Source organism: Nannobrachium achirus (assembly GCF_963921795.1).
Source record: "Nannobrachium achirus genome assembly, contig: SCAFFOLD_131, whole genome shotgun sequence".
Taxonomy (NCBI): domain Eukaryota; kingdom Metazoa; phylum Chordata; class Actinopteri; order Myctophiformes; family Myctophidae; genus Nannobrachium; species Nannobrachium achirus.
Window position 1 is genome coordinate 831 of NW_027665004.1, and position 144,179 is coordinate 145,009.

The following is a 144,179-nucleotide window of genomic DNA, read 5'->3' on the forward strand; positions in this document are numbered from 1 at the left end:
TCTGCGAGGTCCTAACATAGATGACCCCCCAGAAAGGGGGCTGGGGTCAGGAAAATCTGACACCCATCATTTTCTGACAGTTTGGTCCCTATAAAAGCCAAAGCAGTAAAAAAATACATTTTAGCAAAGAAATCCTTAGAAGTACACTTCTTATCACACTAGGTAGTAACTCCGAGGACCCCCAGGGGTCCCGAAGCCCCTGTGGAAGACCCCTGGTATTTGTTACAATTTTTTTTTTTGTTTTCAGAAAAAAAGTTTATGCTTCAATTATGATCTAATATGACATTGTTCTGGAGCAGGAGCAGAGCGAGTACTGAGAAAGGCTCAGGGGTCCATCTGGGGGGTCCCAGGTGAGGAAAGACCCCAACCAAAAGTCAGAAAGCTTATTCTGGCTGCTTCAAAAGTGTAATAAATGAACTCAGAATGTTTTAAAACCTACAAAACAACCCTAATATTAAGAAAATTGGACATTAACTGGCTGGCGTACTGTTCTGGCATGCAGGTCCCAAACTAGATGACCCCCAGAAAGGGGGTGGGGGTCCGGAAAAGTTGACACCCATCATTTTCTCATAGTTTGGACTCTATAGAACCAGGATCTGCAAAAAGATCAATTTTAGCACAAAAATCCTACGGGAGCTGTTTTTTGGACGCATCGCACCACACTATTAGCAGAATATTAAGATTCTGGGACTGATATATGGTACAAGGAAGCCATTGAGTAAGTCCATGGGTCCAAATTTGGATTCTACATAGTGATAAATGTATGATTTGACACCAAAATTATTCAAATAGGACAAGTCTATGGGATTTTATTGCGGAATGCAAGATTACTGTATATTCAATGGCGGCCATCATGAAAATTGGCCGCCATCTTGATTTTTTTTTGGCCAGATGGTTTTCTGAAAAGAGCAATGCCTAAGGAGTATGTGTGCCAGTTTTGGTGCTTGTATCCGCAAGTGAACGATTCACCTGTAATATGCACTTTATCTGCCTCGCTATTAGGGCCTAGGAGGACCCAGGCAAACCCCAGTTTGAGGCACCTGGGTCGGGACCCATGTGTGGGTTGCGGACCAATTTCTAGTTGGAGTCGCAAGTAATGCCTGTTTACATTTGGTTTCCTAAACTTTTGTTTTTAATTATTTGAAAATATTTTCAAATAATTAAGATATGAGAAAATAAATCATGAGTTTAATGCAAACTAGCATTTTTTCAAAAATAATTCCATATAAACAAAATAAGAAAAAGCAATTGCAATTGCAAGTGCAATTGTCATAATGGGAATATCAGAGTTATTACCTACAAATAACTAACTACCTTAATGATAATAAGAACAAGAATAACTTTTAAGTGCCTGTTTTGCAGTGGTTCTCAACCACAATAAATACATGTAAATCACAGGCAGCCTGTTAATTATATTTCAATTCATAGCTACTTCAATTATTGCCTTTATGCAGACAAATACATTTACTGCACCCAGCATTTAGCATGTCAGAGTGGTTGTTGGAGTGCCTCTGTGCGGCTGCAGAGTTCATGTGCAACTTCTTCCAGATAGATTGATTGATTGAAGACTTTATTAAAAGTACAGTTTCATGACAGTACAGTCAAGCCAAGGTCAACTAAAAGGAGATCCTAGTAAGCTTTTCGGCTTATTTACACAGGAAACCTTTATGTATCTCATATAACCTTGAATGACGGACGGATAGAACTCCATCATTTGCAAAAGGGGGGCCCTGCGATTTTCACTTGCAGGGGGGGCCTGCGATTTTCAGGGACTATCGTAGATTAAATGGTTAATCGGTTATTCAATGAGTTTATACATGCATATCAATACCTATTAGATATGTCACAGCAGGGCATGTATGCATATCAATAGACCATTGTCTGAACCTGTTAACTCATGTAATGTATGTGTAAGTGCCGGCCACTTGACATCATTCAAATCCCCCCCCCCCCCCAAACACTGAATTACCAATGCTTGGTTCCAAAAGGTGCCCTTTTTTTCACTTGAGCACCCCCCCCCCCCCCTTCAAAATGTCTCTGCACGCCCCTGCCTCTTAAAGTGATCCCTGACAAGTTAGCCATGTAGGCCTTATTATGTTATAATAACCCTCTTTAACCAAAATATACAATTTAAAACACTTACAATATATTCCTTTGAGAGAAAAAAGTTATATTTTCAACCCATGGGGGAGCCATTGCATTGTTCGACGCATGCAGTGATGACGTAGAAGATACATTTTGGCTGGTCGGGCCCATAAGGTTAATATGGAAGGTCTAAACAACGTTCTCTTTACAATATTTAAAACATTGTCTTGAAGCTCAGATTAACTGTAGTTAGTAGTGTGGTGCTTTTCTGTTCTGTTCAATCAAGTAGGATGTTTTGCCAGGTTAGTAAAGTGTTTAATTCAACATCTAAAACTTGTTTACACCGCCATTTTAAATTGGCCCGTCCAGCCAAAATGTATCTTCTACGTCATCACTACATGCGACGAACAGTGCAATGGCTCCCCCCATGGGTTGAAAATATAACTTTTTTTCTCTCAAAGGAATATATTGTAAGTGTTTTGAATGGTATATTTTGGTTAAAGAGGGTTATTATAACATATTAAGGCCTACATGGCTTACTAGTCAGGGATCACTTTAAAGATGTATGTGACATCACAGAACACACATGAAGGAACTGCTTGGGTGATTAGGGCCATGGCTTACTAGTCAGGGATCACTTTAAAGATGTGACATCACAGAACACACATGAAGGAACTGCTTGGGTGATTAGGGCCATTGTTATCTGGTCTGCACCTTTGAGAGCCAAGCTCTTTTCAGATTCCAATGAGCTATGTCCATAGCAATTGTTTCATGTTAACCCTCACTTCAACTGTTCTTTGTTCAACAGCTCAACGGGGGCCCATGCCCATGTTGGTTAAAAAAATTATAATAATCTCATGAGGCCCACAGCCTGTGTGGGGCTGCCTATTTTGCCTGTGTGGACTGCACGGCCCTGTTTAAGAGTAGCTTAATGAATGGCCACAGTCAGTGCGCAGCAGGCTCCACCAATCACTTAGCTTACTTGTTAAAAGCAACATATTATTAAGACATGACAGTAATATGGGTGCAAAATGTACTAGCCCCATATAAACGTAAAATATACTCTCCTCCGTCCTCCCTAGCTGTGGGCATATGCCATAGGCCTATGCACATATGAACCTGCCGGTCTGTGTCCAATAGAAAGTTGCAGAGCATGGAGTTTAAAAAAAAAAGTACAAGGTTACATGCGCAAAAATAACAGATTTACAAGCTATCAACACCGTCGGATAGATAGTACATTAGCTTGCAGATCTGTTCTTTTAAGCATGTGCCACCGCGCACAGAGAGAGAGAGAGAGAGAGAGAGAGAGAGAGAGAGAGAGAGGGAGAGAGAGAGAGAGAGAGAGAGAGAGGAGAGAGAAAGCGAGGAGGCGAGAGACAGACAGACGATTTGTACTGTCATGAAACTGTACTTTTTTCTATTGCAAACTTCTAAAAAATTCTTCAATCAATCAATCAATGTGTGTGACGAGAGAAAGAGAGGGAGAGCGAAGGAGACGAGAGACGAGAAAGAGAACAAAAAAAAACGATATAGGGTCGGAGGAGGGTAATGCTGGGTTAGGAGCGTACGAGCGTTGTCATTGTGAGTCTGTCTGTGCGTGTGTGTGAGGGAGACTTGTTTTTTTCATTGTCGAAATACCGTGCCGTCTTGTCGAACGGTTGTCGTGTCGGACAGTTGTCGTGTCGAAACATTGGCGTCCTTTTTTTCGAAAAAGGGTGCCGTCGAAACAGCGGCGCCGAAATCTCGCGATCCCTAAGTCGAACTATCGGCGCGTCGAAATTGCGTGCCGTCGAACAAATGACACGTCGAAATAGCGACACGCTCCCAATTATTATTCAACATTACCAACATTTCTTTGTGAGACATTTTAAGATTAAAAAGCAAAAATAGAATATTTGCATGCTCCCAACGCGTCACATGGAGCTCATAGATCAGCTAAGTCACACATCACTCCATCCACCTAAAGCTGTCTGCAATCCATCCATAACATTTATTTGTGAATAAAATGTTGTTTTGACCAATCTCCATGGCAGAGTATGTTAATACAATAGAACTGACTGGCTTGGGGTCCATTTACCCATTTTGGGCAGGAACCCCTGTTGGTGTTTTTACCCTTCCGAATGGGAACCCCTTTTGGGTTTCTTGTTGCTATGTACAGTATATAGCAGCATAATGTTTTTGTAATTTCTGAATAAATATTTGACATTTTTCAGAAAACTTAGGTCATGATTTAGAAGGCGTTTTTGGAATCGGCCTCAGTCCTAAATGTCCTTCATGAAACCAAACAGCGTGGGAGCGTGTCGATATTGCGACATAGCATCTGTTCGACGGTTCATTCTTTCGACACGGGTTAATGTTAACGACATTCTTTCGACACGGGTTAATGGCAGCTGCCATTGCCTTTAAGGACCCCAATGGAAACAAGTCTGCAAATGATTTTTTCAGTGTGTTCCTTTTAGACTGGGTATTTTGACTATACTTGTGCTGTAATACACTTTTGTCTAATACAATATTCAATAAATCAATCAAGTCATGCGATCAGGAATGAGGCGAAGTGCTAATAATCTAGGTAACGCATACCCCCGGATGTAATATTGCAATTATACAACAGTTGCCAACAAAACAAATGTATTCATATGGAGGACTGCCAGATAAAGATAATGTTTTACTATTCTTATCTCTGTTTCCCTATAAATAGAAGAGTTCATCTGATTGAGACATTACATAGTCTCTGTTTTACTATTCTTATCTCTGTTTCCCTATAAATAGAAGAGTTCATCTGATTGAGACATTACATAGTCTCTGTTGATTAACTCATTGACTGCTTTCATTAAACTTAGACTTTTTTTTTGGGGGGGGGGGGGTTGACAGTGGGACAGCACAGCTGTGCAATAAGGTCTAATCATGTGCAGAGTGGTTTATTAATGTGACTAGAAAGGCTTCGCGCCCTGTGGGCGCTCAGGCAGGACTGCTCTATATTTGATCAACATAAGGGGTTTAGGGGGCGCTCAGGCAGGACTGCTCTATATTTGATCAACATAAGGGGTTTAGGGGCGCTCAGGCAGGACTGCTCTATATTTGATCAACATAAGGGTTTAGGTTTTAATTCAGATTAAAATGTTTTCAATACCTTATTGTCAGTATCTATCATGAACAAAAAGGCACACTTGGTCGGACACCAATAACTCAGGAAACAGGAACAATTGTGTAAGGTGTCCAGTGTAGTCTGGGCTGACAGTCAATACTTTTGTACTTTTACTGACGTAGCCTATATGTTGAATTGAGGACTTTTGAGTGGTGTGGGGGTGGGGGGGGGGCTGTAGGCAAATTTGCGAGGTTGTTGTATCTAGACTGATTGATTGATTGAAGAGTTTAGCACTGTTTGCAATAGAAGACGCAGTTACAATACACAACATTGGCACACACACAGAGTCCCATTTCGCGAGCCACCCGTGGGTCGAGACCCACACAGTACTTGGGAAACAATGCTTAAAACATCATACTCACGCAGCTTTATAGACGCTGTCTGTATCTGTGCTCTCTCTATCTCCGAGGCATGAACGCACACTCACTCATTCACTCACTCACACACGCGACGCAAGCGAAAAGCGGTTGTCCGTCGTGTAACCTACTTATTATAACTCTATGGGTGTAACATGTTGAAAATTTTAAAATATCCGTGCCGTGTGGCAAGCGACGTCGCAAATGCATCATCCCAATGAGCAAACCTCCTTTGTTACAGAGGTTGAGTAGGTATCGGCGTTATGTCGCTGTACTGTCTGGGTATATAGGTGAAGTGAATGACTAGGCTATCAGCCTCTCACCAAATCTGTCATGTGTGCGCACTATTATAGCCCATGCAGGGACTCATGGGTTACGCGAGGCTACAGCAAGAGTGGACACTGTCTATTGACAAACTATTGGTCCCGTTTGAGCTACTCTGTTCTGTTGTGCTGGTCTCACTCTGCTCATTGATACTTTTACTTCAGTCTAAAATGTCCACCACTGATTTCACACGTTACGTGTTCACTTTCAACATCAAGGCAAATGAAATGGCAGCTTTTAATCTATGCATAAGGATAACACTTGTCGAGTTACGTTCTAGACTCGCATAGAAACACGACACATATTCGGTAACACTTCCCAACTTCAGGTCTCAAGTAAAAGTACAAAAGTATCGCTACCAACGTACCATGCTTGTTATTAACGGACATTGAGTGCCAATCCCGAACTAGTTCGGCTTTATTAGCGTATCGCAGAGTGCCGATCCCGAACTAGTTCGGCTTTAAAAAAAAAAAAAAAAAAAAAATGTTTTTTTTTTTTTTTTTTTTTTGGACCCCATCAAATCTGGTGAACATGATTTCAATCGCGATTTTGCATGTTCCACCCCCATACAACCCCATCTAACATACAGGGCAGCCATGTTTGTTTACATAACATGTAAAACATAATGGCGATTATCTCAAGAATGCCTGAACGGATTTCCAATCAATCAATCCAGGATTGCATTGGATTTTTTAGAGCTCATTCTTCTCTGTTTTTTTCCCATGCATGAGGTGTGCAAGGTTTAATCATGGCTAAGTTGACGAAAATAAGGCTTCTAAAATGCTTGGTAGCCAATAGCTAACTTCAAGCTAACTTCATCCTCTTCCTGTACATGCACAAAGGAAAGTGTTCAGGCAAGTCATGGCTGCAGGGCTTCTGCATATACCAGCATATCTCTATGGGATTTTCTATGGCCACTGGGCGCCCTCTAGTGGTGAAAGGGGTGGCACTAAATGAGTTAACGGACTACACAAACACACGTGTGTCTCGTCAAACATCGCTGTTTTTAGGTGATTCACACATCCAGCATAGAGGTTAATGTTGTACTTGGATCCATTCCACGCGCAATGTAAGTAGTGGCTTAGGTGATTCACACATCCAGCATAGAGGTTAATGTTGTACTTGGATCCATTCCACGCGCAATGTAAGTAGTGGGAGAGGGGTAGCCTATATTCCAGCTCACTGTCTCCCTCCCTCCCTCTCCCTCTCCCTCTCTCTCGGAGGAAGGGGGGGGGGGGGCAGTCTCGCTGCGTCGCTGCTTGAGGCTTGAAGCAAACTGTAACCTGATACTTTCGTGACGAAAATTGCGTAGGAGAACTTCCGGGAAAGATATGCTCAGTAAACTTACACATTACTTTTGTACAAAGTGTACATCGTGCAAATACCATAGCTTCAGGAGAAGCAGCTAGGAACATTCGGGTAAAAATGCGCGATTTTTGTGCAAAAGGTGGAGTCTTTAGAAGCAGTGTAAATGTGATTCTATCGCGGGTTTGCCTAAAAATAATCGAAAAATAATCGCTCTGAATTAGTAGTAGGGATTAGGCCCAGTACGGTCATGCTGGTTTGAAGCACGGATAGATAGCTATTTCAACCAATCAAATTACTTTGTCAGATATGGTCAGAACTACCTTTATATAATATGTGTTATGCCCAGTGCTATCGTACACTCTCTCCCTCTCTGGCCATGGAAGAGGCAGTCTGACATTGAATGCCTTGGAATAAAATAATATTTGATGCACAGAATTATCACGCACACATTGGTAACTGAATGTTGGTGTGGTTATAGCGAACGCAGATCTTTAGACAACAAAAAGAACATTGTGCCTCTCTCTTTGTGGACTTACCTAAAGCCATAATTATACGCTACTGTTACAGAAATTGCAGAATATCAAATGTTAGGCCTATTGAACCCACTTTCCTCTTAGTCTTGGATTACGGTGACACTGTTTATAGGATTGCTGCTCCTTAAAGCTTTTTCTGCTTTAAGATGGATTCCTGGTGATAATTATGGCACCCACCATTGTGCACTTAAAGAGGTTTATCTTCTCTGACAGAGAAACACTGGTACTTGTTTTGATTTGAACCCGATGCCAATCCCTGCTTATATTTGTTCCATGCTCACACGGAACAATATCACTTACCAGACCTGCTCCAGTGACTTGTTAATCCTCAAGGTTATTCATGCTCTGACAGAGTTTGGCAAGAGTCTGTCAGTGGCCCAACAATGAGTCCAAGTTGCACATACCACTTTTCAAAATAACTCAACGCTGTGATCTTCTAATAGGCGTCTAAACTTGTAACATATGATCAGAAATATAATATTTGTAATGTGTTTTTGTTTATTTGTTTGTTTTGTCAGGTTCTTGGATCATAACCCTATAACAAGGATATCTCACGACACCTTCCGTGGACTCCAGTCTCTCCAGTACCTGTGAGTGTGTTCTCTTGTCTTTGAAATGTGTCTTTGATGTCTACTGTATATGTCACGCTTTTTCTTTTAACTAACATCAAATCAAGTCAAACCGCAGCGGTCACAATGTTGTACCGCTGTGATCTTGGAAGCTTTATGGGAGGTGCAGGAGCATTTCACTCCACTTCAGAGAAACCATTTTGGCAGATCCTGTTCTCTAGAGCCTTATGAAAACACGTCTGCCTCCCCAACTTAATGTGATGTCATCTATCTATAAATGCGACAAATCTCTGTGAGTATGTATGTATGTGCCCCGCGTATCTCGAGAACCGTTCGTCCCACCGGCTTCAGATTTGGCACGCGCGCTCCACACCACGGCGTTCTCCATATATGGGCATAAAATGAATGCCTGTATGCGGAACTGATGTCTGACATCAGCGTTTTCCGCAACCGGTACTGTGTGTGCAGAGATCTCCATATATGGGCATAAGGGGACAAAGGCAAACAGATGGTCAAAACGGGTCCTATGACAACAGGTATATTGGGGTTTGCATTAAAGGGTCTGGGCATTCATTCCCTATTTTAAATTCGGCACGCGCGTTCCCCACCGCAGCAGGTAGTGCAGTGCTCGGCCTCGACCCGACCCGATACACGATTTTCTGGAACCAGCATGAAAGGTTCGGATTCTGATGTCTGACATCAGGATTTTCCGGAACTGGCACTGTGTCTGCATAGATCTCCATATATGGGCATAAAATGAATGCAGACAGACAGATACAGATATCTACATATATGGGCATAAATGGACACAGGCAAACAGATGGTCAAAGATCTCCATATATGGGCATAAAGTGGACGCAGACAGACAGATACAGATATCTCCATATATGGGCATAAATGGACACAGGCAAACAGATGGTCAAAACGGGTCCTATCTGAAGGGACACTATCTGCGGCATAAAATGGACGCAGATAGACAGATATCTCCATATATGGGCATAAAATGGACCCAGAACTATATCTGCAGTGATCTCCATATATGGACATAAAATGGACGCCGACAGACAGACAGCTACAGATAACTCCATATATGGGCATAAATGGACACAGGCAAACAGATGGTCAAAACGGGTCCTATGACAACAGGTATAATGGGGTTTGCATTAAAGGGCGGGGCATTCATTCCCTATTTACATCGTTCCCGAGTTGGCCAGGTCGCCGACTAGACGCTGGGCCGCCCGCTTCTAGTCTTGTCAAATGGGTGATGAGTTGGGACAGCATTAAACCGTTCGTTGGGACGTGATGGGACTGTGTCAGGCCTTGATTGGATGGGATGGTCCTGTGCGTTGGATAGTCCTCGCATGTTGACGACTCTGAGGATGGATGATTTGCGATTCCAAGCCTGTCGGCATGTAACTCCAATCGACAAGGGCACTTGCTCAAGTTGCGCCTTGCTAAGGGATGCCTCACAGGGCATGCCATCCTTGTTTTAAATGTTTTTTAGCAGACGCATCAACATGTATTACTTTTGGAAGGTGGAGAGATGTTCTTGTTCAGTATTCTGTAGTGACAGCAGTGCCATCTCGGGCGTAAACAAGCCTCGCTCCACAAGAGACGCACACTTCTCATTCTGTTTGCCTACTTGTCTCTGTCTTCCTCATCCTTTTGTGCTTGCGTGATTGAGTGTGTGTGTGTGTGTGTGTGTGTGTGTGTGTGTGTGTGTGTGTGTGTGTGTGTGTGTGTGCGTGTGCGCGTGCGTGCGTGCGTGCGTGCGTGCGTGTTTCTCTGCAGGTCCATGGTGAACACCTCTCTGCAGCAGCTGTCTCATCCCAGCTTCTGTCAACACATGCCCTCTCTGGTCTGGCTGTGAGTCCACTGAGTGTGTTACATTTACATACTGTTTGTATGTTTGAGTGTATTTCAGAGAATCTCTGTGATGTGTGTGTGTGTGTGTGTGTGTGTGTGTGTGTGTGTGTGTGTGTGTGTGTGTGTGTGTGTGTGTGTGTGTGTGTGTGTGTGTGTGTGTGTGTGTGTGTGTGTGTGTGTGTGTGTGTGTGTGTGTGTGTGTGTGTGTGTGTGTGTGTGTGTGTGCGTGCGTGCGTGCGTGCGTGCGTGCGTGCGTGCGTGCGTGCGCGCGAGCGCGCGCGTGCGTGCGTGCGCGCGAGAGCACATGAGGAGGAGAGTGGAGAACAGAGGAGAATGGCCTTATACAGTTACGGTAATTGAGACATGAAACCCCCTTTTGGTCAACTAAATGTATTTAGGCCTTTTGAAATGCCCATTCATGTGACATTTTTGTTTATATTGTGCAATGCACGTTACCCCAGGCAATGTTTAAATGCCTTTCTCTTCTCTTAGATCAGGGGTCAGTAACCTTTTTGAAATGAAGTGCCAAGTTTTTATTTTCTAGATTGTCAGTGTGCCATGTCAACATAAATGACAACATAATAATGACATGCTATCAAACATTCTGCCATATTTTGATTGGCAGGACATTGTTATAACGATCATTAGACGACGACCACCAATCTCCCCAACTCCCTCCCCAATCAGAGTTCAGAAATTGAATGAATGTAGAATTATGTGCAGGATGTAATGCTGTAAATTAGGTGACTTCATTTAATTGAACACGTTTCAAAAATACATTTGATTTTAAAATAAAAATACCCTCTCTCACATTTCTGCCAGTGTGCCAGTGATCACTCTCCCCTGTGCCAATGTTGGCACCCGGGCCGAAGGTTGCCAACCCCTGTCTTAGATGATGGATATAAATTACTCGACCTATTTCTCTGTCTGTCTGTGGTTAGATTTTTCCACGGTGCCTCCAGCTTGGTCTTGGTCTCGCACTGGCCAGCCCTCGATCCGTTCTCGCTCCACTACGAATTGCAGTCTGGAGAAACTCACTTGAAAGAGTGGAGCAGCTCAAACGCTGGGGGCACGGCTGAGCGATTTAGTGTTGACAGGACCAGATTACATGTGTTATTCCATCTGTGTTATTCCAACCGGTTGTGACCTAATACTAGATCTATCAGCAAAAATTGGAAGAGAGACGTTTTAAAACATTGCCTTAGGTTATGTGCACTGCAGAATATAAACATGACTGGTATCACTTTTCGCTTAAATATATTCCCCAGGCTTGCTTTCTGAATAAAGCTTGGCCAGGCATGCACAATAAACATTGAGTGACACCCATATTGTACGGCAGGGGTAGGCAACCATAGTCACGGGTGCCAACATTCCCACTAACCACTTAAAGTCTTAAACCCTACTGTATATTGTTGACCGGAGTCCCTCGGGGCTCTGTACTAGTATCTTTTTTTTTTCTTTTTTTTATGGGGAAAGCGGAAAATAGCCAATCGTCAAGCTCAGAGCTTGCTATTTTCTGCGAAAGCTTTCCCCACAATACGGATGCTGGGGTTTAAGTGGTTAATGTCAATAAGGCTGCCATGAAAAAAGGTTTGTTTTCCCCAGTGATGGAAAGTAACTACAGCATGTACTGAAGAATTGTACTTGATTGCATTTTGAAGGTATTTTTTTTACTTTACTTGAGTATGTCCAATGTTTTATGCTTTTACTTCTACTCCACTGAATCTCAAATAGTGTACTGGTGAGATAAGAAATAACGTGGCGTGAGCTAATAGATCAGCTATTTTTTTTAAGAAAAAAGAGAATTGTACATTCACTTTAGGTAATACAGATGTGCCATTTTATTTCAAAACTTCACGTGTCAGGACCGTAGATTTGCAGGGATTTGCAGAACATTGAGCTTGTAGATCAGCTATTTTTTGCTATTTGTATGACCTTCTCTGACTTTGAAGTTTAAATCTACCTATGAAGGTGGATTCTTCTTTTCAATAGGAATGGAGTGGTTTCTTGCCATTTGCGAGTTTCTGCAAAAATACACTCCATTCTCCATAAAAATTAGAAAATCAAAATACCACTTCATCGTGCTATACATTGCTACTTTTACTTAGTAAAATAAGCTTAGTAAAGAAAAATGTGAGTACCTTTTCCACCACAGACTTTGCGTGTTTTTGCAGATGCTCAGCAGGAGCAGGGCGTGTTGTGCTGGTTGGTTGGAGCCAGGAGGTTTTAACGGTCTGGTGAACCCAGACCTATCTGTCTGTTGACAGAGAACACGGTTCATGAAGGGCATGGTTCCACAACAAGCAGTACACCCAGGGAGAAATGGTGTTGTTTTAGAGAAAGAAGAGAAAATTTATCTGAGTCTATCTCTAGATAATAAAATCTGTCTCTGTCTCTCTCTCACATGTGCACACACGCGTGCACACACACACACACGCACGCGCACACACACACACACACACACACACACACACACACACACACACATGTGCACGCACGCACGCACACACTCTCACTTATTTCACTAAATGCCCCATTTTCTCTCTCTCTCAGTGATGTTGTTGGGAACCAGATTCAGATGCTCAACTATTCCTTTTTTAAGAACTGCAGTAAACTTGAAGTTCTGTAAGTATTACATGGTGAATATTATTGGCATTATGTTTCAACACAGTCTCTCTCTCTCTCTCTCTCTCTCTCTCTCTCTCTCTCTCTCTCTCTCTCTCTCTCTCTCTCTCACTCACTCACTCACTCACTCACACACACACACACACACACACACACACACACACACACACACACACACACACACACACACACACACACACACACACACACACTGCTTTTAGCTGATCCTGTTTTCCTCATGCAGGAATCTATAATTTACAATTTAGGCATTTAGTATGTAAGAGTGGCTTATAATAAGCAAGGTAATACATCAATACATCAAATGCATAGAAATATTCAGTTTATATAAAAACAAAAAAAAAGGTATCTAACTTAGATGTATGGGCATTGAGGGTAGGCGAGTGCTATACGGCAGTGTTTCTCAATCTTTTTTGGCTAGAGTACCCCCTTTCGCAGATTTTTTAATCCAAGTACCCCTTTACCCGACAACAACATTTTCCCAACTGCAATTAAAACCATAACTAGCGGTATATAACGGTATAACCCCCCTTTTCAAGAATCTAACATCACAAAAAATAAAAAAAGGGAGTGAGAGTTTCAACACTGTGGCCATAACATCTTAGTCGGGAGTTAGACATGACAAAAAACACAACAAGCAACCAGGTCTATAAAAATAAGCCAAAAATAAGCAACTAGGGCTTGTGAAATGTGAAAGAATTGTGGTGTTTCTCTGGAGGAGAGTTTCGCAAAATACCTACAATATCTCAGAATAGGGAAGAACAGAGAAACACAGCCCACACGTGCAGATTCAAGTGCAGATAAACAGCTACTTTCATAACTTTTGTCTCGTCAGTGGTTAAGAATCCAGACACAATTGCACAATTTCTTTCACAATTTTTGTCTCACAAACATTCAGCTATCAGACACATTAACATTTACACCCTTCCTGTCAATTTGTCTGCAGTTTTGTAAGCTAAGCCTCTCTTCTAACTTGAATCTCACACCTACCTTAAATACAATTCTTACTTTGCCTAATTTGACACTGACTACTGACAAACTACTATTAGTCCCATTTAAGCTAACTTTTCTGTCATGCTGATCTCACTCTGCTCATTGATACTTTTAGTATAACGTGTGAGTACTTTTTCCACCACTGATTTCACACATGTTACCGTGTTCTCTTTCAACATCACTGCAAATGAAACGGCAGCTTTTAATCTATGCATAAGGATAACAACTTTTAACAGCGAAGTGCACGTAAAATTCTAGTAAATTACATTCAAATAACATTCAAACACATACCAGTTGCCTGGTAGCCTAATATGTAAGTTGGGTTGGCAACTGTCAGGCTCACAACAAGTTTCTCCAAGTGTCATCATTAATGACTTCTAATTCAATTGTAGTTAATTATTTAACTATGAATAATAGTATCATGGTTTATACTTCTATTTTAATTTTTGGGGGCCATTATCTTGAGTACCCCCTGCAGTACCTCCGCGTACCCCTAGGGGTACACGTACCCCCATTTGAGAAATACTGCTATACGGTATGGGCTAAGGTGGAGTCTGAAGAGGTGAGTCATCAGACCATGGCGGAAGCTAGGGAGTGAATCTGCTGTTCTAAGTACGACGGGTAGTTAATTCCACAGTGTGGGGGCCAGGAGGGTGAATTGTCTAGGACGAGTGGATTTTTTGTCTAAAGCGACAACTGTATTTCTAAGTGCACTTTGTCACAAATCAAGGCAAAAATTCAAATACAAGCTTGTTTTTGTTACCACCGCGCTCTGACCACTCTGGTGCATTGTACTGTTCAACAAATCAAAAGGCAGAGGTTTGCACTCAGAAAAATAAGTCACTATTTAGCATGAATAGCTGAAACATTCAGGCATATGGAGCAATACCAGGGGGGAAAAGATTCCTGATGCTTTTACCCAGGGGTGAGATGCCGTGGGCTCGGTTGGGCTCGGCGAGACCACACATATCAAGCTGTACGCACGCGCGCCCAACATGCACGCACGCATACGCGCGTGCACGCACGTCGTCAAGTTGTGTGACGGCTCGACAGCTCGGTCAGCACTTCAATCCCCTACCTGTCTGCTTTGCATAACAATACTCTGGTAGGCAGGCTCATTTACACTTATATGTGGCCAGCATATACGTCCGCCTAGCATTCTTTGCAGACTTTTAGCTCCTTTCGGAACCTCTCCTTCCGCTATGCAGCTCCTCACTCTTCGTGGCATAAGTTTAAATCACTCATTTTGTCAGAGCTGCATAGTGGAGGGACTCAGGAGAGGTTCCAAAAGGAGCTATAGCAGACTTTACTGTGTGTGGGTGAGTCTTTAAAGTCTATGTAAAGTTTTTTTTATATAAAACCTAAAGGAAAATACATGAATTGAAACTAAAATAAAAACAACAAATTAACAATGTAACTAAATAAGAAATATAATTAGATTAAAAATGTTGTGTTATACAGTACTTAGAACCGAGCGGCAGGGATGCGTGCACACATGCAACGTGCATGTGACGTCATGAATTTAGAGGGGAACCACTTCTAAAATCCATATCACACCACTGCTTTTACCTGCATCGGGAGGAGACTGCTGGTCAGCTGTCGATGTTCCAGTTAATGGCTGTGACCACACATGATGGTATCAGCGGCGTTACTGAACTCGCTTTCCTTCCCCTACTGATGGAACAGAGCATTTTGATTTGATTGGATTTGATTTATTAAATTGCTTGCATCCGTCCTACACAGAAGATTAAAAGACAATCAAGGATAACAAATAAAATAAAAACACAGTAAAATACACATACTTAGTTCCACTGTGGTCCCGATTACACATGATTACAAAAAAATAGACATAAATGAATAAAATGTAAAAGCTGAACATTAAATTACAGCAAATAGCCTATACCTTGCTTAAATGATTTGTTCAACAAATGAATACATACAATTAAGTGACACTGTGGCACTTAAATACAATAAGGCAATACATTAGGAGTATAATTCTGCTACTCTCACAAGTAGCCAGGATTTAGTTCTACCTTTTACAAGTGACCAGGCTAGGACCCAATTTAATCTCTGTGTCGACTACTGTCTAGGTTATGTAATGTGAATACGCTGCCCTCGTTAGCCTTTTTGTGGAGCCAGACAGACCTGTAGGTAACTTGATGCTAGAGAAACCACAAAACAAATCACCCTGCCTTGACACATGCTGAGTCATTTGACTCACTGTGTGTAGGACAGGTTGTTATGGTCAGTCTGGGTCAGGAGGAGCTGCTCAGGTCTCTCCTGCCAACCCCAGATGTCTGAGGCGTCCACTTCAACTACAAACTGTTTTGTTGGGCCCTACTGAATAAGGATCGATGCAGAGGTCCAGGAAATACACTCACCCTGGCCACTCACCTTGGCCATATTTACAGTACCTGACCGCTATAGCGATGAGGTAGCCAAGGAGATATTCACATTTCTCCAAATTTTCAAACAGGCCGTGAGCCATTGTTGGACAAGTTTGGAGACGATTCTGGAAAAAGATTGAAATATCATCGAACACTAAGGGATCCAACATGATCAGAACTTCTGATCATGTTGGATCCCTTAGTGTTAGATGATATTTCGATCTTTTTCCAGAATAATATGATTCAGAAGGACGTCATTTACTCAGTTCTTAGAAGGGGCTTGGGGCGTTGTTGACACGTTGGTGAGCCTGAATGGCATCACAATTGATTGATTGATTGAAGGCTTTATTAGAAGTTTGCATAGGAAAATGTACAGATTCATGACGGTACAGTTCACTGGTACAAGGTCTACTAAAAGGAGATCCATGAAAAGACTAAGCTTATTTCAACAGGAAACCATTAAAGTATCTCATATAACATTGAATGACAGACAAATAGAACACAGTACTATGCAGTAGATATGTAAAGAAAAAAAAGAAAACAGTAGGTCTATACAATCAGTAAGTACAGTATATACAATATATACAAGGAAGGGGCAGGTAACAGTAAGTCTAAACAATCAGTATGTACAGTATATACAAGGAAGGGGCAGGGAGGGTAGGGTTGGGCTAGGTTTTTATCAGTTGTGAACGGCTGCTGCCTGTAAGTGGTTTTTTAGGGCAATTTTAAAGGATGCTAGTGATCCACACTCCTTTATGGCCTTCGGTAAGGCATTCCACATTTTTGTGGTGTAGCAGAAGAACGAGTTCGACCCTTTCTTTGAGTTGACTCTGGGTTGAACGTGATCTGTGGCACTGCCTCTGGTGTTGTAATTATGGACATCCTTAACGTTTATAAAGTATTTTGACAGGTACTTGGGTATCATAGTGGTGTAGTGTATCTTGTACACCAGGCCCATTGCAAGTTGCTGTACTCTGTCATCTACTCTGAGCCACCCCACTCTTAACTGGTGAGTAGCGGTGAGGTGAGTCTGATTGGGAAGGTTAAGCAGGACCCTAATTAGTTTATTTTGGGCTGTTTGGAGTTTAGTTTTTAGGGCTTGTGGGGCGTCACGATACCATACGTGGACTCCATAGTCAAAGAGGGGCTGGATTATTGCACCAGCTATGGTCTTCAGTGTGTTGAAGTTTACCATTGGGGCGATCCTCTGTAGGAAACGAGTTCGTTGGTTGATTTTTTGTATTACTTTTGAAGTCATCTTCAAAGATATTCAGTTGATCTCTTTCGCAGAACCTGGGGCATATTATGCTCTGCTTCTACTTTCATCAGTAAATTACCTATGTCCGGTGGCATTGTAGAGGTCAAGGTTGGTGAACAATTTGCAATTTAGGCATTTAGGCAATGCTCTTATCCAGAGCGGCTTAAGTCTGAGATTAAAGTGAGCTGAGTAAGCATGAACCACAGTCAACAAACCAGAGAGTAATAGTCACACAAGCAGAGGGCAAAGAGAACAATGTAATGCCTCAAAGAAACTAGGATATCAGATAAGCATTAAACCGTGGCTCTCTTGAGTGAATCAAAGGCAGAGTTTGTGAGATGCAACAGGTGTTTGTTCGTCACGGCTATGCTATTGACATTATCGCCTGAATTCTAAGCACAGGCAGTGGTTTTGTCCTTCCCACAAAGACGGAACTGCCAAAATACGTAGATGGGCAGATTATCCCTGCAGGAGATTTTGATCTCTGTACTGCATCCCGCTCAGGCTTTGAGCCAGGCTTATCTGTGTTGTTTTTTGGAAAAAGAACCTCTGTCTGAGGTCTTATGTTAAGTCTGGATTTAACAGAATGAAAGCGCTCCAGCCAATTAATTCTTTCATCTTTTTCTTAAATTTTCCCTTTCCTCTCTGTCTGTTGTCTCTCTCGCTCTCACTCTCTCTCTGTCTAAGAGTCGTTATTTTAGTTTGGGGTGTAATTGTGGTTTAACTTTTTCTCACATTTATCAATATTAATATATACAGGTAGTATACAGGTATCTCCATATTTCAACTTTTCTATGTGTTTTGTACATCAATGCTCTACTTCATCATTCAGGAGTGTCCCAATAAAGCTTAGATACCGGTAGACTACATATATTCACTATTTTAAAATGCTTTTTACTATAAGAATAATTGTATAATATGGTTTCCATTTGACAGCAACAAGATGTACTGTAAACTGCAGCCAGTTTACCTCTGAGACATCCAGTCCACCCAGTCATCCAGGCAGGTTGGCAGGGCTTGTTGAGCTGTCCTGTTAATGGCTCTTGGATGGTTCAGTGCACTGATGTGTGATTCGTGTCATTCAAAGAAAAACATTTTCCTCGCTCCGCTTAAGAGCTCCAGTCAAGTCAAATATCTTAGAGGACAGACAGATGGCCTCACCGGGCTGACGCAAGCGGCACACAGTTTATACTCATCTGGGAGAAGTGCACCAGAGCACATACAGCCCTTTTATAAATGTACTTTATGAGTCATTTCTCGATTGGCCTGCTGAAGGTTAGAACTAGCCTCCTGTTGCCAGATAAAGAATTGGGACTTGTCAAGAATAACTACTGATCAAAATGTCCGTAATCGTTTTCCTTTGAGGTTTTATAAGAACCAGGGTCACTTTACGCCGGCCCCAAGGCCATTGCTGCTGTGAGAAGATCAAATGTGGTCTGAGCAGATGTCTGAGCAGGTGGACTGTCCGTCGTACAATCAGCTACATTTTGACAAGTAGCGTTACATTATCAATCATAACAAAAAGAGAAACCGAAATATCACCAAAAGTTTTCAGATGGGGGCCCGCGCGCGGCCGTGGCCTCGACATGAAAAAGTTTGATAACTACTGACCTAGAAGCTATATTTTCACACTTTATTGTATTGTAGGGCCTTAATCCAATCTGTGCATTACATTCGCGCACTGATGTTGGTGGAGGCAACCTTGCAAGGACACTTTGTTACAATGCCCGGAATTCAATGAGCACAGAATCCAAATGGTAAACTTTCGATTACCTGACAACCGCTCTAGCCTCTGCCTCAGTACACCCCTGTGCCACAGTACACCGCCCCCCTCCCCCCACATCCTGACTTTCCCTTCTGTTCCTGTGCAGCTCACTGATGGACAACAGGATTACTTCCATACCGGAGAACACCTTCCAGTCCCTGTGGAACCTGGCAGAACTGTGAGTAAAACAACTCACATCTTGTCTGTGTGTGCACTCTGCAGGGTTTGAAAACATTTCATTAAGCGTCACCAGACTTTCCATATCGGAGGAAAAGTGTTTGTGTGTGTGAGAGAGATAGAGATAGAGACAGAGAGAGAGAGAGAGAGAGAGAGATTGCCGTGTCATTGTCAACCAGTCAGAATATCCGGAGAGATTTATATTTTATGGTCTTTATCATAAAATATCGGTCAAAACTGGCAATTACCGGACTGAGCTCAGCAGAAACATCTACTGTCAATCATTGCTGTATAGAGTGTTAGTTCAGTAACAGGGAGGAATTGGGTTTCTACATCAGGCTGATGGCTTTCAGACAGAGCCATACACAGCCTTACAAGCACTTGGAGCATACAAATGGCCTAGTAATCTTCCTTTGTAAAGAAGGAGAGTACTTTGACATGTTCTTTTCTATATCATTACAGATGGTAGAAAGGTAGAGAAGGAGTCAGTGTAGTGCAGGGGTATCAAACTCATTTGAAGTCACGGGCATTATTGGCTTTCCGAAGCCCCCAAATCATGTATTGCAGTGTTTGGAAAACCCTTTAGCTCAAAACCCCAAAGAGAAATCTGATGGTTACTTGGGACAAAAAACTGTATAAAAAAAGAAAGAAAAAAAAGTTGAACTGTAAGCTCACAACGGATCCCATAAAAATGTGTCCGTGGCCCAAAAATGTGTCACCAAATCCTGTGAATCTATCATGGTCCAATATGCAAATTGACCACTTGCTGAAACCTTAAACTACCTTGCTTTGAGACGCAAGGCCAGAGATATTTGCTTATATGAATATTCATTGATCCAGAAACTCTCGAGGATTAGAATAGAATGGAAATACTTTATTGATCCCCAAGGGGAAATGAAATAATCACCATTTCATTGACTCTGTCTGTCTGTCTGTCTGTCTGTCTGTCTGTCTGTCTGTCTGTCTGTCTGTCTGTCTGTCTGTCTGTGTCTCTGTGTCTCTCTCTCTCTCTCTCTCACTCTCACTCTCACTCACTCACTCACTCACTCACTCACCCACCCACCCACCCACTCACTCACTCACTCTCTCTCTCTCTCTCTCTCTCTCTCTCTCTCTCTCTCTCTCTCTCTCTCAGAGACCTATCCAGCAATAGGATCAAGGAACTGCCAAGGAACATATTTAATAGTCTCTCAAGGACTCTCCTCAAGCTGTGAGTATTAACTCAAGTATCTGGCCCAAGAGTCAAGTACATTTAATGAGTGAATGAAATAATATAATAGTATAATTTATACCTAACTGCAGACTAATTGCCTTATAAAACAAAGCTAAGAAATGCACACTTCTACTTTTGAAAGTGGGTCTCTCAAGGACTCTCCTCAAGCTGTGAGTAGTAACTCAAGTATCTGGTCTAACACTCGGGTACATTAGTGAGTGAATGGAATTATAATTTATACCTGACTTGCAGACGAATTGCTTTACAATTCTTTGCAAATAAATGCACGCTTCTGTTTTGGAAGGAATCTCTTCCAACTTCTAGGCAGTTCCTGGACCAAATATCTGATTCATTTCTGGAACTAAATATTTTTAGATGAGGGGGGTGAGGAAGAAATTATATGGCTGCTATTATCTAACCTTTATATTTAAAATACTTCTACATCACATAATAATATCTGGTAGCTTGTATGAGCATATAGATGTCTCCACAAGGCCTGTTAGCTATTGTTTTGGTACAGGCTACAGTATCTTGTGGTTCAGCCTGTCTTTGAAGCAGCTACAGTATAACTATGATATCGGCTCTGTTCTCTTGGCAGAACTACCGTACCACTGAGATTAGTGTTATTGTACTCCCCATCATGTACATAAAGCATACCATTCACCACCTAGAATAGAGGGTATGCACGTCCACTGGGACCCGCCCCCCTAATCTAGACTGAGTGGCAAAACACTGAGCAGCATGGAGCACTGTAGTTTGGAAGTGCTAGTTGCAAATCACTCAACGGCCCTGCATGCCACCCGTTTCTAAATTGCACATAATGCATGAGGCAGCAGGATGTTGTGTTGTTAAAAAACGAGTGCTTCCAAATTCTGACACTATAAAAACCTGCACAGAATGTCTTGACAGAAAGTAGCTCATAACATGCCTATGGTGGATTTTTATGAAACAGAAAGAGGATAATTCAAGCTTTCAGTACAGCCCCAATGTTGGTGATTTAACTTTGTTTAATACAATCAGATAAGACTTTTCTGTTTGGATGTATGGGCTGTCAAATGTGTCAATGGCAGAAATGAGTTTTTTGCCACTCAGTAGGCGTGTTCCCTCATAACTTCCTGCAACAGTGATGTCACACGCATACCCTCTATATAGTCTGGTCTCCGATTTGCCTCATCGATTACTGATTGATTCAGAATTCCACGGCAGGTCCGCGGCCAAGTACATTTAATTGTGGGGGTTCTTGACATGAAGAAGTTTGAGCACCACTGACATAGAAACATACATTTCCCAGAACACTGTTATGATGTAGATGATTTATTATTTTGTAGAATCGGCTTCAGGTCTTAATGGGCTAATAACTTTTTTTTCCTTTTTCAGTACAATATTTGTCTTCGTAATGTAGTGGAGTGAAAGTCAGTATCAAAAAATACAAATAAAGTACAGTGCATGTACTCAAAAGATTAGGAGTAGTTCACCCAAAAATGTACTTATTTTCTATCAATTATACCCCTCGAAGCCATGAATTCATGGCGCGTGTAATTGATTGAAAATAAGTGTTTTTTGTAGGTGAACTTCTCCTTTAATTACAGAAGTTAAGTAAATGTACTGTAGTTGCTGTCAACCACCGGTTAAAATAGTGTTCTGTCCCTCCACCCCACTAGATTTCTAGACACAAGTACAATCTACTGGGAAAGTGTTCTGATATAGCCAGTGGTGTAAAGTAACTAGTACATTAGTCAAGTAACTGTACTTAAGTACAATGTTTTTGTTATTTCTACTTTACTTGAGTATTTCCAATTTTCAGACTTTTACTTCCACTTCACTACATCTCAGAGGCAATTATTGTACATTTAATCCACTACAATTATATGACAACTTTAATTACTAGTTACTTTGTAGATTTTGATTATAATTACAAATCACTTCAGCCCTATATTTATTTCGTCCATTTGAAAAAAGCCGTTCTACAAGCTCAAGCTTATGCATAATGAGTACTTTCTACTTTTGGTACTTTCAAGAACATTTTGATACCAATACTTTTGTATTTTACTCAAGCAAATTTTGAATACCAAACTTGTAGCAGAGTATTTCTACATTGCAGTATTAGAAATTTGAGTACTTTTTCCACCACTGCTAATAGCACGTGTTGCCCCATCACTTTTACTAAGACACATTTCTGTTGGTTTTTCCTTTAATTTGTCACCCATTTTGTAGCCCCTGCAATCCATCATTCACCTGTCATCATCCAGCCTTTGTCAAGTTCTCACAAACTGTATCCTGTTTGTGACAGAAACGTCTCCTACAATCCCTCCCTCCGGATTCACTCCGACAGCTTTGTCCATCTAACCCATCTGCAGTCCCTGTAAGTACACGCATGCGCAAGCGCCAGATTGCGCCACATACATGCACATGCACGTGCGTGCATACACACACACGCATACACACACACACGCACACAAACGCAAACACTAGTTTTACTACTGTAGATAGATCATCACTGTTGGGCAGAAATATTGTATCTCCATATTTGTTTCCGCCAGGCATGGGAGAGATTATGTTTTGCACCCTATCCGTCCGTCCGTCCGTCCGTCCGTCCGTCCGTCCGTCCGTCCGTGTGTCCGTCGTCCTTCCGTCTGTGAACAGCTAATCTCTGGCACCGTTTGCATACTGGCAGCGAAACTGTGCAGTGTGCACGCACACTTCCTGGGTGCCAGAGCAGAACCTCTGCCCCAAATATTTCACATGGCGTGAAGCGACGAAATGTGAGCTTTCAGATCTGCTGTTTTCACTAGATTGGGTCCCGGGCAAACATCTAATCTCTCTTTTGGGTCACGACCTGAAAAGTTTGGGAACCACTGCACCAGTGGACAATCATGCCCGACATAGGTGGTCTGTGTCTCAGAGCAAGGTTGTGGACAGTTCAGAAACCTGCCTACCAGTGATCTCATTTTCAGTTTTAGAAGTGTCCACAGCCCTCCATAGACGAGCAGATTATTTTAGTGAGGAACAATTACATGAAGATGGGTTGAAAACAGGTGAAGTCGTTTCAAACACAAACTCACAAAGAAGTGCATGTGTTGATAATGTTATTGTTGATGAACTGTTCTTTATTGTTACTGCAGAGCCCTGGAGGGCATGGAGATCCCAGACATTCACCCTAAGATGTTCCTGCCCATGAACAACCTTTCTCATATGTACGTATTTTTAGTAGAATTCATATAACAGGGGCGGCTGTAGCTCAGGAGGTAGAGCAGGTCGTCCAATGATCCGTGGGTCGGCGGTACGATTACCGGCTCCTCCTGTCCACATGTCGAAGTGTCCTTGGGCAAGACACTGAACCCCACAATGCCTCCAATGAGGCATTGTGGGGTCTTAGCTTGCCACCATTGGTGTGTGAATGTTAGAAGTGAGGACACTGGCGGGGACTGTTTGCCGCTTCACTTCCCAGTGTATGAATGAATCAATGGACCAGCGCTTTGAGTTCGCAACTTGCTTAGATAAAACGCAATAAAAATGCCATCCATTTTTATTATTAACATATCTTTGTTATTTCTTCTCTGTATGTAGCCTACATAACACACTTTTCCTTTCCTGCTGTCTCCTTCTCTCCCTCAAATGTAAATTAAAGCAATTATAATAATAATGCATTGTGTTTGTATTGCGTTTTGTCACAGTCATGATTCTTCTTATTGTCACCCTGTAGCTATTTCAAGATGTTCCAGTACTGCTCGTACGCGCCCCACGTCCGCTCCTGCAAGCCCAACACGGACGGGCTCTCGTCCTTCGAGGACCTGCTGGCCAACGTGGTGCTGAGGGTGTCCGTCTGGGTCATGGCCGTCATTACCTGCCTCGGCAACCTGTTTGTCATCGGCATGAGGTCGCTGATACGCTCCGAGAACAGCCTGCATGCCGCCTGCATCAAAGTCCTTTGCTGTGAGTTCACAAACACTTTCACTGTCTGTCGGGTTCAGACACTTGTATCTCTAGCCGCGGAGGGAGCATGCAAGGAGTTGACACCAGCTTGTTAATGCCTGTGAACACTGTCACTGCCTATTCTTTTTTTAATGACGACCTAGTGGGAGCATGAAAGAAATTCACTGTGAACACTACACAAGTCAGTGTTTTCTCTAGCCTCGGAAACCCAGGCTTCTTTTGGCGATAGGAAGAAAAAGAATCCTGGGTGATCGCGTAATGATCACTGTTGGAGGAAGTGTAGAATTTCCCTAACCAATCAGAGTGCAGAGAGCGTCGCACCGAATGTGTTGACGTCATGACACAGCAGCGTTCTCTGCAGAGGGGGTGGGGGGGGAGAAGACATGCTATTGGCCAGGGACTCGCGGAGAGATTCGCCGCGCCCACCCATCTGCCTACACAAACTGGTCCGCGTTAGGTTAGAGTGGTGTTTCCCAAACAGTGGAGACTATTTCAATGATTATTTAAAATAAACAAAAAAATAAATTTACAGAAGAATTTCAGAAACTTTTACGAAATCCTACATTAATCCTACATACCTGATTTTCAGTGGCGGCATGCAGCCCTCGTTCACGGCTGTTCAACGTCTTGTCTTTCACACAGAGAAGAGACAATACAACCGCAGCAATGCATGATCCAGCTGCAGTCCAAAGAACATGGCGAGTCTTAACCAAACAAGGAATGGGGGATAAACAAAGGGAGAAAAGCTGTGTGTGTGTGTGTGTGTGTGTGTGTGTGTGTGTGTGTGTGTGTGTGTGTGTGTGTGTGTGTGTGTGTGTGTGTGTGTGTGTGTGTGTGTGTGTGTGTGTGTGTGTGTGTGTGTGTGTGTGTGATGCTTTTTATTTCATGTAACATATAAATGTGTGTGTCCTTGAAAGGACACACAAAGGACGGGGACGGGAACACACATACTTTAAAGTTTAAAATGATTGTTGTGACCGTCAGGTCTCAAGTTACTATGAAAATCTCCACCGGCTGTCAGTCTGCCAGTCTGTCCGGATTTCCTTGAGTGCTGGCGACTCCTTCTTTGCCTCATGTTATTATTGAGCTGTGCACCATAAAGACTTTGTTCACTAGCTAACAAGAAACACACCATGAAGGTTTAAGGGTTTTAATGAAGTAAAGGGCAGATAAATAATGAGCAGTGATCGATGAGCAGACATGGATCTATGGTGTAAACGATCATGAATCGATCAATGATAATAATGAAATCAAGCAGTAATGAGTCCGTAGTGGAAGGAGGGGATTGGGGAGGGTGTAGGTTCCGGGAGGGTCGCAGACCCTGGAGTCTTGGGGTAGGGGTCGTATAGCGTAATCGTCTGCACCGTCGGCGTCAGTGGCGACGTGGACTGAACCCCCCGGCAGGAACCTGAGAATAGAAAATAGAGAGAGGAGGAGAGGGGGAGGAGGAGAGGGGGATAGGGAGAGGAGAGAAAGGTAGAGTGAGAGAGAGAGGGGAAAAAAAGGCTGTGGTGGTGTAGGGGTGGTGGAGGGATACGAAAAAGCAAGAGGGGTTCTGGGAAGTTAGAGTGAGGATAAAGAGAGCTAGGTAGATGCTACTTACTTTTGTAAGCAGTTGATGCATACAAATGCATCCAACCAAAATGTTCTTGCCAAATGATATCCCTGCTCTTTGCTGGTAATAAAATGCTTTGACACTATTGTGTCAGGTGGGTCTATGATGGACCCCACCCAACAATATAGTGGCGGTCCCCTGGTTGCTCTTAGTCAGGATGGTAGTCCCTGGGTCAAAATCAGTTGAAAACCTGTGCAGTACTTGGATTCAGGGAACACACGGACACACAGACACATGGACGCACACGCATGCAAAGAATTTGCATATTTATAGATAGATGTAGCCTGGCACGGCCATCCCGAGCTACGGGAGAGTGTTTTCTGCAGGTGATTCAGTCCGAGTGTATCAAAGGGTGCGTTCGGAAACAGGGGCGGAGAAGTTTCAATATTCAAATGGGTGCCCGTCTTTGACCCTGCCCCCTTTTGCCTTGAATAGAAACACATGTATGAAGCTTTTTTTTTTATAAAATATTTTCGAAACATTATTTTTATTTTAGCATCCGTTTTTCAAGAAAAGGTTGACTATAGCTCCTTTAACAGTAGATATTATCTCAGTTTAAAAAAATAAACTGTGGGTGATAAATCAGCAGTTTTCATTTACATTGAAGTTGCTATTAAAATGTCAAACTATTATTTACCACACACACACTATTTTTCAATACTTTTCGGTAATCATGACATTTTGTGAGAAAACATACGTTTACATTGCCAAAGCAAGTGTCAAAAAATTAAATTAAAACAGTCTATGAGGGAGAACAAGGAACATATACAGTAGCATATAGGACGGTTGGAGGGGGAGCATTAACAGAGCAGACATCACAGACAGACAGCCAGGATGTGGGGGAGGGCTTTGACGCTGTTTGGGACAAAGCAAAGGTGTGAATTCGGCCGAGTGCTAAAAATGTTGTTTGGTGAGAAATCAATGGTTTCATAGCTGGGTGCTTTAGCTCTCAGGCACCCCCTATATTTCCGCCCCTGTTCGGAAATGCGCACCGGGTGTGGGTGTTAGGGTTAGGGGTTAGGGTTAGGTTTAGTTTAGGCATAGTTTTACAGGGGTTAAGGTTAGGGTTAGGTTTAGGCATAGTTTTACTGAGGTTAGGGTTAGGATTAGGGTTAGGTTTAGGCACTCACTACACTGAGCACACCCGGTGCGCATTTCCGAACGCACCCTTTGATACACTCGGACTGAATCACCTGCAGAAAACACTCTCCCCTCGAGCGACGTCATCACAAATGTGCTTCATTTCTCGGTCTGGGATCCCACCATTAGTGTCTCATTACGAGAGATTAAACAATGGTACCAATGTCTTTGCGCCCGCCCCAGAAGTTCTCTTCTTGACTACAATGTTAAGATTGTAATTTAGATTTACATTATCTATAAAATAGTTAAATAGTTATTTAAACATATGGTAGGTTCATTGTTTACCTTATATCGTATAGTTTCATTGTACAGATAGTTATTTCAATTACATTGTTTAGACCAGCGGTTCGCAAACTATGTGTTGCAAAAAAATAAAAGAAAGAAAATATATCCATCATAATATGGGGTCAGGGTATAAAAAGGTTTCTTTGTTTTCTTAGTTTACCAAGGCGACTATTAACTCATCCAGAGCCCAGGACATTAACGGATTAGGGGGTCCAGAGTGCCCCCTCCCGGCCCCATTAACGGCCATTGTCTTATTTTGAAGGCCAGAAGTCTAGACCGGAAGTACTTCCGGTCTGACGTCATCGGATCCTGAGACGGAAGCGATCATTGTTTACGTGGTGCCATGCTGGATTGCATAGGAGCGTTTATACATGTGTTTTATAAGCGAGCATCTGCCTCCATCTTCGCTTCTAAAGTGTTGTTTTGAGATAATGGACATTAAAGATGAGATCGGCCGTCCACCTCAATGTTATGGGATGACTATTGTGTGCTCGTGGAGCCGTGATGATGACAAATCAGCGCGGATTTCGTCTCCGGAGCGTCGGCCATTGTACTAGGTATTTTTACTCGCCGTTACAGTAATATATTACTTTTCGCGCGACATCGCGCATTCGGCACTATACGTACTCTAGTACTTATTGCGTGACATCACGCGAAAGGCACTGGATGAGTTAAGTCGCGCTCTAAATGCTTAAATCGTAAATAGTAAATTGTAGGCATATGTAATTGGTCCTCTCTAAAGTTCATTAGAAGATGGTACCTATGGGTTCACTTTCCTGATTGGGTGTTGCATCTCAAACAAATAGTGTCAAATAATAACAAGCCAGACAGACTAAAGTCAAAATGTGATCACACATGCACGCACGCACGCAGGCACACACACAATTTGTGTGTGTGTGCCTGCCTGTGTCCTTTAAAACTCCAAAGGACGGAGACTTACACACTTGCAAGTTTTTGCTGATAACAGAATCTTCTTGTGGTGTCACCTTACGTGATGTGTGTGTGTGTGTGTGTGTGTGTGTGTGTGTGTGTGTGTGTGTGTGTGTGTGTGTGTGTGTGTGTGTGTGTGTGTGTGTGTGTGTGTGTGTGTGTGTGTGTGTGTGTGTGTGTGTGTGTGTGTGTGTGTGTCTACATGCAGTAGGGTGACAAATGACTTCACCCATAGACACTGTGACCTCGCAGCACAGACCATTAATCATTGATTGTCTTATATTGTTGCTATCAGGCACAATCCTTTTAATCTTTTATCGTAAATCAATGCCCTACTTTTGTCACACGAGTGTCTCGCAAAAGGAGCTTGTAGATTATTATTATGACATGCCCAAATAGAGATAGATTATTGTTTGCCACCATAGGTCGCATTTAGTATGAAAACCAGCAGATCATGTACATCCATCCGTCCGTCGGTCCATCCGTGCGTCATCCATGCTCCATATATGGCCAAGACATCTCCATACTGTACATGGAGACACTGTGAGACAGAGACCAGCCTTGCAAGCATGGCGTCTGTTTCAGCTGTGTGGAAGGATTTTACCAGTCCCCATGGGGACGCAGTCATCGAGAATAGCTGATCTACCATCTCACAACGCGGCGCAACGCGGCGCATCACGTGACATCACCTCATCAAAGATCAAACCCTGGATATCCATACATGGAGACGACTGGATCATTACCTAGATCTCCATATATGGAGATGAATTCCGTCCTGCGCGACCACGCCCTCTGCGAGTTCTCTTTTCGCCCTTAGGCGTCTTACTGGTAGTTTAACTCCTGCTTCTTAACTGTGTGCCGTATTCAGAAGCTCTGATGTTTCAGCGCTTACTTCCCTTTGGGCGTCTTACTGGTTATCATATTACATTGCCACTTATGTTTAATAATCGATTTGTTTGATTAACGGTTGTTTGTTGTACTGTAGTTTCAGACGGGGGGTGTATCTGGGGGTGTATCTGTTGTTCTATTGTTTCAGGTGCAGACTGTCTGATGGGGGTGTATCTGTTGTTCTATTGTTTTCAGGTGCAGACTGTCTGATGGGGGTGTGTTGTTCTATTGTTTCAGGTGCAGACTGTCTGATGGGGGTGTGTCTGTTGTTCTATTGTTTTCAGGTGCAGACTGTCTGATGGGGGTGTATCTGTTGTTCTATTGTTTTCAGGTGCAGACTGTCTGATGGGGGTGTATCTGTTCTATTGTTTCAGGTGCAGACTGTCTGATGGGGGTGTATCTGTTGTTCTATTGTTTTCAGGAGCAGACTGTCTGATGGGGGTGTATCTGTTGTTCTATTGTTTCAGGTGCAGACTGTCTGATGGGGGTGTATCTGTTCTATTGTTTCAGGTGCAGACTGTCTGATGGGGGTGTATCTGTTGTTCTATTGTTTCAGGTGCAGACTGTCTGATGGGGGTGTATCTGTTGTTCTATTGTTTCAGGTGCAGACTGTCTGATGGGGGTGTATCTGTTCTTTCTGGGTGTGTCTGACGTGAGGTTCAGGGGACAGTACAACAGGAACGCTCTGGTCTGGATGGAAAGCATGGAATGCAGAACCATCGGCTTCCTCGCCATGCTCTCCTCCGAGGTAATCTAATCTAACATTTTAAGAAACACTGATGAGGCACACCTGAGTACTCGAAACGCGTCAATTTGTATGACTTGTGCTACTTGCGGTAAATTAAAAAAGGACTTGAATACAATACTCAAGTACATGTACTGTCTACTAAATCTACTGTCCCCCAAGGGGATCAAGTTTAGACAATGTTGAAGAATGTGTAAACACTGTTGCCATAGTTTAGCTGAGATTAAAAAAGGAAAAACAGGACTTCATTCTGTAAAACATAAATCAAATAAAAAACCTTATTGTAAATAATAAGTATTGGCCAAATTAATATATTGGCCAAAGAATCAATGTGATTTTTGGAGTTCCGATTTTTATCCAACTCGATACTGAGCTATTTGTACAGTTACGGTTGTTCCATCCAGTGTATAATATTACATTTAACTCTGTGTACAAAATGTCACCAAATGGACTCTTCCGGGTCCTTTTGGTTATTATATTTTGTACACTCTCAGAGGTAAATATATTGCTTTTTCTGACTTTTATTAGATAGTATACAGTAGTCTGACAGGAAATGGGGAGCGGGAGATGGGGGGTGTCACGCAGCAACGGTCGTTGGGATCAGCATCAGCAGCCTAGGAGCCTGTTCCGCTACCCTAGCCATCAGAGCCAGGATCTGCTACTTTTGATGCTTTTGTGTGACGCTGTAGTATGATCAAGTAGAGCGTTAATTTACAAAAAAATCACACTCGTCTGAACTGAGCGGTGGAGGCTGCGTGAGTGTGTGTGTGTGTGTGTGTGTGTATGTGTGTGTGTGAATGTGAGTGTGACTGGCCTGAGGCTGAAGAACAGCGCCCCTCCCTTAACATGTGTGGTCAGAAAAAGTACTGCAGGCTTGAGGCTACATACAGACACGGACGGCCGGACGGACGCATACCCACACACACGGCCACGTATAGGAGACGGTGTGACCACCGCTCAAAAACTAAAACCGTTGGAATAGTATTTTGTGTGTGTGTGTGTGTGTGTGTGTGTGTGTGTGTGTGTGTGTGTGTGTGTGTGTGTGTGTGTGTGTGTGTGTGTGTGTGTGTGTGTGTGTGTGTGTGTGTGTGTGAGCGTGTTCCACTGTCCTCCAGGTGTCCGTGATCCTCCTGAGCTACCTGACTCTGGAGAAGTTTCTGGTCATCGTCTTTCCCTTCAGCAACCTCCGTCCAAACAAACAACAGACTGTGGTGAGTCACGGGTCTTCTCGGATCCACTCGGGTATCACACAAAATGATAGACAGACCCGAGTTCTGAGGTGATACACCCGACCATAACCACTGGGTTATTAAATCTAAACCATAGTTATTACCTACAGACTAAAGCAAGGGTCTTCAACAGGGGGTCGGGGACCCCTAGAGGGTCCTCAGAGTTACTACAGGGGGTCCTCCAAATCTTCCAATCCTTTTTATATTAACAACTTGAACCCTAGTGTCCATATTCTGAGAACTGTAGCCAAAAATAGCCGATCTACAAGCTCACAACTTGTAGATCGGCTATTTTTGGCAAAGAGGTTTGGCGTATAGGGGGAAAAGAGCAGACCAAGTACAGAGTGAAAGGTCAAGTTCATTAGGTAATGACGGCTCAAGTGGTTAAATATCTGAAAACACAAATTGACATGAATCCAAATTGCACTGATGATTGTGCTGTCAAACGATGAAACTATATGGAATCTATGAAAAGGTTGTGGGGGTCCCTACTTCGTCTCTCTCAATTAGGGGGTCCTTGGCCTGAAAACATTGAAGACCCCTGGACTAAAGGATTAGAACATGGGGCTTTGCTTGGCCCTTCAACCAACACAATATTGGTGATATTCGATGGTGAGCAGCCTTGCGGGGAAGAGCGACCTCTGTATCTGAGCTTATACAGTACTGTAGGAATTGGTCAGGGAGAAGAACTAGGCCAGATAGTTCCTCTGCATTTGTTACTTCGTCCCAGTGAAACTCCTCACTGTCAGGGGAAAAGAAAGCAGCTGGTGACTTACTGTGTACCAGAGCTGACAAGTCCTCCCACGGGACCAAACGGAGGGGTCAGCTGAGACACTCAAAATACTACATTTGGAGGAGGGGGTAAAAAAGAAATGCTATAGAGACTGTCTTGCCTGTGTATTTTTGGTCTTTTGTCATAAAACCATAAGCTTCTCTGGCAAACTGGCAAATTGGAATCCTGATATATCGGGACCATTATCTCCTATGGCTATCACATTGACATTTCGAATCGCGTCACTCAAAGTGGTCTTCTTTTTCTTACCTTTTTCAAGTAGTCACGGAACATTTATCTCCAATAGGATCGATCCCGATCTCTGTGCTTCCGCTGGGAAAAAAAGGTAATTCAGACCACCGGTTGTCTGGCTATGAGTCGTTGAATACAAATGTATCGCCCAGACATGCAACGCAAACTCTCAGCGGAGTTACAGGCATTTCCGCAGACGAGAAGCTAATGTTGCGATGGCTTAATTTCCTGTGTTCCTGTGGGTCTGTGACTACGATTTTTTTACACTAAATGGGAGGGGAAAAAAGGGAAAACACGCAGTGTGGGACAACCCAAAAAAATCAGTGGAAGTATGCGATGGACAGTGAATGATTTAAGAGTTGAGATACTGTACTATTGCTACTAATCATATTGCTCTCTTTCCCCTTCCACCAGAGCTAAACAGTTTACTGTTGTCCTATCAGATTATCCTGATCTCCATCTGGCTGGTGGGCTTCATCATTGCCGTCATACCCCTCCTGAATGAGGACCTGTTTGGGAACTACTACGGGCGCAACGGGGTGTGCTTTCCTCTGCACGTCCGAGAAGAGAAGCCTACTGCCAAGGGATACTCCATAGGAATATTCCTGGGTAATTTGAAGAGTCATTCAAATCCATCATTGCTACCATGCTCGTTGGTTATCAAACCACTCTTTAATTTCAAGGGCCCCCAATGGGTCCATTTGGATCCATTTGTACATTTGCAGAGAGCCCTTACAGGTCTGTGAGGAACAGTTGGGAATATCGCGTTACAATGTAACAGCGTTGGGTAACGCAACTACTTTTCTCTTTTCTCTTTTCTGTGATGTAAATGGTTGCGTTACATGTGATCCAACTGAACTGGTGCTGGGACTGAAACTGTATGAGGTAAAACAACACGCTCTGTTTCTCTCTGCAGTCTGCATGAGAGACTTGTTGACAAGGTGGGTGGGTGTGTGTGTGTGAGAGAGCGAGAGAGAGAGGGAGAAAGAAGAGGAGACTCACGTGTGTGTGTGTGTGTGTGTGTGTGTGTGTGTGTGTGTGTGTGTGTGTGTGTGTGTGTGTGTGTGTGTGTGTGTGTGTGTGTGTGTGTGTGTGTGTGTGTGTGTGTGAGAGAGAGAGAGGGAGAAAGAGGAGGAGACTCACACACGCACAGAGGCAGAAGGAACGTGGACACAGGGAACGAGAGAGAGAGAGAGAGCTCTGCTGTTACCTGCTTCATAAAGTAATTACCGTACTAGCCACCGTCTGAAATGCCCTTATAGTGTGACTCCAGCCAGTAGTGTTGTGTAAGCCTTTAAGTCCTTGGAAAGTAAGCGTTTTACTTCCAGTCAGAGCAATTCAAAATAAGATTAGCACTTTTTTTTGTTGTTGTAAAGTAAAGTAACTAGTAACTAGTTTATCAGAGAGTAACAAATAATTAGTAACTAGTTACTTTTTAAAAGTAACTTGCCCAACACTGGTAAGGAAACCCAGAGGGGCCTTTTCCACTGGCAAAGAACCGGTTCGGGTTCTTTCTCCTGCCTATGGGATGGCAACTTTCTTGGAACCTTGGTTCGTTCTTGTGAACCGGCTGCGAACTGGCTTGCTTGGTTCGGAACCGACTTGGTTCCCGGTGGAAAAGCTCACCTCTGGTTCATCCCATAGGCGGAAGAAAGAACCCGAACCGGTTCTTTGCCGGTGGAAAAGGCCCTTGAGTGTCCCTGGACTCCACTTTGAGAACTGCAGACCTTCCTCTGCCTCGTGCCTTGTGCTGCCTGTGCCTGAGTGCGATCACACTCAGGTCAATCTTTAAGACAACACAGGGTAACCTTGTTAGGAATGAGATCCACCACGATTGTATGTCTTATTAGGCTTAATTACAAGAATTTACATGAACGCATGCTAAAAAACATCAGCCACATACCAAACATAATATACAGGTGATTAGGTAAACTCTCAGCACTGTGAATGTTTACACATAATGGCCTGATGACATCCCACGATGCTTGGTGCGAAGCTGCACTCATCATTGGCTTGCTGAGATGCTTCCCAATGAGCACTAGACCCCATCTAGCCGTCTGGTCTATGCTGAGCCTTAACCCTTCTTGTGCCTATCCTGGACAAGTTCGGGATTTTTTCAATCCAATACAATGTTTTTTTTTGCTATTTTACTTACCCTGAGCTTCTTGTAGAGATGTGGGTGGTCCTGGCTCGTCCTACGCTTTCCAACGAGTGATTCTAGATGGTCCGACGATTTATCCCATTGAAAATGGTTTAGAATAAAGTTTAGAGCCCCCCCAAAAAAACTCAATCTATACTGTCGGCGGCGCGACGTATTCCGGGGTGCCTATCCCGATCTAGTCCGGGATATTTAATAAAATGAATTAATTAATCGGAGGCCTAAACGAAGCCCCGGTCTAATTTTCCATCCATGCCCCGGGCCGCGATTCTGTTTACATCGGCCCGTAATCGGGTAACGCCGCCGCACCGCGCCGCAGACTCCAATACAAACTCACATCTTTAGAGACCTTTTTCTCTGAACTGTGTTCCCAGGGCAGCGGCTAAATAGCTTCAGATCGGGCTTCTAAAAAATATAGAAGCTAATAGCTAACTGAAAGCTAACTTCATCCGGTCTTCGTAAGTTAGAGCGAAGGCCTATGCAGAAATGTCTGGCACTCTAGCGGCACCTTGTGGCCCCTGGCAGTAAGTGGGTTAATTTCAACTGGCTAGATTACATCTTCATACAGACCGATTCTAGCCGTTTAATTTGCACACCTGATTTTCAAATTGGACTAAAGTAATTTTAAGAGCTAAAGATCACTATATAGTCTAGTTTAGTTTTAGGCGTCATCTGACGTTTCCAGTTGAACGATATATCAACGTTTGGATGAAAACGATGTTTAAATCATAACATATGTTTTACATTTTTATCAAGTTGTTCATTATCGGATGCTAACAGTATAGCTTGAAATGATTAGATCTCCCGGTTCTACCTTAATAGTTGTAGTTTGCATCCACTGAGCAGTTTTCTGGCCATTGCACGTCTTTTAGCCGTCTTTAAAAAGCTGGGCAAAAGTCCTTTGAAAAATTCTAAAAGTGTAATAAATAATGCCGTGGTGCTGCTCATGACAGCATACTATTACTTCTCTGTGTTACATTCATTCTGACAGCAACAAACACAAACACGTACGGCTGTTCAACTCTCCCCACATCCCCACCATTATTCAATGATAATGATTAAATAAAATCGTTTTATAATATGCATCAATATAAAGTTAGTTTGCATTGTCAAACAAAATGCACCGACCTAAAACGAACAGCGGGAGGCGATATGTCACATACAAATAGTGCAGGATACTTCCTCAGTTGTATCAGTGGCCGTGGTCTAGTGGTAAGTGTACATGTCAGGTATACAGAAGATTGCAACCTGGGCGGCTACCTATGTCAAATATGAATAGCAATAAAATGCGCAATAAATTCGATCAGCTGCGGTACAATGTGTAGGTTACAGGGTCTCAAAACCAAGAAATTGTGTTTTTAAATCCTGTTGGCTGCCATCATTTTCACTACTTTCGGCGGCCGCTAACGGCGAAATGTAGTCGTTTAAATGACGGTGATACAATGTCTAGGCTATGTATAGACGTTGAAAAAAATTGCAATTTTAAACCTTTGATAAACTATAGTTTTAGATAGACGTCAAGTTGAAGTTTAACCGTTCAAATTACGTCATTTAGCCCTCAAATTGCTCGTTGGGGAATAGCAATAAAATGCGCAATAAATTCGATCAGCCGCGGTATAACGTGTAGGTTACAGGGTCTCAAAACCAACAAATTGTGTTTTTAAATCCTGCTGGCTGCCATCATTTTCACTACTTTGAAAAAAATTGCAATTTTAAACCGTTGATAAACTAGTTTTAGCTAGACGTCAAGTTGAAGTTTAACCATTCAAATTACATCATTTAGCCCTCAAATTGCTTGTTGGGTTACTGACACCTTCAATCTGTCCCTGTCCCAGGATACTATACCTACCCATCTGGAATGTGCTTTGATCATACCACTGCACATTGTGCACAAACAAACTAACACCGGCTATCTGAACGATTAGGGATCTGTGGCACTAACAAGCAGTGCGGACTAGCCCATACCAACTCCTCCATTGCTGCCCTCCACCCCCTCCTTGTCTAGCATCAGGGTCTCGAGCTCTGCAGTGTTGTTAGCGCCGCAGTCGTGCCGCAGCGTGTATACAGTATGTAAGTCAGAGGTCTTCAACGTTTTCAGGATTCATGTCAATTTGTGTTTTCAGATATTTAACCACTTGAACAGTCAATACTTAATAAACTTTACCTTTCACTCTGTACTTAGTCTGCTCTTTTTCCCCTCTACACCAAAGCTCTTTGCCAAAAATAGCCGATCTACAAGCTCAAAACGCCTTGCAGCGCGAGGCGTTGTGAGCTTGTAGATCTGCTATTTTTGTCTAAAGAAGGAAAAAAACGTTCTATCACTGAAAGATTTGGAGGACCCCCTGTAGTAATTCTTGAGGACCCCCAAGGGGACTCCCTATTGAAGACCCATGATGTAAGTGGTGCGCCTCTGGGTCGGCTGAGGCTCCCACAGTGCCAGATTGTTCCATGTGCCTGACATGGTGCCCAGCCAGCCTCATCATTCTCTCCCTGCTGTGAGGATCCATGTCTCGTTATGGGTCATATGCCATGTCAGATGTCCACACTGTACTCATCCCGTGGTGGGCATTCCATGCAAGTGCCCTCCAGATCTTCCAATCCTGTTCCGTCGAAGCAGTCGAAGCACCATTTTATTCTGAGGTTACAGGTGTCTGTAGTAATGGACAGTAAACAATGATTGAGCTTGATTTTGCTGTCTAACTATTCATTGGCCTGCGCCAGGTTTTTGTCAAAGTACAATTTGGGTAGATTATTTTAGGTAGATAAGATTGGGATTTTGTTCTAACTTTTATATTACGTTCGATAGGTTAGTTAGTGTTTGAAACTGGAGATGAGGTTTTGATTGATTTTGTTTATTTATTGAGTTGCAACACGGCTGTGTTGTTTCTTTTGTTAATGTTAAAAAAAACCATGTCACAAACCTAAACCTAAAAAGGAAAATAACCCAATAGAAACCAGGTTTCACTGCCAACTTTTATGTTGAAATTCATCCTTCCCCTTGACAGGATTGTAAACATTCCAAGATATCAAACGCAAAGCCCAGAAAATAATTGGACTCCCGTTGTGCTCAACAGATCATGCTGCCTCTGGTTAGGATGCAAGTAAAAAAAAAGTAAACTTACACCAAATCTACACCAAATCTCCATTGGCACTGTCCCATCATAATAATAATTAATAATAGCATCTTTCAAAAACAAGGCTACTCAGCAATGGTTTGTTCTACCGTGTTAAGCATTATACGTAGTGTGACATGCAGAACATTTTCGTAGCCAAGCGTAGCCATCCAAAAAACATCAGAGAAAGTGCATTTTATCCACTGGAGGAGGGGCTGGAGCAGCAAGAACGTCGGAATGCAGATGACTACAGTTGAAGGCATAACTTCAGGCAACATCACAATATTGTGTTATTTTGTACCAGTGTTTATTTGTTAAATCTGTTTTTATATTGATGTTTATAATGATGTATTGACGTCATCATGCAGGCCTGAACATGGTGGCGTTCCTGGTGATCGTGGTGTCCTACACCAGCATGTTCTACTCCATCTACAAGACAGGCCTCAGAGCCACAGCAGGCAGCAGGCTGCACAGAGATGTAGCGATAGCCAACAGGTTCTTCTTCATCGTCTTCTCTGACGCCCTCTGCTGGATCCCCATATTCCTGGTCAAAGTGCTCTCACTGCTGGAAGTGGAGATACCTGGTGAGGAGACATGAATCATAGACAGACACGCAGCTGTGCACTACTACTAATAATACTTTTGGGAACCCCCAGAAGAGAAAAATCTAAAATCATTAAAAGATGTTCAAGAGTTTTCATGAAATTAAAAAAAAAAAAAGATCTACAAGTTATTCTGTTTTTGAATAGCGGAAGTATTTAATGGGGTTATACTGGTTAAAACAGATTTTGGCGCTGTATTAACTCATTCTGCTGGGGACCCCCAGGGAATCCCTTCAAGGACCCCTGGGGGTCCCTGAACACCACCTTGACACCTCATCTACTGTCTTCTTCTACTACTTCTGACCGAACTTCTTCGCTACTCCTACCCAACTATGAGCACTCATCCTGGGTATAGAAGTGGAACTGTGACGTCATTAACCAATGATATATTACACTTGGTTAAGTTCATCTAGTTAACAAGGAGGACCAGGAATTAATGATGCGTCCATGATAAATTCATGATGAATTAATGGATGAGTTCATCCTTAATTAAGTGTTAATCAGTGTATGATTTTGCCTGCTCACTTAAAGTGTGACAACTTCCCATTTCCCGCCGTGCAGGCACCATCTCCAGCTGGGTGGTGATCTTCATCCTGCCCATCAACAGTGCCCTGAACCCCATCCTGTACAGCCTGACCACCACCTTCTTCAGGGAGCAGGTGGAGATGCTGTTCTGTCGCTGGCAGAGGAGCCTCTCCTCCAAGAAGGACCGCAAGAGCATCACCTCCAACACCATCTTCATGGAAATGTCGCGCAAAGGCTCCTGCATGCCGTCGGAGCCCCACTTCAAAGCGTCGCTCACTGACTCGGACCCCCGCTACGGCTGAGGTGAACCCCCAGCCCACTGCTGTGCCGTCAAAGGTGGATGTAATGGACCACTTCACCCATTTTCAACATATCTTCTTTTTTTTTATAATAACATTTTTATTGGATGTACTTTACATTACATGTAATGCTATGTCATCCTTTTTTTTTCTTTTAAAAAGCACATTGCACGTGACGAACAATCGCCACTCAGCAGAACAAAACATGGCAACAACATAACATACACTAACAACTTAAAAGCAAAAGCAAAACAAGACAAACCAGAACAAAACAAAACAAAACAGGACAACAAAAGAAGGAAGAGTGCAATGCATTTGTATTTACACTTGCAAGTGGATTTGAGTACAACAGCTGGATCCATGACACAAAGGTTTCCCCAAAACCGAATCTTCGCAGAACAGAGAACATCAGAGAAAGTGCATTTGATCCACTGGAGGAGGGGTCTGCTGAAATTATCTGGGCTATGACAGATTCCAATCGTAGGGCTAGGATCTTTGCTAAGATCTTTTGTTCTTGATTTAACAATGAAATAGGGCGATATGCGGCACACTCAGTAGGTTCTTTGCCTTTTTTTAAAAGAAGAGTTATCGTAGCTTGGGTAAGTGTTAGCGGTAAAGCTTTGTTTTCAAACGATTCATTAAAAACGGCTAACAAAATAGGAGACAGTTTGTCAACAAACTTTTTATAAAAATCGGTTGTGAACCCATCTGGGCCTGGAGCCTTGCCACTAGACAACGATTTAATGGCTGTAATAATCTCTTGCAGCTCTATGGGTTTCTCCAAGTTGTTTTTTCCCTCCACATTAATGGTTGGAAAGTTAAGAATATCCAAAAAGGATTTCATCTTCGTTTGATTAACTGATTGAGATGTGTATAACGTTGAATAATAGGTTTTAAACACATCATTTATTTTTTGAGGATCGGCAGTAATTTGGTTCGTGTTATCTTTAATTTGGTGAATTAACCGTGAGGCTGCTTGACGTTTGATCTGATGTGCTAATAGCTTGCTGGCTTTGTCTCCGTATTCATAATGTTAGGCCATGAGATTGTAATAGCATTCTTTCTGCATTCGTGGTCGAGAGAATGTTGTATTCTGATTGAAGGCTGGTCCTTTTTTGAATAAGTTGTGGTGATGGGTTCATCACACATTGTTTATCAACAATGGATATTGACTTTGTGAGTTCTGTAATACATTTGTTTTTGTTTTTATTTTCACGGGATGAGAATGATATTATCTCACCACGTAAGACAGCCTTTAGTGTTTCCCAGAGCAGTGATTCTGGTACGGAGTCAGCTTTGTTTTCAACCACGAAGTTATCAATGGATCTAGCTATTTTTTTTACAAAAGTCGTCGTTTCTAAGCAGCAAGGCATCCAGTCGCCAAGGGGGGCGTATTTTAATGTTTAAAGGAAATGAGATATCCAACTGGAGTGGTGCATGATCAGAGATTATTATCGGCAAATACTTTACAGATACAACATGATTTAAGAAATACCTGTCTATAAAGAAATAGTCGATGCGAGAGAAAACTCGGTGAACATTTGAAAAAAAGGAAAAGCTTTTAGCCTGAGGGTTTAGTGCCCTCCACGGGTCAACACATCCACTGTCCTCCATAAACATTGACAATGATTTGGACATTTTCAATACAGAGAGGTTTTTAGGGTTTGAACGGTCCAGTAAGGGGTTAATAGTTAGATTTAAATCTCCTCCAAAAATTAGCTTATGAGTATTTAGGTCTGGAAGGCCAGATAAAAGTCTGTTCATAAATTCTATGTCGTCCCAATTGGGGGCATAGACATTTACTAGTAGGACTGGGGTTTGAAAGAGTATTCCTGAAATTATTAAATATCTTCCATTTACATCAGATTTAATATCTGAGACTGTGAATTGAATTTTACTATTTATCAATATTGCCACTCCTCTGGCTCTTGCGTTAAATTTAGAGTGATACATTTGACTAATCCAATTGTTTTTTAGACGCTTATGATCTTCGTTTTTTAAATGGGTTTCCTGTAAAAATATGATATCAGCTTTTAAGGTTTTAATATGGTTGAACACTCTACACCATTTCACTGGACTGTTCAAAGCCTTTACATTCCAACTAAACATCCTAACAGAGCAGTCAGGATTGTTCGTATTTTTTCTCATGTCAGACATTAATTAGGATTCAGTAGGAAATGAAAATAGCAGAGTAGGTTACTGAAAGAAACAAGGAGAAACTGGAGAACATTTCTGGTTATTCGATTAGAGATTGAGTAGCCCTGACTCTGTCTCTGGCCCATAAACAATACTGGACCCACGATGTGACTACCACATAACAAAAAACACCAAACAAAAACACAACAAAAAACGAAAAACTGAAAGCCTAAGTTCCCTTGAAAAATAAAAAGTGGGAACTGCAGGTTGCCTTTGTTATACCACCGGTGCATTAGCCTACCTCTTTCTAAGACGGTGGCTCTCTCTTTAAATATAATGTAATAACAATTTCTAGCTAAAGAGAAAAAATCCAAAATTCAAAGAAAAGGAAAGAGAGAAAAAAATGGAAAAGGACAAAAAAGTCACTCAAGTAAGCGTCAATGCATTTTAAATTATATTTTTTAAATGTTTAATTATTAATTTTTAAGTTTTACTCAGCTTCTCTGTGTGTGTGTGTGTGTGTGTGTGTGTGTGTGTGTGTGTGTGTGTGTGTGTGTGTGTGTGTGTGTGTGTGTGTGTGTGTGTGTGTGTGTGTGTGTGTGTGTGTGTGTGTGTGTGTGTGTGTGTGTGTGTGTGCAATCCGCGCATGTATGCCCACGCCTCCTGCGCTGTGTCTGTGTATGCTTTTGTTCACTCACCCTCGATCTGTCCTTCGCTCTGTCCCCACTGTGAATCATAAAAGGCTTGCGCCTCGTCAGCAGTGTTGAAGAGGTAAACCTGCTCGTCTTACTTTATCCTTAGTCGACACGGGTGAAGTAGCCTCACCGAGGCTCCTTTTTTGTAGAAGCTGGTCATGACGGCGTTGAAAGCTGAGCGTCTCCTGGACAGGACATATCTTCATTATGTTTCCTCACTAATGCTTATTTACTCATTGACTGCCATAGACTCTGGTGTTTTGATGCTGGATGGCGCTGTGCTAGCCTATGGGTCACCAAGTATTTCCGGGGTTCCCTGGAGGTCACTTGACATGTTGATGACGTAACCGGGAAACAAAAAATGATTGAGGAAGGCAAGCTCCCAGAGTGTCCACGATCGCAGACGCGTCTGCCCGCGGATTAGACACGTCCGCCCCGCAGACGGAACACGGATTAGCCGTGTCTGCTCCGCGGACAGACTGTGGACGAGATGCTCCACTCCGCGGACTTGTACACAGTGGCGTACTGGCTAAGTCCCTGACACCCAGTTTAATATCCTCTACGGGAGGACCTACCACCTAAACCTAACCTTAACCCTAAACCTAACCTCAGTAAAAATAACGCTGGTGACATGCTAACCTGCCGACGTTTTCGGAGCTCGACACTGGTGATGCTAACCAGTGGTGAAATGCTAACCTGCGGACGCTCCGTCTTCCTGTGAGGACGCTCCGTCTTCCCGCGAGGACGCGAGGACGGAACGACGCTGGTGATGCTAACCTCGTGAAATAGACGCTCCGTCCTCCGCTCTGTCCTCCCATCCTCCCGTCCTGGCGTCCTCACGGGAAGACACTCTGGGAGCTCGCCCTTGCTGAAATGATTTCCCTTTTTTTAGGTAAAAAAGAAAAACACAAAGTGTGTGTGTATGTGGCGAGGGGCTGGACGTGAGGTTGACGCGAGAGCCTCTATCTTTCAAATGGTTTGTCGCGTATGGGCCAGGCTTATTTTCCAATTTGTAAGAGGTTGGTGAAAAACGCTCTGAATCCTGACAGTCTTTGGGTTAAAAGATGGTACCATTTTTGTCCAGTAGGTCTGTGTCTCAGAGGAGGGCTGTGGACAGTTCAGAAACCCACCTACTCTACATCTCTCGGATGGTGCAAAGGTTGTGGGTTTGAATCCACACTTTGTTGAGCGTCCATACGAACACAATTGGCCCGTGTTGAGGGGAGGGAAGCCGGACGTAGAGGGTGATATCACTGCATGCATTCCTACGGGCTGGGGCGGTACCTGTCAGTACTGGGGAGTGTTGTGCGGTAGGACGAAGGCTCTATGTCCTCCCGGTGGGGGATCCTCACTGGTAAGTGAGTCGGAAGGATACAACAGTTTGTGTCAGCAGTGACACAAATGTGTAATCTCAAACAATCAAACAATATCTACTACCCCCCCACCCAGGGCTCCAGACTAACTTTTTCACAGGTAGCACTGGTGCCACCTATGTTTTAATTAGGTAGCACCACCAGAAATTAGGTAGCACCAAATTTGTCTTTGTATAGCGTATTAGCGTGGTATTAATACATAGCCTTATTATACTGATGACAGTTGTGTTCATTTCCATACCATAAGCCATTTCAATTTGCCTTGATGTAAAGATTGACAATGACCCAAACTTGATATTGGCTAAATATTTTAATCTGAACTTCAGGTTTCTCTGCATGAGCAGCAGTAAAAATAGGTCAGCACTAAGGCTGTGTGATATTAGGAAAGCCTTTGATATTCAATATAATGTTGTTGAATACCCCGATAACAATATGTCTCATGATAAGTAAAAAAAAAAAAAAGCTGTAGCCTAGTTTTTATGTATTTTTGCTTCAAGTTAATATTTGCAAACTAAAGACATTAATTCAAGAAAGATTTACGAATATCTTGGCTAACAAAGGCAATATATAGAACTATGACTTTAAACTTGCACAACGTAGACTAAATGCAATAGGCCTGCTTTCATGCAGGATGGAAAAATGAAATTGTCCTTATGGTTTTAGAGTGAGATACTGGGAAGTAAGCTGCTTGATATCAACAGAAAACGTTCACTTGGAGAGACACACACACACACACACACACACACACACACACACACACACACACACACACACACACACACACACACGCTACACACACACACACACACACACACACACACACACACTCTCTCTCTCTCTTTAACACAGAACACACGAGACACCAAAGACAGAACAGTTTACAGCTGCCGTTCATTTGAGCTAATTGGCTATGAAGTGAGAAGCGCATTTTGGGCACTGAGGAACTTAACGAGCCACAGCCGTTTTAACGTAACGGTGGAAACATCCACGAGCGATTGCTGATCAATAGCTAATCTAATAGCAAACAAACAACCTGTGGATTATAGATTATCCAGTTCGAAATGACAACAGAAAAAAGCACGGTCATACAAAGAAAGGTTGTATATGTGATATCTATCCAATGTGAGAGAGAGAGAGAGTGAGAGTGTCTGTCTGTCTGTCTGCGTGTGTGACCGGACCGACGCTAGAGTGTGTGTGTGTACTGTGTAGTACTGTGTGTGTGTGTGTGTGTGTATGTGAGTGAAAGAGAGAGAAGGGGAGGGGCAGAGCATAGGCTCTGCAGGCAGGCAGCCAGGGAGAGAGAGAGACGGAGCGAGAGAGAGAGGCGTCAGGCGATCCTCGATTGAGGATTTCTTTTTTCTTTTTTTCCCCCCTTTTTTTTCAGGTCGCACCAGCGCGACCTGGTTAAATTTTAACTCGCACTTTATGAAATTAGATCGCATATGCGACCTAATAGGTCGCACCCTGGAGCCCTGCCCCCACCCCCCCTCTCCCTTTCAGTCCAACTTTCTTCCGGGTGCTTCTGTGTTTCTTCCTACTGTTTAACACTCGGGAGTCTGAAAATAAATCACTTCCAGTCTGACTGAATATATCTGTCAAAATTACTGGTATTCTCCCCCTTTGGCCCAGGAGAGCAAGCAGGACTTCACACCTCCTCCCCTGCTGCCAGTGGGGCTCCATTGTCTTACAAATGTGAATTAGCATTTCCAAAGAGATCTCAAAATCGGCCAAAAAGACCGCTTAGTCACCCGTGTGTTAAGGCAGTAGAGCAGACAGACGATTACTGGTAGGCCGATTTCTGAATTGTCCACAGCCCTATCTCTGAGACAGAGAGATGAGCATCAGTTTGGACCAAATATATGAACATGGGTTGAAAATGGGGGCCTGAGCCACGTGCAGGCATTTATTTCCCCAAACATTGGTATCTTCTTCACGTAAAGCGGATTCTGCTTTAAATCAACGCGTCATTGTATCACGGTTTACTTTACGTATGTACTAACCAGGGGCATAGTTCTGCCGATTTAAAATGACTCCAATACGGAACTAAAACTTCCTATGATTAGCCGCTAGTTGCGCTGTTTCCCCCCCCCCCCCCCGGCCGATCGCAAAAAGAATTTCCCACCATTGGATACCATTCATTTTCCCCGATTTTCCCCTTTCGTTTTCTAACCTTAATTAACATTTTCATGAATACTGTATGGTTCCTATCGCTAGTTAAAAAATGCCTTTCAATCACCATCATATTCGTTTTGTCGAAATGTGGTCCAATGTATTTTAAAATAAATGATAAAGTTGCGTGGGGAGGGGGGCAACTAAACTGATAGCAGCCGGCTGTGTTCTTCTTCGTGTGCTGTATTTCGGGAGGCTCCGACTACATTCTCCCATGTATCCCTGCGTTGCACGTGACCGTTGGCAGCCAATAGCATCTCTGATGCTTTTACAATTCTATTTATTTCTATGATGGCGACACCCATTCCAAGGGGTAGAAAGGGCCATTTGCGCTGCATAGAAACCAATGGCTTCATTTCGTCCATATTTTTCTACAGTCTATGGTACTAACGCACACCTCGTCGGATTCTGCCGTAAAGATCAGCTGATCTGCGCAGAATATTCAAAAGCAGATCTGCCTGCTTGAAGATCTCCAGCACAAACCTTTCACTCATCGTTTCTGCGGTGGGACGACTTAACTGTTTGTATGTACATTCATGATTGGGCAGCTCCTCCAGTATGGTTGGCGTAGGTTCCTGCGGACACTGAGACGATAAACAGACAATATCTTGAACATTTTAAAACAATGTTAAGACAACTACAACTTATCCTAAAATAATATACATTATAAATATTTGGTGACCAGTGAATCATGCTAAAACCGCACACTGTAGTGGCCTTAGTGCCTTTTGGGTTTTTTATTGTAATGTTTATTTATTTGTATTATTATTATTGTTGTTGTTGTTGTTGTTGTAGTTGTGCTCTTCTTCACTTTTGCAAGCTTCACTGATCCTGATGAAATAGAGAGCCATTAAATATGCCTCAACAGACTGTTTCCAGAAAGTCCACAGTACTGGTGGTTAATCTGGCAAAGCAAAGCTGGCAAAATGCACTGTTTTGTAAATAACATGAAAGCCGGCGAGCTTGTTCCATTTTGTCTTATATCTCTGTAACAATGTGTGACATTCATACCAGAGAGTCTAGTGTACAAAGTGCTTAATCACAATCAATAAGAACATACTGTACAGTATAATGGCAATGTTGTAGGCCCAAAAGGGGGCGTGGGGGCCCCTAGGGGGTCCTCAGAGTTACTACAGGGTTAAGCATTTACTACTGCCAAAGTAGTAACAAGTTTAAATGCCTATAATGTTTGTGTGATAGGAATAGGATTATTTTTTTATTTTTATTTTTTATATTAACCACTTGAACCCCAGCATCCCTATTCTGGGGGGAACATTCGCCAAAAATAGTTGATCTCTAGAGTCTAGACTGAGCTTGTAGAGCGGCTATTTTCGGCGAGGAGATTTCCAATGACACACCTCCGCCAGGTGTCCCTTAATTGAATTTCAGGTTGTTGGCAACCCTACAACGGCCATTTGAAACCGATCTAAAAACCCGCCCTTTACTACAGTGTGTCTTAAACCACGAGTGAAGTACCAAGAGTACTATGTATGAGCCTCATATCACAAGGTACCAAAGAGAGCGAGCTCAGAGTCTGCGTGCCACAGTCCTAGACGATGATCATTGTGTATCACTGTTAAATATCCTGGTGTTTTATTTCTTCCATTATGTACGTTTAAGTTGTTTAAAAGCTGTATGTCTGTGGACACATCCAACAGCTTATTAAAAAGTACTGACTTTGACTATGTCATAACCACCCACTTGCCCCCACCCCCACCCATCTCTCATGATTCAGTCAAAGCGCTTATTTCTCCATCTGTCTGTCTCATTTGAAGTGCTTCATGCTGCTAGTAATTAAGACAGATTACCAAAATAATAGCTTGTTTACATGTGTGGATTGCATAGATTATCACTACTATCGCACTTTGCGATGCAGTGCTAAATCGGCCCACTTGCCAGAGATAATTCACCGGCAAGACATCCTTGCACAACAAGTAATGTTGACTTGAGCAGGAAGAGTTCATAATAATGGCAGTGGCACTGCGTCTAATCGAGGTCTTATGAAGATGTGACATCCCCTCCCCGCCCACTTAAACAAATCAAGAACTGTGCCATCAGTGTGACATTACAAATCGAACGAGGGTCGGGTCAGGGTGGGATGAGGACAGGGCCAGACACAGACGAAAAGACAAACAAACAGCATAGTTCTTCTGCTTAGGTGATTTTAAAAGGCATGTTAGCTGTGCACTTCAATAATCAAATAGTTTATAAACCATCTGGATCACACATACAGTACAGTTGGATGGATTCAATCAATCAATTCAATTCAAAAGAGCTTTATTGGCATGAGAAAAAAAGTTGAAAAAACTGTTGAAAAAGGTAGACCCTCCAGAAAAATGCAATTATGCAATCGCAACTTTCTGCATATTTCGCATGTCACATTTCGCACATTTCTTCGCATATTCTGCAACTTTACGCAATTTCACCCCATAAAATCACATAAAAACCCTGCATATTTCATCGCATTTTTGCCCGGGTTTTTCTGGAAGGTCTAAAAAGGGTAACCTATATACAGTTGGAGTGGGCACAGCATTGTGTAAACAGCTATGTCACATTTTGTCATTATATACATGTTATATATACAGAGTATAAAGCTTTTTGAAACAAATATCAGCTATCCTTTGCAGTCGCTTTGGGACACAAATCTACATTTTTAAGAAAAGAAAAACTCAGATTAAAAACGTGTTTAAAGGTAGTAGCTCTCTTTATATGTGCAGTAGGTCTAGAGGTCACTCAAGGGGAAATCTCGCTCTTTCGAACGACCGTCATTTTCGACAAAGGAGCGTCGGGAGGGTTAGCGACTCATCCCACAGAGGTTAGGGTGTCGAAAAGATGACACATAGAAACAGCGAAACGCTCCCATCACTCAATGGTTTGTTGCGACCGTAGGTCGCAGTTTACTATGAAACCCAGCAGATCCTGTCAGTCAGTGAGTCAGTCAGTAACGCCTGAAGGTCTATAGCTGACCTGTTGCGACATCACATTGCTGACTGTCACGCTTCATATATGACCAAGACTGTTTGCCTGTTTTGGGAATCCTATATGGAGATCCCTGATGTCATCAATTTTAAAGGACCAGGTCGCCTCTGGGACAACCAGATCTTATTTTATTGTTGTGTGGGACACGATCAACACAATCCTGAGTTATTTTTTTGTGTTCAATCTGTGTTTTTAGATATTTTAGTATTTCAGCCGATTTCAGCATGCTACAACTGGTCATATGATGCATGTTGCATCATATGACCAGTTGTAGCATGCTGAAATACTAACATATCTAAAAACACAGATTGAACACAAAAAAATATTCAGGATTGTGTTGATCGTGTCCCACACAACAATAAAATAAGATCTGGTTGTCCCAGAGGTGACCTGGTCCTTTAAGCCCATATTTGGCAATGCCTATATGGACGCTCCATATGGCCAAGACAGAATTAATTTGCAAATCAAGACTGCTGACTATCATCACCTGGATATCCATATATGAAGATAAGCCCATATTTGGCAATGCCTATATGGACGCTCCATATGGCCAAGACAGAATTAATTTGCAAATCAAGACTGCTGACTATCATCACCTGGATATCCATATATGAAGATGACAACACTGACCTCATCAAACCCTGGATACATGGAGATGACTGGATCATCACCTAGATCTCCATATATGGAGCTGACCTCTACATCTGATTCCCAGATGATGCCCTATTAAGCCAACCACACTAATAGAATCCCTTTTATGCCCATCAATATTAAGCCCATATCTGGGAAAGCCCATACAATAGAACCCCTTTTATGTCTTCAATATTAAGGCCATATCTAATATGAACGTATTGTGTGTCAGTCTAACCAGTGTTGCCGTGACATGAGTGACACTTGCTAATTCATTCCCTCCTTGTCCCTTTTAGTCCATGGGCCATACGAGTTGTCGGTATCAAAAAGGTGGCAAAGGTTATCATGCATTTTATAAAAGCTCTATATCTGTAGATTATATTTTGGTATGATAACCCTTTCTGAGACACAGCTAAATTGGTGTTATCAGCCGCTAGAGTTGGTGTCCCATTAACTTTACATTACAGGAAAAAAAAGCAAAAAAATAATCTGCTTTTAGTAGCATAAGAGGGGTCAAACTAGGGGTTTGTCATGATGCCGAATCCATTGCAAGCATTTGTTTTACACAAAAAACATTCCTTGGGCTATAAATGGCCTCAGAAAACGATGCATGTATGGATGTGCATTCATGTTAGTCGGAGGCCTTAGGGTTTTATTTCTCGTGCTAATCAGTCTAAAAGCGCCAAATTGTGCACAGATGTAGCCCAGGGCATGCTCTAATGATTTAGCTAGGGCGCCCGAGTCGGTGACCTTCGGGGTCGCCACAGCTCCAGAAAGACAATGGTTTAGTGATGAAAAGTGATGAGTCATCACTTTTCAGAGTTTTGTGGATGTTTTCTGGAGCCCGAAGGTCACCGACTCGGGTGCCCTAGCTAAATCATTAGAGCATGCCCTGGGCTACATCTGTGCAAAATTTGGCGCTTTTAAACCTATTAGCACGAGAAAAAAAACCCTAAGGCCTCCGACTAACATGAATGCACATCCATACATGCATTGTCTTCTGAGGCCATTTATAGCCCAAGGAATGTTTTTTGTGCAAAACAGATGCTTGCAATGGATTCGGCATCATGACAAACCCCTAGTTTGACCCCTCTTATGCTACTAAAAGCAGATTAATTTTTTTACCTTTTTCCCTGTAATGTAATGTTAATGGGACACCAACTCTAGCAGCTGATAACACCAATTTAGCTGTGTCTCAGAAAGGGTTATCATACCAAAATAAAATCTACAGATATAGAGCTTTTTGATACCGACAACTCATATGGCCCATGGACTATTTTACGTCCATGGAGATCCCTGTCCCGATGTCATCAATATTAAGCGTATATCTGGGAACGCCCATATTTGGCAATGCCCATATATGGACGCTTCATATACTGTATTGCCAAGACAGAATTCATTTGCAAATCAAGACTGCTGACTATCATCACCTGGATCTCCATGTATGAAGATCACGACACTGACCTCATCAAACCCTGGATATCCATACATGGAGACGACTGGATCATCACCTAGATCTCCATAGATGGAGCTGGTCAATACTTCTACATCTGACCTCACTCCATATATGGATATAGCTGACCTGTGCTGAGATCACAGTGATGAGTCAACCAGCTCAGTAGAAGGGTATACATGCCATGCCAAAGCAAGTGTACGCGCCCATGTGCACGCACCCATGCATGCACCCATGTGCAATACTCCAACTGTATATGTTGCGCTTTAGGGCAAGGTCGCTTCTCGCCCATAGGGCGTCTTACTGGTAGTCCTTAGAGTGTTTGTATTCCATTCTCCAGCCTTCCTTTATCACAAATCTTGCTGCTGTGTTTGCACACCGTTGTATTTCTCCCAGTAGGTATGGGAGTTTTGTCTTGGTCATGTTTTCAATCTCACTTTGGGTGAATGTAATCTGTGGGAAGCAGGCAGTGTCTTTGTTGATACTCTAGCGACCTCTACTGGTTGCTAGATAGGCCCACAGTATACAGTACATGGGATAAAATGACAATGAATAATTGGGAGAAAATAGCATGTTCTAAAGCCTAGAAAAGGCCAAACAAGAAAACTGCACGTAGAATTAATGACCTGAACTGGAACAACATTCTTGAGTGTCATGAATAATTCTATTCATTATTGATGTTTTTGTGATGTTCTGTAGTGTGAAGACTAGATAAACCTATTTAAGCTGGAGTGGACACATACAGGCCAGTGGGGATACGTGTTGGTGAATTATGATTAATGTACCACTCTCCATGCACAGAGGGACGATTGTCAAGGATGTACTATGCCATAGCCTGAAGGGACGTTTGCCCATGAACGTGTGTTTCATCAACGGGCGTCAGTTACCCATTCAGTCAGTAATAGTCCAGCTGTCAACAGGCCTTTTTTGGCTTAAAGGAGTAGTTCACCCCAAAATGACTTTTCTTCTATTGATTACTCATGCCATGAAGACTTGAGTTCAATAATATATATATGTATTTGTCGCTTTCCTAAGACAAAAGACTGATTATAGTACATTTACCTCCATTAATTACGAATTGGGTCCCCATCCGCAATCAGTGGGGGTATATTTATTGTTATCAAATTATTGTCTTAGGAATGCGACAAAAACTCAAAAATATTATTGCACTCAAGTATCCATGGCTTGAGTAATCAATAGAAGAAAAGGCATTTTGGGGATGAACTACTCCTTTAAGTATGAAATTTGTTGTATATAGTTTTTTTTATTGGCCTAAAATGTTGTCTATATAATACATTCATGAAACCACCTGCTGACCGCCTGTCAGCATTGAGCATTTTTTTTTATAAGAGGTAAAAGTTTTTCCACTTACTATACACTAAAGGAAAATATTCCCCCCAAAAATATGCTTTAAGTAGCATGTGAGGGGTCGAATTTTATTTTTATTTTTTTATTCTGAATCCATTGCAAGCATTTGTTTTGCATGAAATACATTTCTTGGGCTAAAAACGTCCCCCACAAAATTGTGAAAGGTGATGACTCATCACTAAACCATAGTTTTTTGGCCCAAGGAATGTTTTTCATGGAAAACAAAGGCTTGCAATGGATTCAGAATAATTAAAAACCCCTAGTTTGACCCCTCACATGCTACTTAAAGCAGATTCTTTGGGGGTATTTTTTTTCCTTTTAATAGTAGTTGACTTTTTTTATGTAGAGAAAAAATATATTGTGGAGTAAATGGGTAGGAATTAAAGAACAAAACATGTAAAAATATTTGTTGAAATGTATATATCCTTTTTTATTTAGCTTACTGTGTAAATAAATTATTCAACATTTTGAGTTTCATGAGTCATGAATCAGAACATGAACAAATCATTTCATATGTGGTTGATACTATTTATACCTTTTTATAGGCTATAGAACTGCCATATGATGCATTATGCAGAATCTGTGACAGAAAAAAAGCTTTCTCCTGGAGTTATCCTTCTAATTCATATTACTAGATTCTAGCAATCAACAGACTAACTAGATAATATTCTTCAGCTTTTTTTTTTTTTTTTTAATTATATACTGGCTGTAATAACTCCATGAGAAAGCTTTCTTTGCACTAAAGAAATGAAGAAGCCCCACTACGTCACGTTTCTGAGGCGTTTCCAAACGCGGAAGTACGCTTCATGCGCTGGGTGAGCAACTCAATGCAAGTGGACGGGCGGGGATATCTGGTGTCCTCTCTATACTTATTATAACTCTATGCTGGTTCTCTGTCCCCATTGGCTACGCCCTCGGACAACTGTGGTGTTGATATAAAGCTCAGTATGACTTTAGCTCCCTGGGAGAGAACTTCATGTATAGTGAGAGGGATCTTAACACTTGTACCTCTTCTCTCTTCCTTCCGGCTCATTTGCCTTTTGTTTAGGCCTTTTGCCTGTCGGAACGGCAACAGTGTCTTTTTGTTTGAGTTCGGTAGTCTTGCGTTTCCTTAATAGCCTGTCTGTATTACTTTTGTTGTCTACTTGATCATTGTAATTGTATTTCCTGACTTAGCCATTCTAACATAGTAACATCTATTTGTGTACATCATATATATTGTGATTCAGTCTGCAGACAATATAACTCTGTATACAGCTATACAAAGTCAATGGTTGTCTGACTCTAAATATGTTATATGATCTGTCACGTTAGGTAAAGGAGAAGTTTGGCCTAGAAGGCTATCTTACCTTTAAAAATACTTGTGTGTGTCCTGTGTCTGCCTTTCATTTGGTGTCAATAGTTTGTCAATAGTACTTTTATTTGCAAGGATCTGTGTGTGTTTGGGATTTATGTTAGATATTTACGGTTACACCATCAGGCAGTCTGCACAGTGTTTTTTTTCCCAAGTCTTTTACATAATGCACAAATGTTTCACATTGTAGAAGTTTCTGTTTGAACGACATAAAATGATGAAAAGGCTTGCAGTCCATTTTCTTTCTTTCTTTGTATTGCGTGGGCTGAAGGATAAGATATGCTGTCTCTTTCTGAGACAACAAGGTTCTCTGAACTCAAAATATAAAGAAAATAATTGACTGTCTGTATAGACGGGTTTCTGGTCCACGTCACACTGATGGGTTGGTACCAAAATTAGCCAATAAATAGAAACCATGCAGCGCTCCCCAAAACAACAGGTTTGGGGATTGGTGGGAATTGATTACATGATACATTCAGCTGTGCATTTAGTCTCAATGTTTGTAAACAAGAAACCGGTCTATATGGGGTACATGGCACAAGGACCAGATGGTGAACCTTGATTGTGCCAAAATTGGTTGTGAGAAAGTGGGAATTCAACTATATGTTTGTACAATAGTAGCTCCCAACAGTTTATAGAGAATGAAACAACAAAAACAAAATGCATAACATGAGGCAGGAGGAATGATTCTTGTGCAAGTCGAGAAATATCCCCAAACTCTTTCATGGCTGCTCCCTCAACATACGATTCTGTGATCTGTCACGTTAGGTAAAGGAGAATTTCGGCCTAGAAGGCTATCTTACCATTAAAAGTACTTATTTGCTCCCCCAAAGGCGCGTCCAAACAGTCAGAGGCAGATGCACTGACCCCCATCCACTCCCATGTTAAGAGAATAACCCGGAAGAGGCGTTCGCGATGTGATCGAAGAGGCGTTATGCCTCTGTGGGGCCACAAGCTCAAGGGTTCAATACAGGTGCATGGTTCAGCACTGCTGTACTCTCACCCGGTAGAGACACTCACTAACCAATGGGACAGACCTAAACACAGGAAGAACGTTGTTGACACTCCCGTTAGCTGCTCAAGTGTGAAAGTCCAAAGGTAAGGGGTTAATGCTCCAATAGGCTGGAGCGTTACGTATCCTGATGATCATTCGTGTGTGTTATCATCCAGGGACTTATGAAAACACAAATTGAAATGCATGATGGCAAGAATACAACACCTACAACATTGTGGCAACACAGCATGCCTTTATTAGTGTGCCTCTCCATGTGAGTTATTTACTTACACTTAAAGGGATATTACACTTTCAAAGTCATTTTATCGTCTAATCAGGCTTTTATGAACACCCTGAACAGTTTTTAATTTGCTTGATTCAATATTTAGATATTTGATGTAAATGTTACCAGGCCCGACACGCCCAGGCCCTCTCCACATACACACCCATTGTAACTTCAAACTCCATTTTAACCATGATAGATTCATTAAAAACACCCGTTGTTTTTTCTGTTGACTCATACTACCCTCCTAATACGTGAGCAGGCCGTGTTTTTTCGATAACTTTTTTCATTAATTTTTAATAATTATTTGGGAAAATGAAAAATATTTAATACAAAAATGGATTATTAAAAATAAATGAAAAAAGTTATCGAAAAAACACGGCCTGCTCACGTATTAGGAGGGTAGTTTGAGTCACCAGAAAAAATAATGGTTGTTTTTAATGAATTTATCACGGTTAAAATGGAGTTTGAAGTTACAATGGGTGTGTATGTGGAGAGGGCCTGGGCGTGTCGGGCCTGGTAACATTTACATCAAATATCTAAATATTGAATCAAGCAAATTAAAAACTGTTCAGGGTGTTCATAAAAGCCTGATTAGACGATAAAATGACTTTGAAAGTGTAATATCCCTTTAACTCTGATGGCTCTTCAGGGCCACTTCACCAGAAAGCTGAAATCTACGTCTGTTCAAATCACAACAGTCTGCCTGTCTGTTTATAACGGGGTTGAAATGAAGCTGCCATTATGGGCTATTTTCTTTTCAAACATCGTAAACATCGTCAAAATAAGAGTCACCCATGATCCTGTTTGCAATTTAGCAGTGCCAGGAGCCCTAGCCTACTTGTAATTCAGCTCAATGACAGAGTGAAATGTGTTGTATAATGAAGAGCCTTTCAGAAATTTAACCCTGAGCCAGTGGCTTTCATCGTGCCAGCTTGTGATGGACAATTATTTTGGTTACTTTTAAATATACTAGAGGCTTGGCGCCGCTACGCAGCCCTCACACCTACATATACTGTCAATCTTACTGATATGCTTGTATATGGAGCTCTCTGCATCTGTCAGTCCATGTCCCTTTTATGCCCATATATGGAGACCTCTGTATCTGGAAGTCCTGGTCCCTTTTATGCCAATATATGGAGACCCCAGACGTCTTTAGTATTTTAGCAATGTGTCTTTTAGCAATGTGTTGTATACATTGAGGTTAGACGACACATTCCATTTTTGGGGGTCGATTTATTGAGAAATCCTTACATGGTTATGGCTGAGTCATGGTGACATGAGCTTTTTTAGAATATTACACCCCTAGCGCCTACTGATCCATCTGGGGGAATCTACATTGAATCGAAGGCCTAGAACAGTTGCGAGAACAAATGTTGACAAACCTACGCCCAGTCGCCCACTGTTTTGGAAAGCATTCATAGCACTGTACTGAAGGACCGACCTATTAAAGTCTTTGCATTGCTCTGCAATGCAGTTTTAGTTTTTAATTATGCTAATTGATTCCACCCACTTTAAGTCCATTTATTGACTTTAGATGTCACTAGCGTATATCAGTAGACTACAAATTCACACTGCAACTGCAGAACCTCAGGGCTCATTTTGGCTGTGAAGTGCTGACTAGACTGACCTGGGATCAGAAGACAGGCAGCAGCAATATAGGCCTACGCGGCCATCCTGTGCGTCCGTCCGTCCGTCCGTCCGTCTGTCTGTCCGTCCGTCCGTCCGTCCGTCCGTCCATCTGTCCGTCCGTCCTTCTTTCCATCCATCCGCCTGTCTGTCCGTTTGTCTGTCTGTGTACAGCTAATCTCCAACACTGTTGGCCCAATCGACATGTAATTGTGCACACAATTGTCCAACTCCTTGGATGCCATAGCAGAACCTCTGCCCCAAATGTGTCAGATCATCCTTGACGTTTTGGAAGTAGTTTTTCAGGTACATGGGTATCTTGGAGGTGTAGTGTGTCTTGTACACCAGGCCCATTGCAAGATGCTGTACTCTGTCAGCTACTGTGAGCCACCCCACGCTTATGTAGTGATAAGCAGTGAGGTGGTCCTGAGAAGGAAGACCAAGCACGACCCTGATCAGTTTATTCTGGGCTGTTTGGAGCTTCGCGAATAGAGATACTGTGCACCGATCTGCGTGATGTACAGTATGGACAACATTTCTAGGAGTAATATATATTTCTTTAATGTAATGTAAAAAAAATATATCATTTTTACCAATTACCTGAATGCCCCATCCCCCAGTTACAAGCATCGCATCGCGATGCATTGTGAGCTTGTAGATCTGCTATTTTCTAAAGATTGTTCTACATTTGAAAACTTGAAATGGGACATTCGGCGTGAGTATCTTCTATTTTTGTACTTAAATACATTTTGATACCAATACTTTTGTACTTTTACTCAAGTCAATTTTTTATTCTGTTTTATTTCTACATTGCAGTATTGATACACGTAAGGAATGTGAGTACTTTTCCCACCACTGCTCATCCAATCCTAATCCTTAGTACACCTCTACTCCACCTTCCTCCGTTTTGAACGCCTCTAACTCTGTTGCCTCTTCAAAACTTTCCTCATCTTCTAACCCGGACGACCCTCCATCCTTTCAGATGTCAATTTCACGCTTGGATGACACGATAGCCGAGTGGACAGGGTAAAGTACTCACACTATGGGCTCTTAAATGCCTTAAATGTCACCTTGAGTTGAATTTTAAGAGACGGAAGCCAGAAAAGTCCACGCTCTCCCCTATTCTCTGCCTCTCTCCCAATATCTTTATGTATTTCTGTCCTATGAATCACCATGCAGCTTTGACTGTAGGACGTACAGAGAGAGTTGAATTATAAGCGTTGGAAGCCAGTCAGCGCTCTCCCAATATTCTCTTCCCCTCTCCGTAACTCTCTGTATTTCTGTCCTCTCGTTCACCGGTCTCTACTTACCAGAAGCACAGGCTGTGCTGACAGCAGGGTATTATAAGTTTAGTGTACGTGTTGATGATGCAGGAAGCTACAGTAGGAAGCATATCGACGCTTTTTTGAGGCGCCTGCTCCCTGGCCAATAGTAAACATAGCCATTCACTGCTAGACACCAGCCACAGGCAGAGCGACTTCAGAATGTAGGCATGTGTTTGTTTATGTATTGCTGATGTGAGATAGCCTTACTTTATCTGCAAGAGGACATTGTTGTTTGTCTTGTAAAGATTGTATGCCCCACATTGTCAAGTTTGTTTCCAGAGATGGCAGATGACTGACTGAGGACAGTTAAGCTAGTGCGGGACTGGTTGGTTAGGAGTTCACATGCAGAAAAGGCAAGTCCGACATCTCATTACTCTGACTATGTGGCTACGCGTGCGGTTAGGGTTAGAGATAGGGTTAGTAATGGGGAGAGTCGGACGAACGCAACGCCGGAGTTATGTGTGTTTTAATTTTGTGTAGCTTTTGTATATTTGCTGTTTTTAAATACGTTTTGCCGTTGGGCAAAAAATACCACCTGCACTCACCTGTAAGGGCCGCCCCTCATCTTGGTAACGGAGTGGTGTGTGGATCTGATTGGCCCCCACCCTCCCTATAGCTGGCTTTATGCGAGCTGCTTTTTTATGCCTGAAGGTCTGAAGAGACCGAAACATTGCTGAATAAAGTTATTGTAAGTGAAGACAGTGTGCAGGACTCCTTCCCTCCTTTCAGTATCTAGTACACTGTTCCGACGCACCTGTCCTAGTAGGTGTGCAAGGGGACCTCTCTTCTAAGTTTCCCTTGATTTGGTCAAAAGAAATTGGTTGAACAGAACTCATATTTTGGGACCATTGATCGCTCCATTGTTTACAATGGTTTGTAATGCAGGCTGCCACCCCATGTGGTCATGTGATCCAAGATGGCTGTGATGTGAATAAGGTTACAGAATTTAACAAAAAGCTCAATCCACCGCCAGCTAAATTGAGAATTGTCGCTCATCTTTGAAGACCTACTGGAGAAAATCTGTTTTGACTATAAAGACAACAATGATATGGCAACGAAGAATAGAATGTCTACTTTGTAACAGAAAAATTTCGAGTTTTTATCATGTTCTGTCCATTAGCTAGAAGCTGCAGAATATGGCCTAAAAACAGCTCTTTGAGAACATAAAGCTGAGAAAAATGCATTTTTGTGAAGAAGACATTTTCAGGCAGAAATCTCTCTTTAGCCTTTTATTGTTGGCTTCAGTAACATCACACCTATGATCAGTGTTGGTTTACAAACAAATTCAAAAAAATAAAAACAAGAAAAAGTGTTTTTTTACACACTTTTAGTGTGTAAGAGCAGTAAGAGCAGTGCAGAACATTGACACAGTGACATGAGATTCAGCCTGAATCCTGCTTCAGCTTTCAGGGTTTTCTTTATCTCACACTTTTTAGGTTGAAGTACAGTACAAATGATTGTCTAGTTTTACGGGGGGTGGGCTGTAAGGTCGCAAGTGAATGACCTAGCTTTTCATTCAGCCTGCACAGGGCCTGGGGCTCCATTCTGTTTCACTACAGCCAGGCTCCTCCGGAAGGGCTCCACCGAGTCTGCTGAACTCTGCACCCTACCTACCACGTACACAAGCCTATGGTCGATCTGTAAATTATACAAATACATAATTACTATAAAATACATGAAAAATAGTACACCTCCAAGCTCACAACGCGTCACAGCAGAATGGGTGGAGGTTGGGGGCCTAATATTTTCATCAAAAGGCTGTTTTAGAAATTCTCTAACATTCTATGCACTTCACTGCTTACCACACAAATATATATATAAACATATATATATAGTAATTATGTAAAAACAGCATTCATGGTCTGGAGAGGGCACTTTTTACAGATGGATAAAAGGGCAGGGGCTCCAGCCCCCTTTGATGTCTATGTGAGCATGTGTCTGGTGCTAAGTCTGCTTTACAGAAAAAAGGTTTTTGTTCTTTACCTATCCGTGTCCTTGGACGACTACGATGTGGCAATGAAGAAGTAGGCTCATCATCGTCGACTCATCATCTAAAATCATAGGCAGGAAATTATCAAAAGGTTTATATGTAAACAAATCAATTTACAATTTTGACATTTAGCAAATGACTTACAATAAGTTCATATGTAATACATAAAATGCAGATATAGTAAATAGTTACCATGCATTTACTGTCACAGTGAAATGCCCTTTATACCCTGTATGTATAATATATAAAATGTCACAATGCAACATAGCTCTGTTTACACAAAGCTGTACTCCCTCCAACTGTATATATGTTCCCCATTTTCAACAGTTTTTATTTGTAACACTTGCTTTGGCAATGTAAACGTATGTTTTCTCATGCCAATAAAGCTCCTTTGAATTGAACTGAAAAGCTACATCATCATCATCAGAGATGTAGGCCTACTGATGATGATGATGATGATGACGACATAGCGAGGTGGGTGCGGGGCGTCCACCGTACGTGCATAGTACGTGCACGCGCGTGCACCGCACGTGCACCACACGTAAAAAGAAACCTCTCCCTCTCTCACACACACACACGCATCGTACGCACGCACACACAAACTAAGCCAATAAATCCTAAATTCCCATCAAATAATCCTAGTAGCTGTGCAGTGCACCGTACACTACACGCGGTACGTGCACACGCGTGATAGTAACTCCACGTGTGTCCTGTGTAGCGACAAAAACAAACGCATGCACGTGGATCCTAACTGCTTGGATCAAGTTACTGATCCGGTCCGGATACGGAAACATTTCTTGCATGTATGTGTACGTGTAAATAGCCGGATGCAGTAGGCGGGCTCTAGACCGGATCCCAATGTCGGAGTGGCAACACGTCGCAATGGAAAACCGTTACCCCATCTCACTGATAAGAGACCAGGCTTCCACACGGATGCTCTGTTATCACACAGTATACAACTATACAGTATACAACTATACAATACATACATGCACTGGATTTAAGTCTTACCACTTTGGACAGTAGAATCATGGCCTCTGTTCTCTGAGGGGTCTCTACGCGGAAACCATTCTTCGTTGGCCAAATCTTCCAGTTCGTCTGTCTCTTCGCGGCGGTGGCGGCGGTACATGGTCTCTGCTGCTGCGGCGATGTGAGCCCCCGGGCGGGGGGTTCCATCCTGCACGGGGGTCGAGCTCCGTCGGGATCGGTTTCCACAATATCAGGAGGCTCTTGATCCACTTTTGGACCCCGGTTCTTCGCGACTGGCACCATCTTCAATCTTTTTATCTTCAATACCAACGGCTACAGTGGACTGGCACCATCTTCAATCTTTTTATCTTCAATACCAACGGCTACAGTGATCTTTTTCTCTTCTTCATCATCATCATCATCATCATCATCATCATCATCACGACCACCACCACCATTCATGGGCGCTGGTCCTGGGTCACCAACACGGGTAGGTTGTGTAATCCTAATTCTAACAAAGTTTATTTCTATCCGTGGATCTGCTGCTGCTGCTCCTCGGCCAGGGGGGGTTGGGTCGCGCTTCGGCGGAATGATACCAGCAAGCTGAGGCTGAGTTGGCCTACTACTTGGCCTAATACATCTCAATATTCTAGTACTGCTAAATACTACTACCTACTACAATTACTATACTACTAATACTATAAAACAACTGATTTCCGACAAAATGATCGCTTTTACCAACGTGTCTCTCTCTCTCTCTCTCTACTAACAGTCCGATGCAAAAAACAATATAATCCCTCAAGGCTAGCAGCTAGGCAGGCGGAGCCAGGACAGTCTGTTTACTTTTTTTTTAATGACGCGGTTTCCGGCTGTCCTCAAAACGACCCGACGACCAATTATACATTGAAAAGTTGCGCAAGGACGTCTTTTATCATAATCCATAAAAAACATCAAACGAACGAATGACCGCATTGGCGCGCCTCACTCTCTAGAATTAGAATCAGACATAGAAATAATAAAATATTGTACGGTTTGCAAGGTTAGCTCCAGACAAACTCTCTCTTTTTTGTCTCTCTTTGTCTCACTCAGGGATTATTTGACAAAATACATGAATCAATAATTTTTTGTCACGTATCACCAGTGGCAATTCTCCTGTTTGTGACAGCCTGTCGGACTCGTACGTCTCGATGTACCAAAAGGTTTCATCACCACCACAGCCCCTTTGGTAAAGATGAAAGTTAATTATTTCAAAAAGTATTAGACATAGAAATGAGAAATCATGTTGAGCAGTTTGCAAGGTTAGCTCCAGACAGACTTTTCTCTTTTTTGTCTCTCTTTGTCTCACTCAGGCGGTGCAAGATCATTGCCTTGAAACCGCGTCTGTGTAAATGTGTGGATATTATATTTAAAGCTATACTGTGTAAGTTGCTCAACTAGTGGTCAGTAGCGTCCGCGTCTTTCGGCCGTTTTTCGCCGCGGACCGGGCCTCACACCCCCGCGTCACCCCCGCGTCTGCCTCCACCTCGCAGAGATCTATCTTTAGAGGGGTCCCTGGTTCCTGTGCGTTCAGGCATTCCGGAGAAACGGAGTGTTTCACCCGAGTATAGATAGAGACACACGGGCGCCTACAAATATGGCCGCCCTATTGTGATAGCTAGCGACCCCACTTCAAGATGCGCTGTGATTGGCCGGCAGTGTATAACCCTCGCTGTGATTGGCCGATAGTGTATGATGACGTAATTTTTGCGCGAAAACCGGAACCCGGTCAGGATCATAGAAAACATATAAAGAGAAGGCTTCAGAAGCTGAAAATAACAGAGTGGGTGTTCTAAAACTTTAGCGATTTAAGAGTTAGGACAATTTTAAGATTTGTTTTATAAAAAAAGTTACATGGTACAACTTTAAAGACTGCCTTTCTGTACACCTTTTTTCAAAAAAAATCTTTCTACAAGTATAATCATAATACCAGATGATCATGTTTTAGGGAGGGAGGGGGGGTCTTTAATATGTCTGTTACAGCGAGAGTCTGGGCTCTAAACGGTCAGTCCTCCTCAATGGACTCTCGGGTTCAATTAGACCACAGGGAGAGGTTTCTGCGGTATCAATGACTCCTCCATTAGCCTCTGCCAATTTCCTCTGGTCCTCTTCACCACGGAGCCGTGTCAGTGTGACATAAAACGTCTCGTCCTCTCTATTCTTCAGCGCCGATAGAAGCGTTCTTTACTCAGGTAAAAGTAGCAAGATCAACAGTGTAGAAATACTCTGATACAAGTATAGATGTCCTACGTATATTCAAATTTTACTCAAGTGAAAACAAAGTGAAGGTACCCGTTATTCCTTTCAAATTGTTGTTTCTTTTGAAAATAGCAGATATCAAAATGGGTCGACGCGTTGTGGCTTTCTCAATTAGGAATTTTCTAATAAACAAAGTAGGCTATAAAATAGGGCTTTGGTTAATGTGCCGTATGTTTTGTGACAATAATCTAAATCTACAAAGTAATTAGTGGTAACTAAAGCTGTCAAATAATTATAGCAGAGTAAAAAGTACAATGGGTCTCTGAGATGTATCAAAGATTTTAAATACTCAAGTACCTCATAAAAGTACACAGCACTTGAGTAAATGTACATTTACTTTCCACATGGTTATACCTCTCTCTCTCTCTCTCTCTCTCTCTCTCTCTGTGTCTGTCTCTCTCTCTCTCATTCTGCTTCGGAGCACGGCGCCACTCTTTGCCACCTCATTTCCCAGCTTGCCTTTATCTCCGTAGGCTGACACTGCCCCCCTGCCTCTTTTTCTCTGTCTCTCTCCATTAACCTTAAGCTACTCGCCCAAATAGCAGCCCGGAGGCTTTGAGATGAGCCTCTCATCATCTGCCCATATCACCAGTCGGCTGAATGTCTAGAGAGGCCACCTGGGAAACAGAAGGTCTTCTGTTCCCCCCGCATCCCCGGTCTGTGGGTCGAGGTGTCCCTGAGCAGCACACTTGACCCCTATCTTCTTCCTGGACAAATACGACTATAGGGCCGTCCCTCTGCATGAGAGTTGTCATAATATAATGGCTGTTTGCCAGTTGCTTATGAATGTCAGAGTGACCGAAACGTTGTATGCCTATTCATAAGTTTTTGTAAGTGAAGACAGTGATGGCCTTTTTTATTCTTATTTATTTCGCTCTTCAGTCTATCCTAAAAAATTGGTCACAAAATTAGTGACATTCACTGAGTGTCTCTGATGTTTTCAGTGATACAATTTTGTGAAGTACGTATTATGCGTTTTTTAAAATATATATTATGCTTTCGTACAAGGACCGAGATGGTACGAACAAATGTGTCCGTGGCAAGACTTTCCACGGACACATTTGTTTTACGGAAGGCAGTCAGTGTACATGCTTGCTATAGGGTTGTTTGGTAATGATTAATTGAAAGTAACATTGTGTCCTTTATTACGCCATTGAAAAAGGTCTGCTCTGCATAAAAAAATAAGTTAAAATATGGAGATAAGAGGTTTCTGACAAACATAAAATTGTTTTTCTGTTTTCTTTTGTCTAGCACCACTATCTTTGCGGCTGTCAAAATAAATAACCTGTCAAACAAGATAAACTACTGTACTTGGAAGTGAACATATTTGCGCAAATTGCTGTGTATTGCTTGTAACCTGGTCGACAATATGTCCATAATGGATAGGCCCAAACAACTGTGTAGAAAAACTTCTAATAAACATTCTCCTGTGTGATTGAAATATTTTTTATTTGGCAATTAAAGAGATGCATTTCAGGTCCCGGCCAAAATGACAAGGGAGAGCTACTGTAGCAGACCTCTGAGAGGCTTTGATAAAAATGAAAGTTAATTATTTCAAAAAGCATCAGACATAGAAATGATACAATATGTTGAGAGGTTTGCAAGGTTAGCTCCCGACAGACTCTCCCTTTTTTGTCTCTCAATTTGTCTCACTCAGGCGGTGCAAGAACATTGCCTTGAAACCGCGTCTGTGTAAATGTGTGGATATTATATTTAAAGAGGCGGTGCCTTTCTGTACACTTTAAAAAAAAACAAAAATCTTTCTACAAGTATAATCATAATTATTGCGACCGTCAGGTCGCATTTACTATCAAAACCTCCACCGGCTGTCCGTCCGTCAGTCAGTCAGTCAGTCACACGTCACACGTCACACGTCACACTTTTGCCCTGCTCATATCTCCGCAACCGTTGCCCCGATCCGTGCCAAATTTTGCACACACACTCCTTGCCTGCCAAACCACAACCTCCCACCCATCAATTCTCACATGACCCTCTTCTAGCGCCACCATGTGGCCGATTCTTGCAAAACACATTTATGGACACAGCTCCTACAATTTTTGCCCTAAAATCACGCAAATCGGTACACAGTATGTCTACACTCATGTCATCAACATGTATCTGTCCCATTTAGCGCCACCTTCAGGCCGATTTTTTAAAACACATTTTTGGACACTGCTCCTACAGATTTGGCCCTAAAATCACGCAAATCGGTACACAGTATGTCTACACTCATGTCATCAACATGGATCTGTCCCATATAGCGCCACCATCAGGCCGATTTTTTCAAACACATTTTTGGACACTGCTCCTACAGATTTTGCACTAAAATCACGCAAATCGGTACACAGTATGTCTACACTCATCTCATCAACATGGATTTCTGTCCCATATAGCGCACCATCAGGCCGACTTTTTCAAACACATTTTTTGGACATTTTGCCCTAAAATCACGCTGCGACCTGACGGTCGCTTATCTCCCGATTAGGGAGTCTTACTGGTTTTTAATATATCTATTACCACGGGAGTCTGGGCTCTAAACGGTCAGTCCTCCTCAATGGACTCTCGGGTTCAATTAGACCACAGGGAGAGGTTTCTGCGGTATCAATGACTCCTCCATTAACCTCTGCCAATTTCCTCTGGTCCTCTTCACCACGGAGCCGTGACAGTGTGACATAAAACGTCTCGTCCTCTCTATTCTTCAGCGGCGATAGAAGCATTCTTTACTCAGGTAAAAGTAGCAAGATCAACACTGTAGAAATACTCTGACACAAGTGCAAGATTTGCATGAAGGTTACTGCCAGAGAAATCCTGCAAATGAACCTACTCACGTCAGAATCGTGCGCTAAACTCTGGGAGAATGTCTGCAAGCAGAGCCCATTAGGCCCACCACCACTTATACATAAAACAACAATAATTACCGCTGTCCCAGTATCCCCTCATAGTCACATAATCTATAATCATACTTGGTTGACGTGGTCCCCCAGGGGTGTATACTTAGTCCCCGCTTTGTCTCCATCTGCTATGTTTGCGGAATGTTATCTTTTTTTTTACGTAATGTTCTCCTATTATGACATGCCCCGAATAGGGTCGCCAGGCCCTTTGCGCGTGCATGCGAGTACATGCTCGTGCACATGGACTTTGGGGGAAGGATCATAGGGGTGTGAGGACACTAAGTATGATTTATGGGTCTGACATGCACCAGCACCCACCTCCTGCCCCCTCCCTTGAATTCCCTCAACCGTTCAGACAGCTCAACTGTAGCCTGTAGCATTTCATTTGATAACGATTTGATCCCTGTCAGTCTCCGTCAACCACCCCCATTATCCACTTCCCCTGGAAGCTCTGCGTGTCATGGTCCTATACTTCTCTGTGCCTTCACAGTTCACAGTGCCTTTCAGCTTGAAGTTCAGCACTTTACACTTGTGTGCAGGGACGTGCTGGCCATTGGGAAAAGTGGGACAACTCCCGAACGGCCGGTTCATTCCCGGCCGGTCCAGCCGGCCATTAGGGAAAAAAAATTAAATAAAATGTCGGCCTTTGTTCCACTTTGGGAAAGCCCTGCTTCATCATACAAGGCCATCTCACAAAAGTAGTGAAAACAGCAGATCTACAAGCACACAACGCCTCACGGTGCGAGGCGTTGTGTGCTTGTAGATCGACTGTTTTCACTAGTTTAAATCATATTTAAAATGATAAATACAAAACAAACAGTTTTGGACATACAAGGTTTCCACCCGACAACGACGAAATATAACTCATGTAATTGGCCCACTGGCTTGTCACTTTGTCACAAATCTTTGAGTCGCAGCAGCGCTATAGAGAGATCTCTCTCTACAGTATAGCGCGCAATGAGGGCCTCTCCAACTCTTTTTCCCGGGCTGAATCAAGGGCCCAGCACGTCCCTGCTTGTGTGTACATGTGTACGGAGAAGTATAGGACCGATAAAACGTGAAACTGCCAGTGTCGGACTTGACCGAGTCTGACACATTAATTACTTAATGTCAGAATCGATTAAAACTACATCTCTGTCCTTCTCGTCCGAGGCTGACACCAACCCCCTCCCCATCTCCTCACACACAACCCACAACCCCCGGTTAACCCCCATTTTTGTTGTATTGTAGTATGCGCAGGGCCGGACTTACCATTGGGCAGGGGTGGGCACGCACCCGGGGGCCTCAGGGGAGGGGGGGCCTAAAAAACAAAAAACAAAACAAAAATCTTTCAAACATGGCAGCCATGTTTGTTTACATTTCAAGAAAACATAATGGCTGCTAGCTCATGAATGCCTGAACGGATTTCCATTCGGATTTTTTTGTTTGAAAGCTGTGAACAGTGTGCACACATGCACGTGGTGCATGATCTAGGCATGGGTGTGCATGATCCGTGCACTATGAATTAGATGGAAGTCTATGGAGAGGGAGGCGGTGTGGAACTTGGAAGCCATTTTGAAAAGACCCTGAATGAGTTAATTTAATGATGAAATTTTAAAGTATTGCAATCCAAATAAAGTGATATTTGTGTTTAGTTACAGTACATTTTGTTTTATTATTGAGAGCCTCTGCTCTGCTGGCCGCACTGCATGTAGCTGCTCTGAAAGCTTAGTGCAGTCTAAAGCCCGCCCACTCCGGTACTTTCCACACACATAGGCTACACACATGCACGCAAACTCCAATTCTGTATCCGCGTGTGTGTGTCTGTGTTTCGCTGCATGCTAAATAAATAGTAACAGCTATCTGCAGCTCCTTGTTAGACTGTTGTGTGGGGAATAAACACCCGAAATTGATATAAAAAGCACCCAAAAACGGGTAAAACCCAAAGAAATTCGCACCCGCCCTATGGGCGGGTGGACACACTTAATTCCTTGCAACACCCTAGATATTGGTCAAATTACTCCTCTGCACACAGTCACATTATGCACGGGCCGGTCCGGAGGTGAGGTCACGGTGTGGTCAGGTGGACCGGAGGTGGAATTTTAATAAGCTAAGCTTCTCTCTCTCTGTTGTGTAGAGACAGTATACACAACAACCTTGTTTTCAGAACCCGGTATACAGTGGATGAATATGTTACATTTTACATAAATATGTAACATATTTTACATCTCCATATTTCAACGTTTTATGTTTTTGTAAATAATTGCCCTACTTTGTCATACTACAGTGTTACACAAATGTAGCAAAATGATGAGCTTCTAATCATGAGTTGTAATGAGAACTTGTAGCCTCTATTTATCCTTTTTTATTAATTGCAAGGGAAAGTGTGTCTGTCTGTCCATCCATCCATCCATCTTCAACCGCTTATCCTGAATCGGTCGCGGCGGTAACAGTTCCAACTGAGATTTCCAGAGTTCCCTATCCTGAGCAACTTCATCTGCTCCCTCCGGAAGTATACAGAGGCGTTCCCAGGCCAGTGTGGAGATCACAAGGCAGCATGGCGATGACCCCTGGTTACGGTTTTGGACATCCGACAGCAAATATACGTACATACAGGCTGATGGGTGTGAGTGACAACACAGCTGGCCAGCTGTCATGACCTGCTGTTGTTTTATCTTCTTAGTCAGGAGATATCTTAAAAAGTCCTTGAATAAATTCCTTACCAAAAGATTTCTTCACCAATGTGTTTATAAAGGTGTCTAGAAACACATCTCACAACGACTGAAATTCACTTTCCTTAGGAGAATCCATAACAGCTGCTGAAAGTTAAAGTTGGAAAGTCCCATTAACCTCTACATACAAAAATAAATATGCTTTAAGTAGCATGTGAGGGGTCAAACTAGGGGTTTCTCATGATTCTGAATCCATTGCAAGCATTTGTTTTGCATGAAAAACATTCCCTGGGCTAAAAACGGACCCTCAAAACTGTGGTTTAGTGGGAGCCGAATCATGAAAAACCCCTATTTATTTTGGTGTTTTTTTCCTGTATTGTTAATTCCAACTTTCAGCAGCTGTGGAGCCGAATCATGAAAAACCCCTATTTATTTTGGTGTTTTTTTTTTCCTGTATTGTTAATCCCAACTTTCAGCAGCTGTCATGGATTCTCCTAGGCAAACTGAATTTCAGTCTTTGTGAGATGTGTTACTAGACACCTAGTCTGGTAGGATTCACCTTGAAACATGGGCTGCATATTGTTGTAGTTGTTTTTGGTTGGTTTCTATTCTGAATGTTTTGAAGGTTTGCACAGGGTTCTACTTCCTGTATTGTCCCAGCTCAGATTCTGAGCCTGGGACAACTTCCTGGCCAGGAATATCATAGTTTTGGCCCAGAGGTTCTTCTCGCCCCCCTAGTGGTGAAAAAAAGAACCTCTGGGAACTCAGATTGCTAGACACCTTTACAAACACATTGGTGAAGACATTTCTTGGTAAGGAATTAATCAAGGTTTGGACCTTTTTTCTGAAGATATCCCCTGAATATCTTGTATCTACTTATTTTTATCTGCCATACTCGGTGGCCAGTATGGGAAGAGCAGTAAGTGGAAGGGTACATTTGAAAATAGACTTGGACAATAGATTTGACACTTTAATGCAAATATTTTCAAACAATGTGCATGGCTTGGATTTCAGAAACTTTGCATGTTGGCAAATTTCCGTTGGGAAACTTGACCCACTGTCCGCAGAGGGCTGCAGATTGGCAGAGGTCCCTGTGATCCCTCAACCTTTGATACCAGAACCAGAACACTGAGGGACTACGATGGAAATGAGCTTCTAGTAATATCCGGCATGTTTACATGAGATCAGTGGTGGAAATAAAAGTACTCACATTTTATACGTTTTTAAAAGTATAGTTACTGCAATGTGGAAATACTCTGTTACAAGTAAAATTCCGGAATTCAAAATGTACTTGAGTAAAAGTACAAAAGTATTTGCATCAAAATGTACTTAAAGTACAAAAAGTAAACGTACTCAGTATACAGAATGTCCCATTTCAAGTTTTCAAATGTGTACAATTATTTTGAAATAATTAACTTACAATGTGCCGCTTTGCAACAAATTGTGAGCTTGTAGATCGTCTATTTTCAAATGGCCGAAATGTATATAGGGTTGAAGTGGCTAATGTAAGTTTCTTTCAAATAATTGTAGTGGAGTAAAAGTATAATATTTGGATCCGAGATGTAGTAGAAGTTAAAGTATTGAAAATTGGAAATACTAAAGTAAAGTACAAATACCTAAAAATTGTACTTAAGTAAATGTAATTTAAAACCACTGCATGAGATTGTGTTCAGTTGATTGAATTCACGTTCATGTAATGAATGTTAATTTGCATTGTCCCGTCTATAAAAACAAATGAAGTAAGTAAAAGTAAACAGTCCCCAACTGGCTGCAACCACACCGTATAATTCCAAAGCAATGTTTTATTTAATATAATTAGTTAAGCTCTCTTCTGGCAGCTAAACTAAATGATAGCCGATACTTCTGAAATGGAAAAAGTTGAATTGTTGTTCAAGTGGTGTTTATCTATCTATAAATGCGACAAATCTCTGTCTGTGTGCGTGTCTGTATGTAATCCGCGTATCTCGAGAACCGTTCGTCCCACCGGCTTCAGATTCGGCACGCGCGTTCCCCACCGCGGCGCGGAGTGCAGTGCCGGGCCTCGACCCGACCCGACGCGCGGTTTTCCAAAACCGACGCGAAACGTTCGGAATCTCCTTATGCGGAGCTGATTGTTGACATCAGGCTGTTCCGGAGGAAATCGCCGCAAGCGCTGACTCATTGTGACATCACTAAAAGGCTCTGACATCACGTACGCCAAAAAGGCTCTGATCCATATATGGGAATAAAATGAATGCCCGTATGCGGAGCTGATGTCTGTCATCAGAGTTTTCCGCAACCGGTACTGTGTGTGCAGAGATATTCATATATGGGCATAAGTGGACAAAGACAAACAGATGGTCAAAACGGGACCTATGACAACAGGTATATTGGGGTTTGCATTAAAGGGTGGGGCATTCATTCCCTATTTCAAATTCGGCACGCACGTTCCCCACCGCAGCAGGTAGTGCAGTGCTCGGCCTCGACCCGACCCGATACACGATTTTCTGGAACCAGCACGAAAGGTTCGGATTCTGAAGTCTGACATCAGGATTTTCCGGAACTGGCACTGTGTCTGCATAGATCTCCATATATGGGCATAAAATGGATGCAGACAGACAGATACAGATATCTCCATATATGGGCATAAATGGACACAGGCAAACAGATGGTCAAAGATCTCCATATATGGGCATAAAGTGGACGCAGACAGACAGATACAGATATCTCCATATATGGGCATAAATGGACACAGGCAAACAGATGGTCAAAACGGGTCCTATGACAACAGGTATAATGGGGTTTGCATTATGTTTGTCTCCTCCTCCATCTGTTTGTCTGTGTCCCTTTATTCCCATTATGGAGATCTCTGTATCTGTCTGTGCCTCCGACTGTGTTGCAGACACAGTGCCGGTTCCCCCTTTAATGCAAACCCCATTATACCTGTTGTCATAGGACCCGTTTTGACCATCTGTTTGAAAAAGCGACAGATATCTCATATATGGGCATAAAATGGACGCAGATAAACAGATATCTCCATATATGGCATATATGGGCATACAATGGACGCAGAATCACAAAGATCTCCATATACGGGCATAAAAGGGACACAGACAGACAGATACAGAGATCTCCATATATGGGCATAAAATGGACGCAGATAGACAGCTATCTCCATATATGGGCATAAAATGGACCCAGACCTATAACTGCAGTGATCTCCATATATGGACATAAAATGGACGCCGACAGACACACAGACAGATACAGATATCTCCATATATGGGCATAAATGGACACAGGCAGACAGATGGTCAAAACGGGTCCTATGAAAACAGGTATAATGGGGTTTGCATTAAAGGGCGGGGCATTCATTCCCTATTTACATTGTTCCGAGTTGGCCAGGTCGCCGACTAGACGCTGGGCCGCCCGAGCAGGCTTCTAGTACTAAGAATGCGTCCTGGGGGAAGCTGATGTATGTGTCTGTTTTGTGTACTAGCCCTTCTGTGTTCAACACCCTGAATAATGATGATGTTCTCTTCCCACATTTTAGGCGGTTGGAGCCAATTAATCACCAGTAGAATCCATGCTACTGATTCCTCTACCCCATGCACCCACCACTGCTAGTTTCATTTTCATGGAGATATGTTTTATCCCCTGCTTCTAGTCAGACTGATTTAATTACACACATTTCCTTTTGGAAATGTAGACTGTCTGGTATTTATCTATCATTTTTGGAGCTGTGTGGAACACAAGCTACCCTATACGTGGCCGTGTGTGTAGGTATGTATGTGGGTGGGTGGGTCTGTGGGTCTGTGGGTCTGTATGTAGCCTGTATGTAGTAACCCTGGGTGACCAGAGAGGTGCTGTTGAGTCTAGCCTGCCCTGAGCATCAACTGCAATACACACACACACACACACACACACACACACACACAGCTCCACTTCGAACAGAGGTTCGATTTTTAAGTTTGTGTAACTTTTTCTTTTCCCCCCACACACACACACACACACACACAGAGAGAGAGAGAGAGAGATCAGTTCACAGTCCGTCCGTGTATGCCTTTGTTTATTGCATATATCTGATTAGACACCCTTGAAACCTGTGCCTGCATTCAAGAATGTCATTACAATGTGTGATCTGGATGGGCCCACAGTACAAACAACACAGAACAACACTGTGTTCTGTGTTGTATGTGCTGGCTCCTCCAGATCACACATTAGATTCCCAAAAGGAAGCCATCATCGCCTTCCACAAGCACCAACCCCAACCTCAATACTGTATGCAGGGGTCTGATGGGGTCATTTGGAGTCCCAGGAGATGGCAATTGCCAAACTCAAGCATGTTTTTAGATTAGTTTTCGTGTCCATATAACCCTAACCCTATATAACCATATATTGTTATATCTATGTGGCATCTCAATGTTGGCCTTGACATTATACTGTAAAACATTTAAAACATATGTTAGTTCCAAAAGAGTGTATGAGGCAATATTTATTCGTCGACTAAAACTAATACTATGACGAATTATGTTTGTCGACTATCTTTTTTCACTAATGAAAACGAAATAAAAACAAAGCTCTGATGACTAAAACTAAAGACTAAATAAAACAAATAAAAACTAAACTGAAATGTTAGGGAGGGACTTGTTGAGAAGAGATCTAGTAGAACTAAAAGACAAGGTTAGACAAGGTTGCACTCGGCTCGGGTGTTGCGCTCTCAAAATAACAGAGCAAAGGACCCTTAGTCAACTAAAATCTTATTTAGTCGACTAAAATAGACACAAAAAAAAGAAAAGATGTCTAAAATATGACTACTGTAAATTAAACGTTATTAAAAAGACTAAACTAAATACAAATTTGCTGTCAAAATGAACGCAAATTGAAAGTCAAATTCCAAACGGCTGCAGCTCTCATAGGATTCCTCGGCATGGATGAAGTTCCGCTGCCGTCACATTTCTGTTACTGTCACTCTGTCTGTCTTTTTCTCAAGGTTGTAGGCTAGTAATTGGCCAGAAATCGGCCGGTGGAAAAAAAACAGGAAAAAAGAATACCCACTACAATTTATCTTTATTATCTCTGAAAATCAGACACATTTCATATCGTCTGTTCTCTTCGTCCTTGGCCTTCTGCATATTCAACAACTGCCCCAAACCAAACCAATCCATTGGCTACGTCGTTATCCATCACCTGTCAACGGTGCTGTTATGTAGATTAATGATGAACAAAGCTCAGCAAACATGAATGAATATCTAAGCTGCCCAAATTGTTCTTTACTTTAGTAAAGTTTGCTAGATGTGTCATTGCTGACCCAGGGCACTGTCATTCTCAGTGGTAGCTAACTAAGTACATTAATTCAGTAGAGTTTTGAGGTATTTGTACTTGAGTATTTCCAATTTCCAATACGTTTACTTCTAGTCCATTACATCTCAGAGGCAAATATTGCACTTTTACTCCACCACAATTATTTGATAACTTTAGTTACTATAGTTACTTTGTAGATTTTGATTATTATTACAAAACATACATTAACCACTTTAGCTCTGTATACATTTTGGCCATTTGAAAATGGCTGATCTACAAGCTCACAATGTGTTGCGATGTGACGCATTGTGAGCTTGTAGATCGGCTATTTTCAAAAGATTTTTATACATTTGAAAACTATAAATGGGACATTCTGCATAATGAGTACTTTCACTTTTGATACTGTACTTAGTAGTACATTTTGATGCCAATACTTTTGTACTTTTACACAAGTACATTTTAAATTCCAGACTTTTACTTGTAAGGCTGCACCCACACCAAAGTACCTATGAGAGTGGATTCCCCATTCCGCCAATGCATTTCAATGAGAATGGAGCGGTTTCATGCCAGCAGAGGATTTCTGCAAAAACGCTCCATTCTCATTGAAATGCATGGGCGGAATGGGGAATCCACTCTCATATGTACTTTGGTGTGTGCACCCTAACAGAGTATGTCAACATTGCAATTTATTTTAAGTAAGTATTAATATTAATACTTAAAGAGTCATGAAACCCAAAATCACTTTTTCTATAAATATATATTATAAATGGGTCACTTGTGAAAGGGAGCAATGATATGGTTCAATTGGCCCATAGGCTTGTGGATTCAGAGCTTTCTGCTGTCTGTAGCTATTTATGTGTACTTCTAGTTTCTGGGTAGAAAATAAATATTTGGTGCCACTCATTAAATATTTGCTCTCTGCATTCCATTAGTTCGGCGTGACGTGGCTTATCTAATTAATATTAACGTTTGTTTTATATAGATTTGTATCAAGGGGGGCGTGGTTTCACTGTACTGTACAGAGAGAAACACCCGCAGTCGCGTTATTTGGAAACGCACATGAGTTCTGGGCAAACAGTTACACTGTGTAGTGACTGTTTTCTGGTTCACTCAGACACAGAAAATAGCCGACAATGCTATAGCGTGCATCCCTCTGGTTGTCCCGCGGTGGCTAGGGCTCCACCAAAAAGACGACGTTGTGCGGTAAACAGCCCCCCAGAGCACGGCTGAGAAAGCTAAACCTTGGACACGGCTCTTAGACGGCTTGTTAGTAAAAGACTTGCAAATTTTTACCGGTAAATATACGGAATATGCAGAATCTTTATAATTTTTTCCACCTGCAGTGCCTAGTTTTAATTATGGTTTCCGAAATGCTAACAGCAGCAAGTGCGGACAGCTCAGCCTGTGGCTACTTTACTTTCAGAACATAATGATGTGCACGCATTACTCCGCCCCCTCGCCTCACAACAACAGATAGCCACGCCTACATTTTAGATTTCTTTTCATAAACTGAGTTCTGATAAAACAAATGAAGAGGCTCGGTTTCTGACCCTTTTAAGTAAGAAATGTGAGTATGGACAGCCCTTTATTTAGTTTCTCTTGTTTGTCTCCTTTAACTCATTCATCATCAACATTAAATAAGATTAAGAATGATAAATAGACAAACCAATATGGACAAAATACTGTGTGGTTAACTTAGCTTGCTTGCCTTATATGTGACTTGTTAGCCCCGCATAATATTGCCATTCATTGCATGGCATGCCATGACATCATGTATTAACCAAATGTCATACTGACCAGCAGATGACATTTATACCAAATATCATTCTGTCATCTGCTCTCTCTCTTTCTCTCTCTCTAATGTTATCTACTGTGGTGTGAAGTGTGCCTTTTGGAGTCTGCACACAATCTGTGTGTAACAAACGCAATGTCTCACCTGCTGCTACTACTGCTGACATTGTGACATCACATTGTTGTGACATCACCTCATCATTTAGGGAGTTGACGTCTACATCTGATTCCAAGATGATGCCGTTAGGGCAACCACCAAATAGAATCCATTTTATGCCCATCATTATTAAGCCCATATCTGGGAATGCCCATACAATAGAATCCCTTTTATGCCATCAATATTAGGCACGCAAGGTCGCTTTTCGCCCTTAGGAGTCTTACTGGTACAGTATGTCTATGTATTGAGATAACTTGGCGTGCAGACTGTCCAGGAATACACACAATGATTAGTAGTCTCTACTAATCATTGTGAAAATCTTGCTGTGTTTGCACATTGTTGTCTCTATCTCCAGAATCAGAGGGTGTGTAGCACATCAGGTCCATGCTTGATGACTTTCAGCGTTTAATGTCATTAGCCTTTGGAAACGGCAGTGGAATACAATCTTTGTGTAACAGATAACACCCAGGACCGTCAGCACATTGCAAATGAGCTAGTGATGATGAAATAGATAGAGAAAAGAAAAAAGAAACGCTTAGGTGGGAGAAGTCATGTTGTCTCAGCATCAGTGATACAGGAAACAAAACAAAAATGACAATCAAGATTAGTTACATCTGATACTATATAGGAGAAATAATCCTGCAGCAATGTCTAGGTAATGGCATGCAATGGAGCATTTTCTCATCACACAAACATGCATGCGCGCGCGCACACACACACACACACACACACACACACACACACACACACACACACACACACACACACACACACACACACACACACACACACCATTAGATAACATGCAATGGAGAACCTACCAGCTTCTCTCAGCCCTGATTCCGACACTTGCTCGATGTCTTGAGATGGCATTCTTCTGGCACCACGTTCAGTCCGTCTCTCGGGCCTGGACAGCGCTGTGTCTCTCGATGGCGCATGCACTTGACCGCCGTGGTTGCTATTGTATGGGTGGTCGGGTTTTGTGAACTAAAATTAACACAAAGGAATTACAAGGCTTGGGGGAAGTAAGGTCCATAATATTGTCCTAGTGTGCACTGCCACCGTGGGTATTCCTCAGAAAGCATCTTGCCGAGTTGCCTGCATGCCTGGAATTTCTGCCAATTTAGGGGCATGTTGTCGATTGTTTTGTAAGCACACACAGGCCAAATAACAGGGCACGAAGGCCATATAATAAAACATTGATTTCCACAGAAATAATTAATTTAACTAATAATTAAAAAGAAAAACTGCACTGGTTGCCTGTGTTCTACAGAGTCTGTCAGTCAGTGTCTCACTGAATCCCCCATGGATGTCAGATCAGCTCACAGACTGCTTGGGATGCAAATTAACTACTAATCTGCATGACTAAATGTGTCCCAGCACCCCTGAGAGCCAGTCATCTCGGGGACTGTCATTATTCCCTGCAGCCAAAATGATTTTTTTTTTTTTTTTTTGCTCTTTTTTTTTTAATGCCACAACAGCATCTCATAATATCTAGGCTACATTTCACTTAAACGCCAGAGCTTAACTCTGCATGTAAATAAGACTTTTTTTAATTAATGTGAGAGATCGGTACATAATTCTGTTAGTCCTCCCAGTTTATATTAGCTAAAATGCTAACTAGCCAGCCTTTGTTAGCCGTTTGTAGCCAAATGCGGTAATATCGGGACTCCATTACTTAGCAATGCAACCCACAGTATTTATCCCATTAATTTAATGCCACGTGTGTTCCAAATGAACAATTATTAACCACGTAATGTATGATTTTGTGTATTATTATTTATTATTCTTCCGCCGTTCTTCCGCTGTTTCTTCTTCTACGCTGGTGAAATGATCCGTTCCTGCCTGGAGGCGTCTGTGACGTATGCGTTTGTCTTCTGTGAAGCTCCGGTGCGGAAGCTTCCTTTGTCACTGAGTTAGCTTAGCATTGAATAGATCAGTGTCGTCCTAAACTATCTAATTCTAACGTTCAGGGTGTTTGTTTTTTTGGACAATAAATTGACAGCCAAGAAAACATGGATGGAATGCAATCGTTCACTCGCCGTCGGAAAGTTGACTTTAGAGTAGACTATTCTGGTTGACTGGCTATGAGTGGCTAACGGCTAACGCTAGCTAGCGTTAGCTAGCGCTAGCTGCAGCGCTAGCTGCAGGCTATAAACAAATAAAACGTGACCCAACTCTATTGTTGCTCTCTTCTACAAGCTCACAACGCGAGGCGGTTAAGCCTGTAGATTGCGTTTTATTATCAGGTCAAATAATCCTTCTGACTGAAGTTACACAAACACTGATTATGCTACATTTAGCACAGTTAGCCCTGTTGCACACGTAATAAATTCACTTCAACCTCGTGTTGAGCAGTTAATCCTATTTGCTACGTACGTCTACAAAAACCTTCATATTTCAAAGATAACGTGCTTACTGAAGTCTCACAGATGTCACAGTATGGTACGCTCAAGCAGAATTACCCGTATCTTTCGTATTGTTTAATAAACTGCATTTTAATCCGATCAGATGCCATTTTCTGTTGTTTTTCAGCCATGCGACCCCATCGGTTGCGAGGTGTACTGCACTTAGATACATTAATACCTTTTTAAGGAAACGACGACCGATCGGATTAAAATGCTCCTCATTAAATAATACGATCATTACGGGACATTCTGCTGGAGCGTACCCTATGGTGACATCTGTGAGCCTTCACTAAGCAATTTATCTTTGTAATCTGACCGTTTGTGTAGACGTATGTAGCAAATTGGTTAAACTGCTTCACGGTTGGCGCACTGTAGCGTCTTTACATTTAGCCCAATAATGCTTGAGATGCTGTTGTGGCATTATCTTTTTAGAGAGCAATAACTAAAGTTTAAAACATACATAAACCACTTTAGCCCTATGTTATAGGCTATTTGAAAATAGACGATCTACAAGCTCACAACGCATTGCGGTGCGACGCGTTGTGAGCTTGTAGATCTGCTATTTTCAAACATTTTGTACTTTTACTTTTGGTACTTTAAGTACATTTGGATACCAATACTTTTGTACTTTTACTCAAGTACATTTTTTATTCTGGACTTTTACTTGTAACAGAGTGATTCTACATTGCAGAATTGATACTTTACTTTATTATAAAATGTTGGTACTTTTTCCACCACTGTGTAAACGTTTGTGTTCTCATGCCAATAAAGCTTCTTTGAATTGAAGATTGAATTGAAGATTGCTCCCCATGTGGCGGAGTCAGGTCATTGCAGGTTAGAAATTTATTTAAAACTTGAATATCTCAAAAGTACTATTTCAGCGTGGCATCATTCTATAAGCCATATCTTCAAAACTGTTGGGTCAATCTCCACAACCAATATATCATTTTGTAGCTATGATCCCCAGCTTTCAAATGAAATGAAAACATGAAAATGAAAAAAATTGCAATGACTGGCTCTCAGGGAGATTGGGACACAAATACAGTTATATGCCAAAACTATGCATTAGATTCTATTAATACATCTAATAATTAGAAGAACGTAATGCATGCTAGATAATGTTGGGCCGGGAGGTTGCAGTAACTAAATGGTAAAATGGTAAATGGTGCACTTATATACAGCGTTTATCCAAAGTGCTTTGGAAAAACGCCTTGGGGAATCAAGTGGTCCTGACTCACAGTCCTGTTTCACAATCACATTCTCAAAGGAGACACCATGTTGGCTTTCAGACTTTAGACTGAAACCACAAGAAATATTTTAGACAGGAAACGGAGATAAATAGGAGAGCAGATGGACTCAGACAAAGAGAGTGGGTGGGGTAGCAGAGAGATACCGCAGGAGATATTTTAGGGAGAAGGAGAGGTGAAAAAGGCAAAGCCTATTGTTATGATCCAAGTGTGAATGCACGCACGCACTTCCATGAAGGCTGTTGTTCATGCTAGTTTTCATTTCTCTTTTCTCCAACCTAACCTACGGTAACCTCTAAATACCACAGTGACAATATAACTTGTTTCCACTAGACCCTCTCTTTGAAAACAGTGAGAAAGCACTGCTTTTTGTTGACATTGACATAACAACGAAAGTACGGTACAACAAATGAAAAACAGGGAGATCATGACAGTAAGACTATATTCAACATAGAACCACAAAGGAGTATAATACATTTTGACCAAAGGGAAAAGCGATTGATGTTGGATACAGCGCAAATTTCACGAATGGGCCAAAGCATTTGCAATTTGTTCCAAAGAATGCGTTAAAAAAAACGAAATTGTTTCTCCCAGTTTAAGGCAGCAATAATTCATAAAAGAATAAAAACAAACAGTGCAGAAAAATACTCCGATATAGCAAATGTTCGCTAACACAACCGTCACATTGGTATGCGGTCTGGCTCAGGGAAGAGGACGCCCCTGCCACGCAGAGTCCACCATGGAAAAATTGTACATGATTTAATGCTGTACTGCATTTTATGTCTTGTATTGTTTTATGCTTGGACCCCAGGAAGAATAGTTCCACGATTCCACCACAGTGTAGACTAATGGGGATCCTTAATAAACTAAACTAAACTAAATTGGCTCCTCCGCATTTCCTCCTCTTCCTTGCTCTGTCACAACGCTTGCGGGTCCGCCTCACTGAGTCTGTGCCTACAGACTGTGGTCTCAGCACGGTACACATTGCACAGCAGACTAAAGCTGGCCGCACACTAGCCGATAATCGGGCTATTTAATTACCCTCCCGACAATCGGGCTGCCACCGACTGAAACGGGCCCGACAATCGGGCATGAACGTCGTCTAGCGTGAGGTCTCACAGATCCACTCGGAGCCCAGCCGAGTGGCTCGGAGGACGATCGGGGGTTGCCCGACTCTTTTCAAACATGTTTGATATTTTCCTGGATCAGTACTGGTCTGGAATAGCAGCAGGGGACTGATTGAAAATAGGTAGGCCTAGGCTACAGCAGCCGCTGATAGACGCAAGTCTCTGAGCATCTGAGTGACAGAGCTATCTCTTTTTCTCCCTCTACACACACACACACACACACACACACACGAAATCAATCAATCAATCAACAAAGACGTAAAACTAGGCCAAACCAATTAGTGCAAGTCTGGACTCGCTAATAACTTTCCAGCTCTGCTCTCCTCCTCCAACTTTATGGTTCTCACTCTCAAATGTATGATAAACCTGTGCATTCTCCATGTTTCCACCTCAAAATGCTGGATTACAGTTCTTCAAATGGACCAGACAGAACCGTCCCCCCCTCTCTCTCTCTCTCTCTCTCTCTCTCTCTCTCTCTCTCTCTCTCTCTCTCTCTCTCTCTCTCTGGGACATTGGATTTGGATCTCCGTGCCCTCGGATCTTTTTTTAATGATTATAGCCTATTTGATTGATCCATCCGCCCACACCGCGATAATTTGTTAAAAGACATCTTGAACTTGAACCTGTCTTGAACTTGAACCGTCCGTGGTGGAAGCAGCCTACAACAGCAGCTCACCCCACGTCAGTCACTTTCTCTGATGGTCCGTGCACGGTGCAGTAATCTCTACTCCTTTCAAGTTCCAATTGGCCATAGGTACAGCGTGTAGCTTAATTAATGGGCCATCATCAACTCGTTGTTTGATCTACCAGCTGGGTTAACAACTCCTGGCTACTCCGGCCACAGCACGCCCGCATAGCCAGGCGTTTCGTATTTTAACAGACAGCAGGTTTAGAAAATATGCGCGCACGTTACCTTAACTATTATAAAATAAAATGACTTCAAAAATGACTATCAAAACTGACAATGATAAACCTGGAGCGGACATGAAAGAAACATAATGGATATAGGCCTAATAGGCCTGTCCTTTTTAAAGCATTACAGTATAAAGCATTACATAAATACACTGCTTATTATTTCAAATAATGATCCACATCCATCCTCCTAGGTTGTATCATGATTGCTTGCGATGGGAATTAAAACTCAATGGTCGCGAGTTTGTTTTATATCAGCAGAAATAGTCACTACCAGTCAGTCACAGACTGGAGTGGGAACAGCACACGAGTGCAAGTAGGCCTACACGCCCACTGCCTGATCTACAAACCTACAATGTGGCGCGGAGGGACGCAGTTTGATCTCGGAGATCTGATATGTTCTCTGCGCAACACAGTCATACGACTAATCATAAATCAGGCACCATGCCACCATGAGAAGCACCAGCAGACAGCGCGCAGAGGGGGAAAGTCGATCAGAGTTGATCCATGGATGAACATGAAACGCGTCAAAGTGAACTCATAGTCATAGTATCATTTGAAGCTTTTTTTTTTTTTCGTTGCGTGAGGCAATGGTGTGTTTGTGAGTGGATAACATAATGTGTTTGTTTGTATGTGCGTCTGCACGCGTGTTGCAAGGCGAAGCTCTCGGAACAGTGACGTTTTGTATTCATTATATAAATTATTTATTTATTATTGCTGTGTTTGGGCCCGACTCAATCGGAATAGAATCCTGTAGCGTGCGGTGCGCCCGACTGTTCAAAACGGCTAGTGTGAGCCCGTTTAGATTATCTGGCCAGATAATCTGAAAAAATGATCCTGTAGTGTTTAATTCTACCCGATTCAGTCGGGCCCGATTATCGTGTAGTGTATGGCCAGCTTAAGAGCTGCTCCTTTGGAACTATCGGTTGGTGGTTACCACACTGATTCCTAATGTCCAATAAAAGCTGCCGACTATAGCTAAACTTGGCCTGATTGTCACGCTTGGCCCCACCTGCGCTGTGCGTCTTAATGGAAGTGCTCAAATTGCGTTTAAGGGAGGTTACGTCATGCGGTGCAGGTCTGTTTACATCCGTCAGCGAAACAAACGAAAAAAAGATTGTAGCTCTTAACTCGCTCTTAATAGGAGTATCTTTGTTAGAATCTTGTTTTGTTTTGTCTGGATGTTGTTTATTGCAAGCGCAACCGAAGGAGCGGGATAAGTAGAACAGATATCTTTTTCAGCGGGAAATATGTTTGCAGGAACACCGCACTGTGAAGCGCCAGTCGCGCTGGTCATGCCGCCATGTTATTCTACATGTTCTTCCACACGGCCACTGATTAATGCACAGGGCCGCACTGGGTCCCGAGGCTCCACAAGCAACCAATCAATTTCAATCTTTCTATTTTAGCTTTGATTTCTTTATTCACAGCTTGCATTGCAAACAGCCACAGGAGAACTGCCAAGACAACAGAGACAACTGCAGTGTGTCCTGGATAGAGTGTAAAACATTTACTTTGATGTTGACTATGTTTTTGTTTTACTGGCAACATTTAAGGTAGCCAATTTTTATTGTATTATTAGGTGCTGTCCATGGTGCTGCAACACTGTTACCAGTTTCCTTCTGGCCAGGATGGCTGGGCTGTAGTGTCAAGGCACAATTTACATTTACCAACTATGCAAATGAAAAATTATAATAGGGAACATTTATAATGACATTATTATGACATAAAAAGTCCAGATCTGAGGGCGCAGACCATTTTATCGAGGTGTCAAGAGTAAAAGAAGAAAAGAAAAGTACAGGATATAAAATGTTTGCACTGATCCTGTCACACAGCCATAAACTACAGCCGGGATATGTTCTGCCTATAAGCTTTCCCGTTCGGCTAATAGGAACCGGACGTGGTAGGCACACTTTGCTTACACTTACCACACTTAAAAGTGTAATTCCTGATGGACTGCTAGGAGTCTACCTGAAACCCTTCGACGTCATCCAAAGCAAGTTGTATTAGAAACCATCTCATACTGCATAACAGTATGAGAATTATGATGTTTCTTTCATTTCAAAAGGACCGAAAATCATCATCAAACTGCAAAACACATCAAACAATAAAAAAAAGTTTCAACAGTATTACTTCTGGTAAAGCTTGTATGTTCTTGGGAGGAAGGACATCTGGTGCCTCTGCGTGTGACTCACAGGTTGTGTGAGTGTCCTCCCATAATTCATTGGAGCAGGGCCTTAAGGGAGACTTCCCCAAAGACAGATGGCCCGAGCCACGACTAGAACATCAGATGGTCCGGCATCTCATAGGAAAACAGTCTGAGGTGATGAATGGAGGAATGTGCAGGCAGCAAGAGGAATTTTGCCTATCTTGGCAAATAATATTTGTGCAAATAAAAGGATTACTGTAAATTAGTAATGAAAAATCTGCATGTAGGCAGGCCTACTGTATTTATATTTCCCCTGACATAGCTGTGGGGCCTATAAATGCAATGACCTTTCATACGGAACTAATGGTGTTCGGGCATTTCCTGAAAAAAACAAAAACAAAAATACTTTGTATTAGTGCTTGCATGCATGTGTTTTACATTATTGTCAAATAGCCAGTTGAGAACAGAGTTTCATTAAACTGGACAGCACTGCTTCAAAGGCTTAATAAACGTTTGGGCCACAATGATGACGGTCAACATTACGGTCATGGCCAATGACCGATAATGGATCGGTGAACAATGGGAGATGATGAACTTTTTAGTCCCAAAAAAAATCTGAATTCTGGTGGAAATGCATTTGCATAAATGCACTCTACTGAGTGTAGTCTCTCTGGTTAATCTAGTTAACCTACTGCAAGGAGAGGACAAAAAAATAAAAAATAAAATAAAATGATAAAAGAGAATCAATCAAGGAGGACAGATCTGATGGACGAGGGAAAAACTGTTCAGTTCTACAGTCTAGGGCAGTGGTTTCCAAACTTTTTAGCTCAAAACATGAGAAATTAAACGTTTAGGGCTAGACTGAGCCTAGGCCTATAGGGCATAAATGGGCAACTGGCGGCCCAGGGCACCAGCAGGTTAATATCGGAATACTGATATACCGGTATTATTGATTCAACTGTTAATTCCAAACACACACTTAAATGAAGTAATTAAAACACTGCTAATCTCCCAGTGCAATACCACATGACCAAGTGGAACTTGATTTAGTCTTAGCCCTTTGTACCCTTGGTCTTGTATTGTTTTCCTGTTTAGTGTGTCATGAAATGTAATGTGCTCCACTGTCTGCTTTCTGTGGGGACAGTGGATGTAAACCATTGTCTTTGCTAAATGCAGTGTATTTGTATTTGTTGCATTGTTATGTGATGTTCATTAATTTGCAGTGTCCCGTCCAAATAAACAAATAAAGTAAAGTAAAAGAAAGTAAAAGGGGTTATAAGTGTCTTTCTCAGTTTGCACATTGCTGATGTCTGTAATCTGAATCAAACCTGGGATCTTTGCTGTCCCAGGCGGGCTCAACCATTCAGCTATGGATGGCCGCCTTGATTGATGAATAGTAAGCATTTAGAGTAGTTGGTTTGGCATGGAGCCAGCTGGTGGGGTGTGAGCAGCTGGTGTGATGTTATCACTTGAGGAGTTGGCGTAATCATACTGACTTATTGGTCTCACCCAGGGAGTTTCACAGATAGAGACACAATGCAGTTTGAGAGAAACTGTTGTGGATGCAGTCATAGATATACATTACAAACCTATACCTCACTGCTGGTCCCTAGAAGACATTTACTTCAAGTACTGTACTTATAAGTACAATTTCGAGGTATTTGTACTTTTACTCCACGACTGTACATCTCAGAGGCAAATATTGTACTTTTACTCCACTACAATTATTTTACTTTGTAAATTGATTATTATTACAAAACATACATTACTCTATACATTTTGGCCATCTGAAAATATATACATTTGAAAACTACATAATGAGTACTTTCTACTTTTGTACTTTTACTCAAGTCAATTTTGTGTTCCGGACTTTTACTTGTAACAGAGTGTTTCTACATTGCAGTATTGATACCTTTACTTAAAGGAGTAATACAGACCAAAATAGGATCCCCCCCCTGAATGAGAATGTTTCCACAGACCTTCTTACCTGGTTAGGTTGATATGCCTAATTTCTGCCCCTGTTCTGAGATTTGTAGATTAGTCCCCACAGCTAAAACAGGCTTATCGTCACTATCCAAAAGCGCCCGTTTCGGCCGCTTCAAAAATATGTTTTTTTTTTTATGAATCGTCCAGACAGGTTTCCTAGACATACCTGACACGCTGTTGTAGTCTGTGATGTTTACTGGGATGCGGAAACTTCCTGCCTCAGCTCCGAAGCTACAGCGGAAGTCTCGCGAGAATCTCGCGAGAGCTCAGGCCAGCCCTGTACTCCGGTTTCCGCATCCCAGTAAACATGCTTTTAACCCTTCACAGACTACAACAGCGTGTCTGGTATGTCTAGGAAGCTTGTCTGGACGATTCATAAAAATAAAATATTTTTGAAGCGGCCGAAACGGGCGCTTTTGGATAGTGGCGATAATCCCGTTTTAGCTGTGGGTGTGGGGACTAATCTACAAATCTCAGAACAGGGGCAGAAATGAGGCATATCAACCTAACCAGGTAAGAAAGTCTGTGGAAACATTCTCATTGAGGGGGGGTCCTATTTTGGTCTGTATTACTCCTTTAAGTACAAAATGTGTACTTTCTTTCCACCACTGGCCCTAGGCAACGAGTGCTAAACTAGTGGATAATAAGACCTGCAGTTCTGAATAGTTCTGAATCTGTAGTCTGTACGCACTAGGCCACGATGCAACAGCAAGTCTACATTGGTGTACAATAGAAATTCTACTGAAATGCATCAATTAATGTTGAAATGCATTAAAGTAGATTATAACCCAGAAAGAATCAGATGTTGTTAATGACCCCCCTCACTGATGAGGAGCCAATTAGTGGCTCGCTGGGAAGAAACTGGGTCACCCGCTGGTCTGGGACCGACATGAAAGACCAAGGTGAGTACCATGTGGTGTGACTTTTGTTTCATTGTGTGTGTGTGTGTGTGTGTGTGTGTGTGTGTGTGTGTGTGTGTGTGTGTGTGTGTGTGTGCGTGTGCGTGTGCGTGTGTTGTGTTACATCAATCTAAGACGCATAACTTACAAACATCTGTTTTGGCAGTTATTAGGTATTAATACGATGCAATTCACTGAAACCAATAATTAATGGCCAAAACAATGACCCAAAAAGCCAAAAATAAAAATGTTACATAAAGATGTATCAGTAAAACATTTTTTGTTTGTTTTATTGACAGTCCATAGACATAGGTTTGTACATGTCTGTCAAAAGGATAAAACGCCAAAACAAATCTCCAGTGCTTAAATTTGTATTGTAGTGCGAAGGTGGAAGTCAAATCTATTGGCTGTGAATGATGCAAAACTGCATGCATTGGATGTTTGCTGTCTCAGGTAGCCTATCCAAAATGTCATGAGAATGTCAACTGATATTCAGTTCGTCCTGAGTTGGTTTTGGAGGATCACGGATGGCAGTGGGCAATAAGACATTTGCCCTCTTGCATTTTATGAAGTCCACTGCCTCACTATGTGGTAAGTTTAAAGTAGACAACTGCACACGGTGATAACATCCACATGAGCATCCTTAATACCCTATTCTGGCCTAACATTCAGCTTCAATATCGCATCCACAAGCTCATAGCGCGAAGCAACGTGACACGGTTTGAACTTGTGAATCGGTTATTTTTGGCAAAGATATTTGGTGATATCAGTCTATATTTTCCAAAAGGAAATGCAAAGTACTTAAAGAGGTGGTGCCATATATATGTACTTTTTCAGTTGTGTGTGTGTGTCTGTGGAGTAAACATCACTCTAATAGACCACCGGGTGAGGTTATAATGTGCAAATTTGCCTCCCCTGTGTATTTTTGGTTTCTTCCTGAAAGCTCAAAAGGCCTGATCGAAAAACACTGATTCATAAAATCATCCCCTTCCCTTTTACCATACAACCAACACTGTTGGTGTGGCTAACTTCAGCTGGGTCACCACCCACCTGAGAACCAGGCATACTTAATGAGCTGGTGGGTGTAGCCACATACAAACATCATTTTAACACTTTCTGTACACTTTTTGGAAGAAATCTAGTATAATCATAATAACTGATCATCATGGTTTTTTTCTATATTCTATAAGAATATCATTCTTTAACCTTTTAACAAAAAGTTTTGGTTTTAACCAAAGAATATCACTTAATCTACCTTAATCTATATCGAATTCAGGCAGACCAGAAGCAGGGATAAATCCTCTTACCCCCTCCCCGGCCATAACAGTGAATGACCGATGGAGTGCTGTAAATCCAACCTTGACAGGAGACCATTAGGCCCTGTCAGAGGAGATGGGACCAAAGTCCCCTGTGGCTAAAGGTCCTTTAGCAGCTTTGAGCACTTGGAAAAGTGCTATGCAACTCATTATTATTAGAAGCAAACTTATTTACTGCTGCTCGCAGGAACGGGTGGACATACATAAACTGTAAGTTCACAGATAACTATAGAAGGATCATGGAGCCGACAAGTGAAATTAATCCAGTGATTACAGTTTAAAAGCAAAGTTAGGGGCCAAGTCTCACATTTGGATACATTTCTAAAAATGTAAAATAAATTAAAAAAAGGAAGCAAACTTTGTTAGTTTCAACAAATGTGCCAAAGTATTGTTCTACAGTACAACAGGCACATCTGGGTTGAGTCAACATATTCCATTGTCTCTGGTCAAACTAGCCTCTGCTTCGAAGAGACATTGTATTTCCTTGCTGTGTGTGAAGCAATCATGAACAAAAATTCATGAACACAAATCCCGCTCTTGCTAAAGCAGCATCGGTTTTATTCAAATTGACATAACGTTTGTCATGAACGAAACGTCATGTCAATTTGACATGAGCAAGAGCAGAGTGCGGGATTTGTGTCAATGATTGCTTCATTTGTCACTGTTACACTTGCATCTGAACGAAGTGGATATTTTCTTCATATGCCCTGTTGTTATATTTTCTTGACAGAAAGTGATGTACTGTAGTAGTACTGCTTGCTGAGGGAGAGAGGGGGGAAAACGGAAAGGAAAGAGAAACGTTGCGTGTGATTAGATTATGTGGGCACACCAGAGACACTTGAAGTCATATGGCTTTGATCGGCTGTTCTTGGTTTGTTTAGTTCTTTTGTTCAGGAACCACAAGCCACTTTATACAATCCTCATGGACCACCCCACCCCACCTCTCCACAGTAAATAAATATACATAAATAAACAAACAAACAAATACATAAATAATAAATACTTCCTAAAACCGGATGTATACTTGCTTGTTGGTGTATGCTTGCTGGTGCTTGTAGATCGGCTGGGGGGGGGGGGGGGGGGGGTATTGTGAAAGTGGTCAAAATGGAGTTTGAAGTTACAATGCATTTATATAGGAAGGGGGCTATCTTTAATAAAATGAATATCATTTATTATACTGCTCAGAAAAGCCAGAGACGTTCAAATGACCCCAAACATGTTTGAAAGGTTTTTATTAATATTTAAGAAATGAAAATGATTAACAAGAGCTTGTGACTAAATAATAACTACATTGGATCCATTTCAGAAAAAGTAACAGTTTTGGACATACAGTACAGTGTTTCTGCCTGACGGTGACCATATATTACATACAGATCAGGGTCTGGTTCTCGTCAAGATCAAGCTGTGGTGATGAAATAACAGTCCTGGGCTCATTCATCGCGCATGACAGCTCTCCCTCTCACTTTATCAATGTACAATTATCACCAAAGAATTACTGGAAAGGAACGGTCTGATTGATTTATAATAGCAATCATGGACTGTTAATGATCGCTGTAAATAATGATGGTTCTCTTAATGATCACTGTCTTAAAATCTAGCGTCATTGGCCTGCACTGTGTGTGTGTGTGTGTGTGTGTGTGTGTGTGTGTGTGTGTGTGTGTGTGTGTGTGTGTGTGTGTGTGTGTGTGTGTGCGTGCGTGCGTGCGTGCGTGCGTGCGTGCGTGCAAGAGAGAGAGAGAGAGAGAGAGAGAGAGATACATTTATTATCCCAAGTGGGAAAATCTGTCGCCTGGAGGCAGCACGAGGTAGAGCGACAGTGGCTCAGGATGTAGAGCGGCGGTTCGATCCTGGGTTTGCCCTAAGTGTCCTTGAGCAAGAGACACTGAACCCATTGCTCCCGATGAGCAGGTTGGTGCCTTGCATGGTTTCCTCGGTGTATGAATGTGTGTGAATGGGTGAATGTAATGCACAATCTTTGTAAAGCGCCTTGGATAAAGGCCTTATATAAATGCATTAACATTTTAATATTATTAGCTTGTCGCAGCACAGTAAGAAAACAAGTGTCCGTATGTGTGACAGAATTCTGGATAATTGGCTGCCAGGATGCTTTTCCCAAACTCCAAACTAATCCCATCCCCCCTGGCAACTCACAGGGCTCTGACAGCTACAGTATGAACAGGCCCGGAATGTCTACATTTTTAGGGCAAGGCCAATTGGCCTGTGATATTATCATTATTGTTTTATACAAGGCCAAATGTCGGAGCAGCCAGGCCATCACATAAAAGTATGTATATGGAAATGAACAATTTAGCTTAAGGGTTAAGGATGATTGCATTTTTAACTCACTGAATGCCAAAAACGTACTATACGTCTTTGATCTGTAGTGCCAATTACGCACTTTACGTCTTTTTAATTAATCAAAAGTTGTATCTTTCATAACCTAATTGTAATTTCAAAAATCCGCTCTAAACGTTAGCCGTTAGCCTCCGCGACCGGACCGATTTGACTGTAGCACCGTGAAACACAGTCCGACGGGAAACACAGTCCGGAAGTTAAAACCGAACATTGGTTCCGGCCACCTTAACGACCGTTAATAATAAACGTTCGTTTATACACTTCCCGATCGCTGGCTCGGAACTGTTATAGCATGTTAGCAAAAATGCCTGGCCAAAATGTAAACAGATAGGCCCCGGTCCAAAAAAATAAAAGTGTCTCTTTCTTCTTCTATTGGACGATCAGATAGTAGGAGAACACCACCTGATGGTTTTCAAAGGCCATTGCACTCTAGAGAACACACAGTCCCAATGACAGCTTAAACATATCACCAGTAAGACTCCCTAATCGGGAGATAAGCGACCGTAGGTCGCTTATGTCCACAAATAGGGCAAAAATTTGTTTTTCCAAAATCTTCCTGATCCATGTTGATGACATGAGTGTAGACATACTGTGTAGTGATTTTCGTGATTTTAGGGCAAAATCTGTAGGAGCAGTGTCCAAAAATGTGTTTTTAAAAGTGGGGCTGAAGGTGGCGCTATATGGGACAGATTCATGTTGATGGGATGAGTGTAGACATACTGTGTAGCGATTTGCGTGATTTTAGGGCAAACATTTTAGGAGCAGTGTCCAAAAATGTGTTTTGCAAGAATCGGCCTGATGGTGGCGCTAGAAGAGGGCCATGTGAGAAATGAGGGGTGGGGTGTCCGCGTTGCCTTGGCGGACGAATAGGTACCGGCCCCGGCTCTACCGGACGCTCCTAGCCCGAGTTACAACATTTTATGTGAGCTGCAGTGGAGGGGTCCTCCACTGGGGGCGTCACCACTTTTGCATCCATTCTGGAGCACCAGGAGTGGGTGGTCCCCAGGAATTCCCCGTGAGCAGCCCCGTTGGGGTGGTCATTTGGTCATTTTTGCACATTTGGTCATGTTTTACACCTGGGGGTCCCCCAGGGACCTGGGGCATGGATGGGGGCAACGGTTGTGGAGATATGAGCAGGGCAAAAGTGTGACGTGTGACGTGTGACGTGTGACGGACTGACTCACTGACGGACGGACAGCCGTTGGAGGTTTTGGTAGTAAATGCGACCTACGGTCGCAATAATGATCAAGACATCTTACACATGTTCTATTGAAGCCCAAATCTAATGATAGGATATATATATATATATTTATATATATAGAAAAAATATACATTTTTTCCTTTGTAAGAGGGGTAGTGTGGCTTTCGATAGAAGCATAGATTTATATATGTAATTTAAGTACAAAATATGATTTTGGCCCCCATAAAAAGGTAAAATTAAACAAAATGGCTGGCACCAGTTTTGTAGATTTTTATTAAAGGGTGGCATTCAGTGATACATAGTATAGATATCTTTGAATTAAAAATTCTAATAATTTTAATGGTATTTATGAATTACCAATCTTATACAACGGGGTAAGTGATCTACTCCCGGGTCAATCACCCGCTAACTTAAAACCAAACCACTTGGCCAAGACGTACTACATATCTACTAAATATAGCTTACAAATTCAAACACCCATGCCAATTTTGCAAGATGTGGTTTCCAAACCTCTGTATACAGTTGTATTCGTTATTACCGTCATCTTTTGCCTCTGTATAAAATAGCCTCAAGTCGACCAGGAAACAGTTAGCCAAATAGCTAATAGTTAGCTCACAACTTTCTACTTCTCTTTCACCTCAATCACGGTAACGTCCGTATTTCACTATTGGCCACCCACTCGCGTTAATAGTCCCCTCAAATAGTTGTCATCTAAAACGCAAATCAAACAGTATACACCACGTCATCGCCTCACCAATACTATATTAACGTCTGTTTACATTATACACAGTGAACGCAATCATTGTCACCAGATTATATAGGTCAACATTTGCGGTGTAACAGCCCAGTACACACACACACACACACACACACACACACACACACACACACACACACACACACACACACACACACACACACACGCATGCGCACGCACACACACACGCCTGCTAGAGGCTTGACATCGACAGAGAGAGACAGAGAGACAGGGCTGTGGCGTCAGTTCAGAAAAAGCTAAGGTATGGCAACATGACTGGTGTCGGGCGCGCATGCAAGACACCAGTCATGTTGCCATACCTTATAGCAACAGGCACGATGAATTCATTTTAAGAAGTACATTTTATGTTTTTTCCCCTGTAGCCAAGGTATGGCAGCTGCCAAATTGCCATACCCAATTGACGCCTCTGAGACAGGGAGAGAGAGACAGCGGGGATATTTTTTACTTTTTAACGTGGCGCAGCCACACACACACAGTCCTATTCCGCGACAAACTTCACGTGCACGCACGCGTGCGTGTGCAACAGCGATACAAACCTGTGCTGAAGTCAACACACCAAAACATTGCTTCATGAAAGAGATCCAACGGCAGCTGTGACTGTAGAAAACAACTCTTCTTCCAATCCTTATAAGACATCCTTAAATCCATATGCAAAGAAGAGTAATGTTCATGTCTAACACTTTTGGTTACTGCAACACAACATCCCCCTCCCCGATCTGCCCACACGTGTACTGTAGGCAAGTCATGAGGTGTTTTTTTTCCCCTTGACCATAATAATTGAAGGCGTCAAAAAAGGAAAGTCAGCGATATAAAGCATTTTTCTCTCTTATATAATAATGAATAATGAAAGACAGAAATACCGTAATGTGTCTGAATAGAAAATAAAAAAAGTGTGCGTGTGGTGTAAAAAGAAAATAATGAAAGACAGAAATACCGTAATGTGTCTGAATAGAAAAGAGGAAAAAAAGTGCATGTGTGGTGTAAAAGGTACTCAAATGTTTTACTTAAGTAAAAGTATCACTACTGCTTCTTAGTGTGGTACGATGCGTCCAAAAAACAGCTCCCGTAGGATTTTTGTGCTAAAATTGATTTTTTTGCAGATCCTGGTTCTATAGAGTCCAAACTATGAGAAAATGATGGGTGTCAACTTTTCCGGACCCCCACCCCCTTTTTGGGGGTCATCTAGTTTGGGACCTCCCAGAACAGTACGCCAGCCAGTTAATGTCCAATTCTCTTAATATTAGGGTTGTTTTGTAGGTTTTAAAACATTCTGAGTTAATTTATTACACTTTTGAAGCAACCAGAATAAGTTTTCTGACTTTTGGTTGGGGTCTTTCCTCACCTGGGACCCCCCAGATGGACCCCTGAGCCTATCTCAGTACTCGCTCTGCTCCTGCTTCAGAACAATGTCATATTAGATCATAATCATAATTTTTTTCTGAAAACAAAAATAAGTAGTAACAAATACCAGGGGTCTTCCACAGGGGTTTCGGGACCCCTGGGGGTCCTCAGAGTTACTACCTAGTGTGATACGAAGTGTACTTCTAAGGATTTCTTTGCTAAAATCTATTTTTTACTGCTTTGGCTTTTATAGGGACCAAACTGTCAGAAAATGATGGGTGTCAGATTTTCCTGACCCCTGCCCCCTTTCTGGGGGGGTCATCTATTTTAGGACCTCGCAGAACAGTATGCCAGCCAGTTAATGTCCAATTTTTTTAAAGGTTTTAAAACATTAAAAGTTCATATATTGCACTTTTGAAGCAGCCAGAATAACCTTTATGACTTTTGGTGGGGGTCTTTCCTCACCTGGGACCCCCGGAATGACCCCTGAGCCTATCTCAGTACAGTCCTTGCTCTGCTCCTGCTCCAGAACAGTGTCAAATTAGATCATAATTGAAGCATAAAATCTTTTGTACATGTACCTGGGCTCTGTACCTGACAACAAAAATGAGTAGCTAATACCAGGGGTCCTCCACAGGGTCCGGGACCCCCAGGTGTCCTCAGAGTTACTACAGGGGGCCAGCCAAATGGCTGTTTCAGTTTTGGCCCTATTCTTGCAACCAGTTCTGCAATTTGCTATCTATTTTTGAATAGAAACGTGTATGTATATCAGACCTGTTACCCATATATGGAGACCCCTGGTACCCATATATGGAGATCCATGTACTGTATATGGAGATATGCTGTGAGAGCCCAAACATGCTTACTCAGTTATTTGTTATGTGAAAGTCCTATGATGTCTAAGACAACTGACATCATACCCTTTTATGCCCATACGTGGATATTCCTGTCTATAGAACCAGCCACACAGATATGGGCTGTCTTGGCCATCTGTCTTGGCCATGTATGGATTCTGTTAGTGTGGTATGTGGCCGATGTGGCCTCCATATATGGGCATTCCCATATGAAGTCCTGTTAGATATGGGCTTATATATTGAAGACATCAGGGAACTCCATATATGGACCTTGTCATACATCTTGAATGTAAGACCTCAGCATCAAAGGCTGGATTGGGGTCTGTCCCTGGGACAAACTATTATCATGTCCACTGTCCAGGGGTACTTGTACATCAAGCTGCCTCACAGAAACAGGACTCCTGCCCTATGAGACTCAGGGCTGGGCAAGGCTTACTTATTTCCATCAACATTGGAGTTATTGGAACACTTTGGTCCAACAACCCTGCATCTGTGATAATGCAGGGTAATGGGATGGGATTTCAGTCAAAGAACTTGGAGCTGCACTGCTACCACATATCCTCCATGCCAACTACGTCACAATGCAGTATAAATGATACCTGACAAATTGCCCTGAGCTTCCACCAATTGAAGAAAATGGATGGAATTCAGAGAGTGGAGGGTATTTTCCAGTCAGATGTCTTGGCTGACTGGGAGGTTGGGGTGACCAGAGATTTGGCTGGCCCCCTTTAGTAACTCTGAGGACACCTGGGGGTCCCAGACCTCCTGTGGAAGACCCCTGGTATTAGCTACTAATTTTTGTCATCAGAGCCCAGCTACAAAAAAAGCTTTTATGCTTCAATTATGATCTAATTTGACACTGTTCTGGAGCCGGAGCACAGCAAGGACTGTAATGAGTACTGAGATATAGGGGCTCAGGGGTCATTCCGGGGGTCCCAGGTGAGGAAAGACCCCCACCAAAAGTCAGAAAGGTTATTCTGGCTGCTTCAAAAGTGCAATATATGGACTTTTAAAACCTTCAAAACAACTCTAATATTAAGAAAATTGGACATTAACTGGCTGGCATACTGTTTTCCGAGGTCCTAAATTAGATGACCCCCCAGAAAAGGGGCAGGGGTCTGGAACATCTGATACCCATCATTTTCTGACAGTTTGGTCCCTATAAAAGCCAAAGCAGAAAAAAAAAATCAGCTAAAAAGATCTTTAGAAGTACAGTATGAACTCTGAGGACCCCGAGGGGTCCCAAAGCCCCTGTGGAAGACCCCTGGTATTTGCTACTTTTGTTTTAAGAGCCCAGCTACAAAAAAAAATGATTCAGTTATGATCTAATATGAAAAATTTCTGGAGCAGGAGTAGAGCGATTACTGAGATAGGCACATGGGACCGTCTGGGGGGTCCCAGGTGAGGAAAGACCCCAACCAAAAGTCAGAAAGCTTATTCTGGCTGCTCCAAAAGTGTAATAAATGAACTCAGAATGTTTTAAAACCTACAAAATAACCCTAATATTAAGAAAATTGGACATTAACTGGCTGGCGTACTGTTCTGGGAGGTCCCAAACTAGAAGAACCCCAGAAAGGGGGTGGGGGTCCGGAAAAGTTGACACCCATCATTTTCTCATAGTTTGGACTCTATAGAACCAGGATCTGCAAAAAAATCAATTTTAGCACAAAAATCCTACGGAATTACACATCGTACCACTCACAATGATCAATGGATCATCATTTAACTATGACAATGGCCAGATCATGGTCGTTGTGCTGACAGACACACAGACAGAAAGTTCACAAATGTTTTGCTTAAGTAAAAGTATCAGTACGGCAATGTAGAAATACTCAGTTACAAGTAAAAGTCTGCAATTCAACATTTACTCAAAAGTAGCCTACAAAAGTATTGCTACGCTGCTCCCACAACAAAGTGACTATGAGAGTGGATTGCTTTGGCAATGTAAACGTATGTTTTCTCATGCCAATAAAGCTCCTTTGAATTGGATTCCCCCATTCTGCCAATGCATTTCAATGAGAATGGAGCGGTTTCGTGCCAAAAACAAAAAAACAAACAAAAAAACAAACAAAAAAAACGCTCCATTCTCATTGAAACACATTGGCAGAGTGGGGAATCCACTCTCAGAGGTACTTTGGTGTGGGAGCAGCCTTAGGCAGAATGTCCCTTTTCAAATATAAAAGTATTTTGAAAATAGCAGATCTATAAGCTCACAATGCGTCTAAAGTTATCACAGCATAAATGTAGTGGAGTAATAACCATACTTTGGTGTGACCGTTCCCTTACAAGTAAAAGTCTGGAATATAGAAACTGCAGGCTTTCTATTCCTGAAAACTTGCCATTTTAAAGTGGAAGCCATTGTTCTCGCGATAATAAAAATCTAAATATTTTTTTCAAAAATATTGATTAATTTTCTTTTTGGAAAATGATGATGTCACAAGATGATGGATTCTGAACTTCCCACAGCTCTCCTAGGAGACTTGGACTGAGTAGAAAAAAATTGTGATATTTTATCATGAACATTAGTGAGGACCTATTATATGAAGACAGGTTGAAAAGTGGTGAACTACTCCTTTAAGTCAAAGTATCAATGAGCAGAGTGACATCAGCACAACAGAACACCCAGGTAAAAAAAGAATATACTAAAAGTATACTTTAGTTGAATGTCTTAAAGTACATTTTTAGTATGGTTGTACTTTTGTATTGTACCAAAATTGTACTAAATTGTACTTAAGTAGTACTTAAGTAGTACTTAAGTAGTACTTAATTGTACTTATAGTGTAATAAGTGTGCTAAAATGACCCAACTTTTTCCAAACTTTAAGTGTACTTAAAGTAGCATTGAAAAGTATACCTGTGAGTGGTCTAAATGCACTTTTATTGCATTTCTATTATATTATCAGCGTCTTGTAAATCTACTATATATGGAATTACAGTGTATTATCAGTGGTGTAAAAGTGTATTTTTATTATATTTACAATATATTTTTTATATACTTAAATTCATATTCATCCTATTCATAAAAATACAGTTATAGTAAATATGAGAGTGGATTGCTTTGGCAATGTAAACGTATGTTTTCTCATGCCAATAAAGCTCCTTTGAATTGGATTCCCCCATTCTGCCAATGCATTTCAATGAGAATGGAGCGGTTTCGTGCCAGTAGAGCATTTCTGCAAACAAAAAAAACAAAAAAACAAACAAAAAACAAAACAAAAAAAACCGCTCCATTCTCATTGAAACACATTGGCAGAGTGGGGAATCCACTCTCAGAGGTACTTTGGTGTGGGAGCAGCCTTAGGCAGAATGTCCCTTTTCAAATATAAAAGTATTTTGAAAATAGCAGATCTATAAGCTCACAATGCGTCTAAAGTTATCACAGCATAAATGTAGTGGAGTAATAACCATACTTTGGTGTGACCATTCCCTTACAAGTAAAAGTCTGGAATTCAAAATTAACTTGAATAAAAGTACACAAGTAAGTAAAAGTACTCAGTAGGCATAATGTCCATTTTAAAATATCAAACAATATTTTGCAAATAGCAGATCTACAAGCTCACAATACTGCATTGTAGAAATACTCTGTTACAAGTAAAAGTCCTTTTATATCACCAGTGGTTTGAGGGATACCAGTAGTGCCCCTGCTATCTTCTTTCTCAATATAGGTAGTATACTAGAAAAAATACAGTTTAGATGTATTTCTTTTTGCTTTTAAATCTCATTTCATTTGTACATTTCCTTGATAAATACAGGGAAATACATATATTTTTTTAAACCTTTTGCCCCTTAAAGGGATATTTCACTTTCAAATTTTTTTGGATCAATTCATCATCTACTCAGCCTTTTGAGAGACAGTTTTTAAGTTGCTTGATTCAGATTTAGATATTTGATATTTTATTAGACACGCCCCTTTCTATACAAACCCATTGTAACTTCAAACCACTTTAACCATGATAAATTCATCGCGAACTCATACTGCCCTCCTTTTTCAATTACCCATTTCAATATTATTATTATTTTATCTTATGCATAGATTAAAAGCTGACGTTTCATTTGCTGTGATGTTGAAAGGTAACACGTGTGAAATCAGTGGTGGAAAAAGTACTCACATTTTATGCTTAAAGGGGTACTCCACCACTTTTCAACCTATGTTCATATAATTGGTCCTCACTCAAAAATAGCTTTTTTTTTTTTTTTCTCAGAGGAGGGCTGTGGGCAGGTCAGAAACCCATCATCTTGTGACATCATCGATTGCCAATCCAGCTTATAGAAACTGCAGGCTTTCTATTCCTGAAAACTTGCAATTTTAAAGTGGAAGCCATTGTTCTCGCTAGAGATGCACCGATCAGGTTTTTTGGGGCCGATACCGATCACCGATCAGCTGGAATCAATATCTGCCGATACCGATATTACCGATCGATCAAAGCACCGATATTACCACCGATATTACCGATCGATCACAGCGTGAAATCCATAAATTCTTCTATTGTGTCACTGTCGGAGCATTTATATATTTAATGATTCCTCTTACACAACATTGACATTGTATATATTAATTCAATTCAACTTTATATTTTAAGGTCATGATTTGATTCGATTCTCAATATGATATATTATCGTAAATCATTTTAGTCCTAGGAAAATTCCTCCTCAAGAAAAACAAAACAAAAAGGTTTTCTCATAAAGACAGTGGCAATATTGTCTATCCTTCATTATTTTCAAGGTTATTTGGCTATAATGGTTAATAGCAACAATAATAGGCCAAATAGGCCCTTAAGATTTTCTGTACACTATATACATATTTGGGGTCCTTGCTCTTGGCATGAAAATGTTTGAGAACCACTGTTCTTAAACAATATCAGACAACAACATTTCTGTTTGACTGACCTTCCCAGTTTTTTATTTTTATAGACCTGTTTGCTGGAAAAAACAGGATATGGCAACACTTTTTATAGACCTGTTTGCTTGTTTCTGTCGCAGAAACTAAATGGCAACGCGTCATCCTCCTTACATCTAGTGCAGAGCCCTAGAATGGAGAGTTGCGTCACTCCCGTTCACTTCATGGGGCCAGGTCTTCTACGCACACATCTATTGGCGTATAGTGACAAATGGCCAACCGGAAGTTTACAAAATGCATTGAAGTCTATGAGGTGTAAAGTGACAATGAACCACGTGACCAGTGCTGTTTCTGACCCCGCGGTGACACCACTCTCTGATTATACTGCTCTGATCTAGTGCTAACGGTTAGCACCTGTGGAAATGACTGTTTTAAACTATATAAGGGAACTACAAACGTTATCCTTAGATCGACAACAACTACCTCCAACTGTTGTCCTCCAATGACTTTGGAATTATGTTTTTTGGAATTAAGTTTAACATCAACGTTACAGCCTCTCTCTCTTCTCTCACGTCGCAGAGAGAGAGAGAGAGAGAGAGAGAGAGAGAGAGAGAGAGAGACGAGCGGAGCCTCGTTAACCCAAAGAGAGAGAGAGAGAGAGAGAGAGAGAGAGACACGAGCGGAGCCTCGTTAACCCAAAGAGAGAGAGAGAGAGAGAGACACGAGCGGAGCCTCGTTAACCCAACACAGCTGAAAACGCATTCATCTGATCACTCAAATCGTGGATTTTACTTTGAGAAGTCAACACCTACAAAGGTAGAAGTAGGCTACTATTCCAATGGTGTATCCAATATGTTTAAAACAAACAACTTTCATCTCACTCTGTCCCCTTTCTTCGGTGCATGTCTGTGTGTGGTGTGGGAGGAGGGGGGGGATTAAGTGGCTCACAGACAGAAGTGAACATGGAGCGTGAACGCACGCACGCACACACACACACACACACACACACACACACACACACACACACACACACACAAGAGAAGAGAGGAGAACAGAGCTCTCCTTCGTCAGAAGCACGCATGCACAACGCGCACGTGAATCGAACGTCAACGTCCCTTTTGCTTCAATCCCTTGATCGGCTCGCTTTGATCCAATTATGGAAACACCGATCAAACCCGATATGGCCTTGATCGGTCGATCTGATATCGGAACCGATCAATCGGTTCACCTCTAGTTCTCGCGATAATAAAAATCTAAATATTTTTTTCAAAAATATTGATTAATTTTCTTTTTGGAAAATGATGATGTCACAAGATGATGGATTCTGAACTTCCCACAGCTCTCCTAGGAGACTTGGACTGAGTAGAAAAAAATTGTGATATTTTATCATGAACATTAGTGAGGACCTATTATATGAAGACAGGTTGAAAAGTGGTGAACTACTCCTTTAAGTCAAAGTATCAATGAGCAGAGTGACATCAGCACAACAGAACAGTTAACTTAAATGGGACTAATAGTAGTTTGTCAGTAGTCCGTGTCCAGACTGTCCACTCTTGCTGTGTGTTAGTGCTTCCGTTTTTCCGCCTCCGGACAGCAGGATAGGGGAGAGCCTATTCATTCACTTCACCAATAGACTATCCAATCCACAGACACTGCAAACAGGGCAACGTGCTGTAGATTAATCTCTATTCAGGGGTACACACCATGCTGCCGCAACATGGCGGTGAGGGCCGCGCAGCGGCCCGAACTCTAGAATTTTGTGGCCCAAAGGGCCGCAAATTTCTAGTATTTGTACAAACGTGGTTCAATAGTTCATACATGTTCAGCTCTGGACTAATAACTAGACTCTTGTGAAGATGGGGATGGGGCCAGGGTTACCAATTCAGTAGTCTCACATAGCCAGACAACTATTCCACAATCTCTGAATGCTATAGAGTCTGGAACAGCAGCTCCCGAACGGCGAGTAATGGAAACGGACATTACCGTTCAAGAAAATATATTTTAAAATGTCATTTCTGCTAAGCAGCAAGCTAAACATGCTTATATGATTTTTAGTTATATAATGATAAATGTGTGCGATGTGAGACTGAAACGGAAGTGACGAGGGGGCTTCACTTCCGCTTCATCTCGCACTCATCATTTCTATTCTGATTTGCCAGACTGTATGCCGGGAGCATTTGACCAAATCACGGAGGCAACAGTCTGGCCACGACTACCAATTCAGAATCTCCACAAAACAACTGACAACCATGTTGACAAGAATGAGGCACAGGACAAACGGCAGAATGAGACATTTTTTTCTCACGGGAGAAATTCTGTCCCAGCTTCACAATTTACAATTTAAGCATTTAGCAGACGCTCTTAATCCAGAGCGATTTACAATAAGCAATGAACATCAGTACATCAACATCAAACGCAAAGAAATAGTAGGCTAATCTAAGAAAAACATCATCATAATTTTAACTGGGGACCTCCAATCTGACGAGCACTAAGAGTTGAGGCGTTACATTTTGTATAACACGGTTCTATTGTGAAAATAGCAGATCTACATGCTCACAACGCCTCACAGTGTGAGGCGTTGTGAGCATGTAGATCTGCTATTTTCACAGTTTCTGCCTCTAATATTTAACAATTTGGCTAATGTAATTTTTTTTCATTTTAGAGGTATTAAAAGTCCTTAAATTGTCACTTTAGATATGTGCCGATACCCTACACTTAAAATGTATGTTGGTTTGTTTACTGTTGAGAGAGAAAACAATGTTGCACATTAAGCTAATCATCTGGGGACCCCCAAAAATAATTTGGGGACCCCCCTGGGGGTCCCGACCCACAGGTTGACAACCACTGGCTTAGATGATTATGATGAGTGCCAGCTGCACTGCAGCCACCCCTCAAAAAAAAGGGGGTGAAATCAGCTGGGGCAGTGCAGAGGAGGCAAAAAAGCCCACCGTGTCCGCAAGGCATCTAATATTTATTCATAAGACCAAACTGAGGACATGCTGGCCTTGGTCTACCCTGGCTAATGAATAAAATAACCTATTTATTCAAAGCGGATGTGATATTGCTGACCAGCCCTGCTCTCTCACTTCTCATGCGATGACATACTGTGATGAACTTGTCACGCACGGTGGCCCTGCACAACTTATTATGATTGAAATATCAGTCTGTATTTGAGATAATGAGATTTGCCTTCAACATTTATTCATAATATCCGTCAAGAGTCAAATTTTCTGTGGATGCGGGGCCCAATTTGGAAACTATCCGTGACCATAATTCCTAATCGTTGGTGGTTAGGGCAGAAGTGCTGCCTGAGAGAAAGTCCCATAACTGAAAATGCTTCTGACACTAGACATAGACAATTACAATAGACATTTGGGATTCAGGCATTTTAGCAGAGGCTCTTATCCAGAGTGAGACAAGGTGAGGTAGTGTGGTGCCTCAGGAAACTAGGATCACAGATAGCATCAGTCTAAACAATATATACTGTTAATTGAAATCACAGTGTGTATAGGATACCAGGTAAATAATTAACCTAGAAGCTAATATCATGCTTTAGAATACATTCTTAACATTCAAGAAAAAAAAGAAAAAATAACATGCATTATATATATACATATATATTTTTTTTTCTTGAATGTTAAGAATCAGGCTGAGGCAGTGAGTCACTCTGCTACACTTGTGCATATTTTGTTCTAGGTGCAAATTTGTTCTGTATAAGCTCACACGTACTGTATAGATTATAGAATGTGTTGGTAAATGTACAGTATGAGGTACTGTAGCTTTAAGGGGGAACTTCGATGTTGCACCCAAATCCTGTTTTAATGAAGCTGAGGAAATTCTAAACATGATGTTGGAGTGTGTTTTGTTTTGTTTTGTTTTGTTTATTTTTTTTTAATTTTTATTGGGGAACTGACATTCAATTCTGCGATGTCACATACATTTTTGAAATGTTTTGAAAATGTTTGCATGAAGTGACGTGCCCAAACATAGGGACACCATGCAGGTTGAAAGTGATTTATCAACAAAATTGTTTCAGGCAATAATCTGGATGTACTTCTGTACAGAATTACCTGAAACAGAGAGCATAGATACTGCAGAGGATTAATATTCCTGCTCAAGGATGCAGAGACAAAACCTTTGTAAAAGCATTAAGGATTTTATAGAATGACGTGAAATATAAAACCCTTGAGATGTGAAGAGAAAATGTACTTTTACATTTTCCCCTTTGCCTCCTAATCCCTTTGTTCACATTCAATAATTCCTTCAAACATTTATGTGGCGAATCATCATCCTTTTTATATATCGTTGAGAAAAAATCCATATCCAGACAGTCAAGTCAAGGACAGTTCAAGAGACAATTCTTTATATCTTTCCAAGGGTTTAGCAAACTATAGTACATGCCATTAAGCCTAATATATAGGAGGCATCTTGATGCTGCTGGAATAACTGTCAGCTTATATCAAATTTGCTGTTTTAGGTTAAGTCATCAAAAAAGTTCTTCACCAAGATTTCTTTATCTATTCATATAGAAGAGCCGTCTTGATGCTGGAATAACTGTCAGCTTATATGAAATTTGCTGTTTTATTATTTATTTTGTCTCCACCTTACCAGACGTGTGTGTGTGTGTGTGTGTGTGTGTGTGTGTGTGTGTGTGTGTGTGTGTGTGTGTGTGTGTGTGTGTGTGTGTGTGTGTGTGTGTGTGTGTGTGTGTGTGTGTGTGCGTGCGCGCGTGCGTGTGCGCGTGCGTGTGCGTGTCCACGCTGCATAATGTGTACTTTAAGTAAACTTTGAATAATATTTTACTTTTACTCAACTACATCTTGAAATCCGGACTTACTTGTAAGTAACAGAGTATTTCTGCATTGCAGTATTGATACCTTTACTAGTAAAAAATTGAGTACTTTTTCCACCATTGTAAAATGTGCAGGCTTGGACTGGTGGAGGCCTGTGCTCCAAGGAGCTCACACACTTTTCTAGTTGTTGTTGTTGTTGTTTTGTTTTCAACTCTCAGCATTAGCAAAGAATTGCAGCAGAAGTGAGAACAGGCAGAATCTGCAAAGTGTATAGAACTGAACTGCCATTATGACCCATGGAATTGAATTGTACAGTATTGAACCACTCTATATTGATTTGTATCGTCCAGAGGTCATTTGAGGAAAGACAATAGGAAAGACTTTAGGGATTTCCTCAAGGCCATGGTTGGCGTGCCCCCTCAGTTTGGCCTTATGCCCCTCAAACCCTTGTAATCCCTGCAGCATTAGCAGCAGCCTTGATGTTCCGCCCGCGCTGTCATAGCTGATTAAACCAAGTTCTGTCCTTATTGGGCAATGTCCTTTAGTTTGAAACACTGCACACATAACCAGTGGTGGCTTTGATTTTGAGCCTGTTATGAACCACTGTAAATATGGATATGAAATGGATATAATATATCGTCGTTGTCGGGTGGAAACCTTGTATGTCCAAGACCGTTCGTTTTGTATTTATCATTTTAAAAATGAACTAAACTAGTGAAAATAGCAAATCTACAAGAACACAACGCCTCGCACCGCTTGTAGATCAGATGTTTTCACTAGTTTTGTGCGACAGCCTTGTATGATGAAGCAGGGCGATAGGGAGATACGAGGTTATATATATACATATATACAGTATATAATTGGTCTGGTGCACATGTAGGTAGTGGTGTGTGGTGGTGAAAAATGTTTTCATGGTGAAACCTTCCATGATCTGCCCGAGCCGCTCGATGATAGCTCAGCCGGTGGAGCAGCAAAGCATTGAGTGTGTGCCAACTTTTAAAGCCATATTTTTGTTCCAGGAAATGATTCGCAGCTGCCAAAGCCAATTGGGTTCATCATATCTCTGCTTTCAGATTGAAGCCGTCGGTGCTTGTCCGCATTAATGAAATGTAAATGATGGGGCGGATGCTGCAGAACACATTGTGATCTGTGATGATCAGTGATGTAAAGCACATTTACTCAAGTACCTGTTCTTCAGCACTATTTTTTTTTTCTTTTTTTTTACTTGCCTGGAGTATTTCCAATTTTCAGTGACCTATTTTTACTTCTATTCCACTACATCTGAGGCAGATATAATACTTTTTTTTAACAATATATTTATTAGATTTTCTTTTTTCACAGAAATTTTTGTTACAATTTTTACATAACTTTTTTTATATACATAAGACAAAAACAAAACATACAATGACATGACAAAATACAAAACTACAAAAAGAAAAACAACAACAACAACAGCACTACTCCCCCCCCACGATTGCCTACGATGGCTACGATTGCCATCTAAAGTTTGTGTATGCGACCTGACGGTCGCTTATCTCCCGATTTAGGGAGTCTTACTGGTTTGAAAAGGCTTTGGTGACGAGCCAGATTCTGGGTGTCCAGAATCTGCTGGGCCCCCTGGAAGTTCCCAGCATTAGTTCATTTATAATGAGATGAGACTTTAGATTAAACAATGTCAAATTAGATTAGATTATTGTGGTACCGGATATGAAGGCTACAGTATGCTGGGCTTGAACTAATAAGAATGAGATATTTCAATGTTAAGATAATGGTTCATCACATAAAATATCACAACATTAGATCATGTGATGAACTCTATACCATTGGTTGTCAAAGTGGGGTCTGGAGACCCCCAGGTGTCCTTGAAGGTGTTCCAGGGGGTCCCCAGCAAAAAAAGATATATTAAAACATTTATTCTTTGGAACACAATCAGTTTAGCCAATGTAACCCGAATTTCTAATTGTAGTTTGCTTGTAGATATATACAGTAAGTATATACTGTAGCTACTTTTTAATAAACCCAAATCTTTTCTTCCGCAGGGGCCCCTGGCACAGAACATTTTCAGATGGGGGTCCGTCAGCCAAACACACATCAGTTTGGGGGTCCTTGACATGAACATGTTTGAGAACCACTGCTCTATACTGTAAGTGGCGGCCGGGCCCACCTGAGCTCCCAGGGTTCCCAGCAACTTGGACACCTCGGCCTGGCCTCCTGAAATCTCCTTCTGAACCGACACCAGCTGAGAGAGGAGAGCCAGAACCTCCTCCCTCCACTGGACAGCTTGGCCTTGGTTGCTGTCCAACGCTGACAGCAGGGGCTGCAGGTCAAGCAGGTACAAGTTGCAGTAGCCTGGCCAGACTGGTCGGGACTCATCGTTGTGGCAGCTAAATATGTATTGAAGAAATACAAACAAGTACATAATTAATTAGCATGCATCCCCAGAGAAAAAACTAATCATCATTCTTTCCATTGGTTACAATTCTCAGACCTGCTTTCTCAGATCAGAATATAATTTCTCAAAACAACCTCAATCATCATAGTCACATCATAAAAGCTATTTTTCATTCTTTGGAAAAAATTGCAAATGCTTTGGCGCATTGGTACAGTTTGCGCAAGATGACCAATTGCTATTCTTGTTGATCAAAATGTATTGTACTGGCTTGTGGTTCTCTGTTGAATATACTCTCATGATCTCCCTGAATGAGTTGTTTTTCATTTGTTGTATACTTTCGTTGTAATGTGTTGTTTGTCATTTCTGTAGTAAGGTTTTACTTTATACTTTGTTGCACTTTGTAGTTGCATTCATTTATTTTTGTTGCGATCGTCAGGTCGCAGTTACTATCAAAACCTCCACCAGCTGTCTGTCATTCTGTCTGTCTGTCACGTCACACTTTTCCCCTACTCATATCTCCGCCACCGTTGCCCCTATCCATGCCAAACTTTGCACACACACTCCTTGGCTGCCAAACCACCACCCCCACCCCTCATTTCTCACATACAAAGCGGTACACAGTATGTCTAGAGTCCTGGCATTAACATGGATCTGTCCCATTTAGCGCCACCAACACATTTTTGGACACTGCTCCTACGGATTTTGCCCTAAAATCCTGCAAAGCGCTGTATACATGTGACCTGACGGTCGCTTATCTCCCGATTAGGGAGTCTTTCTGGTGTTTATTGTTTTGTTTCCCATTTTATTTAGTAAAATTTGTCTCTGTCTTGGACCCACTCCCAGTCCCAATTCAATGTGTACAGACTCACAGTCCTTGGGCTCTCCCACCGTCAACACCAATTCAATTCCACTCCCACCCAGGGGTCTTTCATGCCGTCCATAATTATGCAGACTTTTCCTGAGGGAATAACTCATAACTATATGCAAATTGCTCAATGTCAACTAAATGCATTGCTTTCTCACTGTTCTCAAAGATAGTGGGTCACTGTGGTATTTAGAGGTTACCATAGGTTAGATTGGAAAAAGGGGAAAAGAAAACAGCCTTCATGGAAGTGTGCGTGCGTGCGTGCGCACTTTGATCATAACACTAGGCTTTTTTAGATCCACCTCTCCTTATCTCTACCCACTTTCTTTGTTTGAGTCCATCTGCTTCTATCTCCTCTCCAATGTATCTTTGTCATCATCTTGTCCTGTCTAAAATATTTCTTGTGGTTTCAGTCTAAAAGCCAACATCCTTTGACAATGTGAAACAGGACTGTGAGTCACTCCCCAAGGCGTTTATCCAAAGCCCTATATAAATACATCATTTACCATTTTGCCATTTAGTTACTGCAACCTCCCGACCCAACTTTATCTAATTTTAATAGCATGCATTACGTTCTTCTAATTGTTAGATGTAGGCCTATTATTAGAATCTAATCGTTTTGGCCCATAACTGTATTTAATCATGCAGATTAGTAGTAGTTAATTGGCATCCCAAGCAGTCTGTGAGCTGACTGTGTGACGTCATGAGATTGCAGGAGAATAATCACCTGATGAGATTCACCTGGGGATTTAGTGAGACACTGACTGACAGAAACTGTGGAACACAGGGAACCAGGGCAGGAATTTTAGTGATAATATCTATAAAATCTATGTTTTATTTTATTTTATGGCCTTTGTGCCCTGTTATTTGGCCTGTTTGCTCACAAAATCATTGACAACACGCCAACAGGTTAGTATGTTGTGAATTTTTGTTACCTTGGATTATCTAACGAGTATTATTCCAGTCAAACATGCAGACACCACCAGCACTGTCTGTACAACGGCAACATGGTGCATTCTCATCAGCTGCTAAACGTGAGTAAATAAACATGTCTTCTTATTGGAGGGCTGGTTAGGTAAAGACATGTATAATGCCAATATTAAAACTATTATATTAAGCCTAAAACGGTTCTGTTATGCCGCCGTGCATTAACCGTGTGAAATATCTCTTGTGAAAACAATTAAACAATCAGAATGTTGTTGAAAACTAAGAGAGGAGGACAAAACACTCTCGTGTTCCCAAAACAACAGATATCACACAAAAATAATGTGGCCTTGGCCCACAGTCACACACACTCACACAAGAGTGGGGGAGAGGGAGTGACACACACACACACACACATGTGCACGCACGCACGCACGCGCACACACACTCATGCTCACAGAGATGGGAGTCAGAGAGGGAGGGGGGGGTTACTGAAGCAGCACCCACACGCACACTTCTGCTCGCACACACATACAGTAGGCTACAGTAAACTCATTCTCACAGAGAAGTCATCAAATAAATGACAATTTATACTCAGACACAGCCAGAAGCCTCTGGTAGGTTTTAAAACGTAACATTACAACATATTAAATTAATTTAGGTGTTCCTGACTCCCCCACCTGCATCGCGACTGCAGCAAGGGAGTGAGGGACAGATAGAGTAAACAGGAATTATCAATACTGTAAACACAACCATAGTCATATGGAAGGCTCTAAAATCTTAATGTTACAATAGTTTAAATTAATTTAGACATCATAATTTGAGTTAGTTATTCTTAGTCTTAAATCTTAACTTTAATTTCTAAAAGAACTTTTAAAGCTTCTTAAAAATATTATTCATTACAGAAAACAGAACTGGTCAGTAACATAGTCAAAGATAAAATGTTGTTTCTCACTTTCTAATGGCCGGGCCAAGCCATGAAAGTGAGAGACCTAAATAAACACAGTATTATCGGTACAGTGAACATAACTGACAAATACTGACCATTCATATGGTCCAGACAAACAAGCTATAACCACAAACTGACTAAGGAGCACGGTTTTAATCAGGCTGGCTATAAGCTCACGCCCTAGGTTATAAGCCCAACATATAATGACCATTCAACAGGATGAGCTGTACCGAAAAAGTTAAAAGTCTGAAAATATTTGTCTCTGCTTCCTCATGGCAAAGAGAGGGAGAGAAACCAAAGAAATAGATAAAAATAGATTAGGGAGTTACGTACCACCCTTAAACTTTGTAAGATGAAACAAAGAGTTTCAAAATCATCTCAATTATCATTACATTAACATCGTTAATTCAAAATTCAAAGACACGACACGTTACGGGGACTAAGTAAATATGTACTTATCTTAACTCATTGACTGCCACCATTAAAAGTGAACTATCAAGCTAGGTTGCCAAGCATTTCTTGATTTTTTACCATGTTTACCATTTTTTTTTTAAATTCTGTCTAATGATGACTATGTCATGCCATGGCCCAGATGAAAGAGGATAACTTCTAGTTTCCACAGAAAAAATAATTATGTTTTTATCATGTACACTTCTTTAGTTATAGCCATTTGAAAACCCTTGTTTCACCAAAACCAAGCCCTCTCAGAATAACAACTGGAGAAAAAGAAGTTTTTGTGAATGGTCTCTTTTCAAGCAAACAACTCATTTTTTTTTACTCACAGCTCTTTATTTATTACATCAGATGCTTACTTTATGATTTGAAACAAAAACAATATTTTCTTACAGTGTAATGGGCACATTGTCTGTCCGTCCGTCACACGTCACACTTTTGCACGTCACATCGTATCTCCGCAACCGTTGCCCCGATCCATGCCAAATTTCGCACACACACTCCTTGCCTGCCAACCTACAACCTCCACCCATCAATTCTCACATGCCCCTCTTCTAGCGCCACCATGAGGCCGATTCTTGCAAAACACATTTTTGGACACTGCTCCTACAATATTTGCCCTCAAATCACGCAAATCGGTACACAGTATGTCTACACTCATCTCATCAACATGGATATGTCCCATTTAGCGCCACCTTCAGGCCGATTTTTCAAAACACATTTTTGGACACTACTCCTACAGATTTTGCCCTAAAATCACGCAAATCGCTACACAGTATGTCTACACTCATGTCATCAAAATGGATCTGTCCCATATAGCGCCACCATCAGGCCGATTTTTTCAAACACATTTTTGGACACTGCTCCTACAGAATTTGCCCTAAAATCACACAAATCGGTACACAGTATGTCTACACTCATGTCATCAAAATGTGTCTGTCTATCGTCGACGTCGAGCACCGCTTGCATGCTCATAGTCAATCTCTGCGTGGTACCGTTCGAAACAAAGCCTCCTGTGCAAAGGCACAAGACACAGAGGGCAGTAGAATGAGGTCTCACTCCTTTTCTTATGTATTTTGCTGCAGATGAAGCAGACCCTTGTAGGGTTTCTCCTTCGTGGTCTGGGCGGTATCTTCTCAGGGACATGGGCTGACCTCCTCACACTCCGAGGATCGGGCCAGAGGGGTTGGGTGGGTCGCGGGGTGCACCAGGCTTCGACAATGGCTTCGGTGAAGCTCAGGAGCTCCTATATACACACACACACACACACACACACACACACACATATATATATTACACACACACACACACACACACACACACACACACACACACACACACACACACACACATATATATATATATATATATATATATATATATATATATATATATGTATATATATATATATATATATATATATATATATATACACACATATATATATATATATATATATATATTTATATACACATATATACACACACATATATATATATATATATATATATATATATATAAAATATCATTATTTTTATCTTACCTTTGCCTGTTCCTTTGCTTGAAGGTCTCTGTGTCCCAGTGCCTGACAGAGAAGCACTTCCTTGATCAGCTTCTGAAAACGCATACCAAAATAAAATACATTATTTACTCCTCAAATTGAATGAAAAGTTCTGTTTCCATGTGTGTGTGTGTGTGTGTGTGTGTGTGTGTGTGTGTGTGTGTGTGTGTGTGTGTGTGTGTGTGTGTGTGTGTGTGTGTGTGTGTGTGTGTGTGTGTGTGAAAAGCATCAATGCTATATGAGATACATAAAGGTTTGCTGTGGGTGTATGTGTACTATGGGTATGCAGGGGTACTGCATGGTGAAAATGGGAATATGTATTTTACTGTTATGGGTAATGACAAAACATCAATACCTTGACTAGAATAACTTGAACAGAAAAATACATTTATATTTGCCATTATGCTGTTTTATTTTGAACATATTGACATGGGAAATGTTTTAGGCATTTAGTAGACCCAGAGCGATTAGTTACTCATCTAAATAAATAAATACATTATACAGAATATACTGTGTGTGTGTGTGTGTGTGTGTGTGTGTGTGTGTGTGTGTGTGTGTGCACAACTTACGCGCATAGAAAGGGTCGTCTTTGCGGTTGCGTGTTGCTCTCCGGGGGTGCCACTCACAATCATCAGAGCCCTAGAATGGAGAGTTGCGTCACTCCCGTTCACTTCATGGGGCCAGGTCTTCTACGCACACATCTATTGGCGTATAGTGATAAACGGCCAACCGGAAGTTTACAAAATGCATTGAAGTCTATGAGGTGTAAAGTGACAATGAACCACGTGACCAGCGCTGTTTCTGACCCCGCGGTGACACCACTCTCTGATTATACTGCTCTGACAATCATCAGTGCTGCCGATGACATCATCTGCATCGGACACGGAGCTTACACATCATTTGATCGAGTGAATAATTTAGCGAAAGTTAGTTAGTCAGGAAAGTAGGCTACAAAGTGATGCGCTGTGAACTTGCACTGACACTATCTGCTGTTTTTGAATGGATCAATGATATGGATAATACATACATCTCACTCTGGGACTGGGAGAGCGTCTCGATGTTATCTCTCGGCGACATGGGCATGGCAGAGCGTTCTTCGCGTGGCCTCACGCAAGCCACCGATTCCGGCGTGAGGAGTGCGGGCAGTGGAGCCATGTCTGCCCGCGGTGTGTGTTGTTGGGACGGCGGCGCCGCCTCATCCGTCTGCCCGCGTCCAGGGATCGGGCTGGTTCGCGACGGGAACCAGAATCAGAGGCGACCGGCGAACCATGGCTAGCCGTCGGGCGCTTGCTGTGCCGCGGTGAGGGCATGAAACCCGCTCACAAACAGAAAAAGAAAACTACACGAATGAAACTATAGGATTACTGATCTACTGACACTAAACGGCACTGGACTTATCTGTCTCTCTCTGTGTGTGTGTGTGTGTGTGTGTTACACCAACGCTCTCCTCATCACACTGAGGTAAGTTTATGTTGAAACTTTTATAACACTTTGAGTGTTGATTTGTCAATGCTTTCATCTGGGAGGTGTTGCTGTGTTGTTGATGTGTTTGTGTTGGCTTGTTTTGGTATAGAGAGGCCTGAGAGGCCGGGCGGTTGCTACGAGGCTCTGATGTAGCCATTGTTTTCTTGCTAAGTCTTACCGTTTTGGTAAACTTTTTTTGTAGAAACTTTGAACTTTTTTGTGTGGGTATGGAGCTGTGTGTGGGTTAGAGTTAGGGTGACCCAGTGCAGCAGGTCACAGCTTTTCAAGTGAAAAAGTTTTTGATTCATGCAGAATGGTCTGCTTGAAGATCTGCTAGTTTTGTTTCACCACTGCTGCGGCCGCGCCGCACTGTGTCGGCAGAACTGAAGCCGTGTCCTGATAAATGAGTTCACTTTGGGTCATGGGGACTGGGGAGGTCGATTTCTCCTTTGTTTTCAAACAAGCTGACTTTGATGTGTGATTTTTAACCACCCTTTTATCATAGAAACATGACATTTTGTAACAGGCTAGGGGAAAGTGTACTTTTGCATAAACCTTGAAAACAGCCCCAACTCGTGAAACTCGGGCGACGCAGCCTCAGACAATGAGAATAACTCGGGAAACTCGTGGCGGCGCAGTCAATGAGTTAATAACTTAGGAATTTGACAGGCGCAGAGATCCAGGCGCAGACAGGGACCGGGGGAGTATCCAACCTCTTGTGTCCGATGGTCCAACACGGTCCGCTGCTCCCGGATGTCCACGCAGGTTCCACATTAATCCAAAACTCAGATAACACTGTTGTCCAATAAAAACCTTTGTCTGAAAATACAGCAATGTAGAGATTTTCCTGGCTGGTACTTTTTCATACGTGTTGCAACATTGTTCCACCGGGGGAGAGAGTGAACCATGGCTAAACAGCCTGAACACTCCGTCCCTCAGTCGGCCAATGTTGACAAACTGTATGCGGCTTCGAAGGACCATTATTGTTAAATAAATTAATTAAGTTAAATAAGTATGGATATATATAAATCCATAACCAAAATAAGAGACAGAGACCAAAGGACGTATATCTTAGATTGCTGTATTTTAAGAGAGACAGAAAAGGAAGACAGACAGTGAGCATACCATCCTAGTGGCAGCTTTCTAAATCTCTCTCTCCTCCAAGATGGAGGAGAACAGTATATAAAGAGTACAGTTTATGACAGTAAGAATCGTGGGACTCATTCATTTGTTCCCAGATCATAACAAGGAAGTAACAGGAAGAAAGGGACACGTAGTTGGTAATTTTCCACTAGTGACATACAGTATATCATGATTTCGTAGACCGGGGGATTCCTGCTCAGAAGGAAGATGCATGAGACACTGGATTTTGATAGAAACACTATTTTATTTATAACTCGCATATCAAAATCAAAGCAGAAACGGAAGAGGGAGAGACTAAAAAACACACATTACATCAATAATAGGAATCCTTTCTCAGCCACTTGGGATGCTACAAAATTACCTTTATAAACTTAAGCGAATTTTTCCAGAAGTGAAACATGCCTTTTCTAAACATGAAGTTTCAAGAATTTTGGCCACAAGATTCAATGGCTGTTTGGTTTGGTGCCGCCAAGGGTAGTTTTATATCTGTGATATAGCATATTAGAACTTGAATGTCAGTATTGACTTTGTGTCACTGAATGACAGTTGAAGACAGCCGTGTGCACTCACCCTGTCCTGAAGAGTTGAGGTCATTCAATTGAAAAGTGCAATACATAATAGTTTGGGAATGACATTATTATTATCAGCATTATATGTATGTGTGTATGAAGCATGTATGTATGGATAGATATGGTGCATTTATATAGCGCCTTTATCCAAGGCGCTTTACAGAGATGCATTACATTCACCCACACACTCATACACCAATGGCAGAGGAAACCATGCAAGGCACTAGGGGTTCAGAGTCTTTCTCAAGGACTCTTCGACACTGGGGGAGCCTGGGATCGAAATGGGAACCCTTCGGGAACCCTGTGTTCTGAGTCGGCAACTCTGCCCGCGTGTGTGTGTGTGTGTGTGTGTGTGTGTGTGTGTGTGTGTGTGTGTGTGTGTGTGTGTGTGTGTGTGTGTGTGTGTGTGTGTGTGTGTGTGTAATTTTCTTCTTCAAAAATAGCAACAATAACAGATCTACACGTTCACAACACATCACATTGTGATGCATTGTGAGCGTGTAGATCTGCTAACGTATACATTTTTAAGGCTTGTGAAGTTGTGACAGGTCTTTGTTGACTTATCCTAGGCCTTTAAAATAAAATAAAAACTTTATTAGGGGAAAATATTAGATGGGATACAGTAGTTTGACAGGAAACGGGAGATGGGGAGTGACACGCAGCAAAGGTCGTCAGGAGCGGAGTTCATACTCGCGTCAGGTGCCCGGACGGCTACCCTAGCTGTCCGGGCCGAGTATGTCCTTGTTTTGAGTACCGGTATCTGTACTTGAGTAGAAAAAATAGCAAAAAAGAAATAAAATAATAAAATAAATAAATAAATAAAGCTTTTTGTGGACACGGCCCCAAGACCCTTATTGTTTAGTTTAGGGAATTAGGTTTGGTGACTTCATTTTCATATTTATAGAAGGGTTAGGTAGTGTGTTTATCACAGAAGCAGATTTAATTATTATTTTGGCCATGGTTCACCCTGGCGTCAAGCTTCTTGTAAATAATTTGTCACTGTGTGTAGCAATTCATTGCACATGTCTTGCATGTCTCAGTCACTTGATTTGTGTCGCGCTATATATCCAGCAGGGATTAGAATGGTAACTTGCTTTATGACCGTGGTAGTTTGTGTTTTTGTTTATTATTCTCACCTCGGTTCACCCTGCCTGACTGACGCCAAGCTTCACGTAGTGTAAATTGAATTGTGCAATAAATTGCACATTTCTTGCAGTTGTTATTAGTCTCAGTCACTTGATTTGTAGCATCAGTAGCAGAAGTAGCCGTTAACCATTGCTTCACAAAAGAGGGTTGCATATCCTATGCAACAACAACTGTAGCGGACCCCACCGAAATATGGTCAAGACTTGAACTGATGATCATGAATTTATTATAATCCAGAAACCAACGTAAGAACTGACAAGAGAATACAAAAACACAAACAAAAATACTGTTAGTTTCCCATTCACAGTGCAAAAACAGCAGTACCATAACATTAGCTCAATAAGCTCTAAAGGGCACCCTAGAACACTATACAGTACAGTATGTCCCTTAACCTGAACTTGACCATTCAATAACAAAATCAAACTGACTGTAATTAGCCTTACTTTGCAATGAAATAAAGCACCTGACTTCACCATGAACTTGTTTTTCTTACTTTTAGCAGCAAGGCTTTTAACTCCCAAACACTTAATGAAATGCTATTTTTAACCTTTTTAAGTGCATACAATTACATGAAATAATTACGTTTTTTAACCATACTGTAAGATATATTTAAATCAATACCTTCCTTTGCAATGCTCAAAACGATTATCATTGCAACACCTTACAGAAAGAATAGCAAATCAAACTCTGAATTAGTTAGTTCTCATTATCCTTAGCACCATACTATGTGCCTTTCTTGCAGAAATACATTTCTTTCATTCAATGCCCTTCAATATACTGTGTGCCTAAACAGGATGTAAACACATTTATAGCAAAAGTCCTCAGTCCCTTATAACCAGAAACGAAGTCCTCCATTGTAAGTAGCAAACACAGTCCATGTCTACTAACCTTGTGCCTCTTCAGGGGGTGCTAAAACTGTAATTAATCATCTCAAAAGAAAATCAATAATTCGCGGTCTTTTTGCATCAAAGAACATGTCCGTTCCCACTGTTGTCCTGTTATGCAATGTTTCCTGGTTGCGTTGAACAGGAAGCCAAGTCCACCAAAACACTCTTCAAAATAAAAGCATTTGACTCAAAAACAGATATCTTTCACAGTAAAGCAACAATAACTGTCTGTTCACCCAGGATATAAAATAGTTTAGCACAAAACGTAATTGGGTTCTTTACACTCCCACCAAAATTATGAAAGTTTTCAAAGGAAAAACCATGAATAATTTTCACACAAATAACAATAGTGTCTCTTTTCACTGTACTCGGCTTAAGAAGCTTTTAACAGCAGAATTAACTTCTGCACTGGAGGTTTCAGCATAGTTCAGTTCATCCAAACGCTTTCTTCAGTCTCTTATCGCCTATCTCCAATTTCCTTGAGATTGTCACTGGTGAGTGCCACTGCTGTCTAGCGATGATGTCCATATACTCACATTTCCTGCAAGTGAGCTCTGTCAGATACCGTAACCAGTGCCATCCTTTCGTTGTGTACAAGTCCTTTCTGGTGAAAGTACCAGGTGAAGGTTGGGCTGTGGTGAAGGTCCTGTGAATCAAAGGATTGGGCTTGGGGGTGAGTGGTTGTAGGTTGTCAGGACTGTTCGTGGGGATAACTTTTGGGTGCTTGAATGAATAGTGGAGGGATGCCTGAAGGGGTCTTCCTCCCACCTTGAGGGTACCGCCTGTATCTAGAAGGAGATCAACGTGGTGCGGTTTGGTACACCATGGTACCTGCTCTCCTTTATTGAATTTCAGTAAACTTTCTTTCTCACGTGCTTGGCTTTGCAGATGTTTGACTAGAACTCTTTCAGTGTGTTCCCGTTTACTCACAGGTTCTGCCATCTCTGTTTTCTTGGTCAGAGTCCTTTTCACTTTTGGATCACCGATGGGTAGAACTGGAATTGCATTTTTGGAGGTACTTTTTTCCCTTTTAGAGGGACAGGGGTAAGTGGGAACAGTGCACTCTTTGTAGAACTTCCTTTGAATGTGACTGACTTCAGCAATCCTTTCATTATCAGGTGAGTGTGGCCGTTGTTTGAATGATGAAGGTGTCTCATTATGTCCCTGATCCGTTTTCCTTATGCCGTCTTTGACTGTGCACAGGGCAATGACACCCTCTTGTGTACAGACATCTCCTTTGGTATCCTTACAGTCTGACTCCCGGGTACTCATCACATCCATAGCTGTCACTGGGGGGAGTTCCTTTACGATTATTCTGTGACACAGACTGGAGGCTGCATCATCCGGGTGTGGATTAGAGCAGCCCACAACGCTCCATCCCAAATCTGTTTTAATGGCAAAGGGTTCATTGTCTTTTCCTGCTATCACCTGTCTGGGAACTAATGTTCTGGGACAGTCGTATCCAATTAAGAGTCCTGCATCACAGCTGAGGAGTGGTGGTATCTCACCTGTGATTTCCTTTAAGTGAGGCCATTGCTTAGCTGTGTTGTGGGTGGGTATGTGGTCACGTTTCACAGGAATGCAGTCTTTAGTGTATGAAGGAGGAAGGTCAATGTATACAGATGAAGTGTAGCCCCTCACACGGAGACCATATACCTTATCACATTCCATGATCGTGTTCTCTTCCAGCATAGTGGTAAGATTCAGCTTTACATGGTCAGTATCTGCTTGTAACTTGTTGCTTACATCCTTGTCAATGAAAGTGCTGTCACTTTGAGTGTCTAATAACGCATAGACTAGCTGTTCATTCAGTGGGTTTTTAACAGAGGACACCCACACAGGGACTATCATGGAAGTATTGCGTGACTCACCCACTCTGGTGACACTGAGTGCCATGGCGACCGTGTTCTCATTTGAAGTGCTCGAAGATGCTGTTGGAGTGGGTACATGCCTTTCTTGATTCTCAACCTTTCTGTAGTTTTCAACATGGAGACAAGTAGGGTGTCTCCTCCTGCACAAGTCACACGTGGAGCGCTGCCGGCATTCCTTTGCGTTGTGACCTGGGTTTACACATCCATAACAGAGTCCGTTTTCCCTCATGTACATCCGTCGATCATCAATGGACTTTTTCATGAATTCTGAGCAATTGTGAAGTTGATGATTATTATCTTTGCACCAGGTGCAGGGGTAGGGGGGCGATGGGTTTCCATTGTTTACTGTTTGTTCGTTATCAATATTCACTGCAGTTTGGGTGTTGAATACATGAGCCTTGTTTCCTTTTATTTCCTTTGTGATTCCTTTCTCATTGAATGAGTCAGAGGACTGAAGAGCATGTAGTGAAGTTACAGGGTTGCATGCTATTTCTGACTCTCTTGCAATAAATGTTGAGAACTCTTTAAAGGTGGGAAAATCTTTACCTTCCATGAGTGCTTTTGAGACCTTGCGATTCCAAAGTTCTGCTACCCATTCAGGAACCTTCTGTAGCAGCTTTTGGTTCTCTTCACAGTCGCTTAATATTTCCAGGCCCCTCACATGAGGCATGGCTTGCAGGCAGGCATTCAAGAAGTCAGCAAATGACCTCAACCCTTCAACATCTTTGGACTGTATTTTTGGCCATCTTGCCAGCTTATCTCTGAAAGCTCTTTGGACAACAAACGGTTGACCGTAGCGTTTGTTGAGTTTATTCCATGCATCTCTGTATGCTTCATCATCATTTCGATAAAATGTACCTTCAAGGCATTGGTGAGCAGAGCCAGTGACATATTTCTTTAGGTAATAAAGTTTATCAGCTGCAGAAATAGCTTTTCGGTCTATCAGTGACATGAATGATGCCTTCCACTCAATGAAGAGGATTGGGTCTCCACTAAACACTGTGGGCTCTGGCGTTGGTAGTCTGTTAGTAGCGATGCTGTCTTGGACTGCTTGGGCTAAATAGTAAATGTCAGTAGGGGGTGTTAAGGTATTAATGACAGGCAATGGGGTGACAGTAGAGGGGTTTCTGTTTCGCACCGGAGGGCTAGAAGGGCTTCTGTTTTGCACTGGAGGACTAGAGGGGTTTCTGTTTTGCACTGGAGGGTTAGCCAAGTCCTGCTCAATTTCTCTGTCATAGACTTCCAGCTTGGCACGAGCGACTTCGATGTCTCTTTGTACTTGTAGACGCTCCAGTTGAGACTGCTGTATCTCTAATTCCTTACTGTGTTGTTCTTCCAACATCCTTATTTTTTCTCTTTGCTTCCTTTCTTCCTCCATTAATTTGTATTTAGCTTCACTTGCAGCAAGCTCTGCGGCTGCTTCAACTCTTTTAACAGATATGACGGATTCTGGGTTGGACAGGTTGGAACCTGACAGTGAGGCAGTACCATATATGGAGTGAGCGTAGCTGGGGATAAGTAACTGATGGAGACTTTGTTTTTCACGCTGTGCATCAAAATCCCCATGCAACTCTGTCATCCGTTCATAGATGATTTGCATAATGGCTTTGGTTGCAGCCTCACATCCATCTATTTTGCATCTCAGTATAGCGTCAGTAGTGCCACGTGCTCTGACTTCATCATAATCTCTCAGGATATTGTTCTTTCTCTTTTCAATCAGAGCTGCCATTGCAGTCAAATCATCTTCTGAAATGTCATCTTTTAGATTTTCTCTGGATGTTCTAAGTAGATTTTTAAATTGTTCATACACACCTAACAGTCTTTTCTCCTTTTTGATCAGGTCTTCCTTTTGAAGGGCGAGCATTTTCTCTGTGGGGGCTTTCGGACGTTCTGAATGCCGCCGTGTTGACAACTCATTAGTGTCATCCAATTTAAGTTGAAGCTCAGCAAGTTGTTTCTCCTTAGATGCGATTGTGTCTTTTAATTCTTGCCTTGGTGTGTCTCCATAACTTTCATCATCCAGTAGTATTCTGGTTTCTTGTATTTCCGTTATTAGCCCTTTTATTTGTTCTGTAATGCTATCCATCTTGAGTGTATCAGTCTTTATAATGGCTGCTTCCTTGACCAATACTCAGCTGTTGCAACTCACTGCGTTGTGTGCCGTGCCTTCTTGGATTCTGTAGGCAGTGTGCTGCAGCAGGTGAAGGTAAAGTTCTTACTGTAGCGGACCCCACCGAAATATGGTCAAGACTTGAACTGATGATCATGAATTTATTATAATCCAGAAACCAACGTAAGAACTGACAAGAGAATACAAAAACACAAACAAAAATACTGTTAGTTTCCCATTCACAGTGCAAAAACAGCAGTACCATAACATTAGCTCAATAAGCTCTAAAAGGCACCCTAGAACACTATACAGTACAGTATGTCCCTTAACCTGAACTTGACCATTCAATAACAAAATCAAACTGACTGTAATTAGCCTTACTTTGCAATGAAATAAAGCACCTGACTTCACCATGAACTTGTTTTTCTTACTTTTAGCAGCAAGGCTTTTAACTCCCAAACACTTAATGAAATGCTATTTTTAACCTTTTTAAGTGCATACAATTACATGAAATAATTACGTTTTTTAACCATACTGTAAGATATATTTAAATCAATACCTTCCTTTGCAATGCTCAAAACGATTATCATTGCAACACCTTACAGAAAGAATAGCAAATCAAACTCTGAATTAGTTAGTTCTCATTATCCTTAGCACCATACTATGTGCCTTTCTTGCAGAAATACATTTCTTTCATTCAATGCCCTTCAATATACTGTGTGCCTAAACAGGATGTAAACACATTTATAGCAAAAGTCCTCAGTCCCTTATAACCAGAAACGAAGTCCTCCATTGTAAGTAGCAAACACAGTCCATGTCTACTAACCTTGTGCCTCTTCAGGGGGTGCTAAAACTGTAATTAATCATCTCAAAAGAAAATCAATAATTCGCGGTCTTTTTGCATCAAAGAACATGTCCGTTCCCACTGTTGTCCTGTTATGCAATGTTTCCTGGTTGCGTTGAACAGGAAGCCAAGTCCACCAAAACACTCTTCAAAATAAAAGCATTTGACTCAAAAACAGATATCTTTCACAGTAAAGCAACAATAACTGTCTGTTCACCCAGGATATAAAATAGTTTAGCACAAAACGTAATTGGGTTCTTTACAACAACAGATACAAAAGTGGACAATAGACTACTGTGCCGCCGACAATTTGTGTCCATAATATGTCTGTCAGTCTATCTCTCAATTTCCCTTAGTATTCCCCCAGTATTCTCTGCCTGGACTGACCCCACTATGAGCTGAATGGACAGCTGTTTGGGAACTGTCTGTCTGCCTGCAGTGCAGAGCTCTGACATGTCTGTCAGAGAATATACTAATCATACAATATTACTTCAGAATCGGTTTACTTTCATTATTATTTGTCATGTGACCGTAGCCCCATGTGTCATCTGGCAATAATGACTGCAACTAGCCTCGGTACCCAGGCTTTTATTTTCATTTCATTTTCAAAAAGAAAAGACTGCAACTCACACATACAAATAACACTATCTGTCAGTTATGTAAATAAGAGTATTAAATTACTTTGCGTTTTGACTTACAGATGTGTCATTTCAAAACTTCACACGTCCTGCCATTGGCAAGACATAAGATTTCCAGTGGTTTGGCAGAACATTGAGCTTGTAGATTAGCTATTCTTGCCATTTTTATTACCTTCTCTGACTTCGAAGTTTAAATCTACCTATGAGGGTGGATTCTGCTTTTCACTGGAATGGAGTGGTTTCTTGCCATTTGCGGGTTTCTGCAAAAATACGCTCCATTCTCAAAAACATTTTCAGGAAAATAGCAGTAAAGCCTGAAGACTTGAAACAGCATAAACCTGACTTCATTACGGAGTAAGTGACTTTTTCCAGACTTAGTTTTGTTTTGTTTTTGTTGCCAAAGTTACATTGTCTTAATGTTCACCCCCAAAATGACTTTTTTTCCTATTGATTACTCACGCCATGGAGACTTGAGTTCAATGATATGTTTTAGTTTATTGTCGCATTCCTAAGATAAATATTTGATTACAATAAATGTACCCCCATTGATTCATGATGAGGACCCAAATGCATTTGAATAGAACAAATGTTATTTTGGGGGTGAACTATTCCTTTAAATTGGCTTAACTCATTGAGTGCCAATCCCGAACTAGTTCGGCTTTATTAGCGTATCGCAGAGTGCCGATCCCGAACTAGTTCGGCTTTTAAATTTTTTTTTGAAAAAAAATTTTTTGAATTTTTTTTTTTTTTTTTTTGGACCCCATCAAATCTAGTGAACATGATTTCAATCGCGATTTTGCATGTTCCACCCCCATACAACCCCATCTAACATACAGGGCAGCCATGTTTGTTTACATAACATGTAAAACATAATGGCGATTATCTCAAGAATGCCTGAACGGATTTCCAATCGGATTTTTTTGTTTGAAAGCTGTGAACAAACTGCACAAATCCACTTCAATGCAATCCAGGATTGCATTGGATTTTTTAGAGCTCATTCTTCTCTGTTTTTTTCCCATGCATGAGGTGTGCAAGGTTTAATCATGGTTAAGTTGACGAAAATAAGGCTTCTAAAATGCTTGGTAACCAATAGCTAACTTCAAGCTAACTTCATCCTCTTCCTGTACATGCACAAAGGAAAGTGTTCAGGCAAGTCATGGCTGCAGGGCTTCTGCATATACCAGCATATCTCTATGGGATTTTCTATGGCCACTGGGCGCCCTCTAGTGGTGAACGGGGTGGCACTCAAAGAGTTAATAGCTCACACTATTGAGATAGGCCATTATACACTGTACTGGGGTGCCGGGAACAGCGTGATCCTTTTCAATAAGGATATAGGCAAGTTTACCAGAGGTGGCCAGTGTCATGAAGAGCTGATTTTGGCAAAACTATGATTTTCCTCAAACCATTATTGTAGCACGGTGACATTAACACACAATACAGTTCACATTAAAAAAATAACGAATGAAATGCATTCAGTACGTTAAAAAATGAAGACAAGAGCAGTGATCTTCATTGTTCTACTGGCCCTTGGCCAGGTTTTAAATCTAGCCTTGAAATAGACTGATGCACTAAAGGACTTCTGTAGTCTGATCTTATTGGATTTTGGAACAGTTTATCTCCTGGATATGGAGGGAGAGGAAATAGAGAAGTGGATCGATAATGTAATGTTGAAGGTGAAAACCCCATCCCAAGACCATAATGAACACCACTTGAACCTTAGCATCCCTATTCCATTTGCCTCATCCTGTCCTGATGAGCCAGTAGAAGCCATATAGTCAGGGAGCCACGGGCCCAAAATTTGAGGACCTGTGATGAAATGACATACTTTTTATTTTAGTTTTTTTTATTAATTATTTTGCAATGTTTCCAGCAGAGCAGGCCTCTCATTCTGTTTACCTTAATGACCAAATTAATAGAAAAAACAAAAATTAAAAGTTTGTCATGACGTCACAGGTTCAACCAGGGGTGAGATGCCGTGGGCTCGGCCTAGGCTCGGCGAGTCCACACATCTTTTTTTCAAGCTGCACGTACGCACGCCCCACATGCACGCACACATGACCCGCGCGTGCACGCACGTCGCCGCGGTCAGCACGAACACTTCAGTCCCCCTACCTGGCTAGCTGCTTTGCATATAATACTCGGGTAGGCAGTTCTCACCTACATCCTCGTTTACACTTGTACACGGCCAGCAGCATGTTCGCCTTGCATTCTTTGCAGACATCCTTTTGTGAACATCTCATCTGTTTTCTTCACAAGAGTGGAAGAAAAACGAAGCAGTGTGTTGGTTTGTCAGAGCTGCATGCATAGTGGAGGGAGAGTTCCGAAAGTGTCTATGATTGTAAAGTCTATGTTATATGTAAAGTTATTTTATATTTGATATAAAAAAAATACATTAATTGAAACACATTAATTGAAACTAATTAGCAATGTAACTAAATAATAAGATTTATAGTTAGGCTACATAAAAAATGTTGTGATGTTGAATACAGTATTTCAACTAGCACCGCGCGGCAGGCATGCGTGCACGCGCGCGCGTACATGATGTGCACGTGACGTCATGAATTTAGAGGGGTACCACTTCTAAAATCCATATCACACCGCTGGGTTCAACCCTTTTCTTTGAGCTTTTGGGCCTGTGGCTCCCCGGCTAATATATCTAGTCAGCCATAATGGTGTAACTCATTTACTGCTATTTTAAAACCCTTCTAATGTTCCACACCACCAGGATTTTGCCTACCTTTAACATGGGCGTGTGCGTGATGGTTCACCGATCGCGTTCGCTCTAGTATCCACTCATGGTAAGCGAGAAAAAACAACAACCCTCCATTTTCCCTAGCGAAACAGAATGCAAGCCACGTGGTTATTGCGTAACATAGAAGTGAATGCGCTCGGAGACAGGATACAGAGGATTGGTTGCCCCGCCCCCCTGATCCGGTCTGGGACTTCCGTTTCCGCTTCACACAGACTCTCCTGACTCTATAGCGAAAAAAACATGGCGGATCGGCGATCATACTTTTATATTTGTATAGCAATTACAGCATATTTATGACTCGTCATACTCGTCATACGCAAAGTGGACCCATTTATATAACTCGTCAAATTTGTCATACGCAATAAATGAGTGGTAATTGGCGTAATGACATTTTATTAAACAGCTCTAGAACAAAAGCATTGATACAGCTAATATGTCCATATAGGGGCATTTCAATTGTGTCATGTTTCCATTTATGGCCTCCTTCTCTTATATTTCTTCTTATCCTTCTATTTATATTTATGGAATTATCTTACAGGGCCGTGCAGAGAGCACTGAGTGGGCAGGTGCTCAAACCTCACGAAAGGGCACTTCTGCGATTTTTGGGGTGGTCTTTTTGTGGGGGTCCCTCGTGCCATTTCTTGGTACCCTAAAGTATGAGTTGCAAATATGAGTTGTCACATGTTTTCAACTGCATTTGATTGTAACACATCCTATTTACAGTATACCTCACTTCCTGTTATCTTGTCACAACACTGAGGAGGACCAACAGGTCAAAACATGCTCGTTGTCCTCTGTCCAGAAGCAGTAAATAAACCATGTGGAAAGGATATTACTTGGGTGAGTAAACCACCCTGATGCCTCAGGGATGCTTCTCTGTGGCAGTGCAGAGTCCACAATGAACTCAAATGAATTGATGCATAAAACGATTCACTCATATTGTCAGGATCTGGTGGTGGGGTGAGGACCCAAATGCAGACAGCCAGGCAAAGTGGAGTGCAAAACCCATTGTAGGGTTTAATACAGGAAACGGGTACATGAAATCACAGACAGCCAGTTGACACTAGACAATGACTCAACAAAGACTGACTGGGGAACAAGACTGATATAGGCCTACACATGAGGACTGACATGAAATACAGCTGGGTAGACGACATAGAACCATGACGACTAGACGAGGGAACCTACAAGACCTAGACAAACAATGACAAAAGTCTGTGACCGTGACACATACTGTATCTCAACTCCATAAATCACAATAAATCGTAATATCGAATCGCAACATAATTAAGAGTCACAATATAAATCGAATTGGCCCGAGATCGAATCAGGAGGTACATGAATCGTTCCACCTGCATGTGTATCCTGTACATGGATGCAGCCCCACCTGTACATGTGCGTGGATGCATGCATGTACTGTAAAACTAAATGCATCATCCCTGAGAACTGGGACCAGCAACTCAAAGGAGAAGAGAGAGTCAGAAGTCACTTTTAGACTTTTAGACAGATTAGTGGGAGAAATAATGTGAAAAAGGTGTTCACTTCCAGCAGAAAGCGTGAAAATTTGCATCTAGAGGTATTTTTGTGCGCTGAATTCAAAAATTGACGGATCCAAGCACTTTTCCCATAGGATCAGGTCATAAAATGAGAATTAAAGATGGCTCTATTTCACTTACTATACAGGAAAAAAAATATATATATATATCTTAATAATAATAATAATAATCATGAAAAAAACCTAGATAGAACCCTCACATGCTACTTGAAGACTTTTTTCCCTGTATAGTAAGTGAATTAGAGCAATCTTTAATTCTCATTTTACGACCAGTTCCCATGGGGAAAGTGCTTGGATCCGTCAATTCTTTAATTCAGCGCACAAAAATACCTCTAGGTGCAAATTGTCAGGCTTTCTGCCAGAAGTGAACAATTAGCCTATTTTTGTTAGATATTTCTCCCACTAGATGCATAATAGACTGCTTCCATATCAACAGCCAGGTGGGGCAAGTTTGGTTGCATCCTGCCCCACTGGCCCACTCTGCTGTGCATCTCTTCCCCTGAAGGGAAGCAGAAGCATGTGAGACAGGCAGAGAGGGGGAGGCCGGGACACCACAACTTTTATTGAGAGATATAATGGAGATGAGGCGTATCTGTGCAGTGGTGGGAAAAGTACTCACATCTGTTACTTAAAGGAGTAGTTCGCCGGTTTTCAACCAAGTCTGTGTTCTTTTAGTCAACTACGTTCATGCTAAAACGCGTCTATTTCCTTACATTACTGTTCTGTGGCCAGTAGGGGGCCTACTACCACGTACGTCATAGACGGATTCGGCCAATGGAACGCCTGGGTTCCCGGGGCTATGACGTAGGTGGTAGTGGGTCGTGTCGGTCGTTGTAGCTACGGAAACTACAGTAGGATTGACCCGGAACGGCTACCGTAGTAGGCTAGCAGTTTACAGCGAACCCTAAACAAAAACAAAGCTAGCAGTAGCAGCAGCAGTAGTAAAAGATGGCTTCAGAGACAGATTTCGAGTATTTCGACGAGGAGGAGGACTTTTTAAATGTGTTGGCTGAATCTGCTGTTCAGCCATACATGTTTGAGCCTGAGTACACGCAGGAAGAATTGAGGGAAAGAGAAGAACAAGAGAGACAGAGAGACGCGTCCAGAGCTGCAGCCCCACCGGAGCCAGAGGGACCACCCAGAGCCAACAACACGGACTGGTGTGTGTGTGGACACTGTCAGGCCATGCCTTCAGAAAGGGAATCTCTATGTTGCAACCCATGGCCCCGTGTCCAGTTCTTGTTAGAAGAGCTTCCAGACACAGAGACAGCGTGTGTTACGGAGCACCCCAGCTTCTCTGCCCACCTTGACAGTGGTGTACTTCAAACGTACTTCAGAATACCCAAGCTGAATTGGAAAAAGCAGCCGAAACCCAATGGACCAAGAGGGACGATGAGTTTGAAGTAAGCGATCAATTTATTTACTCACTCTCTTTCTCTTTCTCTCTCTCTCTCTGTGTGTGTGTGTGTGTGTGTGTGTGTGTGTGTGTGTGTGTGTGTGTGTGTGTGTGTGTGTGTGTGTGTGTGTGTGTGTGTGTGTGTGTGTGACCGTGCCTTCCACAACTTTAAACAATTTGACATATTTAGCTATAGACCAGATGATAAAAGACACAGTGCAACGTGAATTGATTCTAGTCTATAGAAGTAGTACAATTCAACGACTGGTGCACTGAGATGCAGACAGGGCCATCTCAGTGCTAATCTCCACCCCATCGTTTTATCTCGTTTCACACATTCCTTTACCATATATGAAAATGTCTCTATAGAGGAATAAATGTCCTGTAAATGTAGTTCAGTATAACATCACATAGCTGATGTACACGCATAGCTAGGCAAAGGAAGGACAACACTTTAGTGTACAATGTATGATTCCTTGGTTTACCTTTTAAAAAGAGGAACCACAGCTATAGGCTAATGATGGTAAAAACTCCTTTGTTACAGTGACAACACAGTGACATTGAGTTATCCACCCTCATTATGCACTTATTGCACTACTGAATTACACATGAATGTAAAAGATATAACCCAATCACTGACCAATGAGCCATCATCATTACACATTGTTCTCTTCAGGCAAAATAATTACAATGACTGACTTTTAATGACAATGGAACGCCACTGAATTACATGTGAATGGTAAAGCCATAGACACGTCAATGACAACGTGTCACACCCACCCAACAATGAATCAGGATTTATGAAAGAACAGTATGAGAGAGACTACACAACATGCATGCTACAATACTACTGTATACAGTCTGCAACTTTTCTTCTTTCTTCTGACTGCAGGCAATATCGCCTGGCGGGATACCGGCACATCTTGGAGTGGATCCTTCGGGGGGAAAAACTCGGAATAGGGAATCGCATTGTCCTGCCAGCTTGCATAATTCACCAGGTAAAACTAACATATATTACTTCAGACAATTTTGCTTTTTTTTCCACTCAACCTAGAAAGGATAGTTCACCCCATGACATGTTTTCTATTGATTAGTCACCCCATGGAGACACGAGTTGAATAATATTATTTTTGTTGCATTCCTAAGACAATACTTTGATTACTATAGATTTACTAAATTTACTATAGGCCTACTCATAATTTCGTTTTAGGAATGCAACTAAAACTAAACAGATATTATTGAACTCAAGTCTCCATGGGCTGACAAATCAATAGAAAAAATGTCATTTTGAGAGCTTTAAGCTGAAAGCTGTTAAATACCTAAATTGAAAATCTTCTTCCTTCTTCAGGTCAGGCAGCGATTCCCCGAACCTAGTGGGGTGTACAAGGGCTTTTGTGAAGCAGATGATCTTTTTGATGAGCTGCAATAAAGATACATTAATTTAAGACATTGGACTTTTTATTTACTTGATGTACACAGTTGTACCCAACAAAGTGAAATAATAAATTGTTGCCTACAGCAGTTGTTCTCAAATGGGGTTACGTGTACACCTAGGGGTACATAGAGGTACTACGGGGGCACATGAAAGTGAAAAATGAACACCATTTAGAGTAACTGTGTTTGGATGCTGTAATTTAAAGTCTTTCACTCCTTTTTCTTTGAAATGTTATATTATCGATATATTCTTCAAAAGTGGGTTTCATTCATAGCATCAGGTGGACACCTCATGTCCGAAATGGCAACTTTTCAGGATTCAAAATCAAAAGTAGAAGATCTACAAGCTAAAAATGCAACATCCTTTGAGCTTGTGGATCTTCTACTTTTGTATGGCACTAGTATAGCATAGTAGGGCATTCATGACTCTAAATAGATTTAGGCTGTTAATAAGTTCATTTTTGTATAAGTCAGAGTTGTGTAGTTTTTAGAGTGGGCTTAGGAATCAATGTGTGTGCTTTGTTATGTCTGTTTATGTAAAACCAAGGACCATTTATCATAATATACAATTGAAAAGGCGACTGAAAGCACGCCTCAAAAGTCCAAATATCAGTGATAGATCAAAGAAAGGGGTCCCACACACAGCCTGGACCTGGCAAAGATTTCTTATTTTCGATGGTGCAGAGGGAAAAAGGAGCAAACCAAATACAGAGAGCCAAAGGTCAAGTTTACTTAGTATTTAGGGTTTGAGTGGTTAAACGTCTGAATATACACCTTAATCCAATCCATGAACCAATTTAGAGAGACAATAGAACAAACACTAACACATTGCTGTACATGATAGTGCTGTCAAACAAGTCTATGACGCTATCAAGGAAAAGTGTGAACCCTATGGCAGGTGAAGTTTGCTTTCAGGTTGCCCAACCGGGCAAGTGCTCATTTGAGAGAAGATGCAACCGTCTGTCCATCTGTCTAATCACCTGAACATGGCCAGCACGCACTGTCTTCTGTTCTGTAAAATAAGTGCACCGTTTACCTACAATCTTTTGTGCACTTAAAAATATAAAACAACAAGTATGTAACCACAGACATATTCAATCATAGCTATGTAGGTATTTGGTATTTTTATGTGGAGGTATTGAGGTATGACATTAAAATTAAATAAGTGTTACATTGAGTGATAATTAAACCCTGTATAATATTATAATGGACGATTGAATTTTTGGACAAGTTGGCATGACCTTTGGGCAAGTAGAACATGACCTGTACCTGCCTCTGAGACCTTAGTGTCAACCTGCTTGTTTGAGAACCACTATCCTAGTGGACTCCTAATGTACCGTGTAGTGTCATAGTAAATCAGTGTCATACATTTGACAGGCGATTTTAAGGGGTGTCTATGGGTGCACTTGCACTGGCGGCCAAGTGCAAAATGTATTTTACACACAAGTTGTTGCAAAAAATAAGTAAATAAACCATATAGACATATGCTCATGGTGTCTAGAAAAAGCACAGTTTATATTGTGTTACAATTAGGTAAAAAAAATAAACCTTACAAAGGCCTAACCTAGTTAGGGCAAAATCAGAAAGTAGCCTACAAAAACAAATATGTTGCTATACTGTACATGTACTGTAAGCCCCTCCCAAACAGCAACATGTGTTCCCGGCCTGAATGGGTTAAAACAACAGGATAAACCGTACAAAATCCGAAAATGTTCACACGTGCGAAGCGTGCGTGCATGAGGAACCCAGTCTTGCACCCCCTGCTAGAAGAGGCTAGAATCGCCTATGGTCCTGGTTAAATCTGGACTGGTGTTCAAGAACTGCCTTCTCCTTTGGAGGCTTGGGCGTTCTGGCAATGTTGGGTGGTAGAGATGGCCGATCGAGAGAAGAAGTTGGCACTTGGTAGGGCACTGTCACATCCTTTCTCCGCTTGATGGCGAGACGGACCAGTGTCTCTCGGAAGAGTTGTGTGTGGGGCACGTACTGCTTCTTCACAGCCCACCTCCCTGTCCGCTTGCAGTTCTCCTGTTTGGTGCAGAGTTCACCTGAAATGTATTTATTTTTTCTTGTCATTGAGCAAGTCATATATTTGTTCTGATCCTAACCCTTGGCCAGGGGTCTTCAACAGGGGTTCCGGGACCCCTAGGGGGTCCTCCAAATCTTAGAATATAGATAGAATGTTTTTTTCTCCTTTTTTATATTAACCACTTGAACCCTATGTGTCCAACAACAGAACTTTAGCCAAAAATAGCAGATCTACAAGCTCACAACACCTCGCGCTGCAAGGCGTTGTGAGCTTGTAGATCGGCTATTTTTTGCAAAGAGCTTTGGTGTAAAGGGGAAAAAGAGCACAGTGAAAAGGTCAACCCGGGTCAACACAAATTGAAATGAATCCAAAATACACTGATGATTGTGCTGTCAAACGATGAAACTATATGGAATCTATGAACAGGTTGTGGGGGTCCCTGATTCATCTCTCTCTCAACTAAGGGGTCCTTGGCCTGAAAATGTTGAAGACCCCTGCCCTAGGCACTTTCACATTTAGAAATACAGCTAGTGCTGTAATGTATATAGAGGACAGGCAGAAATTGATCTTTACAGAAGGAGAGTAGGTTCACACTATGGACAAATATGAATAACCTGTGGCACTTGTGGCTTGTTTCCGCTTCACAATGTTTTCATTGTGCTCGAGGACAGCTAGCATTCCCCTCTCTTTCATGCCAGTGTAGGAAAAGGCTAACCTTTTTGGCAAATATTTCAGGAGAGCAGAATGGAATACTTCTAGGCCACCTATAGGAACATAATAACAAAATGTGCACATCAAAAAAAAAATTTTTTTTTTTTTTTTAGATTTTCTCTTTTTTTTTTTTTTTTTTTTTCAAATAATGCAGGTAAATATGGAAATCGGGAAAAGTTCACATCACATCTACATGTTTTGGCTTTCCACAGCATGTGATGACAATGTCAGTTTACCTGTGTGTTTGAAGAGGCCCAAATATTCTAGGTCTCCCAACAGCAGCTTGCCACAGACCAGCTTCTCCAAATCCTGGTATACCTGCAGTCCCAATGTAGGCATTTAGTAGACGCTCTTTATCCAGAGCGATTTACAGTAGGCAAGGTAACCACAAGATAATACATCAAATGCATAGATCTAATAATACATCAAGAAAAAACAGGAACCTACTGTCAGTCTAAACAGTATATTATCAAAACATTATTCTATAAATTCCTATTCCATTAATCTATAAAACCTTTTGTTAGCTGATCTACTGTAAAGTATTGTAGGGTTGGATCAGGCTGGGAAGATTTTGCTATACATTTTGTTGTAGGGCAACATCGGTGTTTTGTACTCTCAGTAACTGGGAGCCAATGGAGGGAATTTAGCAAGGTGTAAATGATGATGGGGAACTTATTTCAATAACAAGCTCATAACAACCTCCGGTCATCGAATGACAGTCTCTCTTGACTGTCAGTCAACACTAAGTGTATATAGCAGTGAAGGCAACGTAACACTATAGTTACAAGAGTGCTTACTGCTTAGAGTAGTACATGTTCAATATTTTAAAATGAGATCACATTGATGTAATACTCGAGACTGTGTGTAGTTTCTTTATAGCCCTAACAGTAACATACAAAGACTAGATTCTATCTAAATAATACAGTACCTGTGAATCCCTGGAAAGCCACTTCTTCTTCTTCCTCGTCTCTTGGTCCAGAGGGGGATGAAAACACCTGTACCTCCGCCCTCCCTCAGTCCAGCTATGGATGTCTCGGACATGGTACAGTATGGACAGCCAACGACGCTTCAGCTCCTGAAATAAATACATTGATATGCAATTATGGGCCTCTGTGACAAATAAGAAAGCATATGGTAAACAATAAGGCAACAAAGATAAGGAAAACAAATTCTCTCTTGCTAAACAGGCCAAAGCAAAGGTTTTACAGTTAGATGAATAGGCCAGACATAACAAGGAGGGCAGACAGTAATGTAAAATATGATGATCACATACCTCTGTGTTGCCTCCGCAGGAAGCAGAACAGAACCACAAATGATTCCTCAGAGACCTAATTGGTGAAATACAATAGTACATAGGTTACACTCCTGTGTAACGCTCAACTTACTCAACATGAGTATTTGTGTGGCTGTAGGTGTCTTGAACATAAACATCTGCACTTACATTGACCAGTCCGCTAGATCTCCCCGACCCTTCTTCTTGGCTATAGCCATCAGCTTGCTATGGAAACCTGAAATAGTAATTTAAATATTAAAACAATCTGAACTATTTGGGTGTCACCTCCGGTAAAAAGAAAATACATTGCAGATGTGACATACACAAATATGTAGTCACATTTTGTGTATGATTTGATTGTAATTCTATGGAGCCTTATTGTATCTGAATGAACAGAACACATATGTATTTTAGGAACAGACCTATACCACTTTCCGCCACAAGGTGGCAAAAGCCATTGGTGAGACAGGTAGAAGTAGGTGGTCAGGTGACGTTTCCTTCAGATCATACATGGGCAACTGGCGGCCCAGGGGCCACATGCGGCCCTCACCTTGACTTAATGCGGCCCTCAGGTTAATATCGGAAAACTGATATATTATTGATTTCAGCTGTTACAATTCCAAACATGACCTGCTTTAATTCTGTCAGCCTATATTAGTAGATTAATGACTATAGTAGTATGTCCAATGTAGGTATTTGTACAAAGTATTTAGGTTCATAGAGTCAACATGAATATATAACTAAATGTGTTTGAAATTAAATCAAAATGTTACATTTCAGGATTCCAATTAAAAAATTACAACAAATAATTCAGGATTCCAATTCAAAAGAAGCAAAAATAGCCGATCTACAAGCTCAAAACGCATCGCAGTATTTTTGCTTTTGCATGAGATACTAGAATGACAAAGTAGGAAGTAGCAATATGCAATGTGGCCCTCTGGAGTGAAGGTGGACATATAGCGGCTCTCGCCATCATCAAAGTTGCCCACCCCTGCTTCAGATGAACAAGGAAGGAGAAAGGAACTACACCTAAAACTGACTCTGTCTCCCTTTGTCCTGTTTATTCAGGTGAACGCTGCAGAGCAGTTTTAAAAATCTTATCTGTATACACTAGCCACACCCCTTGGGCGTGTAACACAGACAACATAGAAAATGTAAAATCAGAGATTATGGAACACAATCCATTATCCAGTATCTTGCACTTGCCTTTGACCGTGTGCCAAAGGTCAAATTGATGGTCGATTTCAGGATAGTTTTCCCTCATCTTCTTTCTCACTGATCGTGAGCGGTCCGTTGCTACCACCTCCACCTGTAGTCCCACATCAAGCAGCGTGTCGAGGGCCCGTTTGAAGCCTTCTGCTTCCATGGCAGATGAACTTGATGCTTCTGTGACCTACAAGAAGTTAGAGGGATGAAGGGTAGTAAAAGATACATAGAGTAACCAGCCGTTATGCCACAATGTTATGCAATAACACAACTCAAATTACCTGCACTAGGTTAGTCTGCAAAATCTCTCCAGTGGCATCCAGCATCATGGTGTAATGGCAGTATTTTGCTGAAAACCCTGGTGAGTCACATCTGAGTAAAACAAATATATACATATTAAAATAATTATTTCAATCAATGCAATAAATCCCAAACTAATGATCAATACTGATTTCAATGTATATACACTACTACTACTACTACTTCTGCTGTTTCTTTTACATTCTTCATACACACCTTCCATCCCCAGACAGGTGGACTGGCATGTACGGTTCTCCCCTCTCCTCCTTTTCCACCTCTTCAATGTAGAGTCTGGCCAGGATGGAATCCCTCTGTCTTGCGTACATGCTCTCAATGACAGGACCTAGATATGACTTCTGCATGTCATAAAAGGTGGTGTGTTTGATCATCCTCAAGTTCATTAATGCAGACCAATCCTCCAACTCTGTGATGGTGCTCCCCGTGAACAGCACAGAGGCAGCACTAAGCAGGTTCACCTCAGGCATCCCTCTGACTTCAGGAGATGAAGACCAGGTACCAGAGTGTCCTTCAAGGCAGTCCCACCTAACCTTCATCTGTGCCCCGACATAGAACACGTGTGTTTCATTTATGGGCTTTCCACAGCACTGACACTTCCTGAAGAGTTCTAGGATACTGGACTCATAAACGATGACCTTAGGCTCCTTCCAACGATGACGATCTGGATCCTCCTCCTCATCATCATCATCATCATCATCATCCTTCTTCTTCACACGTTTCTCCTGAGATGAAGCTGGGGTGGTGGTGGTGGATGAATCATCCTCGGGACAATAGTCTGAATCCATGGGGTCAAATACTTCCCAACTGCTGCTACTTGTGTCCATGAGAGCCTAATTTTAAACGAAAATGGAGAAATAAACCAACACGCTGACCACACTAACATTGGCAGTTGATAACATGTCATTAAGACCTGGAATTATTTATTTATACTTTAGCTATTGAAAAATAGCAAATATACAAGCTCACAGCTCTGCTGACCACTTGTAGATCTGCTATTTGTTGTTGTGAAAATATTTGTAAATCTTTGTATATATATTTTTCAAAGCAAACTTCTGTAACTCAAATCTCTGCTTCTGGGGGTCCCTGGAACAACATTTTGAGATGGGGATCAGCTGCCAAACACAAAATACAAATTTGGGGGGTCCTTGACATCAAAAAGTTTGAGAACCACTGATTTAGAAGACATTCATAGAATTGGGTCAAAATATTCAAAGACTTGTCCATATACAAGCACACAGCGCAGCATTCAGTGCTGCATAGTATTCCACAAATGCCTTCTAAATCAGTAGTCACACTTTCAAGATTTTTCCATTCGTAACCATAGTGAATACTTACTGATTGACGCAGACGACGTAGCCCAAGTGGGCTTGCAGTGTGTGGCGTAGATGACAAGGGTCCAGCTACAAACTAAACAACAACAAAAAGGTCTCAGCATCCTCATTGTAAGCATCATAGACTCTCAGTAGGCCAATTAATTTGCAACATTTACAAACACCACAATAACATCTCTGTAATGCAATCGCCATTTGTCAGTGTCTGTTACTTGTTCCTTCTACTCCTCAGGGCAGTGAGTCTCAACAAATGTTCTTACATCTTGAAAGAGGACACCTTTATGTGAAGCCTGTCTATATGTAGGTGCACGTGTTGCCAAGTATGGCATTTGAACCCTAACCATACCTCTTTTCTTCTTCTTTTGGCCATGGTTGATGCTGTGGGTCTCAAAGTAGGGTTTGGACCTCCCCTCTCCAATCTCATGGACCCCTGAGGATCCCAGCAGAAATGAGGAAGAATGTAATCACTATTATTTTACAAGCTAAAAGATAATCCAAGACAGAATGTATAACAGGGGTTCCCAAACTTTTTTTTGTCTCAGGGCACCCCATAAATATTTGTTTTAATCCGAGGCACCCCTAAATTATAATTTTCACTCCCAGCAAATATATTTATAGCATATCGTCGTTACCGGGTGGAAACCTTGTATGTCCAAAACCGTTCGTTTTGTATTTATCATCTATAAAATGTACTAAACTAGTGAAAACAGCAGATCTACAAGCACACAACGCCTCGCATTGCGAGGCGTTTTGTGCTGGTAGTGCAGTTTTCACTAGTTTGTGCGACAGTCTTGTATGGTGAACCAGGGCTTTGCTTTACCAAAAGATGTACACCTTTGAAACTTGGAGATATGAGGTTTCTGTCTTGACAGTGAAGATATTTTAGTGATTATGTTGCAAGGAAAACGCTGAGATAACAGCCATTTTGGTTAGAACTGACTGAAAATAAATTTGTACTTCAAGTTTAAAACGATACTAAATATTTTTTCAAGTGTCCAAATAAATTCCAAATATTATCAAATGATCTCGCCCCGTCAGCTACTTTGAAAACCCCTGGTATAAGAATCAATCAATCCACATAAAATATTCCACTCTGATGACTTATTTCACCAGTCTCTCTCAAATGGAGTAGGCTGTGTGTTCTATAATATAATTATGCATTTACATGACAGTGTTATAAAGCACTGTGTTCTGTCACTGATGCTATGTTCTGTTCTGCTCTGCTCTGTGATTGTAGTGATATTTAAAAAATAATGATAAATGATGAGCCCAAAGAAACGTTTTTAACAAAGTTTACTGAAACTTCTTGCAAGTGGAGAAAAATACCAACAAAGAAAAAGTATACAGAATATGGCTTGAAGGCTCACAGCAGTGTAGTGGGTCTCTTTTCTGTAGCTAGTAACACAATCGCGACATCTAGTGACATTTTCTGTGACATCACTCACAGTCAGACAGAAAAGCAACTTCCCGTTAGGTTCTTCAGAATAAAGTGTCTAAGCTTGTGCCAGATAATCTGAAACCATAAACACGCATGCAGTAAATGATGCGTTTCCGAAATGTTTTTACATTGTAAATAGTACTTATATTTTTAACAGTTGGGATTACTATACATGTTTATCATTATCATGAAATAATTCACAACAATGATCCTCTGTTCGATTGTGCTGCGTATGTGATGCCTTGCCTAGCTGTGTTGTGATTTCACTCAGGGTCTTACGTTGTCATGTGATTCTAATGTTGTGCTACTCAAAGTTTGTTGATAAGTGAAGTTCTCTGCTAAACGGTGTCATGGCCTAATCATTCTCCAACACAATACAACACTACACTGCTGATTATGCACCACAAGGCAAATTATGACAGGCTAAAGATTAGCATAGCAATGACAATAGAGGTCAGCTCAGCACAATGACAACACATACATTCATAAGATTGACTTCCATTATTCTAAACGGAGGTGTCACCTAAACCCAACCTAAACCCTAACCTCAGTGGGGCATTTCTGAATGTTTCTACCTGGGGGTGTTTTCTGAATGGAGGTCTGCCCCCCACCTTGCACTCGGGGATAAAGAAACCTACATCCTAGCACTAAACGTGTCTCAAACAACAAGGCTAAATAATTGACTTCTTCCAAATAAAAGATGCTTACCCCTTCAACGACTGCAACTTCATCTGAAGCCTCTGCAGGTGGCAGGCTCTAAAGAAAAGTGACAACATAAATATCGCTAGTCAAATGTATAGCGTACTAGCGTTTGCTATAATCTATAATTACATATTTCACAAGTTGCTTATGGCATTTTAACTCCAGTCCAAACATACCTCTGGTCTGCTTCTTTTGGCCGACAGGGGTTGAACAGTAGTTGCAGTGGACACCTCAGGCTCAATGTCGACAGTCTCGTCTTGGGGGAATATGGATGGAACCGCGTTGTCCCTCAGGAAAGACCGCGCTTTCCTGGTCTTTCCCTTGTCCATCATTTCTGCCATGAGATTTCTCTCGAAATCATCTGCAGTAAAATGTTCACCACACACACGCAGACCTCCGAGTATAGCTGGAGCTGTGTTTTCGTCATAACGTGGGTGTTTGATTGCTCTCAGCCATTGTCTACAAAGGTCCCATCTAGTATCCACGTTTGGGAGACGGTGATAAGACACGGGTCCTTTCGCTTTCTGCCTCTTTCTGGCCCCAGAACACCCAGGTACAAAACAATTCGGCGCCATCGTTTCACCGACACAGACACGGACACACACGAAACTACTGCAAAAGAAAAAAACAACAACGACAACAACTACTGCTGCTGCTACTATTACAATGACTGCTGCTGCTGCTACTACTACCACTACTACTACTAGGCTACTACTATTATTACTACTACTATAACTAATACTACTTCCAATAACAACTGCTTCCAAATACACGACCAATGCTTTCCACCAACAAGCCCCTACAATGCGCGCTGTTGTTTCGAGCGGGAGGAAGGGGTTGGGCGAGTCGCGCAAAGCACCGTGGGTAGTGTAGTGTATTTACAGGACGCGCCCTAGGAAGTGAGGTCATAGCTTCGCGTTTCCAAAAAAATGTCAATATACCTCCAAAATAAAATTCCTTTTGGTTTCCATGTTAGAATATGATAATATGGGGTTACAAAAGCCCTTGAAAACGACCGGAGCTCCCCTTTAAGTAAAAGTGTCAATGCTGCAATGTAGAACTACTCGTACTACTACGTTGCAAGTAAAAGTCCGGAATTCTAAATGTGCTTGAGTAAAAGTACATAGTTACTTTACACCACTGTAGAGGGGGAGGCGGGGAGATATAATGGAGATGAGGCATATCAGTGAGCTATGTGGTATGTGTTCAGAATGCCAAATAGCTTCCGGGATATTGCAGATGTTCCATCTACCCGAGTCCGACTCCCGCATAGAGAAACAAACCTCAAACCTGCCTACTAATCATGGGTGTCGCACCAAATTCTGGGCCCTGGGTACTTTAACTATTAAAAAATAGCAGATATACAAGCTCACAGCGCGGCACCGAGTGCTGCGCTGCGAGCTTGTAGATCTGAACATTTGTGCAAGTCTTTGAATGTTTCAAATCAATTGAAAAACCTATGTTTTTTTCTATGTCAGTGGTGCTCAAAACGTTTTCATGTGAAGGACCCCCAAAATGATATGTATTTGGCCACGGACCCCCATCGCAAAATATTTAGTTCCAGGGACCCCCCCCCCCCCCCAAGCAAAATTTGAGTTACAAATGTTCGCTTAAAAAATACACATATTCAAAGATTTGCACACATTTTCACGACTTTTCAAAAATAGCAGATCTACAAGCTTGTAGAGTGGCACTCAGTGCTGTGCCGTGCTGTGAGCTTGTCCATCCATCCATCCATCCATCTTCAACCGCTTATCCGGAATCGGGTCGCGGGGGTAACAGCTCCAACTGAGACCTCCAGATTTCCTTATCCTGCGCAACTTCCTCCACTCCCTCTGGGAGTATACCGAGGCGTTCCCAGGCCAGTTTGGAGATATAATCTCTCCATCTGGTCTTTGGTCTGCCACGGGGTCTCCTCCCAGTGGGACGTGCATCGAGGACCTTCCTAGGAAGGCGCTCGGGGGGCATCCGTACTAGATGCCCGAACCACCTAAGCTGACTCCTTTCCAAGTGAAGGAGCAGCGGTTCTACTCCAAGTCTCTCTCGGGTGATTGAACTTCTCACCCTATCTCTAAGGGAGATACCAGCCACCCTTCTGAGAAAACTCATTTCGGCCGCTTTCTCAATAGCTAATTTATAAAATAATTAAGGCCCCTCCACCTTGGTATATAAATATGGACTGTTATTTGTCTCAGGTACTCAATTAACAAACAGACCATTTTATTGTTATTGTGTGTGAATGAATGTGTGTGGGTGCAATGAATGGTGCAATCACCACCGATGGCCCTATCAAGTTGGTGATGACATGCATGCATACAGATGGACGGGGGAGAGGAGAAGAGCGCAGATGTAGGCTATCATTTCAGAGTTGTTGTTTTTTTCTCTCCATCTCGCTCTCCTTGTCTCTTGGTGTCTCTCGACACCCACAGAATTATGTTAGAGTGATTTTCAGGTAGTTATTGTTATACACAAAGGATAGGAGCACTGCATGTGTGGGTCCACATGCAGAACCAGAAGCAGGTGCTCTTTGAGATGGCTTGGTTAAACGCAATCAACTTTGGAAAGGAGAACTTGGCAAATATCTAGTCGCATCTGTGACCACCTCCTCTGCTGTAGCTCACAGATGGGTCCTAGGCAGTGAAATCTAAGGCACATTGTTCCCTTTAAAAACTGAAATGTGTTCATGCCTGGCCCACCGCTCCGATATGCAACTATCTGCTTCTATCTCCTCTCCTATTTATCTCTTTATTTATCTCTTGATCATCTTGTCCAGTCTAAAATATCTGTTGTGGTTTCGGTCTGGCTTAGTAAAGTCTGACTTAGTAAGAGCCAATGGGGTGTGTCCTTCTTTGACAATGTGAAACTGCACAGTCAGGACAACTTCACCACTTCCCAAGGCCCCATAAAAGAATCACTCTTCTGTCTGTCTGTCTGTCTGTCTGTCTGTCTGTCTGTCTGTCTGTCTGTCTGTCTGTCTGTCTGTCTGTCCTGGGATTATGCTTGAAGACCGGCGCAAAACACTACAGATTTTCCCTAGATTCACTATACAGACAATGCATTATGCTTTTGGGAGGTTTGAGGCTGTTTAATCAAGCTCTCTGGTTTGATTCAGCAGCAGCAGACCTCCCAGAGCATGGGAGCCTATGTGACTCTGAGTGACGCTGGCCTGCAGTCACACAGATAGAAATGACAAACAAATTGTGTGTGTGTGTGTGTGTGTGTGTGTGTGTGTGTGTGTGTGTGTGTGTGTGTGTGTGTGTGTGTGTGTGTGTGTGTGTGTGTGTGTGTGTGTGTGTGTGTGTGTGTGTGTGTGTGTGTGTGTGTTTTAAGAAATACTTAAAAGATGCAAAAACCTAAAGGGTACAAATCTCTACATTAATGAGGACTACTCAGACCAAGTTCGACAGAGAAGAAAGGATCTTCTACCCCAGCTTAGAGAGGCGCGCACTAAAGGCAACATTGCGCACCTCAGATATGACAAGCTGGTCGTGCGTTCGCGCACTGCTCCTGTAGAGACTGGAGAAGGAGACGTAGGCCTAATCTAGCCTATAAATAAATAGTTTGTTTTTATTTTCCTTATACTTTTTTGTTATTTTAATTTGATTTTATTTTAATTTTTAATTTTTCTCATGGTGGACCTGGACACTTCGAGCCGACTCAGGTTAACAGGTACAAATCTTTCTCGGGATGAAAAGTATTTTTTTCCTTTAGCTAATGTTGACCCTGATACCAACTCCACAGTTTTTAATCAAGGCATTTCATCCTGTGATTATTATTCAGCTGACTCCTTAAAGTCTATTTGTGTGGATAAAAATATAAGCAATGAAAACTGCTTTTCTTTGTTCCATCACAATATTTGCAGTCTTAATAATGACAAACATTTTGACGATCTTATAGATTATCTTGACATACTCCCCATAAACTTTACCGTTATTGGATTAACTGAAACATGGTTGGACAAAGATAAAGTAAAAAAAGTTTTTATTAATAACTATAATCACTACCCGAGCTTTAGATCTGAGCGAGGTGGAGGTGGAGTGTCCCTCTTTGTTAAGGAGGGCATCGCATTCTCCCCACGCAACGATCTGGTAGCTTTAATTGGAGATGAAGCAGAGGCTGTTTTTATATAACTTATTGAGCCTTTCTTTAAAAAGAAGGTTATCGTGGGTTGTATTTACAGACCTCCGAGTTCAAATACGAACTGCTTCATTGATTGCTTTGATACTGCACTTGGTAAGATTATGAATGAGAATAAAACATGTTATATTTTGGGAGATACCAATATCAATTTGTTTAGTAGTCAATCATCCCAATTCATTGATCTAATTAACGCATCATCCTTCCGTCCTCTTATAACCAAGGCAACCAGAGTTACTCCCACAAGTCAAACATTGATTGATAATATATTCACAAATCATGACAGCATTTCAGGTGTACCTGGTGTTTTGCGTTGCGACATATCCGACCACTATCCGGTGTTTTATTTGGCACCACAATCAGTTATAATGAGCCCTAATCATAACAATGTTTATTTTGCACGAAGCTTTAATAACAACAGGATTGCGAAGTTTAATAATGACCTATCCACAGTAAACTGGGATGCGGTTATGAATGAAAATGAAACCCAAGCTGCATATGATCTCTTCCATGGTATGTATTTCAGACTTTTTGATGAGGCCTTTCCACTGCAAAGGAAAACAAATAAAGTTAGGAAACAGAACAATGGCTGGTTAACAGCCGCCCTTAAACGGTCAATTAAAAAGAAACATAAATTACATTGTGATTACCTCACTAATCCTTCACCGTTAAATTTGAATCAATATACAACTTACAGAAATAAATTAAATCATTTATTGAGGTCAGCAAAACGAAGGTTTTATGATAACAAATTTTCTGAATCTCAAAATGACATGAAATCTACATGGAAGATTATTAATGAGCTTATAAATAAAAAAAATAACCGGTCTAATTTGCAAACTGAATTTAAAATGGTAGACACAATGACCTCCAATCCATCTGTAATAGCAAATGCATTTAATGATTTTTTTGTAAATATTGGTCCCTCGCTTGGTGAAAAAATACCAGATACTCCATTGTTAATCTCTGGGTTAAAGTGTCCCTCTCATTCCTTTGTGCTCGATCAGATCACGGAGAAAGAGCTTAATGATATTATAAATAAACTTAAATCATGTGCAGCTGGGTATGATGAACTTAAATCTCAACTTTTGAAGAAATGCCTTCCATACATCTCCAAACCACTCCTTCATATTTTGAATCGCTCTCTTGTAACAGGTGTATTTCCAGATCAATTTAAATTAGCTAAAGTTATCCCTCTTTATAAAGCAGAGGACTCTGCTTTATTTTCTAATTACAGGCCTATATCCATCCTTCCATGTTTCTCTAAAGTTTTGGAAAGACTAGTTTATAATCGTTTGGTAAAATATTTTAATGATAACAATATGCTTTATGCCCATCAGTATGGTTTCAGAGAAAAACATTCCACTTCAATGGCTCTCACCCAATTAGTCGATAATATCCTCTTAGCTCGTAATAATAAAGAAACTACACTAGGCGTGTTTGTAGACTTATCGAAGGCTTTCGATACCGTCAATCATGATATTTTATTGCATAAACTGTCACTTTATGGCTTAAATGGAACTGCCTTGTCATGGTTTCAGAGCTACTTATCATCAAGAAGGCAATATGTTTCATGGAATAACACCTCCTCTGAATACAAATTGATTTCTTGTGGAGTGCCCCAGGGATCAATACTTGGCCCTTTACTTTTTCTTATTTATATAAATGATTTATATTTAATCTCTCCAAAACTTTATTTCATTTTATTCGCTGACGATTCTAATATTTTCTTTTCTGGTAATGACGAACAAAAATTAATAGTGGAAATGAACCAGGAGTTGTGTAAAGTAGACACCTGGTTCAAAGCAAACAAATTATCTCTGAATGCAAAGAAAAGTTCATATATGTTGTTCAGACCTCTTAATCACCCAGTTAAGAGTGGTCTTAACCTTAATAATATCCAGATTGACAATAATATATTAGAAAGGGTCACTGTAACAAAGTTTCTTGGAGTACTTATAGATGAAAACCTTACTTGGAAAGATCATAGCACTTGTATCTAATAAGATTGGAAAGAATATTGGAGTCATCAGAAGAATACGCCACCTGGTGGCAAGAAAGATACTCATTAACTTATACTATACAATGATATATCCTTATATTTCATACTGTAATATGGTTTGGGCAAGCAATTTTAAAACCAATCTCAATTGTATTTTTCTGCTTCAAAAACGTTTTATAAAAATGATTACTTTTTCTAACAGATTCACTAGTTCAACTCCATTGTTTCAGTCTCTCAGAATTCTCCCCATTTTTGCTTTAAACAACTTTCAAATATGCATTTTTGTATTTCAGTCAATTCATAAACTATTTCCAGACAGTTTTCAAAATGTATTTAAGTTTAACAATGAAATTC

At 41.7% G+C, this 144,179-nt stretch overlaps 3 protein-coding genes and 1 long non-coding RNA gene across 4 annotated transcripts; 2 read left to right on the forward strand and 2 right to left on the reverse strand.

The window, feature by feature from the left end:
• Positions 1-8,275: 8,275 nt before the first annotated feature.
• On the forward strand, positions 8,276-47,158 carry LOC308280675 (relaxin receptor 2-like). The gene is made up of 13 exons (XM_080754998.1): positions 8,276-8,341; positions 10,112-10,186; positions 12,740-12,811; positions 19,339-19,410; positions 20,545-20,619; positions 22,913-22,984; positions 23,745-23,816; positions 24,326-24,555; positions 30,016-30,161; positions 31,274-31,369; positions 32,855-33,020; positions 38,051-38,266; positions 38,846-47,158. Exons 2-13 carry the CDS (start codon positions 10,116-10,118, stop codon positions 39,109-39,111), a joined length of 1,554 nt encoding a protein of 517 aa, XP_080611124.1. The 5' UTR covers positions 8,276-8,341; positions 10,112-10,115; the 3' UTR covers positions 39,112-47,158.
• Positions 47,159-126,524: 79,366 nt separating this feature from the next.
• On the forward strand, positions 126,525-129,100 carry LOC308280673 (uncharacterized protein). Its single transcript, XM_080754996.1, has 3 exons — positions 126,525-127,254; positions 128,140-128,245; positions 128,596-129,100. Exons 1-3 carry the CDS (start codon positions 126,800-126,802, stop codon positions 128,674-128,676), a joined length of 642 nt encoding a protein of 213 aa, XP_080611122.1. The 5' UTR covers positions 126,525-126,799; the 3' UTR covers positions 128,677-129,100.
• Positions 129,101-130,454: 1,354 nt separating this feature from the next.
• LOC308280674 (uncharacterized protein) lies at positions 130,455-132,992 on the reverse strand (the record flags this gene model as incomplete). Its single annotated transcript, XM_080754997.1, has 6 exons — positions 132,860-132,992; positions 132,692-132,746; positions 132,347-132,493; positions 131,655-131,736; positions 131,322-131,471; positions 130,455-130,726 (listed from the first exon to the last, which is right to left on the reverse strand). The coding sequence occupies exons 1-6, from the start codon at positions 132,907-132,909 to the stop codon at positions 130,455-130,457; spliced, it is 756 nt and encodes a 251-aa protein (XP_080611123.1). The 5' UTR covers positions 132,910-132,992.
• Positions 132,993-134,922: 1,930 nt separating this feature from the next.
• Positions 134,923-135,977, reverse strand: LOC308280671. Its single transcript, XR_013961771.1, has 3 exons — positions 135,893-135,977; positions 135,551-135,622; positions 134,923-135,045 (listed from the first exon to the last, which is right to left on the reverse strand). It is a non-coding gene; the product is annotated as an uncharacterized lncRNA (long non-coding RNA).
• Positions 135,978-144,179: the final 8,202 nt, after the last annotated feature.

Excerpts from the sequence above, each read along its gene's own strand:
- LOC308280675 (XM_080754998.1), top strand. The coding sequence starts at position 10,116 with ATGGTGAACACCTCTCTGCAGCAGCTGTCTCATCCCAGCTTCTGTCAA. Across the intron at positions 12,812-19,338 it reads TGCAGTAAACTTGAAGTTCT|CTCACTGATGGACAACAGGA; the intron begins GTAAGTATTACA and ends GTTCCTGTGCAG. Across the intron at positions 33,021-38,050 it reads CTCCATAGGAATATTCCTGG|GCCTGAACATGGTGGCGTTC; the intron begins GTAATTTGAAGA and ends GTCATCATGCAG.
- LOC308280673 (XM_080754996.1), top strand. The coding sequence starts at position 126,800 with ATGGCTTCAGAGACAGATTTCGAGTATTTCGACGAGGAGGAGGACTTT. Across the intron at positions 127,255-128,139 it reads AGAGGGACGATGAGTTTGAA|GCAATATCGCCTGGCGGGAT; the intron begins GTAAGCGATCAA and ends TTCTGACTGCAG. Across the intron at positions 128,246-128,595 it reads CAGCTTGCATAATTCACCAG|GTCAGGCAGCGATTCCCCGA; the intron begins GTAAAACTAACA and ends TTCCTTCTTCAG.